The 101626-nt window shown below is 40.0% G+C and overlaps 7 protein-coding genes across 10 annotated transcripts; 1 reads left to right on the forward strand and 6 right to left on the reverse strand.

Annotated features, from left to right (window-relative positions):
• Nucleotides 1–239: 239 nt before the first annotated feature.
• On the reverse strand, nucleotides 240–6285 carry top6bl (TOP6B like initiator of meiotic double strand breaks). Its single transcript, XM_029513259.1, has 14 exons — nucleotides 6265–6285; nucleotides 6001–6115; nucleotides 5154–5207; nucleotides 4957–5078; nucleotides 4762–4845; nucleotides 4604–4659; nucleotides 4226–4297; nucleotides 3815–4010; nucleotides 2880–3003; nucleotides 1687–1836; nucleotides 1458–1579; nucleotides 1144–1254; nucleotides 860–958; nucleotides 240–748 (listed from the first exon to the last, which is right to left on the reverse strand). The coding sequence occupies exons 1-14, from the start codon at nucleotides 6283–6285 to the stop codon at nucleotides 701–703; spliced, it is 1374 nt and encodes a 457-aa protein (XP_029369119.1). The 3' UTR covers nucleotides 240–700.
• A 517-nt stretch (nucleotides 6286–6802) lies between these two features.
• tstd1 (thiosulfate sulfurtransferase like domain containing 1) lies at nucleotides 6803–9253 on the reverse strand. 2 transcript variants are annotated; one of them, XM_029512841.1, is made up of 4 exons: nucleotides 9215–9253; nucleotides 7888–8016; nucleotides 7490–7652; nucleotides 6803–7334 (listed from the first exon to the last, which is right to left on the reverse strand). In XM_029512841.1, the coding sequence occupies exons 1-4, from the start codon at nucleotides 9225–9227 to the stop codon at nucleotides 7280–7282; spliced, it is 360 nt and encodes a 119-aa protein (XP_029368701.1). In that variant the 5' UTR covers nucleotides 9228–9253; the 3' UTR covers nucleotides 6803–7279. The 2 variants fall into 2 exon arrangements, with proteins under 2 accessions (XP_029368701.1, XP_029368702.1); XM_029512842.1 differs by lacking the exon at nucleotides 9215–9253 and adding an exon at nucleotides 8539–9119.
• Nucleotides 9254–11426: 2173 nt separating this feature from the next.
• On the reverse strand, nucleotides 11427–13526 carry LOC115050001 (leucine-rich repeat neuronal protein 4). The gene is made up of 2 exons (XM_029512689.1): nucleotides 13350–13526; nucleotides 11427–12561 (listed from the first exon to the last, which is right to left on the reverse strand). The coding sequence occupies exon 2, from the start codon at nucleotides 12557–12559 to the stop codon at nucleotides 11774–11776; it is 786 nt and encodes a 261-aa protein (XP_029368549.1). The 5' UTR covers nucleotides 12560–12561; nucleotides 13350–13526; the 3' UTR covers nucleotides 11427–11773.
• A 330-nt stretch (nucleotides 13527–13856) lies between these two features.
• On the forward strand, nucleotides 13857–41649 carry slc16a2 (solute carrier family 16 member 2). 3 transcript variants are annotated; one of them, XM_029512267.1, is made up of 8 exons: nucleotides 13857–17198; nucleotides 18299–22056; nucleotides 29111–29255; nucleotides 29971–30469; nucleotides 32373–32516; nucleotides 34002–34230; nucleotides 36982–37245; nucleotides 37370–41649. In XM_029512267.1, the coding sequence occupies exons 2-7, from the start codon at nucleotides 21621–21623 to the stop codon at nucleotides 37227–37229; spliced, it is 1701 nt and encodes a 566-aa protein (XP_029368127.1). In that variant the 5' UTR covers nucleotides 13857–17198; nucleotides 18299–21620; the 3' UTR covers nucleotides 37230–37245; nucleotides 37370–41649. The 3 variants fall into 3 exon arrangements, with proteins under 3 accessions (XP_029368127.1, XP_029368128.1, XP_029368126.1); XM_029512268.1 differs by having other exon boundaries at nucleotides 13857–14323; XM_029512266.1 differs by having other exon boundaries at nucleotides 13857–22056.
• A 5175-nt stretch (nucleotides 41650–46824) lies between these two features.
• Nucleotides 46825–64631, reverse strand: f8 (coagulation factor VIII, procoagulant component). Its single transcript, XM_029512176.1, has 30 exons — nucleotides 64495–64631; nucleotides 63838–63976; nucleotides 62232–62363; nucleotides 61430–61655; nucleotides 61077–61177; nucleotides 60718–60840; nucleotides 59394–59606; nucleotides 58623–58805; nucleotides 58355–58458; nucleotides 57767–57887; nucleotides 57404–57680; nucleotides 57144–57309; nucleotides 56973–57060; nucleotides 56443–56660; nucleotides 56140–56284; nucleotides 55820–56029; nucleotides 54758–55581; nucleotides 54532–54671; nucleotides 53658–53823; nucleotides 53204–53443; nucleotides 52700–52913; nucleotides 52396–52578; nucleotides 51934–52050; nucleotides 51287–51358; nucleotides 51021–51106; nucleotides 50750–50905; nucleotides 50282–50426; nucleotides 50050–50195; nucleotides 47789–47971; nucleotides 46825–47451 (listed from the first exon to the last, which is right to left on the reverse strand). Exons 4-30 carry the CDS (start codon nucleotides 61588–61590, stop codon nucleotides 47296–47298), a joined length of 4938 nt encoding a protein of 1645 aa, XP_029368036.1. The 5' UTR covers nucleotides 61591–61655; nucleotides 62232–62363; nucleotides 63838–63976; nucleotides 64495–64631; the 3' UTR covers nucleotides 46825–47295.
• Nucleotides 64632–64780: 149 nt separating this feature from the next.
• On the reverse strand, nucleotides 64781–75634 carry LOC115049715 (MORC family CW-type zinc finger protein 3). The gene is made up of 17 exons (XM_029512177.1): nucleotides 75498–75634; nucleotides 75322–75394; nucleotides 73648–73780; nucleotides 72975–73195; nucleotides 72760–72907; nucleotides 71859–72012; nucleotides 70917–71045; nucleotides 70416–70535; nucleotides 70213–70316; nucleotides 69766–69894; nucleotides 68994–69110; nucleotides 68465–68542; nucleotides 67664–67703; nucleotides 67164–67561; nucleotides 66102–66528; nucleotides 65700–65848; nucleotides 64781–65545 (listed from the first exon to the last, which is right to left on the reverse strand). The coding sequence occupies exons 1-17, from the start codon at nucleotides 75534–75536 to the stop codon at nucleotides 65371–65373; spliced, it is 2634 nt and encodes an 877-aa protein (XP_029368037.1). The 5' UTR covers nucleotides 75537–75634; the 3' UTR covers nucleotides 64781–65370.
• Nucleotides 75635–79970: 4336 nt separating this feature from the next.
• Nucleotides 79971–85651, reverse strand: pmt (phosphoethanolamine methyltransferase). Its single transcript, XM_029513013.1, has 12 exons — nucleotides 85642–85651; nucleotides 83820–83991; nucleotides 83431–83586; nucleotides 83025–83161; nucleotides 82598–82749; nucleotides 82269–82457; nucleotides 82004–82093; nucleotides 81836–81925; nucleotides 81632–81754; nucleotides 81053–81184; nucleotides 80286–80402; nucleotides 79971–80109 (listed from the first exon to the last, which is right to left on the reverse strand). Exons 1-12 carry the CDS (start codon nucleotides 85649–85651, stop codon nucleotides 79999–80001), a joined length of 1479 nt encoding a protein of 492 aa, XP_029368873.1. The 3' UTR covers nucleotides 79971–79998.
• Between the last annotated feature and the right edge of the window lie 15975 nt (nucleotides 85652–101626).

Consider the following 101626-nt stretch of genomic DNA (forward strand, 5'->3'; position numbering starts at 1 on the left):
TGATGAGGATGGATGATCAGATAATCCTTTATTAGTCCCTCAATTGGGAAATTTGCTGTGTATGTTTCACTAAACTGGCTTTCCCTGTTCAACTTCCAACTGTAGCATGAAGCATAAAGGTATTATTTAGCATGCTTAAAGTGTCAGTACTATGTTTTTATTTAGAGGTACATCAGGAACAAATATCAACAAACACTGGTTATAAATCTGATTTCATTTAATGTTTGAGTTTGCAAGAATTAGTGTAACTGAAAAATGGTTAATGTTTATGTAGAACACGTGTGAGAATTTTCCTGACAAACTGACTATGCTTTAAGTGATGGTCAAGCAAAACATGACATCTAATAATGGCCTGGGGCTGCAAGATATTTCTATATGCATGGATAATAAAAATAATTGGCAGCTTAATCAATAATGAAAATAAAAAGCAGCAACTAAAACAATTAGCTGCAGTCCTAACATCTTTCTGAGGGCATCTTAGAAATGTAAAAGAACAATCACAATGTTTTTGATACATAAACTATAATAACAACAATGAGAGTAATAGAGTAAAATTAAAGATTGATTAAATAGCCATCTTTTAACAGCACATTTTCAACATGCACTGTTCCCACATTGTTGACTGAAAAAAGATCACTCCGGAGTTAACTTCCTCCACAGACTTTAAATGGAACAAAACTCTTTCAAGACCAACACAATCTCAGATTTCTGGTCTGGTGAACTCATCAACCTCAGGATGTTCTTCCATCTGTGGAAACAATGATGTGGTGTCCAAATATTGAACAAAATCAAATGTCAAACTGAAATGAAGTGCTGATATATGAACTGGCCGACGTGATGAAACAAACATCCCACTTACTTGTGCAGAGTAGCACCCACTTCTGCTCCTGAATTTCCATGATGTCACCCTTCTCAGAGACTCACTGAGGGAGGCAGACAGTTCACGGGTGTCACCCACCTGACAAAATACATGCGTTACACATATTTTTCCTCACAATATTATCATGACGGCAAGAATGTCTTTGAGTGTAACTGGTATAGTGTAGCTGTGTACATCTTTGACTGGTGTCTTTTTTAAATGATGAAAAAGCAAATCATTTTCATATAAATATCTACTTAAACATTTAAAAACTTTTTTCACACCATCATGCTGTTCAGACAGGCTTTTCTGAAGTCCACGTTACAGCTGCAGCTCACGATACTCATGGACGAACTGAGAATCACATCTAGAGCTGAACACAGCTTCTCCTGCTCCTTTGGTGTCACACACAAGCACACAGGGTTAGAGTTCCAGTAAATGAATAATTCGATTGTTCACGGGTTGATAAAATGTGACACTAACCCCTAAACATATCTTATTCATAATGAATAAGAAAGAAAACCAGCAAAAATTATTTTTCTTCACAACTTCATGGCTGATGACAACCAGTTAGTGTATATATGTGTCTCATACTTGCCTTTTTTCTCTGATGCTGTGCTCCCAGTGCATTCATCAGTTCAGTCTGCAGGGCTGTTCTGATTGCCTGTCTGTTGTTGCTCATAATATCCTCCAGGTGGTGCTCTATCAGCGCCTCAGTCACTAACCAGAGAAAACCCTGTTACCAGTGTAGCTGAAATAGTGATTTATTCTTGTTTTCAGCTATACTAGAAGTAAAAATTAATACACATGATATAATTGTCTCTTACCCAGAACATCAAAGGCCTGGGAGGTGAAGGGGTCACTGTGCTGCAGGAAGAGGAAGAGCAGGAGACTCTGTTGAATTGTGGAAGGACTTGATTCTTCCTCCCAGATTTCTTGCTCTGCTTCGTACACTGTGCTGCTGCTGAGTGCATGGTCTGCAGAGGTTCAAACATTGGACAACAATGGATAGTAAAGAGAAAATAGATATAGTAAATATAGCATGGTTGTTCAGCTAGGTTTGGTTGGTTAAAGTTCAAGTTCAGACAATCCAAAACATAACAGGGATTTTTTGAATTTGTATATATCATGCTTTGTGCATGAATAAGGTACTTGTAATTCACGTGTGCTGTGAGCTGTGGTTTTGCTTAGTGTTTACTGTGTCATTTAATTAATAAGCATTACGTCAGCATTTAGACTGACCCATTTTAAACCATTATTATTGTTTTATTTTGACAAAAGCATTGCTCTAACTGAGGCTTGACTGGTATTTTTGTATATTTGGCAACCAAACCACATAGTTAAAGTCACAAAAAGATCCAACTTCATGGTTTAAAATGGCAACATGAGGCACAGATTTGCTACGATGTGAACTAGAGTCTACTGCGTCAGAGCCTGTGCAACACATGGTAAACCCTTTCCGCAAATGCCTCACAACCATTTTCTGCTGTGAGAATTTCACATTATTAATGTATGCAACACTCGCATGAGAGCCAAGTATTCACAGCCAACATAAACCATTCAACCTAGACTATGTAGATTAGTTTCAAATGAACATAATTTATAGGACCTAGATTTGTAAAAGGTAGTGCAATAATGTGGGATAACTTGCAGTAAATTCTCTTGAAGTACTGTCCTTTTAAGGTTTTTGTTACAATGTTCTGGGTGTTGTTTTTTTCTGCACATCCAATGTTTGGTTTTATTCCCCTGATTCAAATTATGGGCTTCTTATTCATCAATAAAACTTTTATACGAAGCTCCAGGCCATGGTTGTGTGTGCATTATCTCACCAATAAACACAGGTGGCTTAAATTATTCTCAGACCTCATTGTCAACAGATAACTAAAAGCAATTGTTAAGTTACTTCTAAACCCAGGATTAACTGTTCCGGACTGTGGACCTACTCCAAGCTCAACACCCAGCACAACCAAACAGTTTTTATGTGTTGCGTGTTTTGATCTCATCCATGGTTGCAGTCAACCTTTGAAGGTGAAGCAGTGAAGGTCACATTGGTTCAGTTCCTGACAGCCCAGATGTGCAAAAAGACTCTGGAAGAAGGAGGAGGGAGCAGAAACAGGAACATTACTAGGGCTGTAAACCAACACCTGGAGGAATGTGAAGTCAAAGAAAACTATCCGATGCCTGGATCATTTCCACTGAGTCAACAAAAGCAGCTGTGGGTACAAAAACAGTAAATTTGGCCAGTAAATTAATAGTTCTGTTTTCAAGCCCAGCTCTTTCTTCACCAGCCCCCGTCCAGAATAATGTTCACTTTGCTGCTACATTAAAGCACCAATCTTTATACCTGACATTTTGAGTTAGAAGCTGTCTCTCAACCATCTGGCTGTGGTGCACAGGTAAAAAAACAAAAACAAAAAAACCAAGCTGACTTCAATGCTGCTTCTCTAAAATCACTTTTTCCATTAGTTTAGCAACAATCTGTGGCACTTTCTGTGCAAACAAATGGGTGCAACTCTGAATGTCTTCCAGGAGGGAATGAAAACAATATTCTTCCCTAAAACTCTCTTGACGACTGGCTTCTCATTGTTCCTTGTTTAGGAATAAATTAATTTGATTGATGATGTGGCCAGGTGACAAGTTTTACTATCTAGCTCTCTATGCATAACTCATAAAAAACTTTTTCACTTCGGGCAGTAAATCACTCCCAATCCAAAGGGTGCAATCCTTTCCTTTCCAGCAGACTACCATGGATTTTGAGTCAATTGACCTCATCCCTGTGCACTCGGCTGCAAATGGTCCCAGAGCAGACTGAAAGTCCCAGCCTTACAAAACTATGTTGAAGCACGACATCCGAGAACAACAGAGATGCAAACCAGAGGCCATTGTACTGGGCATTGTCTACAAGCCTGTCCAAAGATTCCACTCCTTACGGTGGTGGATGGTAGCAAAGGATACTTGTATGTGAGTGAGCCGCGTTGCCAGGTTGGGATACTGCAGCACACAGGGCCTTAAGAGTGTAACAGGCAGAATACTGAGCTCCCCATACAGGCCCTGATCCATGGCTTGTGGTGGGATATTAAGTGGCAACTTGCTTCCACAGACTGGGTGTCCTCCCTGACACCAGCATCCTTTTGTCACACACTCTGGAGGCCTTTAAACCCAAAGAGAGAGACTCACTTTCTGCAGACAACAGCATGCAAACAGTACAGTGGACCTGTAACATCAACATCAACAATTTTCTGGCATGTTGTTGTATGCATTGATGAATTAGAATACAACTTCTATTCATTTAACATCTGTAATTTTCCTCTTAAAGGTAAGACTACTACACATCAAATAATACTGAGACAGTATTAGCCTACTGACCGTGTTTTACAAGTGACATCCAAGACCAGGGATGGATTGTCTGCCTGTGGGACTTTACTTTTGATTTTCACTCTGCAACAGTTTGAGCACAATGTTAATATAAAATACACAGTGCAATAAGAAAACGGGGTGGTGGGGGCTCATAACCATTGGTCATTTACATATATGAAGTTCCCTATACCTGTGAAAGATTAACTGTAGTAGTGAGTAACTTTATGGCTGTTTTCATGTTATAACCTGCAGCAGCAAAAATGTTGCTAGCTAACTACCATATGAAACATTTAGCACATGTTTAAATTGAAGACATTGCTTTGAAGTAACTTGCTCTATTATCAACTCTCTCCAGTTAATCAACTTTAACTTTAGTTGGAATCCAACCTGAAATCTTGTTGATTGGTCATCTGGTTGAGTCTGAATTTGAGATGGATTTTAACCTGTGGAAATTTTTTTTAATTAATTAAAAAAAAGGGGGAGAAAAAAAATCACACTACCATGGTTAATGACTGGCCTGTGGTTAGGAAAAGATTTCTTCATACCCCTGCATTAGCCAAACTGAATATATGTAGGAAGGTCTCTATATGAGTTTGCCACTCTGGAGTAAAAAGTCTTGCATCTTTCAACTGTTTGGTAAAAAGAAATAAAAGTGATTTACAATTGTCACATGAAAACTAATTTAAATAGAAATATGTTGCATTTTTCATTTGAAGATTTAACATTAAAAGGGCTTGTACCTCAAAGGAAAGGAGCAATCTGAGGGAACCATATAGATCAGTGAAGGTCCAAAGATCCACAGGGTCGGACTCAGGACATGACCATACACAGGGAAACATGCTTTCCTTCAAATCTGCGAGGACTAACATGGCAAAAAAAAGGTTAAGTGGAATACAGAAGATGAAGATTTGCTCATATATTGGGTGCGTGTACGAACCAGGCTGGAGAGCTTTCATGTTAATCCCCCTGCACCAGGGACCAGCAGCTGCAACTGGACAACAAGCAGGACTGTTGTTAAAACCCCTGGCAATTTTCTTACTTTATGCCAGACCTATTCTTTTGTTGTATCTGGTCATGACATTTGCTGGCGTCAGTTATTTTCCTCTAAATCCCATTTACAATGTGTGAGATGGAGTTCACACCACGACTCTCCATAGATTCTTTAGATTTCTAAAATTAAACATTAATTGGATGAGCTTCTCGTTTTTGACTGATTTATCCAAAATTATCGGATATTCTAAAATGCCATTTAAGATATCCATGTTCTAGAAATATGAATACCCACGTCATCAGTGTTTTACCTGTTGTAAACACAAACTGTATAAAATATATTGCATACTTAATAGTGCAGCGATGAATAAACGTGATGTACATCAGTAGTTGTCCAACTGTCCTTGAGCCAAATTCAGCCTTCCTGTACACTTGGTCCTGAACAAAAGCTTAAGGTCAACTCTGAACAGAGCATATACTTTCGTTGATCTGCTGTACGTAACGATGCAAATACAAGGTTTGTGTAAATGTGTATAAATATGAAATCTATCACAAATCAGCTTTGTGTATGAAGCCAAATAAAGTTCAGTGGCAGCAGTCTTGTTTTTTTTTCCCCCCTGAGGAAACAAAACAAAAAGTTGCCACAGTGATTTTATTTTTCTCACAGGATTATTTTTTGAATGGATGTCTGAAGTTTTGAACTTTTAAACGCAAAGCATCCCTCCTGCAGTACAACTCTGCTCACCCATTTCTATCTGAATTTCTGTTTTCCCCCGGCTGGACTTGAATCTTACCAGTGCAGTGTAACCTTTTTCCTGTGCGGCTCCACAGAAGAACGAAAAGTCCTCCTTCCCCCTTCAAACAGCGCCGTTGTCTCCGTTTTCCCAGCAGCAGCAGCAGCCGCAGCACCTGCACAGGTCGGCACAGACACACGGAGCTCAGCCGGCTAATGCTAGCTGTGCCATGCTAGCTAGCTTCAAACCGGAGAGGAGCGTTTTTATAAACATTTACAAACTAACCGTCTACCAAACAATACTTGCACTAAAACAAACCATTACCTGCTGTATTTCTCTCAGCATTATGTGTAGGTCCCCGACACAAATGGCTAAATTAGCTTTTCTCTGATGGAGCAACAGAAATCCCTCATGCTCGATATCACAGCTGGGGATGTTACTAAATCTGTGAGGTCACTATAAGTAACTAAAATAAAAATACCAATAACACACTGGAATTACACCGCAAGTGTCATTTAGTGAAAGTAAACGCACTCAAGTACTTCAAAATAAAAGTTCTGTGGCCTAACCAATGCAGAAAACGAGCCCAGTGAGGTTTGTATCATTTAATACTTGAGAGTTTAATCAACATTTTTGTGAGGCCAAAGCAGTGTTTTTATATTGTCGTGGAGTTGGAGTCTTTAAAAATGTGCCTGTTTGGTCTGAAAAGTCAGAAAGTAGCAGGGAAGTACTGTTATAATGCTCTTTTTAATCATTAATAGTCCAGTCTTAAAAAAAAAAAAAAGATTAATAATTTGGAAAAGGTGTAGGTCTAGTTTCGAATGTGCAGCTATTGAGCTCTCAAAAATTAACCACACAAGTATGTCATTAACACACATTAACTTTTATTTCGCATTTCCATGAAAACAAAACAGTATCAAATATAGGAAAAAGTGCTATTCAAGTTTGTCTGTCAAGCTTTCATAATGGCTATTTTCTATAAATATATAGATTGTGGACAAATTAAAGGACCTGAGCTTGGAAATTTGTTATAATTGAAGCTTGTAGGAGCTTGTAGGTAAAATGTGTATATTGGTATTTCTGTATGTCCAAGCCAAAGACATAGCTTGAAAGTCTCAGTATGTCCTCGAAACTTTGGAAACCAAGAGGTAATGGCCAACACACAATCCTTATCTGAACTGTACTGAAAACCTAAAGGAGATTTTAGAACAATGTGTGAGTAATGCTCTGCGCCACCACCATCAAAGCAATAAATCTTCTATCTTTTGTCAACTGTTGCTGTATGTGTCTTTTTTCATTGATTCCTTCCATTTGTCCTGACGCTTTCCTTCAACATGAATCATTTCCCCTCTTTCTCAGACCACTCCTTGTATCCTCCAGCATAATTGCGTGCACTGAAAGACACAACAGAGGCACAGAAAAGGCAAGTTAAATAACTTAAAACATAATAGCTAGGGCCATTCATCTAAATAACTAACATGGGTGGTCTATACAAAATCCAGATGGACTTGGTATTTGTCTTATTTATAGTAAACAATAATTTATTTACTTCACAAATCCAAGCTCATGGATCTTGCTGGTGGCCACTCCCCCTCTCCTGCCCATCTGGCAGTGAAACACTAGCTCTGGGGCATCCAACGCTGGCTTGGTTATTCCATAAACAGCCCTGAAATCTTCTGGCTCCTTTGCAAAAGCAGCCTCGACTGTATCAACTGAATGAATTAAAGGAAGATGTTTTGTAAGATTGAGTAAATCATGGACATAAAACATTAACAGCTGGGGAAGACTATACAGAGCAATGATATGGTAGAATATTACTTTATTTGAATCACTATCACTATCAAAATGACAGTTGTAAACCATCCATTAATTTCACTAAGTGATTTTTTTTCACTCAGTGTAAATTAAATTGATTTGATTTACTCTATTGATTTAAAAGATTCTCACCCGGGATGTGAATGGATCCTGGAATACGGCCTTTATCAACTTCATCTTTACTACGAACATCAACCAGGGTGACATTCTGGCTTTTTGCAAGAAGCGCTTTCAGTTCCTCATAGGAGATTTCTTTGGTGCCTGGCAATAACAGATTAAGTACAATAAAGCCTTTGCATAGTCTGACATTTCATTTTTTTTAAACTACAAATGGATTGTCCCATTTATTTGAAAGAAAAAAAAAAAAACAACAAAACAAAAAACCCACAACATTTTCCTACCAACCAACAGTACTGGAAAGCAGCTGGATAATTAGGAACATACAAAAGAAAAGGGGCATTGTTTGTCACCCTTGATTTGACTGATCTACATTTCATAGCCTGTATTCGTCAATGTTATAATAAAATGTAGTGTTTTCATGATTAGTTCCACTTATTTTCAGTCACCAAGCTCTATTGTGTGTACTTTTTTGTGTTAAATGAAATAAAATGAAAAAAAGTGTAATTCAGATAAACGTTGGCTGTCTGACTGCTGCTTGGATGAATTTACTGTTTTTCTTTAGATTTAACAAAAAAGAAAAGAAAAGAAAAGAAAGGACATATTATGAAATTTGCCAGAGGAGGCCCAAAATTGTGCAAATTGAGAAGAATGTAGTTGAATTACTCATTAGTATAAACTTCTGTGTGAGTCACTGAGAAGATCACAGTCCCCATTGACGAATGATGAAGTCTGGAACCATCACAGGATACAGAATAGTTCAGCTTTACAACTCCAGTCCTCTGAAGACTGTTGCTCTATGTTGGCACACACATATTTCTTATCAGACAGTGTACCTGTGTGTTTAGATTAGGAGTGAGGGAACAATGCCCCTATGATGTCTCAGTTTCTGGTATGCGCATAGTTATCAGTTTAATTTGAGAGTGAAATCCTTCCACTCAAATAATTTCCTGCTTCTCCTCGGGGTTAATACAGGTGAACACGGACTAGGAGTCATTGTGACGTTTAGAATCTGCTGAGTCATTCTGAATCATATCATATTTATAATTAACACAAACAAAAAATAAATCGGCAAGAAAGTTATTTTAACAAAAACACATTGTTACTCCTCCTATTAGTTATCGCATTGGTTGCACAGGAAGGTTTGTAAAACGATCTTCAACAAGACCCGAAAATAAAAAGTACAATACAGTATCACTTTAGCAACCATTGTGGTTTTACTCGTTCATTTAATAAGTGCAACAGCTTTCATGAGCAAAACCTGGACACATCAAAGTAGTTAAGTTCACGCAGCTCAAATAATGAAGAGCTGATGAAATTGTCTGCTGTGAAAAAGACTCACCTGAGCTCGCCATCGCGGAATGCTGAAGTTGTGCTGACTTCTTCCTGGAATTGACTTTGCGGTTGATGATTGGTTTACACGCCACGGGAAGGCGGGACTTAGCTTGATTTACACCAATTAGCGCACAATAGAGGCAGAGCGCATTCAAGCCCCGCCCACACAGAAGGGGAAAACAATCGATAGCTCTCCGGTGACTTTGTGTTGTGTGAAGATGTCTCTTGTTACTCTCCGTGTGTCAGCAATCACAAATAAATGCCCCAAAGCTGCTGCGTGGTAGGGTGATCTACCAACATGTTAAAGAACCCTGATCTAAGTGTTTATAAGCTGCCGAACAGAAAAAATGAGCCTCTAAGACGAGAGACGCCATCGTCGGGAACGACTGGAGCTGGAAAACTCTGGAGTCCTGACACACAATATGTGTGTGTGTAGCAAGCATTTTGTCTTTGGTAAGCCATATATTTTAAGTAAATATCTATTAGGCTATCTTTATTGTTGTAAATTAAGCTAACGCATTTTTCCACTTACAAAAAGTTATGGGCCTCCAAAGGTATGTAATTTCTCATTGTTGTGTGAGTGTATATTCCTAAAAAACAAGAAATTAGTCCTCACTGGATACTCTTCTCATGTCAAGCTTTTATTACGCTGTAACATAAGGGATGACATGTTAAAATTTATAGGTGCAATGATAAAGACCTACATACGTGAGTTTATCATTGCTCCATTTATTTCTCTGGTACAGCTAGCGTGTTAAAATAATGTTTTAAGCTAAGTACTGCACAGTGTTTTTTAAACTGTGCCGCCGATTGTTTTCCCCTCCGGTGGGCGTGGCTTCCGGAGTATGACGCGTTGCGTTCAGTGTCTATTAGAGAGAACTATTGTGTTTGCTCAATGTGATGCTTATCCTATTGTTTCTACATTTAATACACTTCTACTGTGTATGTTTTGTGAAATAAAAGTTCACAAGTCAAGATTTGCTAAATTTGAGAGATAAATGAAAGAGACAGAGAAAACCACTCAGTTCCTATCAGTGTCACTGTGCAGCACCATTCATATATATTACTCAGTAAGAGTAAAGTGAAGATACTTTTATAGCTAATGCCAGTCTCAGTGTCTTCTATTTCAGAAGTGGCTTGCTCTGTCTCAACAACTCAACTTACATTACGTACTTACTTATTTTAATTATTATTGTTTTTTCTTATTTCATAGATTTTACAAAAATCATTTTAGAAAAGGGCAAACTTTAAAATTAGATCAATTACAGAGCAATAACCTACAACCAATCAATGTAATCACAAATAATACTGAAAATGATGAAAATATAATTTTTTCAAAATAAAAAAAGAAAGAAGAGGAGCTTGGACCATGGCAAAAAGATTTTAAGGATCTTTTTTCAGGATCTCATGTCCCTTCTATTTCTGATAATGAGTACTTAAGTGGCATCTCCCAAAGAAAATATGTGCCGGCTTCCTGGGTATATTCAATGAAAATGTGAAATCCCATGACCGAGGGTAGAATCAATTTGAAAAAAGTGTTAATGTTGAGCAAATTACGTAATTCCCCTGGGATTTAAAAACTATGCATTTATTTATTTACAGGAATAATTATTGTTATAATATTAATCTGTTAAGAACAAGCTTCTTTTTAAGTGTGAAGAGACCTCAAGGTTAAATACGTTGGGTTAAAACCTAAAATGACAACCACGGATCTAGGAAAACTGGTTAATTCAAGAATGTGCCTGAAGATAGCAGACTGTGTCCAGTGTGTGGTTTGAATAATCTGGTCAGTGAATCTCATTTTATGCTGCACTGCACACTGTATGGGAACTTAGGATGTTTGTTTACTGGTGTCTCACAACATGATCCTGATATGTTCTATTGGTGAGATGAGGAAAAGCTGAAATGGCTGTTTTTATGCTTTTGGACTTATACTAATATTAATATGCTGTAGAAAAGAATGCAAGACTGCATAGTGGATCATTTGACAGTTTAGTATCTTTCACGTCCATGCGCGGTGGCCATACAACTGTATGGATGACTCAATAATAAAAGAATGTATAAATGAATAAATAAATAAATGAATTCACTCATTCACATTACTGCCCATATTATATTTCCTTTCATCTAACCCAGTTGTATCTTCTTTTTTTTTTAAAGTTGTATCTTATAAAATGCACGCCTGTGTAAAACTTACAAGTGAAATAAAACAAAAATGATCCAAGCAGAATACAGTTATTTAATTAAAATAGTTGTTAGTTTATTACAAAAATTTCCATCAGTTGCTATATCCTAAAAACAATATTTACAATTTATTCATGGCAGTAAACCTACAGAAGTCAATTCGCCAGCAAATAAACCCGTAGTTTTAACCCCAAGATAACACAGTTAAGTTTGTTAATGTTTTTCCTGTAACATATCCACTTTTGAAACAGGAATGAAAACTATTGTGTGATTCAGTGATGAATCACAACACCACACAGCACTGTTAGATGTTTGTTTGTAACCTCACTACTATGCCCCCTCTAGCTCAAGGATTGGATTGCCCTGGATGCAAAAGTCTGGATTACAGATATCCGTCTGTGCTGTAAGAAGGGTTGCCTAGTCCATCGGTTGAGTCTTCCTTCCCCTTTCGACATACTTTCTGTTTCCATAAGATCACAGCTATTAAGATGACCAATAGCAGGAAGGCGACTCCTCCGCCTATGATCAAGGCCAACAGATTCTGATCAGAACTGGGAGGGTCATAACGCTGACAGGAGAATTCTGTCGGGGGGCTTTGTCCTGCATTGTTTACCGCTTGTACACACACCCTGGTCCCAACTTCCAAAGATCCCAGCAAACCGTGCCGCAGAGCATTTTCAAACTCAAAAACATCACCGTCATGTCCCTCAACCACCACTTTGTACTTGGTCACAGCAGAGGGTGGGGCACACCACTGGACCTCCACCTTATTCTTGTTAGTTCCCGCAGTGATTGGTAGCAGTGCTTGAATGCGCGGTGAGCGAGGGGGCACATCTTCCCCACTAAGACCAGGGCAGAGACACCCAGTCCGTGCCGCAACCTCAGAACAGGGTTCCTGATTTTCCAAGCATGGATTGTACTCGCAGAAGTTGGTTTCTTGTTTGGTGTTGGGAACATTCACAGGGGAAATTACATCAGGAGGAGAGCTGTAGTCATCTTCAGTATCATCATCATCATCATCTGAGCCCAAATCTTTGATGTATTTGATTTGTTGACGAGTGATAGGAGAGGAAGTCGAGGCGGCATGAGTGAAGAGGTGGTAGTGGAGGAGTGGTGAGGTAATCAGAAAAAGAAGAAGTGTTGCCAGGTTCTTGCGAAGTTGTGGCATTGCTGTGGACAAAAATAATGAATGAAAATTACGTCCAAGAATGTTTTTGCTTGCATAGTAAATACAATGAAAAAACTGACAAGAGAATGTTATCAGAGTTAGTGGTCAGAAAAATGGTCATTTCGTTTGTAGACCATGAAAGTCAAGGCAAATTACAAAAAAGGAATTTAAAGGGTAGATGAGATGGAACAAAGAAACTGAAATCGAGTCTTTGTCACGTCAACAAACTACAATACAGAACCTGATTACAATACAACATACGAACATGCATTAAAACGAGGACCGGCAGTGGTACTGATCATAAGAGACAGGATTTATGAGATGTCATGAGTTCAGAATGTAAATTGAAGAAATCTGTTTTTTTATTTTTATGTTCAGGATATGTCTTTGTAATCAAACATTTGCTTTGTTTTCCATCCTATAAACAACTTTAGATAAATAAATGCTGACTGCTGGAAGAAAAAAATACAACTTTTGGGGTGACCTCATTGGCAACCGCTTTTCTCCTGGCACGGAGCCAGCAGGGTTCTGTGGGAACCCAGAGCTGAATTAGAAAATTAGAGGACCTTAGTTAACTCATTGTTTTTGTCCCTGTTTATAACTCAAACAAGTCAGAGAATGTTTTCTTACACATTCAAATTGTGGCACTGACAACTGAATCTGTAAGAATGAACACGTACCTAATCTAGTGTTGTTGTTTTTGTCTGGTCAGCACACACAGCACTGTAGTAAAAAAGTGATGTGAAACTCAAACAATAGCAAAGCAAGTGTTCGAAAAGGTTAACTGTACCTGTTTGACGTTGATGGATCTCTCAGGTCGTTTTCTTGTCGCTGACTCCCAGCCTGTCTTCTCACCCAGTGTGCTCATGCGCTCTTCAGATTCCACCGTTTTAAGTTCTTTCCCTGAGACTCTCTCCTCCTATTCAACACCCCCTCATTTTCTCCACTCAGGGCCTCTCCCTCCCCTCTTCACTCTTTCATTCTCTGGCTTTTTTCACATCATGCCTCCTGCTCTGTCTCAACAGGGCTTCCTTCCAGCCATCGTTGCACTTTCATAGTTCTTTGTGTGAAATTCTTGCCATTATTGTGTTGGAGGGGAGTGTGTGTTTGTGTGTGTGTCACCATGTGCCTGAGTGCTTCTCAGCATATTAATTTGCTCTACAGCAGCAGGAGGTAGGCTTGTGCGTGTTCCAGCATGTGTTTGTGTTGTCTGTATGTAGCTGTCTGTTTTCAATACCTTTTTTAAAAGGGCTTTAAAGAACTTCCTGCATGCTCTGCAGGTGGTGTTTATGCATTCCCTTAAGCGCAGGGGGTGAAGAATGCATGCATGTGTGTTTATCGTAGCTCTGCTCCATCTCTTGTAGCCACCATTGCGACAAGCGGTAGGGGGACGATGAAAGCTTTTTCTTTTCTAGTCCTTTTATGGGGCAAAGCTGGCAAAGCAGGCAAGTTCTTTCTTTTTCTAAATGCTTGTGTTGAACAGATGAGGGGGAAAGTACCGGGGCTGGAGCCTCTTTCTGTTCTAGCTACAAACCTCAAAAGAATACACAAACAAAATCTCTGCAACTGATGGCATTTTGTTAGAATACATGTCTTTCATATGAACAGACATTTAATCTGTTAACTGTGAAGCACGCATTTATATATTTACATTTTTTCGCAGTGGATCCTAACTAATAGGAAGTGGCACAGCCAACAGTATCACTCAAATTGCTACTTCTACAAGCTCTACTTGCATGTGTACAGCAACATATTCAAATGAAGGTAAAATTATGAAATTACTTGTGAAGCTTTTTTGGGGCTGAGTGCAAAAACCAATATGTGTAAATTTTGTAGTTATTTAGAGCAGCTGGGTGAAGATGCAAGCCTGCAGATTTGAGTAGGTTGTGTGTACAGTTGGTCTGCACAAATGACAGGACTTGCTGAAGTGGGGAGATAAAATAAACAATTTTGAGCATAGGTCTAACGCTGAATTTTGCTTTCTGGAACAATTGTTTCACAATATGGAGTTCCCTCACAAGTCTAAATCTGAACCATATGCTGTCACTTATGGCAGAGTGGGGGAAATAATTACGAAAATGTTTCAAGATCTTTGCAACAATTATGTTAAATTTGTCACGAGTTGTCTCTGTGGGAGAAGCTGTTCTATGACTTTTACTGTACAATGTAACATTTGGAATGCGGTAGAAATATGATACATCACAAGATTAAAATTCTTGTCTGTAGTTGTCATGCCCATAGAAAGTGCGTTACATCCAAATGATCTCTTCTTTGGGCTAAAGACACACAGAGCTGCGCTCTTCTATGCTGCACAGCTTTGTGTTACACAGTGAGAGGATGAACTGATTGTAAAAGCACAATTACTTCTTCCATGGCAGGTTGGTCTATTGAACTGATTCTGTTTCTCCATGATGTCAGGAGAGCTCAGGGCAGAGAGCAGGTTCCCTGGGTTAGTTGTTGGCCAATCCCCAGCTTCCTTGAACCCATGGTCTGTGTCAGGTGGAAGTCTGGCATACAACCCATGTGAAGCCCTCATGAGAGCAACCTAATTATAACCACATTCTTCAACCCAAAACCACCGTCACGGCCCACTTTAGATACGAGGGCATAATTTCCCAGAAATATTTAAATGTTCATTGTGGGATTGTCAATAGCTTCTGGTTGGCTTAAACCTCACTTGGGACCCATTATCAGACTCCACAACTATTAAAATGATTTGGCATGGACTGTCACCGTCCCCAAAGGATTAAACCCTTAGGTTTTCTCTAGTGCCAACATGAGGGTGACATCACAGTTCAAACTTGAATTTCATTAACTTAACTTTGATATTTTAAAAATGATTATATAGATTGCCATTTAGTTTGGCATAGCTAGTCATAGCTCTCAGGCAATGTGTTCCAATTTTGATTTCATTCAATTTATTTAAAGATTACTACTCTACTATGCTCTTTTTGTTCGTTTAGTCATTTTCACAATTGTTTCCCTGAATTTTTTTGTCTTCTATTTCCGACGTCACAGACTTTTGTGGTTTTGGGAGTAATCTCTATTTGTTAACTTTGGTCTAAATGGCATTCCAGCTGCAGTCTTAAGTACAACTGAACAAACTTGAACATGCTGTAAGCATGTTCCCTCATAACTACAGCTTTTTCAGCTTTCAAACTCAGGTTGTTTTGGCTGCATCCAGCAACCATCTCTCCCACCCTGTCCCCCTGGCTGATAAGTCACAACCTGATAGGTTTCAACTTGTCTATGGGAGGTACAGGTTGCTGTGACTTAAAACAGATTTGTGTGATTAATTCCTGAGCAAAAGAGTTTGTCTCAACTTCGTTCAACACAGACATTATTTCCCAACCTAGAAGAAGTCATTTGGTATTTCATCATACAACCGTACTTCCAGCCTCCTAATGACACCCACTGTAGTAAATTTTCAGAATGATTATACTCCTGTCTTACACCAATACAAGGATTTCTAAATGGATTGGGCATGACTGCACCACATTAATGACTCTTGTTCAAATAAATAAAGAGGAGAGGGCAGATTTAAACAAACTGGTGTGTGAAATATTCAGCATGTTCCATGTTCCATGTTCCTATTACTCAACACAAATGAAAACAAACTAAAGGACTATTGAAGTATTGAAGAACTTGAGATAACTTACATCCATTTCCTATCATGTCATATTGAAAAATGGACCTAAAAGCGAGAACTCCCTTCCTATTTAAGTAAATGGGAAAACGCTCTTAGCTTTGATGGGTCATTTCAGGATCTGACATGACACCAAGCACGGTGAAGGAGGCAGTTACATACACTAACTATGTATAGATTGTACTGGTACAGTTCATTGTTTTGTTAACACCCACAGGCACTGATGAATAAAGCTGTCACGATGAGTACATTTGAACAGTTGAATAATTTACTAAGAAAGTGGGTGACATCACTGGGGAGACAATGTTCATGCTCTTTGGTTTTCAGCTGCCAACAAGGCGCACTCATGTACTCAAGTTTTGCAAAAGCTGTAGCGCCAAGGCCCCAGAGGAATAAAAGAAGCTATATAGTGTGAGTCATAGTAGTCGAGATAATGACTTAGGCCGCCAGTGCAGATTCCTTACAGCGTGTTCAAACATGCTGATGGAAAGGAATCAGACAACGTGCTCGTATCACCACCACTATCTTCTATTGCAGGAAACTTCATGATTTCACCAGAGCATTGTAAATTCTTACTGTGACTGAATGCCTTTGCATCTTAACCCACTCGCATGAAGAATTCCCCTCTATTTTTTTTTTAAACGAAACCCCCTTTCTCATATTCTCTCACTTAGTCAGAGTGACTTTATTAGTTACAGACATGCGTTGGCCTCTCTCAGATGCTTATTCCCTCTGCTGCACACACCTCTCTGAGGAGTTAAATTATTCCAATTCAAACAGGAAGCACTACTATTGGCTGTATCCCACTTTTGACCTCCATTTCATTCACAGGGAGTCCTGGGGTGATCTTGTATCCCGACTCTGTGAAGTTGTGCAAACTGCTATTTTTACCCCGGGAACCAAAATGAGCCATGTGATCTTATACATTCTATTCCTTGAGGAGCTGATTGAAAACAGGCATGTGATGAGGAAGGAGCTCCATCTGATGACAAGGTGTCATATTCTACAACACCAATGAATGTTCTCATTATTATCAGTAAAACAATATATTAAAAGAGTGGGCTGTTAGTCATAAAAAATGTCACTGAATAAGTAGAATTCAGATGCAACGTACCCTGCTGAAATGATTTATTTATAAATCGTGATAGGCTACTAACCTTTCTTTAAGCAAATATTCTTTCATGGCTCAACTAATGTTCCAAAATAAGACAAAATGTTCTCTTTTTACTGGATTGACTCGTGATACTATGGCAACAAATACAACGATCGCATGTCAAGATAAATCTGTGTCTTCTGAACAACAAAATGCGTCATATCTCAGATAGGTTACATAACAACAAACATACAAAGTGCCAGTGGAAAATCAGAATGCTGGAAAGCCATGTCTACCCCGACATGAGAGCAGGATGACGCTCTGTCAAAATTAGCATCTATAAGGATATACTTTATATTCTATACCATGCTTTACGTTGTTAATATCACTCAGCATACACTCTTCACCTTATATACAGTTAATGAGTTTAATCTTGTATGACTGTTTAAGTCAGAATGGTGTCAATACTGAATAAATCACTGAAATAATGGACATGAAAAAACATGCAACCTGAGGCGCCATCGTAACTGACAGCAAATGTGCACTTCAATGTCCAACATAAACAAACTCCTATGGTATAAACAAAAAATAAAGCGTGGAGTTAAGGCCTGTTAGACTATCAGGAATGCAGTGGAGAGGTGTGAGTCACATGCTTTTCTAATGTTTCAGCCCTCATTAGATATTATAGTACAACAGAAAAATGTGAGAATGTACAACATTCTGTAATGTAAAGTAATTTTAATTATGTGTTTTTTATGTTAGTGTTTAATTATTTTTACTGAATGTTTCATTCTTAAAATCCAGTTCTTCATTAACATACTGCTCTTTGTTATTTGCCACAATACCAAGCTCAGCTTGGTATGCGGGATACGTACACACTGCTATTTTTGCACTGTGGTTGTTTACGGCTCTTGGCTTATTTATTCGTGCTTGTTTATTTCAAATGTATCTTGGATTTTTTTGTGTGACTTTCTTCATTTCTGATGTTCACTTGCTGCAGGTATTTGAAGTTCCTGGAGTGAACCTCCCTAAAGGATTCATAAAGTTCGTCTGTCTGGCTGTCTTTATTGTTGGAAATATTTTTTGATACTTTAGGCAGTTGTTTATTTTGTGGTTGTTAATGGGCTATATCCCATCCCAACACTGGTTGGTTGGTGAAGGAATTAATGAAGGAATAAAACAGAACCTTGAAGTGAACAGACAATGGGTAACCTCAAAATTTCCTCATGTGCTCACAAGCCTGAAGAAACTTACAGTACAAAGAGTTGTAGCTCCCCTTAGTGGTAAACTTTTGTTATTGTTGCCTTATTTCACTTTGCCAGATGAAAGAAAAAAATCTTTGACTTGTCTCAGGGAAACTGAATGAAACAAACAGGGATTATATTTAAATATAATGGGCTGGTAATTGGGCTGATGTAATTTGATTTATTCATTAATTGACGGAAGTAGGAAAAGTTCAAACACACCATTCAGAAAAGTTTGAAAAAAGAAAACAAAACACATTTTAGATCATAAAATGTGTGCATGTTGTAACCAAAACACTGTGCAGAACATACTAAAAGTCTGACAATGTAGTTTCTTGCTCAGGCAGGTGTTTTGCTGAACTCCGCTCAAGTGTGAAATCCTCTCCCTGTAATTATTCCTCTCTGCCGCCACTCTCCTCAAGTAGCTGGATGAATGAGTGGCAGCAGAGCAGCTTTTGTTTAGAAAGTGTACGGTTGACCTAGATGTTCAAACACCAAATAATCCCCTTAGTCTGATGTGAGTCTTTACAATCTTGTGTTAATATCAGTGCCTGAGGAGGAATTCAGACATTTGGCATTTATACTACTTTGGTGAACTGGTTGAAGAATAATTGCAGTAGGTGAAAAAGGAGCACATTTATTTGAAATGATAAGTATAAATAAGTTTACAACAATTACGGCCTACTGAGGTATTTCCCACCTCTGCTTTTTGCACATTTTGACCCATTGGAGTTTTGTAACCCAATACAGGTGGAGTTAGAACAGAAATGTAGAAACATTGGAAGTATCTGTTTACTTTTTAGTTGTGGCTCAGTTCAAGCAATACAGGAAAATATTTAAAACAAAAGCACATTTTACACCACCAACTATTCATCTTAATATTTTTTTGTCCATCTGTTAAAATTTAAATTCAGCATCTCTATGGCTCATTTAAAAGTCATTGTAACAGGAGGCTGTTCCGCCACACTAATGCGAGACTAAGATGTGATTATTATCCTTTATTTTTAGTCCATAGAGGAGAAATCCTCATTTACAATGGTGCTAAAAATGTTAACAGCAACACAACAACACACAAAACAATAGGTAAGAGAAAAGACAAGAAAAAGAAAAGGAAATAAATGGAGCATGACACAGTATGAGGGTTCACTATGCTAATGTGAATCTGGGGATCTTTATAGACCCAAACATGCTCCATGTGGGCAGAACACAAAATTTATGGGTTCAAGGAGAACAAGAAGCATGCATTCAATTAACAAAAAACTTTATTCAAGATGATGTGCTGTTAAATATTCTCTGGGAAGAGGGAAGCAATTGGAAGTTTAAAGGAGGGGAATTTTGTTTTATTCTACCAATAAATAGTTAAAAAAAAAAAAAGCTTGTAACTTTTGAAAATGGACACTAGTATAAAGTAGGGCACTATAACTGAGCGAAGGGTACTTCCCACGGGGACCCCCAATGAACACCACCATGTGAGCACCCTGGTGATTATTAACACTGCAACCTACAGTACAAACCTCACTGAAACATACACTGCAGCAAAACACAGATCCGCAAACACTCAGGGACCACCACCAGTGAGCTTACCACACTGCATGCAGGGAAGAGGAGCCCACAACAACTCCCCACGGCTTGTCCCAAAGCCTAAGTAAAAAAGAAATAAAAACAAGACAAGGAGCGAGCTCAGTTGCTTCAGTTTGACAGCAACGGACGAGGCATTCTTTGAATCCACTCAAACATAATACTAACAGCTGTCAACAATATACAAATTGTTTCAGGCACTTAAAACTTAATTAAAATCATTTATGTGAATTAGAAGGAGGATACCCAGAAGGCCTTGCCCTCCCACCTTTCTCACCCTGAGCCCTGATTAGAAGAAGACCCCGACAGGGTCAGCAGGCTAACTACTCTGGCTCAATGGAGGGACAGGACTGAACCATCATCAGCTGCTGATAAATCTATAGTTGAACAACAAATGGCTTATCCATGGCCTACCACTTCAATACAGACGTACAGAGCATACTGTCAGATCAATCAGGAAACAGCTCCACTAAATAACTTAAGCTGTTTGCTCAAACTATACAAACAATGTTTCTCCAGAAGTCTCTCTTAGCTGAACACACGAAAAACCAAAGCCCAGACAGAGACCCTGACTGGGCCCATCTGTTTATGAGGCAGAAAAATCTGTATCCCTGCCTACAGAGGGCGGTGTCCCCATTACACATTACCGTCCTCATCTAAAAAAAAGAAAGTAAATCATTTATGTTGACGGGGCATCCTCGGTTCTTCACTGTCAAGTTCGAGAGGCATTCGGGTGTTTCCGTGAAATCCGGAAAGAGCCGAATTATAAACTCGTCCCCCTCCGAGTACCGTGACCGAGCGTTGCTCCGCCATTGGCTCAGTCCGTCCGTCCGCCGGGGAAAGGAGGCGGGGGGGCTTAAATAACGGCCGTAGTTCTGTTGACACATTGGCTCCGAGTCAGGACCAACACGGGCCTCCATATCGGACGTTCACGCCGTGTCCAGATATCGGATGAGAGCGGGGGATCGCCGGATCCGTTCTCCTTCTGCCGCCGCGGGATGTGGCGGAGCGGAGCCGGACTACCTGACGGGAGGAAACGCGTCGAGGCTGGGCGGACGTCCTCACAGGTTGATCATCCCGATCTGGCACCGAGCAGGGAAGCCAACAAAAAAGTAAATACACGGCGGTGGTGTTTATAGGCTGTTCCTAGAAACACGGGCTCATATCCAAAAACAAGGGGGAGAAATAGGCGGCGCCTGTTAAATCCCGGTGAAAAAGACGAGCAGCCGACAGGAATGACACATTTCAGCGGCTGCAGGTTGGACTTCTTCCGCTGAAGTTGGAGCTCAGTGTCGGACCGCCAGCAGCCTGAGAGCCTCCTCCACCAGAGGACCGCCGGTCTCTCATTTCTTAGTTTTTTTTTTTTTTTGTTGTTGTTGTTTATATATTTTTTTTTCTTTCTTTTTTTCTTTTCCCCAAATCGGTGCTCGTATGTCGGTGACCTATATCTCATCCATGTGCGCCCTGAGCCCACAGTAACCTCCGCAGACAGCAGACAGCATGGGGATCAACGGGGCAGACAGTCAGGCGCAGCCCGCCAGCGGAGCCAGCCGGACGGGGCAGCCGGCCGGAGATCCCCAGGTGGAGCAGGGAGATCCTCCCCAGGGAGCGGACCGCGGAAGGGACACCCAGGCGGGGCTGGAGGTGACAGCGGCGGGGGGCGAGGGCAGGATCGTGCCGGAGGACACCGGCGTGCAGCTGATCGAGGCCGGGGCCAAGCTGCAGTCCGCCTCCGAGAGGGGGGTCCAGGCGGAGCCGCCCGGCCACGATGTCGGATTCGTCCCGCCCGAGGGAGGTTTCGGTTGGCTGGTGGTTCTGGCTGCCACCTGGTGCAACGGGTCGATCTTTGGGATTCAAAACTCTTTCGGCATCCTGCATCTGATGCTGGTGAAGGAGCATGAGGATCCAGACGACAAGACCACTCAGTTTAAAGTGGGTGAGTGCCATAAAAGTCTGCTGAGGACACAGCGTCTATAGGAGGGAGAGGTACATCCTGTCCTGGCCCAGGGACCATCAGTGTAACACTGCAAAGTAAAACGAAGGTGGGGAGCCTCCATCCTCTGCTAGTAAAGCCCGAGAGAATGAGATTTTAATGGATGAATGGCGCAGGGCTATAGGCTGCCATGCTATATAACACACACGTACGAGTCTAAAATGAGATGTGGGTCAACACAGAGTTCAAGTGAGTTTACCCTGCACTTAAAGTGGAACAGAGGCCCTCAGCACTGCTCACTTCTGCACACATCTTTTTTTCTCAGGTGTTGAGTGTTCACGCTTTTTGAAAATGCCACTCACCCTTTACTAGGTTGTGTGTTGAGGAGAGTGCTGCCATTCATGTCAAATGATAAACTGGCATTTTAAACAACAGCGTACATGCTGTCTTTACTAACAATTCAGTTTGTTCAATTAGCTGCTGCAGACCCCTTTCAGTTTTTCTAAAAGGTCCTTTTATGGAGTCTTTTACCCTGAAAAGCTGAACATCATGGGAATGTACTACAGACATTTGATGATTGTCTAAACCTGTGAGCACGCTGTCCTTGATTATGAACTCTCCCCTGGAAACGAATCAAGTATTTCTGATTCTGATAAATGTGCCAAAAAGAAAATATATTTAAATTTGATATAATTTATTATTATATTTGTGAACCATCTAACCAATGTATAACATAAAACATCTATTATTTGCTAGTTTTTCTGGGTTTTCACTCTCGTAGAACTGAATCCGACTAACCTGAGACATTTCTAGAACATATAGTATGTCTAACAGATTAATACGTAATTTAATTCTAGTAATTGATCGGAACAGTTCAGATGCTGTTGAACATGGATGGTAACCAGAAAAACAACAGTTTCCTGGCATTATTAATTTTAAATAATTTTTCTCAGGTGTATAATCACAAACTTTTTCTCATGTATGTTCAAATAATATCTCTTAATTTCGGGAGGATGGATAACAGACAAAGAAATCCATCTTAAAATGGGAGTCACTGATGTCACTATGAAGGAATGGCATGGTTTGATCTCCATTTTATTTAGATAAATGAGTATCTACATAATCCAGCTGCTGGGAAACATTTCTGTCTCAGAAGGTCTTCTGAAGTCTGGCTCTGTAAGCATATGGTGCTTACGTGGTTTTACATATGAGAGTATTGGACTTTTGTTTTGGCCTTCTGCATGAATAATCATTTGTGGACTCTCTGCTGATCATCTCCTTTGACAAACTCTTAATTCTGTACAAAAGAGAGCTGGTGTCAAGTTGCACACTCATCACACTCAAAAATGTTTTTGAGCAGTTGAGTAACAGGAGGGGCAGTTTTTCTGAACCTCCTGTTAAATTTAATAATCATCAGCAAAGGTTAAGGTAAAGATGTGGAAAGGGATTATGGTTCTAAAACTGTTACTTGGAACAAATAATTGTCAAATACTGTATTATTATTGTACAAGGACAGATACAGAAGGAGAGAAAATTAACCAAAAACCAAATCAGGCTCATTTAAGTTCTTTTTGTAAGTTCAACATCTTTGAAGTGATCTTGACGTGTGCCATCTCTAATTCACGGCGAATCAGCTGTATCTGGGAGCAGCGTGAAAGCGCCTCACATTGCATAAAGCCTGAGAACCACAAACATGTTGAGCCTGGGAAAAGACACAGTATGACCAGTCACAGCTTTTCAAGTGTCATGCGAAACCAGAGGTATTCTGTATATGTTTCAAACAACAGATCACATTTACTGTCAAGGTATTTGTGTTGTTTTCCTCCCTTTTTTGGCTTGCTGAGGATTTCATCTCCAACTGATCCTTGGCCTTAATTTTTCATTGTTCTCATATGTGAAAGGATTAAGCAAGTAGACTGAGTCCTGACCTTTTTCTCTCTGAAACAGAAAAAAACAAAAAACAAAAGGGGAACAGCTTAGCTACCACAGTCACAGCTCTAAAATCTTCTTTTGAACTATCCAGCATGAGCAATTCGGTCAGTAAAAGTTAAATTCACATTTACAGAACACCCTGAAAGAACATGCCAAAGTGATTCACACATAAAATCCACGGGACCATAAACTGAGCAGGTGAAAAAAAAGACTGGTGTGTCTCAATTAGAGTTTATCTCTAGGTGTTAAAATTGATCTTTATGATGCTAAATATTTAGTATGCCTACAGGGCGAAACAAGATATTTTCAAAAAGCTCAGGGGTACTAAGGTGGGGGATTAGAACAGCCTTTCCTTGAAACAAAAGAATATAATGAGGTGGAGGTAAGTGGATAATGAGTTACAGATGGTGTTTTGTGAGATTACAGCATCGCACAATCAAGTTTCATCTCACTTCACATGCACTAAAGTGCTCTTGTCAGCATGTGAACTTGGCTAAACAACATTCTTTTAAAATCAAAAACAAAAACGGCAGTGCTTTTATAATCAGTGGGGGGTTCGGGCCCTGTGAGGTGATGTGTGATTGAACGAGGGTGTGGGGAATGCGGGAGAGACATTCGAACTGCGGCACCGTTTCTGCTGCAGCAGAGTTAGCAAATGGAATATGTGTGACGTGGCAGAGGACAGGGACTCAGTGAGCGAGTGATTAATTTTTAATTAATCCTGAAATCATTTCCATCTACATGCTACTGGTGTGAAAGGTTTAGTAGGAGGACTGTGATTCGACAAAAAACAGGCTTGTAGACCTGAAGAAGTTACTGAGCGAAATCAACAGATTCTCCCCCCCCCCCAAACTAAGAGTGACGTGACCCAGGATCCATTAGTAACCCTGCTCCATCAGGAAGGGAGCTCTGTAACTTCAGTAAACTTCACTAAATCTGACTGACAGCAGCATTTCAGTGTTAAATAAGTTTGTGGTTCAAAAAGTGACATGGACGCTCCGCAAACAGGCTCGTAGGTTTAGACTTCAATAGGAAATCAGCTTTTTGCAACCACAAGAAGCAAAATGTAACAATATTTGGATGTTACAAGGACATCTATGCTGCACTTGTAAGCCATCCATCCTATCCATTATCTAGAACCCTTTTCTGTCAGAGTCACAGGCAGGCTGGCAACAAAACAAGGGTTGGGGTGTGTGTATGTATGTGTATGTATATGTATATATATTTGAGAGATAGAGTTGACAGTAACTAACGTCTGCTTAGGCCACTTTGTGTGACCTTGACTGAATGGGCTTTGGCACCTAGTTTATTGTCTTTGAGTTTTCCATTTATGTGCTCAATAGTTGTCATTCGACTGAAGTAGGTTTTAGGATTATGCATTTTTATGCACGATTTTTCCCTCCAACTTTAAAGGGGTGATTTATATCAATTAAAAAAAAGTTTCCTATTTACTGTGGTCACCATTTATTTACCTTTTATCTATTCAGACAGTTTGGTTTTGTTTGCCTTTGTTTGGACGTATTTGTCTCTGCTGTTTTTATTCACTTCCAGTGTCTTGAAAGTGAATGACAACATGTTTCTGTTGCTCATAATATTGAAAACTTTCAAGAAAGGCAGCAGCAACACGTCTTTCCAGGAACAATGTCTTTGTTGCTCAGGATAATCCACAGAGCATGCTGTGAACAGTTTTCCTTTGAAATGACTTCCTACTATATTTGTTGTCCAAGAGGCTGGCCATCTAATGTAAACATAAGGAACCTCAAACTTGAGCCTCATCATTTCATCTCATGTCCTCGAGTCTAAGTCCAAAACCATATCCAAATGATCTGTTTCTGCTCTCTAGCTGCTACTATGGCAAACTGCTTCAGTAAACAATGGCAACCAACTGCTGTAAATGAAAGTCTTGTCTCCACATTGTTACTGCACTGTTGAGGTAATTTTTTTGTTCATGTCAGACTTGAACGGAGGCAGATTCTTGAATGATATGAGTGACTTACTGCTGGTGTGCTCGTGGCAACGGCAAAAATATTTGCTCAGATGTTAAACTCTTCTCGGACCAGTTTCAGTTATGTGCTCATGTTCAAGCATGCGTGAACATTTAGTAGTAATCTGACTTGAATTTTTTTTAGTTTGGTGGGAACTTGTACTGTCTGGATCACTCTAAACTAATCATGGCTAAATTCTTGGAGCATCAAATGATGGATTAAAAATCGAACAACAATGTTTTTTGCACCAATTTCTGTGAGATATTAAGTCACTCCAACTCTTGCTGTCAGACCGAAACCATTATGTATCCACACACAAACACGCACATCATTGCTGTGATCTATAGCTTTTGTTTCACAGTATTCAGGCTTAACTATCACTAATTGGTACACAGACTTTCATTCTATTCATCCTATCTTTGTTTGTGCCAGGGAAAGGGAAAATGGAGGGCCAAAGAAGAGAGGGGATGAAAGAACATGGCTCTGTAGTTTTCAGCCTTTCATTGTGCATGAGACTTTGCTTGCTGTAAACTACATGCCTTCGTGGTGAACACAGCAACAACAATCAAAGAAAAACTGGATGAAGACTTGAGACAATGTTTCATCAGTTATAACATAACAATATTGTTCTACTGCACGTAAATTATCATATTCCCACAGAACTAGAAGGCTACTGCTACGACCTCTTGCAGAGACACAGGGCTCAGTCGTAGGTTGGCAAAGGGCGAAGGAAAGGCTTTTGAAAGCGCTCGGCTTAGTCAAATGTTCCTTGTCCTCAAGATTATGCAGTCTGGTTTTTGTTCCTTTCTGTTCATTACTATGTTCTGCATTATTCTATGCTGTCCCCGCGTGATCCCATCTCCTTGTAACAATATATTTATTTAAGGATAGGCGATAATGTTTCAACTAGCAATTGTGACTAATAATGTTTACCGTAATCAGGGAAAGGCCAAACTAGCCATCAAATGGGGCCATTTCATGGCTATATTCCTTGATTGGCACTAAAATTTGGCCTTTCCCTTGGGGCCACCATCAACCTTTTTCATATGTATGAATATGTTTTGTCATCTACACAGTGAAATAGTCCTAACTAGTGAGATTATTGGGTTGCTACTCTTTTAACTGAATTTTGCTAACCCACGCAGAGCAGTGTAATATTTTCCTTTGTGGTACATTGAACTTATTTCCATACTGGAGACCAATTTGCCTTCCCCTCAAGGCAAAAATGGAGGAAGTTCTAGAGAGTTAAATATTTGTTGTCTAGATTGTTGCTTGATGATCAGTTTTGGTAAGAGTTTGGCACGCTTAAAGCTGCTTAAATGACTATGTTTAGTGTGAAAAGGGTTTATAATCGTCAACACTACATTTTTGAGTTACTCTGCAACTCACCAGTGTAATTTTCAGGCACAGCAGGCAGCAGATAGCCCCCGGTCCAAAACAAAAAATTAGGCAGACAAAGTCAGTGATTATCTGGTCAACAAATTTAGGTATTTAGCATCTTAAGAGCCAAGTACTTCCTTCAGGATTTGGTTAATACGGGATTGTTCCGTCATGAAAGAAACACGTCTATTACCAGTGTTAGCCTTGCATCTATCCACTTTGTTTAGCTCCAGATACACAAAGGTGATCACCTCATTTAAAGTCTGGATGCTCATTATAATATGGTGATTTTAGGCTAAAATGAGCAGTATTTATTTTTTTTATTTTTTTTATTTTTTTGTTGCTTAAACCAGCTCATAAGTAAAGTTTTATCAGATCCTCTGTTGCATCCATGATCAAAATTAAATGTTGTTCAGCCAATTTTTTTTTAACTAAAATTTGCATCTTTAAAATTTGAAAGTGAGTTTTAAATGTAGAAATTAAGAGTTTTATAGTCAGATATTTACAAACCCTCCCACCCCACATTTTTTCTTTTATTTTCCTACAAAGGCCTGAATACACTGTTGTACAATGTTAAATAATCTGACCCCACCAAATTTAAAGGATGCTGAGTCCCTTAAGAGAGCGGTTCTTAGCTCTCTAAATCAGCGGTGCAATGTGGTGCAATTGTAATGTTAAGGTGCTTATTCGAAGCTTACGAAGTAAAGTGAGTAAATCTGATCATGCGTCCTGCAACATTCTTTCTCAGTGTTGACTTGTGTTTTTTATGTGCTATGTTCAGGTTGAAATGTGTGGGAAAGCCAATGTAAAAAGACCTGGAAATTAAATCATGTCATTTAATAGGTTTTCTGTTGTGCCTTCTTTGAACCTTTTTGGAGAGAGTTGAGTGCAATTTTGTGAAGTGCATGTTAAATAGCACTTTCCTATTCTTGCTTCATTTGAATGGTAAATAAATTAATAAATGAGTTCATAGAATTGATATTTAACATAAAACCAGTGAAGGAAGGCTGAGGTATAGTGACAACAAGCATCCAAATGGTTAAATGTACTTTATAGTCTTCAACCAACAGATGTATATGTGTATATGAGTATTCCCATTGAGCCGTTGGATCACTTTGACCCACAGCCCAGACACTATGGTAGACATTAAAGCTACCTTTGCTCCCCAGGAGACTGGACCCAGACATTTGTTTGTTTGCACATCAAGGTACGCAATGTCTCGGTTGGATCGTTCTGGCTCGTTATTTTTTAACACTGGATTGATATTACACCAAGAGCCAAAACAAGCCACTTTGATCCACTTGTTGAATCCGTGTAAACGCCCTGAGGAAAACATTTTATAGTGCTGAGTATAATGCAAGTAAAAGCACAATAAAGAGTTGCATGAATTTATATTAATTGATCAGATGGTGAAGTAGTGTCAAGAGCAACATTCAAATGTTGCCAAAGTTAAGAAATGTGTACAACATTCAACACAATGTTAACATTTATATTTGACTGCAAATAAAAAAAAAGAAGCCAATCTTACCCGTATGCACTGCATAGAATTTCAGAAAATGAAAGTGTCCTTATGTCACTTGTATTATACAGAATTACACTCTGTAGCTCTCTTTTACGATGAATTAAAGCTCACATTTCATTTATGAATGTATTTTGAGCCTTATACAAACAGATAAGATTTCCTATTATGTAACTACACTATTGTAGCATTTGTCCATGTTACTGATGATGAATCTCCTCTTCCTCCTCTTCCTCCTCAGCCTGGGTTGGGGCCCTGGCCATGGGCATGATCTTCCTTTGCTCTCCTGTGGTCAGTATGTTCACGGACCACTTAGGCTGTAGGAAGACAGCAGTCGGTGGGGCATTGCTGGCTTTTATAGGGTTGCTCAGTACATCCTTTGCAAAGTAAGTTAAATGTTAATTTATTAAGTGTATCAATTGTTTTTGCCCCATTTTGAGCCCCTGGAGTTTTATTGGATTTTTGTTGAAGACCCACTGTAAATACCTGGCATTGTTAGATTATTTGCAAACACTACCTGACAGCCAGATTTTTAAAATCAAAATCTAAAACCATTTGGATGAAAAATGAATCCACACCTATAAAGATTTTCAAACTGCTTCTTGAATTACAGCTGGAGCTGGAAATGATTTCAGCACATTTTTGTTATTTTGTGCAACATATCACCCATAAGCAATGGTAAGTAAGAAAATAGACATTTAGTTTAGCAAAGATTTAAATGCAGGGCATAAGGAAGCAGAGTTATGGGAAGGTAAACAGGTTAAAATTTAATTATTATTTTTGATTCAAGCTGTTTAATGAGTCTTGTAATGTAAGACTCCTGAATGACCACCTGGGCCTTTTAGATGCCATCATATTTTACATGCCATCTGCTAATTTAATACTCAGTGTGTAGGGGAATGCCTCCCACTGACTGCTATCTAATTTACTTTATTGGTTCTTGCATACTCAGTTTATAGATAATCAGTATTACAAGAAAACAATTGGTGATACAACAGAGATTTTTTGCTTCCATTCAGGATTTTATTGTAATTATCTTCTTATCCTGTTTCTTTTCTTGTTCTTTCATCCCTCTCTTCCTTTTTCTTTTTTTTACTGCAGCTCCCTAGGCCTTCGTTACTTCACATATGGCATACTGTTCGGCTGTGGCTCTTCCTTTGCCTTTCAGCCCTCCTTGGTCATCCTCGGCCACTACTTCCGCCAGCGCCTGGGCCTGGCCAATGGCATGGTGACGGCTGGTGCCAGCCTCTTCTCCATGGGCCTCCCAGTTTTGCTCGAGAAGGTGGTGAAACCTCTGGGCCTCAGCAGGACCTTTCAGATCCTTAGCCTCTTCATGTTGGTCCAGGCCTTGCTGGCACTGACATTCAAACCTTTGCTGCCAGTTGGAGGAGGCATGGGACCACCGGGCATGGATCCTGACCCGAGTGGACCTCAAACCCAGACTGTGGCTACCGCTCAGGGCGGGAGCAGGTGGAGCAGGGTTCTGTCGAGGCTCAAGAAATACTTCAACCTGCGTGTGTTCCACAACGTGACATACCGGGTGTGGGCATTTGGAATAGCTACAGCTGTTCTGGGCTACTTTGTGCCATATGTACATCTGGTAGGAGCATCTTATTAGCATTATATACTGTATGACTTCCCTTCTGTCTGTTAATCATATAAATTAGGTTAACTGAACACAAGATTACAGTAATATCATGTAAAAGTCCAAGTGTCTTTTACGTCAACAGAATGAGATCACTTTGTGATATTTTGTTTATATTCGATTGGAGGTGATGGAAGATTGTATGCAGATGCTAAGCCGTGCGTACTTTACACTATTTCATCTATCTCACTCAGCTCTGCTAAACCTTACCTAATATTGAATACACATCATAACTTTTTCAGGTATTTTTTTACGACTTTGGCCTTTTTCTTGACATTAGATGCTTTTGTAAAAGGGCAATATGGTTTTGATTAGTCTGAGTTACGTTACGCAGGTGGAACGGGACAGAGAGACTGATTTAAGAGCTGCACTGTTGCACCATCGGTGGTCTGATGCCATTTGTTTTCCATGAGGATTGTCTTGAGGCCATTGGAATGTATGTCAGTATGGTATATGAGCAGTGCAGTGTTTAGGGTTTGCGTGTTTTTTTTTTTTTTTTTTTTTAGTTTTTAGTTGTTGTTTTTTTTTTACAATGTGATACAAGGGATTGTGAGGATTATAGCTGTGAATATGCAGTGTCAGGTTTCAGGTGACTGAGCTGGATGTCCTTTCATGGTTCATTTCATAGTTGTTTTTGCTGCAGCATTTACATCTGCCCTATAAATCAACCATCTTGTGCTCTTCTGTGAGTAACAATATAAAGCCTGGAAGAGAGAATCATGTTGTCCGATGCTTCATCATGTTTCCCCATTTTCTCTGTTATGTCGATAAAAACATGTCATACTAGGTCTTGCACAACGCATTCATACTGTAATTCTATCAGCCAGACAGCAGCCTGCTGCACAACACAAGAGCCACTGACTATAGGAACTGGGGAGAAGTGCACTGTTAGCATTGGATTGAGAGGTACATTTGAAAATAGTTGCTCGACTTCTACACAAATATTTCTGCTTTTTTTAGATGCTGCGATTGCTCAGAACAAATTCTGACAATAGCTTGTTCATGATGCCACAATATTGTTTAAATGTCTCTTGAGTTTATTCAATTTCTTGAAAAAAAAAAAAAAAAACTAAAGCAAAACATTGAACAGTCCATTTAGAAAATTCTATACGTGGATCATGACAATCTTTGGTGTGAAAGAGTGAGTTAGTCACGGATGGGGATGAAGTGTAAAGCTGCAGCGTTAGGCTGTGAAGTTCATCTCCCTCTATCCAGATGTCGGATGTTCCAGCTCTGGCCTCCCTCTGTCAAGCCTGTTGTTTCAGGCTCAGGCCCAGATGTAAACACAGCCCCGGCCTTTGTATTGGCTCAACCACCTCAGGAAACCTCTCCTGTATGGCCTCTCTGTATCCCTAAATATGCCTATCCTATGGCCATTGATGAATGTAGAGCCCTTCAAAGCAGAGCAAATATTTCACAAGGACCAACATGCTCAGGAAAGACTTCAGAGGGCGGTTTCATTTTTGGATCTGAGTTGGGGGGTCAGGGCTGAGGGGAGTGGGAGGGTCTGACCTATATGCGTTGGGGCTTCCTGTCCTGCTGTTCCAAATGTCTGCGAGTGAAGACATTTTGTCATTGTTAGAATGTGGTTTTGGGGCAATGGATTGGCAATTCTGCTGCACCAACAAATGCACAGCCATTTGCTGAGTTCACTGTCGGCCGAAGCAGAGGGCATAAAAAAAATAAAAATAAAATAAATAACAACCTGAAAAAAGTTCAGCAGCAGGTTTTATAGTGTATTTGTTCATGCCTCCATATCGGTGGCTTCTTTGTGCTTTAAATGCAGTACATAAACTTAATATGCTGTTACAACCAAATCTCACACCACACAATGTCTGCTTGTCTTTTCATGTCTCAGATCAACTTTGTGAAGGAGAATTTCAAGGACAACCAGAGGGAATGGGTGCTCCTTATGTGCATCGGAGCATCATCTGGAGTAGGACGCCTTGCTTTTGGCAAGATTGGAGACCTCATTCCTGGTCTTCAAAAGATCTACATGCAGGTGAAGAAATAAATCATCTGCATCTAAACTAAGCCTGAAATAGAAGACTTGAGGTTAAATAATAGCATTTGAGGTTAAAGTCTCTTTTTTCTTCCCCGGACACAGTACACTCTGAGACAGGTATTATCACACTGAACCAATATCTGTTTTATATCAAAACGTTTAATTTGCAGTTAGACATATTCAGTACCATTATTTTCTTATTAAGCTCCAGATAAAAATGGCTCAGATGATCATTTCTTCTCAAACCTTTTTGTTGCTAAAAATATTACCAGCCTACATAATGTTGAGAATGATTCAGTCCTGCGAAAATGAAGGGGTGGGGAGGCATCCAGTGCCTTTTGAGAGGATTTGTGATACCTTGCAGCTGTATATGTATGTAATTCCTGTTGAAGCGCCACACAGGTGCTATATGTTGTTGGGAAAGCTTGTACAGTGATTCAGCAGAGGCACACATTGATCAAAAACTCTGAAAATGCATCGCATGCATGCTGATTGTCTAAGTCTCTGAGTGATACTAATACACAGGGATGTTTATAATTCCCTTTTGGCACCATGGGCCCTTTAGACTGTGCAGAGATCATCTCTTCTGTTCAAAAGGATGTAATAATGTGTTTACAGTGTGCTGCTCAAGAGGCTCTCTCCCTGCTGTCAGAGATAAAGAGATACACTGGCTGCGGTGAAGTCTTTTACTGATGGAAAGACTTCCTTTTTTTTTTCTTTTATTCAAAGTTGAGCACTCAGTGTACTCAGAGAGTTGATTTCTTATAAAATAGAGTAATGTGCGATTATGAGGTGATACCTTGGCTCTTTTTTAAGGAGCAGTGCCCTCCTCCGCAGGTCACGGTTTTAATCATAAATTCAGAGCTTAGCACAATATGAGGTTTCCAATTATTTGCAAACTGGCAGGCAAATTTTGTGCAGCAGTGAAGAAAAGCTTTGGATATATTTTTCAGTTGATAGAGAAGATGGTGTATAAATATTCCTTATCTGTATATTCCTTCCCACCTATCTCATACTACATGAACTAAATTAGTTTGTTGATAGTTTCCTGTTAGCTCAAGTTTTACAAATACATTGATCAGCCCTCTCTATCTTCAACATGTCCCTACTTTAACAATGTTAACAACATAAAAAGCATTTACCACATTAAATAGGTGTAGTATATAGTCTGTACATTAATACACTGTGATGCACACATGAAGCCTCCTGCACTGAAGCTTTTTTAATGTCACTTACTTGTAAAAGCATCTGCCACATGAGTAAATGTAACATATAAGACATCAGCATTATCATGGATCAGTTCCTGTTATTTATAATTTCTCTAATTAGTGCCATTTTAAATAAATTTAGGTGTTTATCAGGCTGTATAAGTATAACAAGGACTGCAGATGAGCTCACCAACTCTTTTCAGTGGATTGTGTAATTATACCGATAATGATATATAAAGTTTTTGAAAGCTTCTGTTCTCGCTGTGTGTTTAAGGTGGTGTCCTTCATGGCTCTGGGCCTGATATCCATCATGATTCCTCAGTGCTTTGAGTTCGAGGGGCTGGTGGTTGTGTGCGTGTTCCTGGGGCTGTGTGACGGCTGCTTCCTCACCGTGATGGCTCCCATAGCGTTTGGGCTCGTTGGGCCAATGCAGGCCTCGCAGGCCATAGGCTACCTTCTGGGCCTCATGGCTCTTCCCATGACAGCAGGTCCACCCCTCGTTGGTGAGAAAGTCTTTTTTTTTTCTGTGGAGTTTTTCATATCTTTTATTGGGTTTGGGTTTGGGTTTATTAGACTTTTGTCACCAATGCAGCAGCAGCAACAACGGCGACTTGAGTGAATTCAATGGTAGTGTTTACAAACTGGAAGTACAGACATTACAATGTTTTCTGTTCATAATTTATTATATTAGGTGTGCATTTCATTAATTCAAAAATGTATAATCTTCAGTTTTTATTATTAGTAATTGAATAAACTGTTTTTTAATGTTTCATTAAAGGGACAAAAATCAAGTTAAATAAGTAAAATTCTAATGCAATAGTAACTTTCCCTGGTAACTAGAGCCAACTACTTTTATAATGCTGCAATTCAATCACTAATTCAGAAAAGTAACTAGAATTAATTCATTTCTAAAAGTAATGTGCCCAACACTGTTGATAATATATGTTAAAAACAGCTGAGCCTTGAGAGAAAAGATGTAACTGGGTAAGACAATTCCAAGGCATTAGTATTTAGTGGTTCGGGCTCACAGCCAACTGTAGGGTGTCTCCACCATTTTGTCTGGGGGAGAAAAAAAAATCCCAGACAGGATCAGACATCATGATTTCACTTCCTTTGTCCCCTCTGCCTCCACTTTCTCTCGCTCCAGCTCTCTACTAACAGGACTGTATAGAAAAGCACTGACGGTAGACATTCTTGTGCTCTCCGTTGCCAAACACTTTTGGCTACCAGACAAACCCGAATTGCTTTTACTACACAAAACTCTGTCACCAAACAGAACAATTGAGCAAAACAACAAAAACTGGGGCAGAAAATCATTTAGAAAGTCATTTAGTTGTTTAATTAATCGTTTCTCAGAGACACAAATAGTTGTTGGTTGAAGCGCTTTATTTTTCTTCTATTTTTCCAGAATTTTGTGGATGCAAACACAAATGAGATCTCGTCATTTAAAAATGTTTGCTGTATAGCGAATGTGTGGCTTTTGTATGTTCTACTTGTGCCTATGTATAAGTGGCAGAGATAATGGATGGGGTACAGCAGCAGAAACTGAAAATAATGCCATTATCTTGTGCATTTTCTGCTGCTCCCTATTACTCCTGTTCATTTTATATCTGAAAGGTGTATCTTGTATTAACTACTGTCAGAGCGGAGAGAAAAAGAGAGAGTTTCTCATTTTTGAAAATATGGCCACATCCATCACAGACCATCTGAATGTTATCTGAGTTATTCAACATGTCTCAGGTATTTTTATAGCTTAGCTTTGAGCTAGCAGATCACTCTTCGGGCCCTGGTTCTGAAAGGAACCTCAGAGGGTAAATGGGTCAGGGGATCCGGTTCTCTCTCTCTTATTGCAGCAGCTGGAGAAAAGAAAAAATTACTCTGATTGGTAGATATGCAACAGGACCAGCTCCCACAATCTTTGACTATTTTTTTTTTTTTATAACTTAATTTATATTGAGGGTTTTGCCAAGTCTCAGTATGCCTGTCTGCCTTGTTTTTGTCGCGCTGTCATCTGTATGCTGCATGGTGTGGGATTGTCCTGACCTCAGCTAACTCGCCACGCTTCTCCTGCTCTTCTTTCTCCTGAAACGCTCATCACCCATCTTAAACCAACTCAACAAACACTCAGCTATGAGCACCAACTCTGGCTGTTGGGTTGTGGTGCAATTAGCCTGAGCTATTTCTAATCAACACATCAACTTAATTCACAGCATTATAACCAAAGACACATGCCAAAGCCTCAAAGCCCTCACTAAAGTAAAAACAACTCTCCCACTGACAAATGGAGTGCTGCTGTTGTAATGAAAGCACTATTTGTGTCAACACACAAAGAAACACATTCAGACATAGAGTATAGTGGTTTCAACTAGCAAATGGTTTTCCTTCAGAAGAAATAAAGTGTAAAGCTTTATTTCATGTGGTTAAACAAAATCTAGCTCACAAAACTTGACATGATGGTGACATGAAGAGACTATTAATAAACATATAGTGCGCCACACCCACGAGTTCTGACTGTATCGCCAGCTGCTCTGTACGGTCTGGACATTTCAGGGCGGTAACAGGCGTATCCTGCTCACTGCTCTGTGCTTGCCTTAGCTCACACGACGCTAAATATATAATGTAATGCACATAAACGCAGTATATACAGGTGCGGTTTGGCTGCCATCTTATATTACATAGTACAATGTCTTTGTTGACTCCCACTGAAGGATGCATGTCAATGGAAATGAGACAAAGTGGGACATTTAACCACAGGAAGTCATCGAAAATTGGCTTTTCGCCAAAAACGTTTGCACTTGATAAACGAGACACTTGAGTACAACATACCTGTGTACAGGCACAACATGGCATTTATTTATCTTGATGTAACCAGCACTATATTTGTAGTTGGCTTAGTCCACACAATGGTGCTTCATAACATGTTTCCACTATGTTTGAGTGGACATCCATTTTCACAGGCATATACTGTAGAGAGAGAAGACCCATCGAAAATGTATATTGAAATTGTTCGTTGCAAGAATTGGGAATTGAGACGTGCTGTGCTGTGGATGTGTTGTTACGTGTATTTTAACTGCCACCTCACTGGTGGGTGCTGAAATGTGAAACACAACTCCCTCAAACTTGAAGCCACAAGAGTGTTTAAATTTAACGTCTGCCTGGCATTGACAACATCCTTGTTGTTACACTGCGCTTTGCTGTTGTCTTGAGTGAAGACAGGATAACAGTATATATATATATATTCTTCTGCTTCCCAGGTCTCCTTCATGATTACTTTGGGAACTACACTGTGGCCTTCTCCCTGGCTGGTGTGCCTCCTATTGTGGGGGGCGTTGTGCTCTTCTTTGTGCCGCTAATACACACCAGGCTTCAGCGGAGCCAGGCGCAGGAGGAGACGTCTACGACTGCCCACATGTTGCCTACTGCTCCAGTGGCCGAGGAGCCCAAGAGCTGCTCCAACGGAGACATCCTGCCAGGCTATACTGATGTAGAGACACACATCTGAGTCACACCGTATAAAGGTTACATATATTTACACATTTGAAGCACATGCCATTTATTTGTACCTGGAAATATGTAAACACACATGCTTCTTATGTTTACTTTCCTTTTTCTCTCTTTCTTTCTTTTTTTTTTTTTTTACAGGGATCCAGCCCACCAGCACATTTTTCTCATCTTTATATTGCCCTCTTCCCAACCAGAGCTCTCTTGTTGGCTGACCTTTAACCCCTCTCGGCCCCCATTGGCTGTTTGTTATTTTCACATGGAGAGAAGTCACATGCAAGTCATTCTGGCTATAAGCAGCAGAGAGGACAGAAAGCAAGCACATCAGGGTGGGATGATAAAAATGTTTATGGATGACAAAGTTGCAACTGGGATTGTTTAATCAGTGGGGACTCTGTATTAACACATTCCTCCAAGAGGAAAGAAATTAAGATTTTAATGGTAGTCTCATTTATGAGTGAAATATAGTCATATTTATGGCGACAAGGATAATGCTGTGTTTTTAGATTCTGTATAAACACATTAAGATAAAGAGACATATAAAAATAGAACTAGTGAGGGGATAAATTCACAGATTTCTCTATGTAGTACATCTCATAATTTTTTTTTTTTTTTCATTTTATTTGGTTTATTTATTAGCTGAAACAGAAGCTCGTCCTGGATGCTTTGCAGGTTGGCTTTAATCTATTTTACTGTTTTCTGCAGTGACAGCTTCAAGAGAAACACACAGATTCTCTTGTAAATGTCACATACCAGAGAGATCTGCCACCAGACACACAATCACCTCAACTCAACCGCACAATGTACCCCACTGCATTCACAGCCAGGGTCTAAAACTTTAGCTAAATGACTTCAGCTGCTCTACCAGCCTGCTTGCATAGGAGAGACGTGTGATTATCGCAGCTGTTGAGTTCACTGATCAAAATGCAAAGGAACCCCAGAGAGGTTTTTTCAGTTTTAACTTATTTTTAAAGTGGGTCAGCGACTTTGCTTCATATGGTGAGTGAACTTATGCAGTCAAAGTTAAAAGAGCAGTCAGGAGAGCCATACATCTCTTCCCTGAATCACCTGAATCAGTGGTCGATGCAAGGTTGTCTCCTAACCCAGCCTTAACTGGGAGTGTTTCGTTTTTTTGCCCAGCAATTGACAGTTTTTAAAGTTTCAGCAGGGTGCTAGATAAAACTGCATTAACTATGTTTGTCATGACTTTAAGAAATAATTCACAAGCAGTTTTGTGGCGTGTTCACTGTGTACTTATGGAAGTGGAAACAGGTGGAATCATGCTATCATAATGGGAAATGGATGGATTTTGGTTGCATTGATTTTTGTCATATTAACAAAAAGCATTTTTGTATGTTTTTTAAAAAAACTTTTCTTCTGAGCCTGCGTGTATGCATGTGTTTGTGAGAGTTTGTGTGATAGTAGAGGCAGTTATGTAATATGATTACACAACTGCACAATTATATCACATTCTGTTGATGATAGGAGACTGCTGAGATCAAAACTGCCAAATGGCCTCAGACGTAAATCAGTTAGCTGCTTTGGATTAGTCTTTAGGGCCTAACTCAATATGTTAGCATTAATGAAGCAATGAGATACTCACTTTGGAGGACAGTTCGCCGTTGCTGTTTGGTTTCATGAACATTTGGACCACTTACGTTTGCACACAATTAAAAAGTTGTCCTTAGCAATGAACTGTAATTTGCAGACGTCACGAAGAGCTGACTGAGTTTGTGTGACACTCTGTGGTTATGCATTTCTCAATAGCATAAGGGGGAAATGGGGAAAAGGAAATGGTATTCCTCTTCATCAATTCACCTCAGTGCTTTCACTGCCGTTATTGAGTCAGCTTCTATGTCGCTTTAAGGCCTAAAGGCTACACAAACCTCACTTCTGAGTGTAGTTTTTTTTAAGCGGTGATGTAGGAACAACAGTTCTGAATAGGAAACATACACCTTTACCTCAGTATCGAATCAATCCTCAGCATTTCAGTTTAAACATGCTGACAGGTTTTTTTTTTTTCACTGTTCTGTATAGCCGTTTGTTGTTGCAGTCTGAATCTCAAAACCCCAAAGTTAACAAATGTGAACTTTGTTTCTTGTTAGTGTCTGTTTAAGTACTGTGTAATTGTCAAACCCACCGTACATAGATAATCAGTTCTGAGATTTATCCTTCATCCTTCTTATCTGTTGTCTCTGTTGTTTTGACCGTCACCTTCCCTGCCCTCTGTTACCTCCGCTTACCTCCTGTTACAAAAGTGCTAATGGTCGTAACTGTAGCTTCTTTTTTATCACGTCTGTCAATGATTAATACAGATATTTAAAAAAGTGTAATATTCTCACGTAACCTAAGTTAAATGCAATTAAGCATAAGTGGTGCAGACATATAACTTGATTTATGTGCGTAAGTGTGTTTGAAAGCAAAAACATAGACGACTGAGGAAAGAGTAAACTACTTTTTTGGCCGTTGTTGATGCTATTTGTGGCTTCTCTAAAAAGAGAAGAAAAAAAAAAAAAAAGGTAGGGGCAAGTGAAATTATAGGCAGCATGAGCTGTCTATGAATCAGCTAAATAAGCTAACCAAAATCCCAATTTAACCTGAAAGCATTTTTCAGATAAACCAGTTTTTCAGAGCATAATGGATCATATTAACTTAACATTGAAGTTCCCGCACAGCGATATGACAATATGACAATATGACATTTGCCCCACATTACTACGAATTTGCAGTTTCTGTTTATCTATTTTGAAATTTTATTTTGGGGGGTGGGGGGGGGGCAGAATCAAAGTCTTCTTGCCTAATAATTAATGAATAACTGTAAAATGCGTTGTAGATTTTATTTTTGTATTATGAAGGCATGAAACAGTTACACATTGCTCTAACAGTTATTTGGCCTGCATCCACCTTCAATCTAAGATTACACTGTTATAGATGTAAGTTCACATTCTGCTAGTTTGCACAGCACTTACTTAAATTTCTATTTCTACCCCTGCTAACGACAAGTTGTATTAGCCTGCTGCTTAATAGGGGCCTGTATCTTTTAAGTTCCTTGCAAATGAACAGGGAAATGAAGTCGACAGAGGCTTTTCCCTCTGGCAGCCATATTGGAGGACCTTAACCCTTTTTTTTTTTTTTTTAATGCCAGCTCCAAAAGGCTGGTTGTGTCTATGCATGAAATGTATCAATCTCAACATAGTTTCTTTTATTTTACTGTCAACTGATATTATTTTATTTTTTCCTATTGATTATGTTTTCAGCTTTTTGTTTAGCAGCTCACCATCGTCTGTTGTTTCTTAAAGACATTTTCAGACACGGACTAAAAGTGAGCCATTTGAGTCTCAGCAGGAATCTCAGTTTAGAAATAAAACATCTCTCTGATGCTAATTAAAATTTGTTGCTAGATTTAAGACACAAATGTGACACTAATACACTGAAATTTTCAGGTTGTTCTCACTTTTTTCTTTTTCTTTTTTTACTTTCAGTCTAGTCAGGAGGGTCTTGGATCTTCTTAGGTAGCATCCTTACTTAATTTCACCTTAGTAAGCCTCACCCATTCTGGTCAGAAGTACCCGAGTGTCCTTTTCATTAGTCTACTGCAGATTCAAATATGATAAACTGGCATGTATCATCATATGTACTTTATACAATTTGTTTATTTCTTTAATAGTTTTTTATATATAATTTCTATTTGTATATGTTTTAATGATACAAATCGATGACTACTGGAAAAAGAAAAACTCTTGAGTATGTTAAGATTTAAAATAATATATAAAAGTGAAGGAGCTGAATGCATGAAGATTGATACAGAACATCTGAATGGTTGAATGGTGTCTGCTCAGCCAGTGTTTGGCTTTCCAAAGTGTTCTCATCTATGCAGCATTCTTGGGCTCATGGTTAACTTCCTGTGGGCATTCTGCTTTCTGAAGTCTGAACATGTCGAACTGTTCGACAGGTTACTCGGACTGTGAGGTTGCGTTTGTTTTCTCTCGTGCTCAGAACTGTAGCTTGCAGTTTGAGGAACAGTTAAATCTACAGCAGAGCCTGTTATATGCTACCTAGACTAAATACTACTAGCATCAGGTTTTAGATACTGTTTTTAAGTCTTTGCTCTCATATTTATCTTTTCTTTTTTTTTTTTTTTTGGAATTTTTAAAATATTTATCTCGAACCGTTTTTTTGCTTGAAAGTCAAAAAGGTGAGATACATTTGGCACCTTTGGTCAAAAGGCTTAAGTGAGATGCACATTTTTTTCCTGTAATGTATCATTTTGAAATTAATGTGACTACACAATGCATTGGCTTTAGAATAACGGCTCCATCTATGTATAGATGGATACAAGCCTTGCTGTCACTTTGCCTCTGTCTGGCACCGGTTGTGGCATATCTGCTACTGTGCAGCCAAAACAGGGAAAAAAAAAAGAAGCTATTGTTTTCCCTAATATCTATCATTAGCTTTTCCCAAGTAGCCCTGCTGTCAAAAGGGGTGACATTAATTAATAAGCAAATGAATAAAATATAGACTGCTAGAAACGGTGATAGAACAGGAGTGAATCTGGGAGAGACTTACACAGAATGAAGGCAGCAGACATGATTAAATTTCTTGTTACATATTGCAGTGTCAGGGGAACTGAAATCACCTGTCCATTTCAATAGCCTGTAAATGAACAATTTCTTTCTCAATCAGTTTCTCACAGTTAATTTCATTACATTCTCATTTCATTTTTATCATTAAAACCTTTTTATGCTCTCTACATGTTCTTGAGATCTTGTATTATTCATGCATATTTTTCCATTATCCTCACTCTAGGCTTCATGTTTTCGCAGCCGTAAATATGCAGGTGATGCATCCTCTTATCTTTGTGTGCGGGCCCAGGCATTCCCCCAACCTTATATGTTGAAATATGAGTCATATTTCAGACCAGGGCTCGGCTAAATGTTCCTTCTCTAACCACTAGTAAGGTTGCTGCAGTAAAACCTCTCATGCCTATCTTCACTTCTTAAAGCTATGAGCTTCTATCCTCCACAAGCTTTACCTTTTTATATAAATACATCTATCTTTTAGTCATTAAGGAAAACCTTTTAACAAGGCCAGTGATGTCACATGAGCTCAAATTAATTCATGCTGCCAGAAAAAAGTATGTAACTTTTTTGTGTTTTTTGTCAATGTGACTCTGAATCTCTATCAAAAGAGGCACATTTCTTTTTATATTATACCAACAATAAAGATGTAATATGAAAACAATCCTTAGTGTCATTGCCAGTATCTCTTTTGTTGGCTGTGTGCTTTGTGCTCAGGTTTTCTTAGGCAGTTATGCTGGAGATTAACCCCAGACTCCATTGAATGCGTGACGACATGGTCATTTAAAAGAGATGTGGTCCTGTGGTTTCGGGACACGCTGACTTATTATCCATACTGTGATATGGATGTGCTTTTTCAAGTCCTGTCTTGCCTTATTTAACCCAAGCATTCTGTGAAACACCGAGCAACAAATCTCTGGACACATATAAAGGGAACTATTGTGTAAATGTCACAAGGCAAAGAATAAATCACTTGCTACTACCGGTTCCTGAACCGCAGGATAGATGGTCTTCTTTTGATAAATGTGCAATAGATACAAGAATGATCTTAGCCTGTGGCAAGTTTGCCAACAATGTTAATAAGTAATCTGATTTTAAAAAGGAGCCCAAAATCTGTGGAACTGTTGAGGATTCAGAAATAAAACAGAAGAATCCTACACTGCTGTCAGAAGATTTCTAACATTGTGATTGTCGCTTGGAAACGAGATCATTTACGCAATTTCACTTCAGTTTAATTTTTAAAATGATATAATTCTCAATTTCTCAGACTGATTTCTTTTTTATTAACTAGAAGAAACTAAAGTCCTTGATGATGGGCTGATTTTTGGAAAGCTTCTAAAATTGACAGTGCAGCAAATTAGCAGAGGTACGTCCTAAGAAAACAAAGAGCAGTTAACAGCTTTGGGAATAACGCAGATGAGCGTCTGACTGTCCATTAGCTATTATACATGTGCTCAGTTTGTAGCATGGGAGCTAGAAACGGTTACACACACTATGTAGTTGGGCACCAGACAGGAGAAACTTATAACTATTATGCTGTCAAATTTGATTTACTTATTTAGGTGTGCAGGTAACCTTTAGCAATTCACCGGGTAGCTGTTAGTCCCACCAACAAAAGGATATGTGGAGAAAGTATCGAAAGTACTTAAAAAAAAAAACAAAACAGAACAGTTTGTATTGTGTAACTCAAACACAAACTACAAAATCAAAATCCCCCAAAATAATATCTTCTCATAACATTAATCAGGCAAAAATGGACATTAAACAAAATAACAAAACACCCCTTTAACACAAACCGCGGCAACACAGCACTTCAGTAATTAACACCTGAAAAGAATGTGTGTGTGAGTGAAGAGGGGTAGTAGGACGTGTGGTGGTCCAGTTCAGTTTCAGTCCACCTGGGTTAAGCATGTGTGCATGGAGTGGGGGAATGGGGTGTACGATCAGTGTGGAGGATGGTTGAGGGGACGGGACACAGGTGAGAGTGATGGTCAGTACTTAGCTCTGTTGGGGGGTTTTCTCCAGCAGGCAGGAATGGGGTCCAGGTATGCAGGGGCAGCGTGGATACTCACCATCAGGTCTTTCTTTTCTTTTCTCTTTCACTTTTTTATCTTTGATTAGCAGGCAGATTTGAATGAACCTCATGTCTTTGTTCCTCTCAGCTCTCCTTCCCCTCCCCCGGCTCACAGGTGTCACTCATTTGTGAACTCACCTGTCTTTTGTTGTTGTTTGTCACTCACACTCATTTCCCCCTCCCTTTCCTGTCAGGAGGTAAAGGGCTGTTCTGCTGTTTTTACCTTTCTGCCTTTAGTTGTAGCCATTTGATTGTATATTTGTGATGATACATACTGGCCATTAGATGTCTCCATATCACAGTCCAGTACAATGTAAACGTAACCCTGTAGATGGTCCAGCAGGGGTCCACCTTCACCTTTGGCAGAAGTTGTATGAAAAAAGAATAGAAGAAGAAAGAAGAATAAAAAAATTAAAATATATAATAAAAGAATCCAGAATTCAATGTGGAGCCTCATTCCCTGACACAATGAATGCAAGTAATTTGATTCATTATTGATTATATTGCCTATTTGTACTTATTTTTACTTACAATAATACAACATTTGTTAACATTAAGCTTATTATACATTTATGTTATCTATGAAGACCTCAGTATAAAAAAATATTGAGTATGAATGATTTTCTTCTAACCCTTCAAAATGGTTAAGATTTTTTGGATATGTATGCCATTATAAGATATTTTATGATATAACAATATAGTTCAGATACGTAATAATGAATGAATTAAAAATAAATGTCAAATACATAAGGTGATATGCTATATATTTGTAAAATGTTACTTTCAGGATTCTCTGATGTTACCACAGCTGATGTGTGAGAAGAGTAGTCATGTACGCACACACATACACAGACACACTGCTCAGCAAGCTTCCTTCAGTAAATCAACATTACCCAGCAAGTTTCAAACGGATTTCTCAGAGAATGCTGATACATCGTTCTAAAACTGTTTCGTTTCAGCTGGACAAAAATGCTTCCTTTGTGTTAATCATGATCAGTCATGACCTGAGTGTGTTGGAGTTGGCCCAATAGAGATAGGATACTTAGGAGTACACATACAAAACTTACCAGGGGCTAAATCCAAATAAAACATGAAATAAACAAAACCTAAAAATAAAATACAAAATAACAGAAAAAATATTGGTTCAACTCTAATTTAACAGTTTATCCTCACTGTCTTCAGTCTCTTGAATATTGAATATTTTCAAAACATATCTACAATATTTTCATGCTTTTTTTGTTCCATCTTTGTCCATCAATGTTGGCCATTATCAAAATTTCAGAAATTTGGAAATACGTTGCATTGGAAAGTCCCACCAGTAAAAAAAACATCCTGTATAATACACAAGGCCGAATTCTGAGGAATGGCCGTTGTCTTGGAGCAAATCTGATGCTTCATCAGAAAAAGTTTCTTCAAGAAGAAAGTCTCTATTTAAATCTCCCCATGATGAGTTTTGTACACAATTGCACAACTATTTTGTAAAAAAAAAAACTTCACTCATTTGCAAGGTCTCGTTCCTGGAGTGTTGCAAACTGAAATGAGAAGAGAAAAGAGGAAACTGAGGTGTTGTGTAGAACCATGAATGAATGCTACGGTTGGCTTCATATCATCACCAAACATCTGCAGATACTTGGCATCAATGCCACACATTTTGTCCTTTGATTTACTATGTCTTCTATTCTTTCAGCAGCATCAGAAAATTAAAGCTAGGAAATGAGTTATTATAAGTGTGACCAAGGGCTAAATGTTCACAACGCAAAAACAAGCCATACAAATAACACAACCATAAACACAGTGCACAACAAACAAAAACAAAACAACAACCTCAAGGTCCATCTTACAACACAACTGCTCCTCGCCTGCCTGTTGCAAACTACTCATTCTTCAAAACTCACAACAGCAAGGGGAAGAAGAAGAAACACACAAAAGTCAAGCACCCGAGTGGAAACCAACAACGCCACAGAATTAAATTTCAATACACAGTTGTTCTCTTCAGCGGTGATCCAGGGGTCAACAGTTAAAGCAGAGACCAATAGCTCACAGGGATTGTCCCTTATTACATGCATTTAGGTCAACATAAATAGGAAGTATTTCCAGAAAGTGGGTAAATCCCATTAAAAGCCTGTGTGGGCCACCACTGTTCTCTGGGCTTGTATTTATTGCTGGTAGTTCTTTCACATGCTGCGAACACAATTATTCCGTTTGACCTGATCACAGGTGCCCCCGTCTTGTAGCAGAGATAACGGAGAGTGTGTTTTTGTTTTCATAGAGATAGTGACAGGCGGGCATAATGTGCTGCAGCTTTGTGTCTGCCAGCAAATTTCCTGCCCAGTGTTACTCCGTTCTCCAAACCAAACACACCCGGGGCCTGGAGACTTCCTCAGCTGATAATGAGGCGATAAAGCTTAGTTTGACCTACAAACAAACTGTTAGGCCCAAAATACCAAGCTCCCCACACACACACCTTCTTCTTCGAACTGTTTCACTTCCAGTCACGTTATAATGTTCATCTTTGTCTGTAAATGTACTTGTTTTTCCTCGCTGCATATTTTAACTTGTAACAGAACAATGTTGGAGCTGAGCTGTTCATTGTTTCTGCCTGGAGGAGTTGGTGGAGGTGGATAAGCCAAAATAACAGTTCAGGAACATTTTGGACTGAAGTCAGACGGACAGCAGAGAGAACAGAGATAATGTGCTGGAAAGACGAGAGAAAACAAAAGGACAGGAAGTCGTGTATCTTGAAAAATTTGATTTATCTTTATGCTATTGTTTGAAGCTGCTCGTGTTTAAACTCCACTCTGAACTTATCTTTAAGAGTATTAAAAACACAGAAGGGTTGAAAAACTCCTCAGCTGGGGAGAAAATGTGTGAGCTTGTGTATTGTGTACTGCGTGTGTACTTGTGTACTGGACACCTGAGGGAAGGAACACATGCCACTGAAATGCTTGAAGTTGCATTGTTTATATAAACTCTAATAAAGCCAAAAAGACAAACAAACAAAAAACCAAACAAAAAATATTAATAGAAACTTTTCCAAAGATATACAACAACCAGTCAAACTGTATACATCCTTCTTATTCTGAAATATTTACACAAGCTTATATTCGAAAGGTTTGATCTGTCGTTAGCTCAGCTGTCTTTATCTTGAAACCTTGAAAGTATTCACATATTTTATCCTTTTTAAGGTGGCATCAAACATACTCCTTTCCTGTCTTTTGGGCCAGGATTTTTCCTTGAACAGTAGTTATTTGGCATAAACAAGTGGTGCCGACTAAAACCTAGTTTTTCTCAGGCAAATTTATATATAAGTTAAGAAGTGCTCAGCAGAGAAGTCCAAAATAAAAAATAGATAATTTACACACACACTGCTACTAAAATGCTTGCTGCATGCTGCTTGGTGCGTTTTCCTGGTGATGTCAGAGGTCCTGCGGAGTGTTGCAGCCCAGCACCTCCAGACGCAGGGCGATGTCGTTGATCCAGCCGCGCGGGTGGATACGAAGGTAACGGGCAAACAGAGGGGAGTCAAAAACTGTGACGACTTCCTCGTCTGGCTCACTATTTCCTGTGAAGACCTGAGGTTGGAAAGGGGAAGAATGAAACATGCAGGAACAGCAGAGTTGTAATAAACCAAGCACTGAAAAACTTAATGTTGACTCATGTTGACTTCGGAAGGGAATGTGCTGAGCAGTGCTTATTTGATCCCGATGTTTTATTACTTCCAAAGCTGTGCCTTGTTCCCTCTTCTGTAATAAAGTGAGTCATCCGTGGTACTCAAAACTGAGCTGTAGATTTCACCTACTGCATTAACAGTTTTTACAGCCCTTTCTACGTAAATTCTTTTGTAGAATTATTCAGGGAATGACCTGAACCACATCTGCTGAGAAATGCAGAAATATCGCCATGGCCTACCTGTTCTCCTTGGGAGCTGCCCTCTGACACGCTGCTCCACGTCTGTCCATCTTGACTGAAGGTGACTGAAAACTCTGTGACCATCATCTCAGTAAGCAGTGACTTAGCTCCTTGGGTTATGACCCCTGTGATGCGTTTGACTTTCCCCAAGTCAACCTGCAGCCACTCGTGAGGATTGTTGTTCTGGTTCAGAGGAAACATTTTTAGACAGCAGAAAGTAAAATATTAATATCACAAAAAAGAGAAAATACAAAGACAAACACAACCCTGTTACACCAAGGTCCAAACTACAGATCAGGGTTGAAACAGCTGGCTTAAAACATGTTTGTTTTTGTGTTTGGGCTGTGGCCTTGGGCACAGAGTCCTCATCTCTACTAAAACTAAACTCAGTAGATCTTTTTACACCTTGTTTTTCTTAATTTTAGGAACAGTGGGCTGCAAAAATCTTCAACTAGCACTGTCTATATAATGTGTTAACTGTTGAACAAAGCACGTCATCATGCTTCATTTTATGTGAAGAAGGACATTATAAATGTTATGTCAGGAAAATCAAAGACAAGTGTAAGACAATCTGAAAAAATGAACACAAGTTGGACAAGGCGAGAGAAAAAAGAAACAGATCCTGGGAGGGCCAACGGGAACACCACTTCACTTCCTCTCCCACATTACTCTTGTAAACCAGGTTCCTGGCAGTGCATCGCTTTGGTGTGAGGTGACATAACCTAGTGTAAGGGCTGTTTTCCGTTTGAAATTCTTATACCCCTCACTTTGAAAAAACAATCTTTATTTTTCAGATGATAAGGAGATGGTTGCTTAGTTACAGGAGAATGCAAGAAATCCCCTGAAAAAAAACAAAAACAAAAACAAAACAACAAAACAAAAAAAACAAAAAACAAAAACAAAAACAAACAAACAAACAAACAAACAAAAAAAACGCACAAAAACCCAAACTTAATGACTTAATATTGACTCTGGCTGCTGTTAAAGGATAAATGCTTAATGCTAACCCTCTGAGAACAGAAAAAAAAACATGACACATAATCTACTGTGGATAATAGTTGGCCCAAAGAGTTTGACCCTTGTCCACACAACAGAAGTGCTGTGTGCAATTTGGTGCACGACTCAAGCTCAACAGTTTGACAGATGGACAAATCACAGCTCTGGAGTTAAGCTCTGCAAGGTGTGAAAGTGATAAGCAGAGAACAAGAAGAGAGGAGGGAATATGAAATTAGGACAGAGAGCTGGCAGAAAATAAGATTTGTTAATGAAGCTCACAGGAGGTAAAGGGCAGATGGCCTCCCTGCCACTGTATTTCGTGTTGGTGTTGCTCAAATAGTGTAACACACACAAACGGCAGCTGTTATTCAGTGACTTGCTTGAATTGAATTTTGTTTAGACATGATTATCTTAACTGCTGAGTTCTTTCACTTGTCATGTTTCATGCAGGTCATGGGGGAACTAGAATGAGATGAGTTGAAGTAATGGAAGACTGCTACTACATCTATAAAAGTTTATTACACTTTCTGCTTTGATGAAACTATTCAGGTTGTCAAAGTTTTAAGCCGTGGATAAGCAGCATTTTGTCCTGAACACCTCAGAAACCTTTGGGGCTATATTACACCGTCCAGATGGCAGGGTGTGCAAATCCATTTAGGGTGTGCCAATATCACTTTTAATATTTTAATGTGTGAAGAAGCAGTTGCTGTGCCAAGCACATGATTCAAAGGTGTTGTGCTTGGACTCTCAGTTTATCTTGGGAATGTTTATTTCCAACTCACCCTCACTCTGGTGCGAACACGGCCTAGAGTGTGCTGGACGGGTTAAATGACAGGCAGGTAGCAAAGACACTTGCTAACCCTAGGTTTAAAACGTGATCTGATAATGTGGTTATTTTAGACGGCTTACCCATGACCTCCAGTGTTACAGTAAGAAACCTTGGATTTATTTTTGACCAGTATGCATCCTTTTCCGCTGACACAATAATAGCAAAAAATGGAAATCGGATGCGATTGTTTCCTCTAAGATGGCCTACTGTAATGTGTTATTACATGTGAGTAATCACATTTCTACCTGACTCCACGCAGGTTTCTTCTTCGTAGAATGACATTTTTCTTGAATGTGTCTGCTCATTCTGCTCACTGTTGGTTTTCTCCAATGAAGTGTGATGTGATTTGTGTTTGAATTAAATTGTTTGCCTTGTGTAATAAAGGTACATTTGCCGTAGACATGTATTTGTAAAGTGTTGAAGTTTCTATATTCACCTTTGGCCTCCAGGCGTTCGCTCTGCCTTCTTTATGGAGTCGTGCAAGGCTGGGCTTCCAAGAACTAAAAAAAGACGAATGAGATGAGGAGGCACTGAAGCTATCGTCAGGAATCATCTTCTGGAGGCCGAGGGGTAGAGAGCAGCCTGGTCATACAAACAGATTCACACACAGTCATTTTCAGCACTCTCATACAGCAAAATAAATACCACAGTGAATTATTTCAACGCACTGTTGAGATCGCAGCCCAGCAGCTCCAGTCGAACAGCAGGCTTGTGCACAAACTGTAATGGCTGAATCCTGATGTAGCGAGCCACAATCGGTGGATAAAATATGTTTCTCTTCAACCTGGAACTATCCATGTTACCGTGAAATAACTAAAAGAGACAGAAAAAAAACAGTTTACAACATTTGACATTGAACAAATGGCAAATCATTTTTAATATAAAAACAAAAACTATTTGTGCTGTTAGGTGATCATTTGTTTTGGATGCTTTCAATTTTAATAATGTCATCTTTAGAAAAAATTTAATGCAATGCTTCTCAAATGTTTCACTTTTAACTTAGAGTAATTTGCAACATGCAAGTTTAAAATTAGACAACTTGAACTGAGGTTGCATGGATTGTTTTTTATGATGATCCACAACGACTCGTATTAAAGGTTCAGGTTGAAGAAGCAACATTTTCTTTGAGGACATACGTAGTTCTTCCTGGTGCTGTTTCCTCTGTAAGTGAACCAAGTATCCTGGTCCAGGCTGTAGGAGATGGTGAAGAATGTGATGTAGTGGTCCCTCAGCTTGGACCTGACACCTTGAGTCTCAATACCATGTATCAGTGTGACTCTCTGGAGGTCAACCTACAGGCACACATTACATTACATTCTATTTCACTGCGCTGTAGTTCTTGTTTTATGCAGATAATGCAGATAGATACACTGTGCAAATGACGGTGGCAAAAGGGTCGCGCCTAACCTGTAGCCATGACGTGCTGTCTGTGCCCATCCAGGCATTAATATAACCTGACTGGTCGAGCCTTGCCAGCCTCGGCTCCCAGTTACCTATAAACGTGTAAACATGTTTAGAATCCAGCTCTTCATGTGGTCAGTTTCCAGGGTTTCAGATTTCATGAAGCTACTTGGAGCCTTTCCTTCCTCAGCACAACACTGATACACTGATACACTGAACAAACATGTTCACCCTGTCAACAACAACAAAAACAAACAAAAAAAAAGTCCTACCAATGTGATCTGATGCTGTGATATGGGAATCCTCAATTCTTCTGGATTTCATCCCAAGTGGAAAGATGCAATCTGGTTGTCATTAAAAAAAAAAAAAAAAAAAAATCCATCTTGTCAATTTCGAAAAATACACAATTATCACTGAATAATACAGAAATACACATTTGTTTTGTGTTTTTTACTTTTTCTGGAAAAAAATAAACATGCAACCATGCTGGATTACTTCATATATTTGATTGAGCAAGAAGAAATCTTGCAAATTAAAATTATTTATAAAAAAATGTGTATAATATGATAAAAAAACAAAGTTCAGTAGCAGTGGTGATGGCAGCTGAAAGTGATTAAGTTTCTATTGTTACATAACTGCATTTCTTACATAATAATGACCTGCTGAATGATGGCAGTTGGCAGTTATAATAATTCACATTCCACAATATGCATACATTACTGCGCTAATCTTTGATTGCAACTATCTGAGACATCTGTGACAAACTCATCATCTGGAGTCGATTCAATTTCTACCAAATTCATGTTAATCCCTTCAGATGATTAAGATGTTTTGCTCTAAATGCAGGCAGGCTGACATTGTCATTCTCGTGTGGCAAAAAAAAGTAGCTACCCAAAAAAATATTTTTTTTTTCACCCACGTGGATTATACACCAGCAGTTTAGCCCTCATCCCAGCCAGCTGGTAGTCTCCTATGGTGCACTCCACCAGCCATGTGCCATCTGTGGGGGGTGTCATCTCCACTGTGCCAAACACCCCTGGAGGGAGAGGAATAAATGGATGAAAGAACATTAAAGTGTGCAGTGCGTCATACAGGACTAAGGAAAGATTCTTAGTCTGAGCCTTGTTTATGTTACATAACCAAGAAGTGAAAACACAACGTACTTTTTCAGCTTGTTCATATCTAAATTATTTCACTTCTCATCAAAAAATGTTAAAATAAAATCGGGCTAATAAATAAATGGCAATTTTGTCTAAATGAAATCATGTAAATATAATTTATATACATTTGCTGCTGACAATAAAAGTCAGTGAGACTCAGTGAGAGTGGTTTCATACGGGAATGCAGAAGTATAAATCTATGAATGTGATTTAGTGTTTACCAGGGAAGAGGTTGTAAACCCCCATACGATGCTCCTGTCCTGTGTGAAGGGTGAAAGGCAAGCCATGGAAGTGCACGGCGTGGTACTCCCCGTCATTTCCTACGTTCAGCAGGTGCCACCTCACTTGCTGGTACTTGGCAACCAACAGACCAGGAAGTGTCTCTGCCACATAACCGTTTATTGCTAAAAGGAGAAAGCGTAGGTATCATTTATGAGAAATAAGTGTGGCATACAAACTATTGCAATAAATCCTAAAGACTGCAGGTAAAAACACGTCACTGAGGATGAGCCAGATTATCTCCACCTGCAAATTTATTGCTGATGTGATACCAGGGATCTGCAGTGTTGGCCTGACAAGGGGGGGCACAGTGCTGTCGTAGATTCTCCTCCATGTACCAGCTTTTAGTTTCATCAAAGGTGTGGAAGAGCAGGGCAAACTCTGTGGTCTCATGATTCCCGAGAGTGCCGGGTCTACAGATCACCAGAGGACCAATCAGACCAGAGTGCAGGTCCCTCTCCTGAATATAGAAGGAAATGTGTATTTACTCATTTACATTTATTTTTTTACTTTAGGAATAATCAATAGGGGCCATGTTTGATTGTTTTTTTCCTGATGGAAACCAAATAAAAACAGTTGTTATCAAATATAAAGCTACAGCAATTACTCTATTAATTGTAAAAGGTAAAAAAAACCTCTATTTTTGAAATTATTCATATATATACATGTATTGAGAGGCAATGGCTAAAACGGAGAACACACACAGGTGCATACTGTATAGCTGTGTGACAAATGAAGGGTGATACAGACCTTGTCCACAGTGGAGTAGTACGCTCCTGTCTTGCAGTCAAATTCAGTGTCAGTTGGTCCCTGTTTCCTGCTTACTCTCCAGTTATAAGTCCGGGACTCTCCAGGAGGCACAGGCTCCCCCGGGACCCCGGGTGGAGCAGAGGAGGCATGGGTTTGGGCGACCCCCGCCCCCTGGCTGCGGTCATAGACTCCATGAAGGTGAAAGGAGTAAGGCCTGGAAGCGTTATTTTTAAAAACCACCTTGAAGACAGAAAGATCAAAAGTGTGACATTATCCACAACAGCAGAGATGGTTCAGGCAGACACCGTCTGCTGTATTTTTGTGTCCTATTTCACATCAGTACATCAGGAGTGTTCATATTTTTGTCTGGACACGTCTTTGGTAAAAAAAAAAATACAAGTTGTAAATTGAGTATCAAAATGGAACATTTGTTTATCATCCCAGTCTCACTCACAGTGATAAGGTCATTAGCTTCAGCCCTGATTAAAGGGCCCAATAGTCCCAGGTGCTGCTGAAGCGCTCCCCTGTTTATGGGACGTTTGAAGTCTTCACCCCTGTAGCCTTGAAACACCACCTTCTTATAACTGGGCAGGAACTTCCTCATTCCTCGACGCATCTCTCTTAAAAAAAAAAAAAAAAAAAAAAAAAAAAAAAAAAAAAAATGGATTATTTCAGAATATCTGAGTTTAGACAATCAGGCTACACGTTACATTGTCAGACTTACTCAGTGTGAGCTGTACTAAGTAAGTGTGGGCCGTCTGTGGCCTAGTCTATCTATGACTGCTGCTGCTACATGCTGCTGAACTAAGTCTGCTGACATGAAGCAAAGCTACATGTTTTAAAATAATGAAAGTTATTGAATGTAACAATCTTTAAGGAGGTGCACAAGAATTAACAACCAAACTGTGTTTTAATACTACAATTTCAATCAGCAGAACAAGCTGCACAGGAGCAGTATTAAACAAACTCAAAACTGAACTTGAAAAAAACAAAACAAAACAAAAAAAATGCTAGAGCCAGTATTAAATAAGCTTCTTAGCATGAAACTACAAATAGTTGGTTTTGCATTGTAGTTTGTTTACAAATAAATGAGGGTGAACATGAAGTCAGCTTGATGAAAATGAAGTCTAGACTCGAAGAGCTAAGTTTGCTGTCTAAAGGAGCGATGAGAAATGTTGTGTGTGGATTGATGAATGGGCAGTGCCAGTTTGGAACTGGACGCATTTATAAAGACATGCTGGCACAAGTTGAACTAATTGACAAATGATAAAGTGTGAAAATATGTTAACCAACTTTCTTTCAAGCCCTGCACAGAACATTATTCCTACCTGGGTTTGATAAACTGAAATGGTTTTCTGATGCCATAGTCCCAGGTCACCTCCTCAGCTGCTATGTAGTAAGTCTGATATTTGATTCCTCTGGAACGCGGGTCCACAACATCAGTGGCAGAGACATCTGATGGGCTCATCTGGAATAAAAAAATGGTTTCATCTTATCTAAATGTAGAATTTGATGCACTTGATAAATATACCAAATAAATTCAGAGAATAATACCTGATAGCTGTAGTCATCATACAGATCGAAAGACAAGTCTATCTGTGTTTCATTGTTGTCTCTGGTGTAGGTGTGATTATAATCAAGTTGATCCATTGTGAGTTCAGCCTTGATGTAGTTTTGTGGGACAAAGTTTTCATCCATTTCTTCTAAAGTCCTTGGTTCCACAGTTGAGATCTTCGTCCTCAGCAGCGTGTTGCTGCTCAGTATGATCTCATTAGTCTTTTCAGGCTCCTCTTTGGTCCCGTTATGTTCACTTGGCATTTCACTTGGCTTTACTGCTGTTCCGGTGTCAGTCTTGTTTTCTGCAGCTTCTCTTCCATCTTCTGCTCCAGTAACTACATCCTCTGAAGCCCCAAAGCTAACGTCCCTGTCTGTCCAGTTTCCCTTTACCTCTCTTCTCCTTCTGCGACTTGGCTTTTCTCCAGGTTCGGTTCCATTCGGAGCATTTGTCCAATCCCCGTCTCTCACCACTTCCTCCAAGATATCCAGTGGGATCTCTCCCTGCGGCTCTCTGTTTGGTGGCGCTAACTGGACTCTCATTAGTTTGCATATGCTGGTGACATTTTTCCCTGAAGACTCTCCTGACTGAGTGTCATTACTATCTAAGGCATTCTTGCAGGCCTCCAACAGGGCTATGCGATTTTGAGAATTGCTGCTCCTTGGTTGTAGAAGTAACTCATCTATGTAGTCAGAGATATCGTCTTCATTTGCATCGTGATCGACTAGTGGGAGTTCTCCATTGTCACAAGTACGAACGGTGTAACGGATACTCATTCCCCGGCTCTTCAGGCTGCCATCAAATGCACTGATCTCCCACTCACCTGGCAGGGATGAAAGCTGAGCGTTAAAAAGGCTGATGGGCGCCGCCAACCGGGGTCAGGACAAAATAAAAAAGACATTTGAAGTTTATCTCTGATTGATAATTTCATAAGTAAACATGGCTGGAACCAGTCAGTTTGGTCTTTACCTGGGTTATAATATGAAGATCAGCAGTCCAGCCGTGTGCTAGATTTTCACCTTGTCTTGCTAAACACAACTACAGGACACTCGAACACTCACCTGTCAGCTCAGTCTCCATGGAAATGGTCATGCCAGTCATAGGGAAGAGGGTGAGGACAGACTGGTAGATGCCTTGGTACTGAAACAGGTTTCCGGTGAAGTAAACAGAGAGAAAGTCACTCTGGGTGCCCACGCTGGCCACATGCCAGTAGGCAACATCCGTTTTACACGTCACGAACTGACGTCCGCTGAACATGATGCCATTCACACCTGGAGGAGGAGGGAGAGTCAAGTAATAAACTGACAGTAGATGTCACTGTTTTGGAATACAGTCACTATTTCACTGACGATGTTGGGAGTAAAAATGGAAATAAACTCACTGTAGATCACGTTGGAGTTGTAGAATTCAGGGTCTGTGATGTCTGGGATGTTTTGGCTGGACTTCTGCATGTTTTCACTGAAATACCAACTTCTGTTCTCATCAAAAACCCCAAATACCAAGCTCCAATCTTTATCTGAGCCCAACTGTGTGAAACAACACATCCAGTAAAAGGTACGGCAAAGGAAAGTTATAAAATTACACAAGTGCAGAGAAAATTGCAACACAATCTTTTAACATCTCTACAAAGTAACCCCTGTTCCGTCTGAAATGTTGAGCTGCGTTATTTGCAAATTCCTCTCACCAGGAGTCCTCTGGTGTCAATGGCTTCATATTTGCAGATGAGCAGGATGCCCACCAGCCCCGACGCCAAATCCCTCTCTGGTGAGATGGTGCTCTGATACAGCTGAGTCAGACACTGGGGGTCTCCCTCCAGGGGCCCGTCCTCTGTCGTCAGCTTCCACATGTAGCTAAATGTCTCATTGGGAGGCACCGCCATGGAGCGCAAGTCTTTCCCTGCATCTGTTTAATACGATGAGAGTAGATAAAACTTTGACGCGGGGTTATTTGTTAACTATCCTAAAAATCAGAATAATAGGATCACATTTACAGTTTCACACATTTCCAGGTAAGAAGGGTGTTAGCACTGTCACCGCACAGCAATAAGGATCTGGGTTTGATTTTTTGTTTGATTGACCTTTATGCGCTTTAAAAAAAGGTGCTACCTTCACAGGAGCGATTGAATGAAGGTAAAGATGTTCAGGGGTTTGAATTAAAGGGGAAACCAGTCCAATTAGACATGAGTTTTGTTTGTTGGTGTGTCTGCTTGCTTACTGTTTTCGATGTTCTGCAGTGGGATGATTTTGGTGAGGCCATTGGGGTAGATGTTGAAAGGATGACTTGCCAGGTTTTTGAACGTGATCTAGAGAGAGTTTAAATAAGCGATTAAGTAAAAGACGTACAAAGAGCTTCAACATGCTTTTTTATAAATATTGGCTCACTTACATGGAACTCATCGTTGACTTTTCCTTTCAGAAGTGGGCCTATCAGTTTACTGACAGGGCTTTTCCTCTCAGTAAAAGTTGCATCTGTGTATTCTACGTACACCACCTTTTTGTATTTGTAGTCCAGGTGATGGGGAGACGCAGGAAAATATCTGGACTGAAAATCACTGTATTGAGCAAGGGAGAAAAAAAAGACTAACTTTATGACAATCAGTTTAATTTAATATCAGTTCAGGTACCCACTTCCTGATCTTTTCCTACCGGTCTGTGGGGTTGAGATGCGGCGTGTAGTCCCAGGTGACCTCTTCCGCGGCGATATAATGCGTCCAGGTTTTAGAAAGCCCTCCTCTGCTCGACCTCACATGCACTTGTGGCTTTTTAGGCAGAAAGTTTATGGTGTTGAACAAAAAATTATTGTCGTCATAACTGTCCTCCTCACTGGGGTCTTCATCTGTGTGTTTGACGTTGCGCAGGTCAGGTCCTGGCAGAGTGATGGGCTCGGGGCATTTATCCACCGTGAACATGGCGTTCATACCATCTGGGTAAAGCAAGAAGTGCACAGTAAAGTAACGACTCAGACTGCACAGACAAAATCACTGCTAGTGTTAACAGCTGTTTTCTTACCATGGCGGTGAGAATATATCTGACAGCTGATAAGGAAGTGGCCTAAAATATTTGGTCTCATTTCTGCAGTGATGAAGGTCATAGGGGCCACATCCATGGTAACTTTGCGATGAGACAACACCTGAAAATATTATTCAGGACAGTTTGAATAATAATATGTGTGTAAAATTTGCCAGCCTAGAAAAGCAGAAGTTGCACATTTGTTTGTGAGGTAGAAAATATGACAAAATATTATTCCTACTGTGAGATAATCAGAGAATGAATTCAAGAGAAGGCAGGAATTCAAAGAGCATAAGATTAACACATACAGTGTTACTGCATATAATACAGGGTATTGCTTGTGATAAGTTTGGTTTTGAGCTGTTGGCATTTTTGCTAGCCTTAAAGGGCATGAAAGGCTGACAAGTTAGAGGAATTAGATGCAGATCCATTAGCTTGTGCAAAATAAAAAACTGAGGGAAATGAAAAAAATTAAAGGAAAATCATCTGTCATCTGTGACTAATTCTATGCAGCAGCACTGAGGCCAAGATCACTTTCCCTTCAGGGACAGTAACTCTTACTTCAGCTACATCAGCCACCTGATTTACCTGCACAGTGTGATCCTGAAACTGGATGGTGTGGATTTCTGGAGCAGTGCCCACCCCAATCAAATGCCAAAACATAGTGTTTCGATCTTGACACATTGTTAAACCTACACACACACACACACACAGAAAGAGAGAGAGAAAATTAGACCAAATTCCTGTGCAGACCAAACACAACCCAACTGCTGATACACTGAACATAGTGTCAGCAACACTTCAGATTAGCACGACCTCCTGGAACAAACTGTCTGTAGCTGCTCTGACTCATTACCAGGTAACGTTGAGTTGACATAGCCGTTGATGGTGTGGTATTCCTTCCTGCCTTGGCTTCTCTTGAACTTCTCTCTGCTCATCCTCTCTCCTACCTGTCCATACCAACTCTTGGTCTCATCAAACACAGCGAACAGCAGGACAAATGCTGGAACTCTGCGCTCGCCGTCCTCTTTGAAGGCACCTGAGAAAGCAAGCACATATGACGCAGGTGTAAAAATACAATGACGTGAGGTGGCAGTATGCATGCACTGACAATGAGCAGGTAAAATTGCATATGCAAGTTTTTCAAAGGGCAATTCTGTGAGTTATTTTAAGATGATATTTTGATCGATAACAGCAGAAGATATTGGTTTAAAAAAGAACTTTCTTATTTAATGCTGCAGAGGCCAGGATATTTGGAAACTCGTGGTCCATACAGAGAGTATAGATAGATACTGTAGATTAACCATCATTATCATTGCCAAAAGTTCACCGGCATCTTTTGTCAGATACTGTTTGACAATCACTTACCGGTAAAGGTCACTGTTTTCCAAATTCCAAAACCCAACTTAACATGACAGTGATTCTAATAAAGCGTTTAGTCTTTAAGCACGAGCTGAAATTATTCAAGCAAAAGCTCAGGCCGTGGAATGTGCTCATGACATTACAGATAAGAGCCAAACAGAAGACAGGAACTAATATCAGGCTGAAAAAAACTCTCTGTAAAGAGTAATGTGAATTTAAAAGTCTGTTACAGATCCAAGCTGCTATTTTTGTCCTAAACACTGACTTGATTTGCAGATGAGCAGGGCACCAATGAGTCCTGAGTTGACGTCTCTGACTGTGTCCACCTGGGATGAGTACGAGTAGGTGAGACAGTCAGGGTCGCTGGGGGTGGGGCCGTCCCAAGGGCTGAGGTCCCACACGTACTCATAGTATCCTCCTGGAGAGATGGCGTCATCCTCTTTCTCCTGACCTGCTGTGGAGTCATCATACCCAGCTCCTGGTGAGAAAGACACAGCATGACTCTACATCCGCTCAGGAGAGTCGGGGGGGTGGTGATACATTTGACAAATAATCACATTAATACTCTTTGAGAAGAAGAAATGCAATATTGAATATATATGAAAACATAATAAAACATAAATAATGACACAAAGGAATAACTCAGTGAAATCACAGCGGACGTTGAAACGGAAAGTATTGGAATATTTAAAGTTGCAACTTCAGTTTTAAAAATAGTGTGATGAAAATGGTGAAACCACAGAATGTGGAAAAACCACATCCATGCGAAGTTCTGACTCATAATAATGAGTGACTGACTTAAAATAGATGGACACACACACACACAGGTGCACAGAAACAAACTCTGAAAACACGTTCAAGTGATTAGATCAGCTTTGATTGGCTCATTCCTGGATGTGACAGAAGCAGATTTTCAGATTATCACAAAGCATGTGGCAGGAAGACATGAGCTGTTTATGGGAACTGACTTCAGCGCTGAAATGATTTATCCCAAAAAGCTTCTCGGAATTCGGATATTCTATCATTTGACTCTACAGCTCTGTTGTGTTTTACTGGCTTCCTTTTAGTTGGTACGGGCTGTAAAGATTTTCTGTTTGGCTCTAACATGCTTCTCAGAATCTGCACCCTGAAGATAATGAAAACCGTTGCCTGCTAGAATTTCTAAAGAATGAGGAGGCAACTTTTTGGCAGAGACTTTTCTTCCATCTGTGATTCTTACATCATTCACATCCTTCTTTTTGAATGCCCTTATTAAGTCATTCACTGCTTTTACAAGTAGCTTGGTTCTATTTCGAATAAGGTTTAGAGTAACATCCCGTCCTTGTTGGCTCATGGCGACTCTCTGACTAAGATCTCAGCTTGCTGGAGCACTCCAACAGTTAACTTGTAAAAATTTTCTTTATTATTTGTTTTCCACTTTCTCATCCAGGGTGGAAGTTTGAAAACAAATTATGAGTCAAAAAGCTCACTAACACATGCTCACAGCCTGACCCCGGAGATGAGTGCTACTGACAAACAGTGAGTTTGTGATGCAGTGCCTTAAAGTTTGACGGTCCAGCGAACAGTCGCTCCCCTTCGCCTTAGTATACCTTCAGACTGTTTGGAGTAGGTGATCCCCACAGGGCTGATACTGTACGGCTGAGAGGCCAGGTTTTTGAAGTGGACTATCACCCTGTTGCCCGCCTGGGCCACGATCACCGGCCCTTGAATGCCTGCAGCAAGTTAGACATGAATTTCAAAACAGTAAGAAAAATCAGAAAATAATTACACACACACACACAAAAAAAATGCATGCAAGTAACGAACAAACAAGCTTGTTTGCAAAGTCGTTCTTTCAAATCACGATCATGAATACAATAAAATATATCCATAAAACCCAAGTGAAAACCATGACAGTAACTGAATGTGATGACAATGAAACAAAGGTGGCGTATGATGAGAAACATACCTGTCCATGCTGGTCTTGGCTTGGGGACAGTGTATGTGGAATCTGTATATTCCCTGTAAACTGCCTTGATGTATTTTTGGGGAATGTCTTTGTTGCTCCTTCTATAAAAAAATAATAATGAAAAACAGCTGTAAGCTATTAGAAAACAGTCCAGAAGCCCGATGTAAACGTATCACCTGCCATGAAACCTTTCCCAGCTTTGAATAAAGTCCCTGCAGACTGCTGGAAGCAAATCACTTCATTCAGTCCTCATTTCTTTTTTTAAACCTTGAACTAATGTTACAAACTCAAAACAAACTAAAATCTAATCCAACCGAAAGAGTTACTCTGAAGTGAAACAAAGAAGCCTTCACCTCTGCTCGGAGTCATCGTCCTCCAGGTAGACGTAGTCCCAGCCGATCTCCACCGCAGCTATATAATACTCCCTGACGACGCGGACAGGCGGCTGCGCGGCCCCGACGGCGGAGCGGAGCGTCATCATCATCATCATCACCAGAGGAAGAGTCGGACCCATGGTGAGAGTCCAGTCCGGGCTAAAGACTGCTGGGCTCTGTGGGCCAGGCTATTTAACGGGACGATCTGAGGGGGAGGAGAGTGCCAGGGAAAGTGAGGCAGCACGCCGAGGCGTGTGGGGGTTGGAGTGTGTCGGGGGGACATTTCCCGGGAAATACATTTGTCACACACGAGGCTCATAAAACATTGGAGACACACACACACACACACACTATACACTAATTCAAATATTTCTAATTTCAGTGTATGCATATATATATTTTTCCTTTTGCATTTTTTATCGTGTCTTTCTGCCTTTCCCTTGTCCAAGTTTGAAACACAAATTCCTAATACGTTTACACATTCCTGGCAATAAAAATATTTCTGATTTTTGATTCTGACACACTTGAATAAACCTACAGCTAATAGAGTTTCATAAGCTGCCCACTATATTATAAGACTTGTTTAAACTAACGGCTTCATAAAAAGCCACAAGTGAAAACTTATTTAGGGTTTTTAACCAAAACATCGGGGGCAAAATCCAGAATAATAACTTGACTGCACAGTTTGGAGTGAGAAGTTCATTAGAAACAGTCAATATTAAGAAATGCTGAGTTATCTTAAATTGAGTAACAAACTGTTATTAAATCCAAATATACACACCTGCTGTCTTCACATGCAGGCCGTGCTCTGAGCTTCACTTTTCTCCTTCCTGGATCTGGTCTGTTCAGGCTGCTCCTTCTGCCCACTTTCAGCTCTCTGACCCTGGGCTGGACTGCTGGATGAGCTCGAGCTCTGGTTCAGAGGAAGGAAACTAAGGGGATTATTTCAGGGTTTGCTGGTAGAACTCCATTCAAAGTTAATGGGAAGAACCAATTGACCTTAAATAAATTGTCTTATATCCCCATCACGGCTCAACCATCTGAATTTAGGTAGAACAGGTATATTTTGTTTATTGGGATGTATTCTAAGATAAACACAGTATGCTGTCTCTACATTTTACTATTTTAAATATTAATAATCTGTCTTTATTTCAGCCAAGTTATCAAAGATTTGATTTAAGATTGACTCTGTAGAGCAAAGATTGCTAATAGTTTGTCATTTTTGTTATTTCTGGTCATTTCACAATGAAACAAAGTAATGTCCTTTACAATATTAAAAACCCTCAACAAAAAGGCACAGCAAAGCAAGCGATTGTAACATTTGCATAAACCTTTATAGTTTGCCATTATAATGAAGCTAGAACATCGAGTGACTCTGTTGACCTGAGGTGGAAGAGAGTTCCAGAGAAAGTGAGGCAGCACGCAGAGATGTGGGGGTTGGAGTATGTTGGAGGGAGATTGTGAGAGCTGTGTCACAATGATAGGATCAGTTTATTTTCCCAGGAAAGACATTTGTCTTGGACACACAAGGCTTATAAAACACTGGAGAGACACACACACACGCACTTGAATAAACCTACAGCTTGTTCAAACTAATGGCTTCATAAAAAGCCATGAATGAAAACATATTTAAGGTTTTTAACTAAAACATCTGGAGCAAAATCCAGAAATAGTATAATAACTTGACTGCATAGTTGGGAGTGAGAAATTCATTAGAAACAGATGATTTGTCAAGTTTAAGAAATACTATTTTAAACTAAGTCACAAACTGTTATTAAAGTCATCTGCTGCAGTTTGTACATGTGTGGGTATGACTGTGTGGCCCGTTTCAAAATGGGCCTTTTTCCTAGTTAAACTGCTCTCTGTCAGTTTTGGTTTGTTTGTTTTTTTTTTCTGGTTAAAATACTCTCTGTTAAGAAGTTTGGTTACAACTTTTGAATCAAAGTCACTGCGTTTTACACAGTAACAGTTCCTGTTTCCAGGCTCCTTCACATTAGTGTGTACGTGGTAGAGAAGAGGGAGTGACAAAGTGGAGAGAAGTTGCTCAACCAGTCAGAAAACCAAAACTGCACTCAAATACTCACGTATTTCACTCTACAGATTCCTCCTTTTTCACACTATGTAAATAGCAAAGAAAAGTGACACAAGCAGCAGGAGAACCATCCAACATGCCCCAGTTAGAGTGCAGAAAACATGGTACAAAAAACTGGAAGCAAGGCCATTTTTAAATGAATTACATCACTGAGTTCAGAAGAGACTGTTGATGTTCAAAATGTTTGTAAGTTACTAAAATAAACAGTTTATATTCTTCTTCTGTATGTTTATGAATGTTTATGGTAATTATTTATCATTATTAAGGTTGATTTCATGCACAGCTGGTGCTTTACCTTCGGTTACTGCTGCTTTCTCTGGGTTTTTCCAGCAGCTTTTGAACTTTGAACAATTCTTCACTCAGCTGAAATTTATGGATTTGGGCTTTTTTGCAGCTCATGTTTCATCTGGACTTCGTGTTAACTGAGTTCTTTCCTGTGGGAGACAAAGGGACAACTCAGACAGACTTATAATACCAACAACTGCATAAGAAATTAAAGCCAGGTACAAGCATACAGAAACTGCCTTTTTCAGATTTTAAAATGTGGTTGGGGAGGAACGGTCAGGTAAGAGACAGAGCACAGATACACTGTTTATACACTGCCCCCGTGTGGAGATGTTTCCTTTAAATAAGGAGGAAAAGGACCCAGTCGCTGCAGTAAATCCCTTGTCATATTTGTGGAGATGGTTTTACTTGGATTTACAGATTTGAGCTGCTGAACAGACTGAACTGCATTTTTGTTGTTGAGGAAACTCTAAAAGGTGAATTAAAAGTTTTATAAAATGAAATTAGTTCACTCTCAGGGTGACACCAACACAACAAATAAAAACTGACTTTTTTTTTTTTTTTTGGTACACCTTATTCTGGCAGTACAAGGTTATGCAAGCTGTTCTCCTGACATGCGGCAGATCCTTAAAGCTATTTTAGATTTTAGATTTAAATCTAGTATAACCTTGAAGGATGTGCGGCAGAGATTGGTTGGACTCGGATGGGACTGCTAGGTGTTAAAATACAGTCCTGGATCAAAATGCTGCTGCAAAATTCAGCGTCACAGATGTGGAAACGGTGCAACTCGGTCTTCTGCTCTTCATTGTCATCTGACAATGAAAAAAGAGGAAATAAAATTTTTTTTTGTGAAGACTTTATGTAACCTCAAAAGTCATCCCTTTGAAAGTTGAGAAACAGGGTGCCGTAAATGATTTCATTATTTTATTGCAAACGTAAAAATATTTTTGTTGTCTGTATAAAACGCAGATTAATCAATAAAAAAGTACCACACAATAATATGTTGACAGCATGTACAAAGCACATTTAAATAAAACAAACGAGCAAAACAAACTCTACAAAAATACCAGACTTTTCAAAGGAATAAAATATCAAAAGTTAGCAGTAAGCAATGAATGATTGAATTTATTCAAAGGTTTTGTTTTTCTCCAGCATGAAGGAAGAATTCCCACCAAAGTGCAGATGTGGGAACTGTCTTCGCTGTTCTTCAGCTGAAATCAAATCAAAACAGCACAGCATTGTTTTCCTGACTCTTTCCAGATTTTTCTCTAAACACTAGAAACAACTGTAATTGCTGCCTTTCCTCTCTATACCGAAATGTAGTTTGAAACACAGAAGAAAATATAATCAGATGCACTTCAGTTACCTGTAACTCAGCTTTAAACTACTGAACAGAACATAACTAAATATGACATTACAGGCTCACTCACAGATGAGGGTGACACAACTTTCCTTGTAAGCATTAAATACACTATAATGAGCACGAAATATTTAATTAGGTTATGCTGTTTTATTTACCCAAACCATTAATCTATGGGAAAAATCAATCTGTGCCAACAGAAAGCTGCTTCAGTGAGTTGACCTCTATGATCTGCTGCAAGATGCTGTCCACGTCGGTGGTCTCCAGACTGATGCCGGCCAGGTCTAGTTGGGGCAGCAGGGCTGTGAGAAGCACCACCACGTTGTTACGGATTTCACGCAGATTCTCCTGCATTATTCTGATTGGACAACAGATTCCCCATCAAACAAACTAATGTGTAAGCCGGGATGAACCAGATGACAGGTACAATTGATTTAAAAGATAATTACACGACAGCTGGCAGTTCACTGAGAACGAAGCTACATGTGAATGTGTATCCAAAATATACACACCTGCTGTCTTCACAGGCCGTACCATCACAGACTCTTGTCCTGCTCTGAGCTTCACTTTTCTCCTTCCTGGATCTGGTCTGTTCAGGCTGCTCCTTCTGCCCACTTTCAGCTCTCTGACCCTGGGCTGGACTGCTGGATGAGCTCGAGCTCTGGTTCAGAGGAAGGAAACTAAGGGGATTATTTCAGGGTTTGCTGGTAGAACTCCATTCAAAGTTAATGGGAAGAACCAATTGACCTTAAATAAATTGTCTTATATCCCCATCGCGGCTCAACCATCTGAATTTAGGTAGAACAGGTATATCTTTCTTATTGGGATGTATTCTAAGCTAAACACAGTATGATGTCCCTGCATTTATAGTTTACCATGATAATGAAGCTAAAATATTGATTGATTCTGCTGACCTCAGCCATTTCCGTCTGGCAGCCAACCTCTCTGCTCACGGTGGATGTCTTCGGATTTTCTGCGCAGCTTTTAGCAGAAGTCATTGTGCTCTGAGACTTCTTTGTGACCTCCAGACCCAGAATCCTCCGCAGGGCCTGAACCTCTTTCTCTAACCCAGCCAGTTTTTGTTCTTTAGCCTCCTGCTCCCCCACTTTGAGGGGCAGTGGTCTGCTCCATGGCCCTTCAGATAAAATCACAGTCTGGGTGGGGGGGGGCGAGTGGGTCCTGGTAAGTGTATGCTGCAGTATGTCTCCTGGCTTCTCTGTCTTGCCGCTACTGTCCTGCTTGTTCTTGTCCTTGGAAAATGTGTCGGACACTTGTGTTTGTTTCTCAGGATTCTCTGAGTCAGGATGTCGCTCCTCCCAAGGACAGGACCTCTTTCTCTCCCTGCAAAATAATAACTTTGATTTCTTTTTGTGGCTTCGGAGAACAAGCACGTGTCAGTTTGACACGTGCAGATCTGTGTGAATATTAACTTGCAATTTTCATTTGAACATAATATTTGCATTGACATCCTGGAGAAAGATAACCCATAACAGTCAGCATTTAGTTTTACTCTCAGTCTGGTCTTATTGTGGTCTGATGATGCAGCTGAAAACAAAAGCAACTCATTAGCTTTTGTATTTTTCGACTGAAAATGATGTAATGATGGAGCTTTTAATGTAATGTTTAAATTTTAAATAGAAAATGTACATCATTTCTGCCAATAGCTCTAGTAATGGGCAATAAAACAAATGATGAAAAAAATAAATTAATAACCAAGAATTTAGACCAATTAATTTGTTAAAATGCGCAGTAACATGGTCATATAATGTATCTATAAATGGTTAGCAGCAGCAGAGAACATTGTAAGACTGAAGGGGAGAATTTTCAGGTTTGTTTCAGCTCCCAACTGCACTCTCACACACTGACAACACAATTTTGTCACAGAGCCTCTCGGGCAGCTTTTCATTAGAAATAAATGTTCTGAAGCAGTTATTTTAATTCCAATCACATTAAACAGACAGCTGTATTTCGCCCACCTTAATGCGTCTGTGCTCTCCTCTTCCTCTGCTCTGCCCATCGGCTCCATGTCCGTGCCTTTTTTTTTGTCTCTTTCTTGACCTTCAGCGTTTGCGTAATTTCCCACATGCAGCTGTCCATCTGTGTTTCCTGCCTTGTCTTTACTGCCCATGTCTCTTCCGATGGGCCTTGGTCTTGAACATTCGGCTTGAATTCTCACCCTGTTTTGTGTGTGCGCGTCGTCATTGGCGTGCGTCTCTGTGTGATCATCTACGAGTTGGTCAGCGTTTGTCTCGTCGTGCTCAGGTGTGTTTTCCTCTGTGTGCTCAGGTGTACGTGCTGACTGGAAGGTGGGCTGGTTTGGCTCTGATGAACTACGTGAGATGATTTGATGTTTGGCAGATGGATTCTGTAACTCCTGAAATACATGCAGGAGACACATTTGAAATATGTGTCCATAATTGGACACACACTAGTAGACGGCACATTATTTGAGAATGAAAGAAAATGTTTCACAAACCTCCAGTGATTTCTCACGTTTTCTGCTCTTTGGTTGCTCTCTAGGAAAATCAAGACAGATCAAAAATTTATTTGGGCAAAGAACTATGTTTGCAAAAATACGAAAACAAAAATACTTAATTTTAAGATTTTTAGCGATGAAGATTCAAATGAGCTGACAATATGTGATGAGTTGTTATATGAAAGGTTTGAGGAAGGTAATCTTCTCATTTGTTTAAAGGAAACTGCTGTTGAGGATCACGGGTAGTGAGGACATCTAGCAAAATATATATAAAACAAGATAACTTAGCTCAGTTTTTGCAGCAAATCTATGAAACATTTTGTGACAAAGGTCAGGTGTTGGCCGGTCAAATAAGCCAAGTACTTCCAGTAAAAACTTTGTGTTCAGTTATGCAAAATGAAACATTACAATAATAAAGTCTGTATATAAACTGTATATAAGACTACATATAAACGATAAAACTGCCTAATGCAGTGACAAACAGAACACATCACTGTTAAAATCTCTTTTCAGACATCCACATGTTTTGTTTTGAAAAACAGACTCATCATCTCAGCCAGGGAGGAACAGAAGCAAACTTTCTTAAATTATCAGATGGGTAGATATAGTCACAGGGCCAACCACCGGAAATAAGAGTGTGAAACTCACTGAAGGAAACCACAAAAAAAGCATGTTGACCCGCACACATGTACACACACACAAGCACAGTCATGCATGAGAGTAGTAGTGTAAAACATCTGTCATGGTACATTTTTACACACACAGATGCAGCTTGAGAAAGCTACAAAAATGGGAATTTACTGTTTCTTGTGGTTTTTCTGGTAACTGGCTGTGAGCCGCTCCTGCGTCTCCTCGGCTTCCTCTGGGGAAGAGCAGTTTCTGAAAAACAAAGAGTTCTTGAGCATAGCGACTCAGCCACACCAGCTCCAGTTCTGAAGGCCTTCCTGTTACAGCCACCAGCCTCTCACAGCCCACACTGGCCTTCTCTACTTTTTCATGCACATGTAGATGCCTTTGAGTCTTGTTATTCCTTATATTGATCCATTTGGATTTGAACAGGGACTGTTGTGGCTCATGGATGACCTCCCTGACACATGGCACATTAAAGGGTCACTCCGTAATACAATTCAGCTAACCCTAAAACCCTGTCTGGTAAATATGGCCTCCATTTCAGGTATTCAGGTCATAATACAAGCTCTGCAAGATTTTACGTCATATGAAATAATGGATTGTTGAAGTGCTCATTTAATTTCAACTGAATTTCATTCACAGAAATTGTGCCTGCTTTTCGAGAAAATAACGCAGAAAATCAAAAATTCAAATAGCCAACCTGTAAAGCGGATTGGGGTTCTGGCTGCAGTCCCAGTTTTCAGGAACTACACTGTAGTAGCTTGAAGGTACACTTCGCCACTTCAAGCACTCTTCACACTGCAGCCACATGGGCCCCCTGCAGAGACAGACATGAAAGATGTCAGTTACTGAGAAGTTCAAAATAAAGGGGAAGTTGACTCGAGATGACACGTAACAGAACTATCTTTAAATTATCCGCACCACGTTTAATAAGCCTGTACAAGGTAAACATGTTGTGCGATTGTATTCAGTACATCATAAATTTAGGTCAGTTGAATCTAAAGGCTCTTCTGTGCCTCGGCATCAGAAGCAGCGTCTCCGTTCTCCGGTTTCAAGCTTCAAACGGGGAAAAATATCCCCTGATTTTATCTTTGGCTGCATTAGATTCCTACATCACAAGTACCTACATTGACATGGCAGTACCTACCTAGTATCTACAGATATGCAGTCGGTATGCTGAGTTATACATAAAAAGGTTTGCTGAGTTTAAGATTATTATTTTCACTTATTCACAAATTTTATCACAACAGATAGACCTAGAAGAAGCAAGAGCTGCTTGCAGAAGCACACAATAATCAGACTGACCGTGTTTTCTTCCTAATAATGATCAAAATGAAGTGGAGGAAGTTCAGTCTGAATTTGAAAACAGAAGGTAAATGAAAAATGGAGGGTGTTGTCAAATTAAATGGGGTGAAGTCTTTTCACTCCTTCTCGCAACTGTAGGGGAAAAAAAGAAAACAATTGACACTAACTCATCAGTATCACTCTTATCTTCATCCTCATCTCTGTCTAGAGCCTGAAACGCTCGCTCTCTGGCCTTCTTCTCCATCACCTCCTTCCAGTAGTCGTTGAGTTTCAGGCCCAAAGCACCAAGGGTGAGTCTGAAGAGGAAAGACAGAGGCCAGAGGAAAGACAGTGGCTCACTAGTTGCATGACAATGAAACACAGTTGAAAAAAAAATATATATTAACAGGTCTGTTTCAAAAGGGAACAAAGTCATGTGGCCAAAACCACTCTGGTCACGATCAACATTGCAGTTTCTCTGCTGCAAAATATTCACATCAGGTGTATGAGAGCGTTTCCAAGGAGAGCCAGTCATCGGTGTTATTTGTTCACAAGTATCTAAAAACAGTTCAGCTCATATTGTTACAGAATGTCTCACATGAATGCGCCCAAGATTGTTCTGCACGTTATCCAACCTGTATTCTTTGGTGTACTCAAAGTCTTGCTTGTTGTGAGCAGGTTTCAGAAAGTCACACTGGATAATACCGATGACCCCAACGCCTGCTCTTTGACCCGAAGCCTGTAGAAAACGTATGATATTACAGAAGATGCATCAATCCATTCATATTAAAAATGAGGGGAAATGCTGCAGTCATGTGATGTTAAGACAGTGAGTTACCTTCAGCTGACATCCCACTTTCTCATACGCTTTGATTAGTCGATTCTTGTGGTACATCATTATGCCATAGTGGTCTTTATTTTTCAGACTCAGTCCAAAAGTCACTTTCACTCTATCTTTCTGACAGGCATCAGTCAAGGTTGGCAGGGCTGAACATTCAATGAAAGAATAAATAAACCAATAATTTTTGACCCAGGACTGAATTAAAAATGTGAATTTGGAAGACACATTATTTTGTCAACAGACAACTTTGTCCATTTTGAAAGTCTATCGTTGTTTTTTGTGTTTAAGAATGATGCTCGTGTTAAACAAAAACCCAGTTCTTCTTTTGTGTTCTTCAGCGAAGATGAGAAGATGTAAACAAACAACAAATGTGAAAGTGAAATGACAATCTATATGCATCAAGAAACAAAACCCACATGAATTAGTTGTGTGGTGTTCGTTTTCATTTTCACCACTAAGGTCAGCTTCCAAACACACACGGGGATAATAAAAGGATACACTGAAGTGGGGCTTGTACACGTCATGTTCAATGTGTGCCAACTTCTTCTCCAGCAGTTTGGCGAGAATCTTCTTTCCTCTCAATATGATTTGTGTCCTTGGTTTCAGATACAAAATGCTAAGATAGGCCTGAGATGGAAAGAGCAAAATAAAAAATTTTATTCTAAATTGTTATGTAACGGCTACACTGGCGCAACACTTCCTGCCAAACAATGAATATATGAAAGAAAACTTGAAAAGAAAACGCTTTTCAAAGAGGAAGCTCTTGATCACGATAACCCCCAACCCTAACCAATAATAAAGACATCAACACATCAGGAGGACCTCAACTTTTTTTATACACAAACTACAGCAATCATGATAACACGCCATTATAAGGTAATTCAGATTGTGCTACTTTGATTTGTTATGTTTGTTTTCATTTATTTGTCTTGATAAAAGAAGAAAATGTCCATCAAGGTTCTGGTGATGGAGATGAGCTTCAGGTGTGTCTGTGGTAGTGAAGAGGTACTTCGGCTTGTGCTTCATGGTGGCGCAGACACACAGCTATACCCAGCCAGAGTCAACCAACAACACACCCACACACTGCTGTTAGGACTTCTCATTGTGATACACAGTAGGGGACTATCTAAACCTTAACCACAACCGCTAAGCCTGGCGTTTACTCCAAACCTACTATGAACCACTAACCTGAAACTTATCCAGGTCCTCTTGAACAATCTACATGTGCTGAGCAATATCTTACGATAAAAATGAAGGCTTGAGCTACTGAATTGATGACGTGGATGAGAAGTGCTAAATAAATGGAAACATGAAGATCTCCTGCTCCATAACAAGTGAGCCAATTCAATCTGCTGTGGAGCATTATGCCATCTGATTGTTTACACACCTTTTGGAGTTGTGTAACAATATATGTACCGTATAACTCTATCTTTGACTCACCCTGAGACTGTAGTGCATGTTGGGGACATTCTGCTTGGCTCTCAGGGATCCGCTGTTCCTCAGTCCTTTGTTCAGCTCCTCGATCTGAAGCTCAGGCAGGCGAAAGTCGGCCTCATCACTCTCAAAGTCTATTTCTGGCTTGCCATCTTTTGCCCTTCAAAATAACATCAAGCATCTCAGACATCGGTGTTGTTGCTCTCAGACTACACTTGTTTAACTTATCATCTTCACTTACGTTCTGATAGTCGCTGACCAGTCAGCCCCAAATGCAAAAGCAAATGCAACAATGGCTAAAGCTCTTGGTAAGACTAATAAATAAAGACCAATAATAAATAAATGTTTATTCTAATGCTACAGAGCAAGAGCAAAACCTACTAATACCTTCTTGAATACTACACAAATGAGATAGGAGCTCATATTCGTGATTTGAATATAACTAATCTTGATTGCAGGACTTTGATATTTTGATACTTATGCTCATTGTTGTCCCTGGTGGAAAGGGGGAGTATCAAAGAGATGAGCTGAGAAAAGCAGCAAGTCGAAGAAATTTGACTCTACAAACTTCTTATGAAGAACACGACAGGGAGAAGAGATTTGCCAAAGCTAAACTTTCTCAGCCCTTCAAATTGGTGGGTCTATGTGTACTGAATGTGCATGTGCACTGTTTTGCATGGATTTGTCTGAAGGCATACTTAAACAAAAATCATATATGTGACACCTATTTGCCTGCCTCTCTGTGTTTGCATTCTCATCAATCTCACATCCAATAAGTATAACTTTCAACGAACTTCTAAAGCTCTGAGTAGGTCCATATCATGCAGGACCTCCTTGGTTGTGACATTTTCCTAAAAACAAACAAACAAACTAAAAAAAAAAAATCAAGCTTATCTTTCATACTAACCTGCGGACGTTCCAGATTAATATCTTGGTGCCTTTTTTAGAGGGAATGGAGCCAAAGTGTTCATGTATCTGCTCTTTGGATTTGATGATGGAGTGCTGGAGGATGGCAGCCAGACTGGCCTCTGAATCCTCGGTCACCACCAGTGACTGTAACATTGAGTTAAGGTACAGAAAATGGTTGAATGTCCCCCCGAGTGCTGTGTGTGTGAAGGATATTGGTTTGTTGGTTGAAGGGGACGATGGGGACAATGACGGCCTGGGCTTTGATGTTTTCCAAGTAAGTCTGGGACAGCATTCCTACAGTCTGGCAGCCGCCGTTCTTGGTGAATATAAGCGCGTCACGGCCCAGGCGCATGGAGCCAGACTTGAAACCGTTGCCATACACACCGATGGCCTGTTGGCTGGCTTTACCAGAGCCCTTTTCTGTGAAACCAAAACTGTACAGAAGGGTGAGAGTCATTTTATTTGAGCGATTTCTGATGCATTTTAAATATTGCCTTTACATTTTCTTTGTTTCTGACAATAGTCTCTAAATCTTAATCTAATTTGAAGGTGAGACTGAGGAAATGTGTATTTGTCTGTATGGACAGCAACTTTAGCATTTAACTAAAATAATTATTGATTCTTCAACTTCCTTTGTCGATGGATCAATGCTCCTTTAATGTATAGATGTTTGCAGGAGTGTTCCTACCATGTGACAACGAGACACCTAACACAAAGCGTGGTCTAGAAAGGCTCATGACTCACTCACTGTGGTTTATACACACAAAAGCAACACTGTTGCATTGTATGACGCAGTGCAAGAAAAAAAGTATGATGCAAAATGTGATTCCACATGCTTTTATATTTGCGTGTTAGCTTCATGCAGATGTGTATGCTTGTGTCTTACCTGAGCATCTTGTGTAGTTTATTGGGGGTCATCCCACTGCCATTGTCTGTGAATGTTAGACAGTGGTGACCAGCTACATCGACAACATCTATCCAGATCTGTTTTGCAGATACGCCGGGATCTGATGCATTGTCTATATCATACAAAACAGAAAGAAAAAACTTCACACTAGATGTTTACAACAAATTAAACCTAACACATAAAATAACTAAATTTGGCATCTAAGGTCCATGCAAAACAGGGCAAAGATCACTGTCACAACCAGGTACTGATGCATGTTGATAACATAACAGTCATTCATTTGAAGAAAAAAATAAATAAATAAATAAACAAAACAAAACAGAAAAGAATCAGAACACCGTGGAGCTCACTTAGCGAGGAAGAACCTGGCAGTCATACTATCTTTAGTTTTCTTCCAAACAAGTTTGGCAAGTCTCTTTCATCTTAGAGTTCATTGATGACTTGCATGGCATCCCGAGAGGATGTCCTGACATGTAGAAATATCTTCTGAGGCAATATATAATGCTAATTCCTGCAGGAATAGCCAGAGAAAGGAAGACGTGTATTATGTTACAGGTCAGTAAAACTGGGTGACTGTAACTCCACTTTAAATACACTGTAGCTAATGTGTATGTTGTCCACTGCTGGGTTGGGATGTCCCATGTTGTATGAACTGAGTCTAACTGTATATGATGCATACAGGAACTTTGCTTCTATTTTAATTCTTCCTATCTGACATACCCTTGATGCTACATAAGGTTTCCAACATTTTATTCTGAGTTTGGTTTTCCTCTGTGCTTGTTATTTTGGCCATTGTGGGGTCACATTTCTGAGAACGTGCATGAAACACAGTAGTTTAATATAATCGTTCATTCTGCCTGCGTGGGTTTCCTCCCACCGTCCAAAGACATCATCTTTGGGTTAACTGGTGACTCTAAATTGTCCGTAGGTCTGATTGTGAGTGGCTGTTTGTCGCCGTCTGTCTCTGTGTGTTGGCCCTGTGATGGGCCGGTGACCTGTCCTGGGTGACCCCGCCCTCACCCAGAGTGAGCTGGGATTGGCTCCAACACCCCCTGCGACCCGGATATGGATAAGTGGTTGAAGATGAATGAATGAAATGGATTCTGAGTTGTACAATAGAGCATCTCTATTTAGACACTCCCCTGCTGTTCCAGTAACCAACAGAGTCAGCACGTCTGAATTTCTGACAGAGCACAGAGGGAAAGAAAGGCAGTGCTGACAGCCAGGACTCAGGTGGAGAGACAGATCCAATCACACTAAACTGTACTCAAGTCTGACCTATGACCCCTTAGAGATCAACAGCCAACAAACTGCAGCCACAATTCTGACTGTGTAAAAGTGAAACCTGACTCATATCAATGTTGTTACAATTGCGGTAAAGTTACTATCTCTGCAGATGAATAGAAAACAACATTAAATGCAATAAATCGCGTTATCAGTTAAACCAGTTATCGCGATAGTCTCCCAAACTGTCAGCAGACATTATGCCCGACGGGTGACAGCAGTAAGTTCATTAAAGGTGAAAGAGGAAGTTCAAGTCCTTTTCAGCATCAACACAAGCGCATGTACAGCTCCGTCCATGACGACTGAGACAGAAGCAGGACGGAGAAAAGCTGCAGCTGCAGAGCGGCAGGGGCGCACACCGAGTCCTACCTATGAGCTCCGCCACCGCGCTGAACGGCCAGGTGTGACTGGTGGAGTTACTGTTCAGGAAGGAGGGACTCATCTGGGAAAGAAACGAAAACAAGCGTCCGAATCAGCGCCAGACATCGTGAAAGCGCGCACAGACTTCGGTTTCAACAGAAGTGGAATAAAAGCAGAATACGCACGGAGCTCAGACGGATGCCATGCTCGCTCAGCCTCGCCATGTTCACTGACTGACGGACTGTTTTCCTCCTCCGCTGTCTGCAGGCAGGAAGACAGAGAGGGAGACAGGCAGACAGACAGGCAGGAAGACAGACAGAGTGGCAGACAGAGGCGGGCAGGAAGGCAGGCAGAGAACCAGACAGACAGACAGACAGACAGACAGCTGAGGGCGTATCTGTCGCCTTCATTAAATACACCGGCAGCCTCTAATTTTTTAGTGTCTGTACTTTACTCCTACTGCTCAGATTTTGTCATTTTTGATATGACACCTTTGTGTATGCCTTTACCTCACATTCAGGTAAATAATACAAACTAACATACTATCATGTAGTATTGTAAGTTTATCATAAGACAGAGTCCACAGGGCAACAGTATAGTAAGTAAAAAAAAATATACACACACAAATAGCACAATAAAACAGCATGATAACAGAATTATAATCCACTGGTATCATGGTGCTTTTATTGTTGGTACATTAGGAGGTTTTATATGTTATAAAACATTTTAAATTAGGTAAAACTTGAAACACAGAATTACGACATTAGAGTTTTTACTTATCTCCCTCCTGTACCTCTTCAACGTCTCTTTGGACTTTCTGCCCACACTTCCTACTTTTTCAGCTGAGCTGTGACACAGCTTCTCCCAGAGGGTCAATATTTATTTTGTTTGGATTTCAGTAGTTACTTGTCAGTTGCTATATTTATGCAGCTTGCTTCCAAAATACACCTTTGTCCCATTTTCTCAAGCATCCACATTTGGTGAATAACCAGCAACTCCTTAATCAACTGCAACGCCTATTTTACATCTGGAATCATTCTAATCTCTGAGTCTCTCAGAGCTAGCTTCTATAGTCTCATCATCTATCTAGACCATCAACCTGTCTGTTAGACCCAGTGCCGACCAGAAATTTTCAACTTAATTGAGCTGTTCATTTTAGATCTGATTAATTTGACCTTATCTTTGGGTTATGTACCTCAGACTCTTAACACCGCAGTCACCAAACCTCAGCTTAAAAAGACCAATCTTGATCCAGATGTTTTGGCCAATTATAGACCCACATCGAACCTTCTGTTCATTTCTAAAATCATCAAAAAAGCAGCAGCAAACCAGTTGCACGACCAGCTGCACAAGAATGGTTTGTTTGAAGAGTTTCAGTCAGGATTTAGAGCCCATCACAGCACAGAAACAGCGCTGGTTAAAGTCTCCAATGATATTCTACTGGCTTCAGACAATGGTTCAGCCTCCATACTTCTCTGAGATCTCAGTGCTGCATTCGACACCATAGATCATAATATTTTACTACAGAGACTGGAACATGAAATTGGCATTGAAGGAACTGCACTAAGGTGGTTAAAATCCTATTTATCAGATAGACAATAGTCTGTTCATATTAACAATAGCTCCTCATGCATGGTAGCCAGTTATGGAGTCCCACAGGGTTCAACACTTGGACCAATTCTCTTCACTCTTTATCTGCTTCTTGAGGCAACATTATCAGGAAACACAGCATCAATTTTCACTGATGTGCAGACGACACTCAGCTGTACTTATCAATGAAGCCAAATGAAGTCAGTCAGACAGTCAGACTGCAGACATGTCTTGAAGACATAAAAGTTATAAGTCATTGTTCTTTACTGTCCTAGTAGGCCACTCCGCTCTCTAGATGGAGGTTTACTTGTGGTTGAGTTCCCAAGAATAAATCTGGAGGCAGATCTTGCAGTTATCAGGCTCCTCTTCTTTGGAACCAACTTCCAGTATCGGTCCGGCTGGCGGACTCTTTAGCAATTTTCAAGACCAGGCTTAAAACTTTTCTGTATGACAGAGCTTATAGTTAAAAAGTTAAAGTCCATTTACTCTTTAGCTGTGCTGCTATAGGCCTAGACGGCCGGGGGAAAGACTGAGCACCTCTCTCTCTCCCTCCCTTGCATGCGCTGACATACCAACAACCATGCCTCTCCGAAATTCCTGTTTCTCCCAGTTCGAAGCATGTGTGCTGCATTTACTAACCATGTTTCCCAAAGTCTGTCTCTCCCAGGTGCTCTCCTCTCTCTCTCAGGTGATGAGTCATCACTAACCCCATGTTCCTGCAACGACTGCTGCTCCCACATCTTCATGAACTTTATGCAGCATCATATGTTCCTGCCTACACCTGTTTTGAATATCCCCTCCTCCTGCTCACATTCCCTCCCTACTCTACCCAACTTTACCTCCCCCCCTGCCTCTCCCACTCTCAACCCAACCCGAGGCAGATGGCCTCCCCCCCGAGCCTGGTTCTGCCTGAGGTTTCTGCCTCTTAAAGGAAGTTTTTCCATGCCACTGTCGCCAAGTGCTTGCACATGGGGGGATCTGTTGGGTCTCTTTAAATCATTTTATAACGAGTTCGGTCTAGGCCTGCTCTACATCTAAAGTGCTTTGATGTAACTTTGTTATGATTTGGTGCAATACAAATAAATCTGATTTGATTTATATCATCTGTTGCAGTTACTTTAATAGTGTACCACTGTGGTACGTTGTGTCGATACACATTGGGTATGATAGGAACAACATTTAAAGGTTTTAATCTGTATTTGGAAAGGCAAATCATTTATATTGTTATTATTTTCAACTTGTTATATTCAAACGGCACAGTGTGACTTACTGTGCAACAACACGGGTATGTTAGAGCTGCTTATTACCACTGAGTTACTACAAGCCTATGGCCTAAGTGTGACCTGTTTGGAATATATCTATAAAGAATTTGTGTTGAATGCATTATTATTATCTGGTTAACTGGTTATAAAAGGGTATGAAATTCTTACATTTTATTTTGCACAAGGCAGGCAAAGAATGTTACATGGACTTTTATTTTCACTATGTCTTGAGGTTTTAGCAGAGTAACATGCTGGAAGTCATGCCTGAAAGTAGTTCCACATTTTTGTTTTATTTTGTGAACAGCACTTGTCCTATTTCCAGCTGCACTTCCTGTTTAATTCAGTTTCGTTCACTCTGTCACCTCTGACAGTTAAATAAATGAGGCTGCTCAGAGTTAAGTATGGCTCTTGTGCAGTAACATCGCTGTCTCTTGTTTTCTTGCAGCAGCTTCTGTGAGAAAGTTAGTGTTTGACCTCAGGTTGTTGATAAATGTCCTGGTGGGACGGGGAGTTGGGAAATAAATAGCTTGCACGCTTCCGTAATCAAACCAACCAGTTAGGCCTGTTTAAAGAGGAAGACAAAAAAATCCTCAGAGTGCCAACAGACTGCTGCCTGTCAGAAATAAGCTCAGCTGCTCGTTGTTTTTAAAACTTTAATTTGTGTTTTACTCTTAATTTATATGTACCTCACTTTTTCCTGGTATTATACACAAGCCTGAAGTGAACAGTAGGTAGTGAAGTGACAGATTCCTGAGTATGATAGAAGCTCTGATGAAACTTTTTTTCTGCTGAGCTGAACATTGGAATTTAACGATGCTTTGCTGTTGCCCTTTAAGATGTTACACTGTATTCCTTTCTCTGATTATTAATGTAACATACTACCAAGTATGACTGAAGTCACTCATGCACTGTTGCCCCACAACAAGAAGGTCGCAGGTTCGGTTCCAGGGTCTGTGTGGAGTTTGCATGTTCTCCCCGTATCTGTGTGGGTTTCCTCCCTCCGTCCAAAGACATCATGTTTAGGTTAACTGGTAACTGTAAATTGTCAGTAGTGAGTGTGAGTGGTTGTTGGTCTCTGTCTGTCTCAGTGTGTTGGCCCTGTGATGGACTGGTGACCTGTCCTGGGTGTACCCTGCCCTCACCCAATGTGAGCTGGGATTGGCTCCAGCACCCACTCATGACCTAGAAACGGATATACAATCTGTTTTTAAGTGGCCTGCTAAGGTTTTGTAGTACATATAATCTTTCAAATTATTGTAGATTGATATTTTTATTTGGTTCATGTTCTTTATAAGTGATAAACTGTGGAAGGTATGTTTCAAAAATAACTACAGTGGAGGATCTGGAAGATTTTCTCTTTAATTTTTCTAATTCTAAAATTTTTTAAACAAGTTTATTCTAACTTCTCACATCTTTCCCCTGGAGCTGCAAATTTGTACTAGGACACACTAGACCTAATCCTCTATCAGAGAACAAATCATTGTCATCACAAAGGCTTTGTTATAGCTTAAGTGTACTTAAAACTTTTTTTTTTTTAAATAACCTACAAATATTTGCTGAGCAGCAGTGACAGGATGATGATACAAAAATGAAGTGCACAAGTAGAGGAGTCAAAATCAAACTTCACTTAAAAATCTTCAGCTTTTTTGGTACTCTCTATGTATATAAAAACACAGTTTTAAGTTGTTTACTCAGTGAATGCTGCTGTATTTTTCAAGTTCAACAAACACTGCTGTACACTTATTTTTATGCTTTTTAGGGTAAAAATATTGGTGTTAAGGAAAGAAACACTACTTTTTTTCTTTTATTATATTCTCCATTCTCATATTGTCAATCAATCCCTCATTGCATGAAAGAGTCCCCATCTTTGGTCTCCACAGTTGGAGCGCTTCAGCTTTTCTGCCCAGCCATTGACTATTGCCAAATAGTCCTCTTCCGAAAACTCCTGTGAGGGGACACAGGCAGGGTTGGTGAGTTATCCAGAGAAATTTGGTTCTGTAGGGAATGTGTGTGCGAGTATACCCAGGTCTTTTGGCAAGATTTCAGTCTGTATGTCTGTGTGTGTGTGTGTGTGTGTGTGTGTGTGTGTGTGTGTGTGTGTGTGTGTGTGTGTGTGTTAACCTCAATAAATTCATCCTTGATGGTCTCTGCTCTCTGAAGCTCTGTCTTAATGACCTCGATGAACTGGGCTGTTTGGTCTTTTGCCCGGACTCTGGAGAAACCCGCCTCCTCAATGAACTGCATATTAAGAAACAGAAGAGTGAGAACAGCTCCACCAGCTGAAGAACAGCAGCAGCACATCAACACGACCACAGAGCAATGCAGGAACTCGACACAGAAAAACTGCAAAGCAGGCTGCTGGAGTGTTTTATAGTTTTACAATAAATGTTTCAAAGTCAATGTGCTTTTTTGATTCCTGACAATATTGGAAAACATGTGTAACATAATAAATGTGAACGTTTTAAATGTCTCACTATTTTTGCTAAATAAATGCAGGTATGATGTAATGGATTACACTTTAATAAGTTTCAAGTTTTGATTTTTGACAAGAATCTATGACATTTTGCATTTCTTCACTGAGAATTGTTGCAACGTACCAGCTACCATATACACTAGTACAGATATGTTTATGATGAGCAAATACTAGCACATATGATTGCTTGGTTAATTTATTTCCATGCATTTTATGCTCAAGTCAAGATTTACCTCTCTACTTTGGATATAAAATGGAACCATTTCACGAAGTGGCTATATTTGATGGATCAGTGTGAGAACACATACAACACCAACAATATTTGGAAAAATGGGCAAGTCCTCTTATCACATATTTCTACAGAGGCCTCGGGGTTAACAAACGCTTACATAATTAGACTGTACTGTATATTTACCTTGCCATACTGTGAGGGTGTATAAAGCACATAGCCTCTCTGTTTGACGTAGGCCTCAAAGGCTTGGGTCCAGGGCTTCTCCCCACAGCAGTAATCACTTATTAGCAACTGGCCACCAGGCTTTAACCATGACTAGACACAAAGAAAATGAAAAGGAAATAAAGTTACATTGAATGAAATGATAAAAAGGGATTGTGAGAAGTCTGCATATTAGGGCTGCAAGGATTTTTTAAAAGCCATGCTTTGATTCAAAGTTTGGTTCAAAGAAAAGTTTCAGTTTGTTTTGTGATTATAAGCAAAACCAAAAGTAACCAGAGCTGCAACAAATCCTCTGGCTAAGCTGTTACAGCAGGCTTGATGTGTGTCTGTTATAATGCTAACTATGAAATGATAAATTATGTTTGTTACATATAACAAAATGACGGCACCTTGCACCTGTTTTTAAGGTCAGAGGTTATAGTTCAGCTGATACACATAGCAACACAAAATTCTGAACTTTTTACAGAAATGGTTTGGAAATACTTTAAATGAGGAAAATTTGGCTTCATACAAGTTTCAAAAAAATCAGAAAATGCTCACATGGAAGCGTTTGAAGAGAGCCAGTTTGTCACTGATGTGCAAGATTGTGTCTCTGCTGTAGATCACATCAAATGAACAGTCCGGAAATGTTCTTTTGGTAGCATCAGCCACCTCAAACTGGACCTGATGTAGAGTGCATCATGTTACACATTTTACAAAAAACAAACCATTGATTCAATAGAATTAGGCAGCATTTGGACATACTGATGGCAGCTTCTCAGCGATCGCCCTTTCCATGGCAATGTTCACCATGTTGTCTGACAGGTCCAGGCCAAGCACCTCCACTCCAAAAGTCTGAAACATAACATTATCATCACAACCATCTTCTACTGCAAATTTTAGGATGACTCAAAATATTTTTTTGCTTCTTGCCTTGGCCATGTAGAAATCTCCTCCACCAATGCCACAGCCAACATCCAGAACCTTCTGTCCAGGCTTCAGGTTCAGCAGATCCACAAACTCCTGTTGGGGCAAGTTGCAAAAGTTTTAGCATGACCAAAAACCTGCATTCATGCTGCTAACATCATTAACTTCAGCCATAATCATTTGCTTTCTGAGATGTTGATCAGTATACTTATTGTATATTTCCCCAGAGGCAGATATTAACCCCTTGTTGTTGACAAGAATCCATTGCTACCTTTGTGGTGCTGGGCCCGCCTGTGCTGACGTAACCAGTCCCAAACATCTTCTCATAGCGCAGGATGCCCCGGCTGGTGTACTGCTGGTTGTCCAGAAACTGCTGGAAGGTGCTGAAGCTATTCTGGGAGTTTGAGGAGCGGGAGACCTTCTCCAGGAGCCAGCAGATTTGATTGGGATTGCTCTTCATCTGGAACAGGAGGAGGAAGAGGAATTGATGGAAGGGATAGAGATTGGGGAGGTGGGGGGGGAAGAAAGGGAGATAAAGTGAAAGGGGTTTCATTTTATAGTTAAGCTATCTATTTAAAATTTGATAAGACTCTACAGTACCTCGACATAGGTCTGAACTTTCCTTTTCAACACAATGTCAAAACCAAACGTTTGGGCCCTGTCAGGCTCCTCCACTTGTACTGAAGAAACCAAATGGCTGTATTGTGCCTCGGTGCGGTAGCAGGTGGGGTTAAAGTCCCTCTTGCTGTCACCTTGGCAAAAAGTTATGAGTTAAAAGAGATCCTTCCCCTTATTGTAGTTGTAACTGTTGCATTTGTCTGAGAAAAAAACACCACATTATCTTATTTACTGAATGCAGAAACTGAACTGCAAAATTCTATTTCTCGTGTCACAATTTTCATTTCAAATGAAAGGAAATGGCTTTCAAATGAATCTCTCAGTTAAACTTCTAGAGTGAAATTAAGCCATACCATACATTTTTAAATACATATTAGAGAGATTTTTAATATTAATATCAGCTAAAAACCTGATCGGTGGTTGCAGGACTCCCTGAAGAAAAGAAAGCCACCGGGCTGCAGCCAGCTGAGCATCTTCTTTATGAAAGAGTCTAGCTCCTCGTCGCTCAGATACATCAGCAGCCAGTTGGAAAATATGAAGTCAATGCTGAAGAGCACGTTGACCATTAACACGGTATGGTTATAAATGTGTACATGTGCACTTTTCTGCTTCTATATCTTAGCTCATCTTGTTCTTGTGAATAGCAAAAGGGTCAAACAGTGGAAACATCAAGTACTGAGTGATTGAGAAAAGCACTGCCTCCAAATAAGGTTTTAGGTTTTAGAAAGAGCGAGGTAGACTATAATGATTATTGATATCAGTCCGGTGGTATTGTGGATACAAGCTACCATATAAACTGTTGGTAGGCTACACACCTGTTTTGGGGGAAGTCCAGCTTTGTCACGTCAGCTTGGATGAAGGTAACATTGCTATGATGGCCATTGGCCTGTCTGTTCCTCTCCACAAACCTTTTCATGAAGTCCACAGCTGTCACATGGGCAGCCATGTTCACCAGGTGGCTGGTGTAACGTCTGTAGAGAGGCACATGTACTACATTTTTACAGGCAAAAACATATTTTTCTATCAAAAGGATGTATCATTGGCTCCTCATTATGCAGTTTGCTGAAAGAAATGTTTGCTTTTCTCATGAGGAGCTTATCAGACCCCCATGTCTTCTACTGCTCACTTTGAAATTAAATAGATACCTTGAATATACTGCTCACTCACAAGTATTACACAACAATAGATGCCTTTGCATGCTCACCCGATGCCGGCTCCTAATTCCAGAACTCGGTATCCAGTAAGGCTTGGCAGCATGGAGAGGATTTCGGGCAGCTCATGTTCAGTCAGCTCTCTGGCACGAGAGTCCAGCATCATTTCTTCAACGGTGGCGTCCTGAGAGTGCTCCTTCCAGAATTCTGTCATCTCACTGCGAACTGTGAACCACACATGAGTTTAAATGAGTTTGGCAGGAAAATTTGTGTGTGGGGGGGCACATTAAGGCATGTAACTGCAACTTAATCCACTTTTTAGACTTAGAGTAGACTTTTTTGACTTAGAGACTGGGGTGGGGTGAGGTGAGTACATAAGAAATGTGTATTTCACACTGTAACTGTTAATAGTGTTTGATATGTTTTGAAGGTTCAAAGGCACTGAAACATATGCTCTGTTTATGTGTACATTAGCTTCGCCAAAAGGTGCAATGTTGTTTCATCTGTTTCGCATTGGTCACAGGAGAATGGAGAGTATCACTGTCGGCAGATGCGATCGTCTCGGCATAATATCTATGCAGCAGCACGTGCAGTGACACTGTTTCATCTTATTTGTTTATCCTTAAAATGTGCAAAACAGTTGGTGTAGTGGATTTGTTCTGTGCAATGGATGATTAGAAATGCTCTACCAGATAATCTTACCTTCCCTGATAGCTTAGCTTAAAACCTGTGAAAACAATCTGAACAATCCCCAGGTTTTACTCTGCTGTGTTTGTGTGCATGTCATTCCATTGAGGATCTTATATGTTGCTGTTGTTGGTTTAGCAGTGTGTGCCCATGAATTTGCTGGTGTGGATTTTCTGAAAAATATTATCACTCTTTTCTCAGTACTGCTTCATCTGCTTAATTCACAAGAAAACACTCCACTCTCCTCAACGTTTCAAAATGGCATTCAAGATGCACACATCATAGGAAGCACAAATCCTTGTGAACTTGTGTCAAAGTTCACAGACCAATGTCTGTGAATCATCTATCCGTTTAGAGAAATACGTAGAAATATCCATTCTACTTCTCTCATTCGGTTTCATCTAACATTAGGTGAGTATCTAACCAAGAAGCAGACCGCTCATGTTACTTTCATCTTAAAATGTCAGTGATAACAGACCACAGATTAGAAATTAAGCAACTTTAAAATGTTAAACTGACATGGCACGATTACTTCTGCGCTGTGATGACTTGTGCTGAATTTAACTCTTGCACTTCTCTAACATACTTTTGGTATTAGCACATGCACTATTTTCTGTATTTACATGACACATCAAAATCTCATTGTTAAACACTAACAGGTGAATGCGTAGAACATAATCACTGAAACTCTGCGACACACTCCAAACCTCGATATTAACTTCTATTGAGACCCACATGCGATGCACACATCTGGATAATGCAACAGACATCAGGACATGATGCAACATTCACTTCTGGTTAAAAAAAAATAAAAAAAAAATCTATACAATCCACAGACAAACTATACAGTAGATGAGGAAGTGGGCACTAACCTCAACTCTTCCTGTGAACAGATGATGAACGGTGAGGAACATGTCCTCCCAGTCAGACAAGAGCAGGCTAACTGACCTACTGGGATCAGGTGACAGCTGGAAATCAATCCACTGACACTTTCCATCTCAAAGTGCAGAATTACACCCAGCAGCAGCACAACACAGGTTTTAATGCAAAAACATGGCAGCACCATCAGAGTTCAAACTATGGTGTAACTGTTGCATCATCTGACTTCATGTCACATTTCGAATGTAAAAAATAAATAAAATGAAATAAAAACACGGTCCCCTGGCCATTAAAAGCTTTTGCTCATACCTTTTTCCATGCTGGTCTTTGGCTGATCTGAAAATGTAGTTAGATTTTGCGGTGTGGTGGTACAGTATCAGTATCTTCTGTGTGACGGGGTTCACGTGTGTGCGCTCTTTAAAGCGCAGGGCACACGGAGGAGGTGGGTGGCAGGTATGAGCCCAGTGTGTTGGACGGGGGGGGGGTCGGCAGTGTCGCCCTGTGTGTAATCTCACAGCACATGATGCAACGTGCGCTCCTGCGTCAGGGAAAGTGGACTCACATCTTCGGGCGCTCCGCTGGTTCTGGGCCGGACGGCGGTGGTTTCCTGCCCTCTCCCTCCGCCTCGCATGTGCTGACACGTAGGAAACAGCCGGTGGCACGAGCCGATTGCATCATTGGCTCTCAGAGCGGCCGAAAATCTGCGCGCTGTTCAGGTGGAGAGCAAACAGCCACTGAAGGGCTCAGAGCGCGGCGAGTGGCGTGTTAGTGTAAGGCTCTTTGGCTCAGACACGTTATCAGAGGGAAAGTCATCAGGCTCACAACAACTTCGTGACCACGGCTGTGAGAAGAAAAACAAACAAACACAATCGTCATGTGCATCCCATTCGTAAGCTGACAGTGAGATCATCTATACATTTGTTTTATGAGACAGACTTCAGTGATCGGATCTGTTCACGTGCTACAGACAATTTATCCACAGTTCATGAATTCTGGGCAGGTAGTTTACAATAAAGGATATCAGAGATAAACCTAAAAGCTTTATTAATAATATTAAAATACATGAACAAAATAATCATCTTTATTTATTATTATTTAATATTATATACCAAAAAAGCTGATGTCAGTATAGTGTGCCAGACCAATGTATATAAAGGTGAAAAACCGTAAAGAGCTAATATTTACAAGCCAGGTAAGATATACAGTAAGGACTTGACAACAGAGTTACACCTTATTTAAGAAACCAAAGACATCAAGCAGAACCAGTTTGCTGAGGTGACTGAAGCCAAGGATCAGTGCTGCTGTCTGGTTGTTTTGCAGCAGACACCAGCCAACTCCTTCAGGGAGGAGAGAAAGTCAAATCGTTTTCATCCAGGTCTTGACCAGGCAGTGATCATTTTTTATGTCTGATTGTTTACTGACTCCGGGGTTTTCCAGTTCCTGGAGGGCTGGATGATCTTTTCATCATGCCAACCATCCTTCATGGTGTTTTATTGACCTTTGTTGTGGTCGATCCAAAAAAGGCTGGGGTTGTGCAGACTCAATAGCTGGGCTTTTCCTATGATTTTAAAGGTCCGTACCAACTGAGACATTGCTGTAGAGCTGATTACAGATAAATGGACAAACCTAGTTTTAAAATATTTGACATATGCGCTCATATTCAGTACCCATATATGGCTGTCTGATGAATTAGTCACACTCTCGCACACACTCCAGCAAGCTTATTCATTTAAGCAACATATATCTCTTACATTACAAAAAATGAATGCTCACATGTTTGGGCTACAGTGTAACTGATTTTACTGCCACAGCCTCCTCTGTAGATCCCAGGATACTGTATGGGCTGATTTGTTTCCTTTGTGTCAACATGCTGGTTTGTTGAGGGTATTGAGTGCACGGTGGTCTGATGGTGAAAGCGAAGAATTTGGTTTCTGTGTGAACTGAAGCCAATGTGGTCTGTTCGTTCCTCGGCTTATTGTTCTTCTGTTGTCCTCTACCTTCATGTGGTCAAGTTGGCATTAGCTGGGAACTTTGGTTTGTCATTGTTGTCTTTCTGCCAATTTTTTTTTTTTTGGGCAAAACACAAAAATACACAGTCGTTATGTCAAGGTAAAATTTGTCTGGCTTTCAAGCACACTTTGGTCTGGCTCAATTTTGTGAAGATATATGATGGAAGACTTTTTTTTTTAATCCAAAATACTGGTGCTGGTGATAGTGTCCTGTGATAGTTTATAGTTATTATTGAAGTTGACTACTTGAATTGACTCACAAGGCCACCATTTCATATGTACATGGACTAAAGAAACATGTTCGCTATTAAACATGCAAACAATGTGGGCTTCAGGGTTCTCAGACTACTATGGATAAACATCATTGTATAAATGAGGCCTATGGATTAGACAGACAGAGAGAATGAATGTGTTTGTGAATGTGTCTTTGTTTGTGTTTGACTTTTTGCATAGTTCAAACGTAACCGCATCCAAAGTTCAATGTAACCAGACTGAACCAGATGAGAAGTTGAGCTTTTTAGAGACCATCAGTAGTGAGGGATAATAAATCAGAAGGTACCTTAACATAGTCATGTAAAATCAATTTTAGTTAGAAGTATATGTTAAAGGTATGTCAATACAGATAAGAGGAGAATATGTTGACGCAAAAAAAGTGTTATTGTTTACACAGGCTGAAAAGGTGACTGATTTATGCACAATAAATGTGATCCAAGTTAATTTTGGTTATTCTCTGACATAATGATTCCATTTGTATGTCCATTTTCCTTTTTCTTTTTTTTTTCTCTCCTCTGAGTGAGTTAGGCAACAACTAGCAAGCTCTACCGTGATGGCTACTGAGAGTAAAGTCTATTTAATTTAATCTTTAACTTTACCTCGTGTATTTTGTTGTTCCTAGGGCTGAATCTGTGTGGTTATTATGTGTTCTCTTTCATGATTTCACTCGGCAACAAAGCACATTTCCCTTCAGGGACTGTAAAGGTGAAAGCGATATAGCGATAAGCGATAAGCATTTACATTCAGCTTAAAAATTAGTTAATTAAGAAAGGCCTGGAGGTATTTGGTACTCAAAGTAAGCATTTTAGGGCATTTTAGTCAAGGTAAAAAACACTTACCCTTTTGTCCATTAGATGTCAGTGAAGACCAACACAAACTGTGGGAGGTTTGTACTCTGTGGCAGTGCATAAGAGAATTCTGTCATACTTGGTAATATGTTACATTAATAACAGGAGGAAAGAAAACAGTGTAACATCTTAAATGACAACAGAAAAGTATTGTTAAATTGCAATGTCCAGCTCAGCAGAAAAAGTTTCATCAGAGCTTCTATCATTCTCACAGGAATCGGTCACTTTACTAACTACTGTTCACTTAAAGCTTTAAGCAGGAAAAAATGAGGTATATTTAAGAACCTTATGTTTTAGTAACTTGTTGAGAAAGGTTGTGACACTCAAACAATAACTGATTTGTACCAGGAACCAGCCTGGACTGTTGACACAATGCAGGTTGAGTCCATGGATTCATGCTTCTAATGCCAAAGTCTGACTCTGCCACCTATGCCACAGCAGAAATCCAGATTCATCAGACCATGCTTCAGCTGTCCAGTTCTGGTGAACCTGTGCCTCCTGCAGCCTCTGATTTCTGTTCACGTTCTTAACATGGTGATCTGCTGTTGTAGCCTCAAAGGTTAGGTGTGCTGTGACCCCACAGCAATAAGGAAACCTGAGTTTTTTTGTTTTTTTTTTGCTCCCTTCTTTTGTAAAGAATAGTTATCTGAGTTGCTGTAGTCTTTCTGTCAGCTCTAACCTCTCTGACCTCTCTCTGACATCACCAAGGTGTTTCTGTCTGCAGAACTGCTGCTTACTGGATGTGTTTTTGTTTTGTTTTGTTAACCTCAGCATTCAGAGTTAAAACTCCAGAGACTGACATGCATGAAAGTCCAAAGAGTTAAGCAGTGTTAGTCTGGCAACCACATGACAGGATCACATTCGTCCTGTATTCAGGGCATTTGCCAAAACTCTCACTGAAAGGTGACACAAATGATGATGAAATATCCTGCAAAACACCAGATATATTAGAATCGTATTGTATAATAAAAGATAGTTTTCATACTTATTTACCCCCCCAAAAAGCCAAACTGCAAACCAAGGATGAGGTTTAAGATGTGCACTGGTTTTACATTTTCTGCATGACGAGCGCCGTAATGATGATAATAGTCCATTGTGACCATCACTTATAAATATTCATGATGCCTTTCATGTGGAGAGGGTTTGTTTTGTTTTGTATGCCACTCCAAAATTAGCAACTTCCCCTGGTACAGAAGTGTGTCTTTTACCAACAGGTTCTGCTAATGGGAAAAGACATGGAGAATGTTTTACTGCATACTTGCTGTCATTGGGAAAAGAATTTAGTGTCAGTATGATGTAGGAAATATAAAAAGAGTTTGATCGCTGGGGGAAAATAGAGTAATTGCACTTCACTTGAACCTGAGTGCAGATTAGTTGTCACTGGAGTGAAAAAAATCTTCTTTGTGCATGAAATATTCATCAGAAATTTTCCATACCACATCTCACAGCTCTTCCAGGTTTCCTTATTCCCACGAGAGATGATAGTAGGTGGAGTACATCAAGTGTGTGATCAGGTTGTATGTAAAATGTATTTATTTATTGATTTTACTGTTTGGGCTGCAGGTGTGACTCACTTGTAAATTGCTTGGAGTAAAAGCTTCTGCCAAATGACTAAATGTTGAATAGAGCTCTGCTCTTAAAAAAAAAACTGGTTCAGTCTGTATGTTGGCTCTGTTTCATCTATATGCATGCATGTGTGTGTGTGTGTGTGTGTGTGTGTGTGTGTGCTGCTCTGTCATCCCATCTGTCCATCCATCCTCTTAATCCCCTTTTGCATGAATCCCTCACAGGGTTTGGCACCCTGTGATACTGACTGATCTCAGTGTGACTGCTCTGCACCCCCATCCATCTTTAAAGACCTTGTGCCGGATGATTTGGCAAGGACAAATACAATGAGCTCAAAATCATTACGGCCCATACTCATTACAAGATACTGTGCAAGTTCTTGAAAGTGAAAATAAGACTCAATTCCCTATTTTAGGCCAATTTGAGACAAATTTTGTGCCCATCTTCATTACGATCATACGGAGCAACAGAGAGCAGACCCGTGCCCCCGGCTCCATCCCTTCTTCCACATGGGAGCTGATTTACTTTGAAATGGACACCAGGAAACAACAGGCAGAGCATGGGAAAGCCTCCCAGCTCACAAGCAAATTCATTAGAAGTGCTGTGTGTCTTTGCACAGCTTTGACCCATGTGTTTTATGTCAGGATGAAGGGGTTTTCATTTTACTTGTTACTGCTGCTGGTCAAAGGGGTTACGGCTGGAGATATTATCTCTCAGGACATTCACAGCCAGTCTGTCGAAGGACAGTTTGACTTCTTGCACTAGAGGTGGTTAAATTTCTGTAGAAAAAAGGAGGATTTCACAAGATCTTCACTGTGTACCTTAGTGCCAGGAAAATTTCAAAGGGCAGATTTTGACTTTCACAAACTCGTGTGAAGACAAAATGAGCAATCAAAAAGAAGATAAGTTTGGAAGATCCCAATTTATTTGGCTAACCTATTTAACTGACATTTTTCCCCAAAGCAAAGCGTGTGATTGTGTCCACCAGTCATCAACTGGCAGTGGAGTTATGTTGGGATGAGACATTTCTCCATCTTTCATTAACTTTTGAATGGTAAATAAAATTTCTCTGCAAGTCTGCTGTATTGTGCAGGTGATATCTAAAATATGACAGCATGGAAGCCAATTTAAAAGTCTTGTCAAAGTGTGGTGGCCTGCAGGCAGATACCTTTAAACCGTTACCTTTACACATAAACAACACAAAAAGCTCAGAAATTTGAAGAGGAAATGCCCTGTCTTTACCTTGTTTTGATAATTAAAGTTTAAAATTTGTCAACATAGCCCTGTGTAAATATTGCTCTAATCTTCAAATTCCATATGAACATTTGATAATCCATTAATTTGTAGAATATTTTGTAATCATTATACTGGCGCGAAATGCAGACTTTTCAGAAGCTTTCAGATTTACATCCATACATTTTTTTTACAGTGTGGCACAAGATTTCTTAAAAAAAAATAAATAAATCAAAAGGCACAAGTATTTTCATTTTGTATTTTCTATTATATCTTATTAGAATATTTTGATAAAACTGAATTAATGTCACATCAATCTGTTGATTGTAATCTAATCTAATTAAAATATGACGCATTAGAGTAGCCAAAAATGGTTCATAGTAATAATAATAACATGGAATTTGACATTAACATTTTATACTGTGTGAAAATAACATTCAAACATTTAACTCACTGAACTCATACTGGTTCCAGGACAGCAGGTGGCAGCATGCTCTTTGGTGCTGCCTCTGCATGCAGACTTTCCAGAGACCAGATTTTATTTAGTGCCTCTGATAAATGTATTCTCACCTATGCAGGCTGTCTGACAGAAACCTTTTCGGGGCTGTGAGCTCTCTGTTACTCACTCCCCTCCTTGGCCGCTATCTTGCTGCGACCACCATCTGCTTTGTCTTTAGAGACCAGTGAACCACTTTTTCTTTGAATTTACATCTCTGAAATCAACTTATTCGTTTGCTTCGGCTCAACAGTCTCATTCCAATATTGAATTCCTGGCGTGCCTCAGATTATTTACTATAGGAGCCAAATTCATTACATGTGAGTCATTGTCATCACTCTGAGGGCCAGTATGAGGTCTAGATGTACATACAAGGTGCAATTTGAGCACAAACTGAGGAAATATGGAGAGTACATGTAAGAAAAAACAAACAATATCAGAAAAAAAGGCAGAAGAATGACTGCTAGTCTGGAAACTAATTAAAATAGATACTGAGTCCTATTGTGTTAATAGCATCCTATTACTCACAGTCAAATATTTTAAGTTTTGTCCAATTCCCCATCTTATTAGTTCTTTCTTCAGCTCTTTTATTTAGTACATGAGAAAAAAAATGTGGTATTTTTGGCCAGCGGTGCCTGAAGGCAGCTGGTGCCCAAAGCAACATCTAATAATCAAATCAGTGAATTAGAGAAAAATGTGTTATTTAAGCACATCATGAATCACATCATGAATTTACTAGGTTTACTAGGCCCTGTACTGTGCAGCACCTCCCTGACAGCCCATTTACAGGCAGAATTTAGCACTTTGTCAGTGCTCTGCAGTTTATATTGTTTAACAGCGTAGGATGCTCAGCATGAACTCTGACCTTTAGGGAGCAAAAGTCCCCAGAGAAAACTAGAATGACCTTTGTGTGTCGCCTTTCAATAAAACATATGAGACTGAGCACAGAAGTGGTCACGGCATGAGCACAAACCACATTCAGATGAACCAGAGGGGAGAGGGGCTGACTTTTATCACCCCCTATCTAATATTACCTGTCTGCCATGCTTAACCCTTTTAGGCCACCTATCTTTTGGACAGATTGTTAATTTGTTGTTGTCCTTGAACCTGAATGCTTTAAATTTCAACATGTCTTAAACACCAGCTGCATCCGCACGCACACAAAACTCAAATTCTGGATTGGTAGAAAACGGCTTTAGGACTTGGAAATTTCTGTAATAGGCCAGGGCCACTGGGGCAAAAGTAATTACACAATCTGTTTAGGTGTCATCAGACCATAATATCGGTGGTCACTCAAACATGAAGGAGACCTTCAGGTGCTTATTTGTGTGTGTGCGTGTGTGCGCGCCTGTCTGCTGTCAAGGTGTGGAAATGAAAGTAATAAGAGGCGCTGTTCTAACTTATCGATTTCAGATGCCCTTGCAAACAATCAGAGCCAATAATGAATCTGTATGGGAGAAAATGATGATGGAGAGGATAAATAATGAGAATTTTGTAAAAAGTTTTCTTGTGAAAAAAAAAAACAATCCTACATTTGGAAAATATTTGAACAAAAGAAAATTACTAACATGAAGCTGAATCTGTTTGCATGAGAATGATGAAATGAATGAAACATACAGGTCTCTTTCAATGTAGCTATCAATCGTCAACATCAATAGCTACGTCACTGAATTGTACATGAAATATATGACATAATTTGTGTCAGGAACAAGGAGTTTGACACACATCCAAAAAGTGATTTTACTGAGGGTTAGGGTTAGGGTTAAAGTACTTATGTAAGCGTGTGCATCAGGAAGTAAGAGAAGGAATGAGTGGACTACATAGTATTTTTGTGGATCATATGCCAAGTAAACATAGCACATAATCTTCACTCAAGCTCAGAAAGTTGCAGATCTTAGAAATGTCAGATTTGATTGATTTCCCACCTTTGAACTGGCCCTGGACCACAAGCAATCTCTTCTTTTATGTGAAAATCATTTTTTAGTGCATGTCCGTGTGTGTGTGTGTGTGTGTGTGTGTGAAGTCTTTCATGATTTATTACAATGCAAGTTTTTCAATCACATTTCCTCCCATCAGGCTTATGAAATGTTGTTTTTTATGGCAATATATAGCTGTTGAGAAACTTGCGTCCCAGTAAACTTTAGCTGTTGCCGACTCACTCAGTGGCGCTGACTTCACTGCTCTCATCGATTCAAACTTCACAGTTATTACGAAATATGAATACTGGTTTGAAAAATTAAATAATTGCTCTTTGCTTTGTTCCATGACACACATTCACAAACACATTTTAAGAGCTGTCACCATTATTTTAAGGGAAATAGACAGCATGGTAGGTATTTGCACAGCAACAGAAGGGACTAAAAGCTAGAGATCACCCTTTAATCCTATCATAATAGAAACTGAAAATATCTGGATGTGACAAAGGAAAGACCTTTTCGTGGCTCAGCCATCGGAGTATGACACCTCATCAAAGTTGGAGTAGAGAGCACGTTTTGGGTCAGAATTTCCATACCATTGACCATTAAACTGAAAGAGGAGTCATAGTTTAGCTGTCAGAACAGATGCTAAAGTAGAATTTATGCCTGCCATTGCGAACTACTCGAGCAAAGTAATCTTGTTTTTCGGCAAACTAGTTCAACAGCACTGGTTCAACAGTTCTGAAATCTGTGTTATTTCTACGTATCCTTTTTATGATTCATTCCAGATTTAAAAAGAAAAACCAGGACATGTAGGTCTGACATTTAAAGCCTGCTGCAGATTTCCTAGGCCTGGAAGGCAGCTGCCTCTCCCGCTTCTCCTCACTAACAGCAAAATGCAGAGCTCTTGCTCATGCTGAAACTGACACCTGCAGACTCAGGCTGGGGATAACAGTGCAGTGAATCAGAGTAAAGACATAGCTCTGAGCCTGCATAATAGCATAAATCAGACACCCCGGGTAATTATTTTCATTTCGCCATCAGCTCAGGGATCAGTACCCTTGAGGCACTTTCCTGTCTGTTGGCCCTAAACCTCAAACATCCTTAACATCCAGCATACTTCTAACCCTGACAGTTAAAGCATCTAATTACATTGAAGCATAGACATTGGCATCCCAAGGTTGACTTGGAGAACTGTTTTTTTTTTTTTTTTTGTTGCTTTGTTTTTTTGTAAAATAGAAAATTTTGCAGGGAAAGAGAGAAAGATAAGACTGAAAGCGCAAGAGAAAAACAAGTGGAAATAAAAGATGGAAAATTAAGAAACAGGAAAAGAAGGTAAACATACTCATGTCAGAAGAAATCATGGGAAAAATCCTCCAATGGGACATGACTCCATTACTCCTGTTTCAATAAATCAATAATTTGGTTTAAATGGGACAGAAGCTGGTAATCTCCAAACATCTTGCAAAGTTTAAGAGAACAGCTGCACCTTACACTGTGTGGAAACAGTACTTGCATGCATGTGGGTACTCTCAGGAGTACCTGTGTTTGTCTTTATGTGGGATTGTGTACCTGTGTGTGATGAGTTCATCTTTCCAAAAGAGTGTGGTTTAACATTTGTGTATTTTTGGGGATGCACCACCTACAAAGCCCTTCAGGGGATTTGACCAAGCTCAAAGAAATGTGGATAAAGAGATAGATCAATACAAAGTCAGTTTAGTCTGTTAGGGATACTCTTGTGTGTCTGGATTAGCAGCCTTCCACAAAACAGAATTCTACTAAACAAGTTGGACAGCAGAAAGCTCTCCTCTAAGTGTTGTTTTGTCTTGTAATGAGGTTGTTTTACAAGCCCCCACAGCCGCTGCCCATGTGATCAAATTATTCTCTGGTTCAAAGATATGGATTGTATCTAAAGGACAATGCTGCACAGACCTGCTTGGATTAGTTTGGCCTCACACTGAAATAAGCCTTTACTGGAAAGTATCATAAAATGCTCTTATTGATGTTCCCCACAACATTACATCCAAAGTCTTAAATCAAACAGCTATTTTGTCTCCAGAAACAAATTAGAGGTATAGACCTGTTGCTGTGGATCAACACATCTTATTTGTCTCCTTGGGATTTCTCTCCCATGCACATGGCACATGGTCTCTGCTTATAGCCCTGTGGTAGTCACACACACAGTCTACTTGGCTGGTTTCAAATTGGGAACATTTGAGCAAACTAAAAACAACATTATGAGGGAGGGAAGTGAAGCAAACACCATGACCTTTAAAACCTTTTTCTTTTGATAATACAGAGTAAACATAAGTCATCTTGCATATACAAACATCCATTCATATGCAGAATGGGTCAAGGTGGACACAGTTGAAGATATATATTAAAAAAAAAATGGAATAGCCTTTGAAAACAAATTCAAAACAGAGTTTTTTTAAGCTTTGTATTGTTATTTATCTATTTCTTTCTTTTTTTTTTTGTTTTTGAATTGCAATTTTTCAATTATTTTTCATTTAAGCCTCAGTTTTCATGAAGCCACATTTATGGACATGTCCTTCTAGAAATCATACTTACATATGCCATGGCTTCACAACAATATTTTGGAGATGTAATTTCCCCATACATTAATATTGCTTTTGTTACAAAACAGCTAAACAGAGCTGTCATTTTACTCTGAAAATCTTTGCCTTCTGAATCACACTATAACACCACAGGCACAGTGGAGATGATGACACAAAGACATGCTGTACATCCGTGGAAACATTCTCCATGAGGATGTTTTTTTAAATTAATCTTTTACCTTCCTTTCCCTACCTCGCTTACATATTCGAGTTGCTGCTGACATTTGTAACCATGGCATTCTGTGCAATCTCCTTTTGTGGCACACTTTTTGATATTATGCCATAACATGTCCTGCACCGCATTAATCATTAGCTCATTGGTGATGCTCAATGCATCCTCTGGCCTCTGGCAGCTTCCATGCTCTGACAGTGGTGGTTAATATCAGGCTCTTCCAAGCTGAGACAAGCTGGTCAGAGCCAAGAAGGAGTGAGGATAGGCCTAAGGGACATAAACTAGGTTTTAGGTGGTTTCTGGAGAAAATAAGTGAGAAATGATTTCATCAACTGTACATATGACATTGGAAAGTGCAGTGAAGTGAAGTATCTGCAGCTCAGGACGAGGCACGATAATTAATGACTGCTTGAATGCATGACAAAGAAAGCTTGTTAAAATTAATGTAAATATTTTCTTCTGCATCAAACAAGAGAAACAATGTTATCCCAGATCTTAATTCAAGCTTGCAGATGTCCACAGATTATTTCAATAAATCATTATTTGAAACTTTTGGAGCAAAGTAAACATTAATGCTGCAGGCAAATGTTGCGTGGAGTGTGTTTACCAGACTCATTTATCAGTTGCATAATTTTCTATTCTGTCTATACATGGGCTAAAGACAAAGATTTGGGGCCAAGTGTGTTTCATTTTTCAGATGCAAATAATAAAACAAGTTAAGTTCAACTTTAACTTAAAAAGTTGCCTATAATATGATGAATATTTATATTGTAAAGTTTTAAAGTTTTGGCGTTATAATTTAGGTGTGGCTACAATTCTGATTTTTAAATGAGCCCAACCAAAGTCCATTGTGGTAGTTTTGGCTCAACAAACCACAAAAATGAACAAATAAATCCTTCACCTACAAGTCCAGTCAATAGTACTGCCTCATCCTTCTGTCAAAGACACCGACTTCAGAGCTAGCCATAACACAGTAATCTCAGTTTTTAGCCAAATAGACAGACATATCAACACTGTGGGAGTGTTGCATGGTTCCTGCTGTGCCAAGTATTCATTCAGATGCTGCACTTTAAGCAGATATGTCTGCAGTTTAAAGAGTTACCTGTTTATTCAGGCAGAGGGAGTACATAGTTACCTTTGCTCCCTGTCTCACCTGTATCATTGGCTCTGGAGACTCCCAACAGGTGAAAAAAAATTTTTCCTTATTCTGAAAGAATGTGTAAGATGATGCACAAAAATGCAAAGATTGGAAGATGAAAATAAAAGTTTTGATTTACTGAGGAAAATAGGTGTTTTTTTTTTTATCTGTTTTTTAAACTTTGAATTGATAAAGAATTCATGATAAGAAGATCTCCTCACATGAAGATTGGCTGAGATCTCAGATATTTTGGCTACAAGAAAAAAACAAAAACAAACAAAACCCTTAAGGTCTAGATCAGAAGTTATCAGAAAAGTAACCTGACCAGACCTTATCATCAAACTCAATAGAATGACTGCCTCATTATAAAATTGGCTTGAAGTCTCCACCATTGCATGCAGTGTATTCTGGGATGAAACAGGGGTAGCAAGAACACTTCCAGGTATTTGATCTGTACTTGGCTACATGTGCACTTCTGTCATGAACTGGCTCAGAGTTCATACAAAGGAGGAAGAACACACAGGCTTAAAAATCAAACGATAACATTGAATTATCAAAGTATTTATCCGATTAAATAAAAACATGGCATGCTCAGTCATGGATAAGGGAAAATATTGAGTGCCAAAAAGATGAAACAAGGGGATCTGGATGAAGGATGAGAGGTGAGCCAGTTCTGGCTGAACAACTTTGAATAGCAACATTACTTGGGTGGTGGCTGCTGTTGTCTCACAAATCTTGAAGAGCACAACTAACAGGAAGAATGCAAATGGAGAAAGGCCATTGGCCATTGTTCTCATTCCGTGATGGCTGTTCCCTTTAGCATACAGGCCCGTAGTGTGTGTATTTGTTTCAACGGAAAGGCAAATTAAACATCCATTCCTTAGTTACTTAATTTGTCATTGAGTGCGTAGTGGCCATGAGACAAGTGAATGAGAGACACAGACTCAGAAGACGCTATTTTATGAGTTGTGAACAAATCAGCCACTCCTACGCAGAGAATATGTGGCAGAATGAATCTGAGCCTGTGGCATGCATGTGCGGAGCAGGGAAAAAAGAACACACCCACTGAGATGACTTGTTACTCCCGAGTCAGACAAAAAATTAGTTCAAAATGAACAACACATCACTAATGGCTGCTGGTGTCGCTAACTTCACGTTCCTCAGAATAGACTCACAGATCATTTGACTTTTCAGCGGGTGTGTCGCTGAGTGGGGAGAACCTGTTGGAACTGTGAACTGGTTGGTGGTGAACCAGGCTGCTGCCTACGACTCGTCTTGGACGGTCACCTGGCCACCCTGACTAGATCTCAGCTGCTCGGGAGCTGCTCTTGGTCAGCCAGCAACGGCTACAGGGGGACAGCTAGCTACACTAGCATAAGCTGGGCTAGCTAAGGTGCAGAGCCACAACTCTAACTTGCTAATTTTCGCCTCTATTTCTGACATCACCTTGCATCTATGACAAGAAGTACTCATAAAAGGAGGCAGAGGAGGAACTAGACATTTAGTACACAGGACAGAAGAGGAGAGGGAGAAGTAGAAGGAAGAAAGAGGGGAGAAAGAGAGCTAGAGGGCATTGCTAATCATTTAATTAGATTAGCAAAGCTACAGAAACGTCAGAACAATTTAGGGAAAGGAAAAAGAAATTGAATTCTTAGCGAAGTATAAGTTTTATAACAGTTAACTGTCTATTAATCAAGGTGAATAGCAGAGACAGCAACACAAGGTAACACACAGCACAACCACCAGTGACTGGGGGCCTCATTTATAAACCTGTGGGTAGGATCGTTACTAAAAGTGTAAGTGCACCCAAAAGCCAACATTTGCGTACGCCAGAAAATATTCTGATTTCTAAAGCAAACGTTCCTTTATAAATCATAGACTGACTACAAGTGTGAGCAGCTGCATTGGCTTCGTGTCACACCCTGTACATGCCCATTTTTAACCATAAATGGTCAATGCAAAGCACCTCATGAATGCGGCCTGCATATAAGATTAGATTCAGATACAAGTATTATGTCTTGTTGGAAACAATGGTGGATGCAGCAGGAAAAGGTAAAAAAGACTTCTTTTTGAGGTTGAAGTGGAGACACTTGTCTGTGAGGTGGAGACCCGCAAAACCATCCTGTTTGGTGGCCGCAGCATCAGAATCACAAACCAAAGGAAGCAAATTGAGTGGCAAAAGGTTGCTGCAGTTGCAGACATCGTCAGAAGGACGGAGTGCACGGTGCCTGCCCTCCGACGCATCCAAAGCGCCATTGGCACTTCAGGAGGCTGATGGCACGGTCCAACACTGACCGCGCATGGGCATGGACCTCATTGAAGATGGTTTCCTATGCGCGTTGCGCATTTAAAAATGGAGTGACGACCTTCGTCTGCACCGGGATAGTGTGGTTCCGGTGTGTTGCCCTCTCTAATGCTGGACCCAGTTCAGTACATAGAACATAGCTCTAGGGAATCTAAAACGGCTCATAAGACACTCATCATCATGGGCCAATAAGTCCTTATGGTCCCTGAAGACCTTCTCCATCCTTATTCTGCCATTGGCATAGTCCTCCAGCCCTGCCATGGTGCAGTATTACACCATGGCAGGGCTCACCGCTGTATATATAGGTTTACAATAATCAGACTGATTGATAACACCATACAGTTTGTGCTAACCACAAAAAGTATTCTTTAGACTGATTTGTGTGAACATTACCCTTTTCTTTACATCTGGTTTGTTATGAAAAGCATCAAGTAGAGCAGAAGAACTGAGAACAGGAACGCATGTACTATAATGATTGTTAATGGCTTTGTTTTCCACACTCAGGATTTCATTAGCATTTGATTATGTGTTCACAGTATCACAGGAAAATATTATTTACACGTTAGGCAGATACTTTATTCCACGCAACCGCCATCCTGTCCTCGTCCTGCACTTTGGGAGTGGACAATAAGATGGAGAGACAGTGGTGATTAAATATAGAGAAGGGATCCTGATTTAGAATTTTCTGTTAGATTCTATGGAGATGTTTCCGAAACAATTACTCAGTCCAATGCAAAATAGCAAGGTTGAATTAAATCATTCTGATGACATGGCTCTATGCCACCGTGCTGCACAGGTCACCACGTACATTTACATCAAGTCAGCAATTAACCTAGACATGTTCAAGTACCCCTACTGGGAATCGAACCACGTCCTTAGTGCAGGGCGTTGACCACTACGCCACTGTGCTGCAGGTTCAGGTGCCCCCACTGAGAATTGAACCGCGCCCCCTATGCTCAAGTCACCACATACATTCATTTATTTATTCATGGGTAGGGGAGTGTGCGTTATTAGTGACCCCCCTCTGACCCCCCTTTCTCGACAAGTAAAAAAAAAAAAAAGTGTTTATGTAAAATACCGGCCAGCTCCGTGTTTATAATGAATTCCGGTTTTTCATGATTACAGTTTTTTTTTTTTTTAGGGGGGCAGCACTGCGGCATAGTGGTTAGCGCTGTTGCCCCACAACAAGAAGGTCTGGGTCCTTTCTGTGCGGAGTTTGCATGTTCTCTCCGTGTCTGCGTGGGTTTCCTCCCACCGTCCAAAGACATGCATGTATAGGTTAACTGGAGACTCTCTGTATTTCTCTGCGTGTTGGCCCTGTGATGGACTGGCGACCTGTCCAGGGTGTACCTCGCTCCTCGCCTGATTTGAGCTGGCATTGGCTCCGGCAGCCCTGTGACCCGGATACGGATAAAAGTGGATGAAGAGAGGATAGGAGAGGAGAGGATGATGAGAGAGTGCGTTTTTATAGGGCCCTATTTACCGAATATCTGGGAAGACTGAGCTTGACATGAGCTTCACAGTGTGCAAAGTTTGCAAAATGAGGATTAAGCACTTCAGGAACCCATGTTTAACTGCACTATTTTATTTTCATAAGGAAACGCTTTTATTTTTGTTATTTAAGCAATATGTGATATTGCTTTTATGCAACAGTTCCATCTAAGCATGGATAAATGTTTAAAACATAATAAATGTGAAAAAGTCTCCATTTGCCATGCTG

This window comes from Echeneis naucrates, chromosome 10, assembly GCF_900963305.1.
Source record: "Echeneis naucrates chromosome 10, fEcheNa1.1, whole genome shotgun sequence".
NCBI lineage: Eukaryota > Metazoa > Chordata > Actinopteri > Carangiformes > Echeneidae > Echeneis > Echeneis naucrates.

Excerpts from the sequence above, each read along its gene's own strand:
- top6bl (XM_029513259.1), bottom strand. The coding sequence starts at position 6,285 with ATGCTGAGAGAAATACAGCAG. Across the intron at positions 5,208-6,000 it reads AAAAAGGTTACACTGCACTG|TTGCAGCTGCTGGTCCCTGG; the intron begins GTAAGATTCAAG and ends CTTGTTGTCCAG. Across the intron at positions 1,837-2,879 it reads TCACTGCTTCACCTTCAAAG|ACCATGCACTCAGCAGCAGC; the intron begins GTTGACTGCAAC and ends GAACCTCTGCAG.
- tstd1 (XM_029512841.1), bottom strand. Across the intron at positions 7,653-7,887 it reads AGGATCCATTCACATCCCGG|TTGATACAGTCGAGGCTGCT; the intron begins GTGAGAATCTTT and ends TAATTCATTCAG. Across the intron at positions 7,335-7,489 it reads CATGAGCTTGGATTTGTGAA|TGCACGCAATTATGCTGGAG; the intron begins GTAAATAAATTA and ends TGTGTCTTTCAG.
- LOC115050001 (XM_029512689.1), bottom strand. The coding sequence starts at position 12,559 with ATGCCACAACTTCGCAAGAACCTGGCAACACTTCTTCTTTTTCTGATT.
- slc16a2 (XM_029512266.1), top strand. The coding sequence starts at position 21,621 with ATGGGGATCAACGGGGCAGACAGTCAGGCGCAGCCCGCCAGCGGAGCC. Across the intron at positions 22,057-29,110 it reads GACCACTCAGTTTAAAGTGG|CCTGGGTTGGGGCCCTGGCC; the intron begins GTGAGTGCCATA and ends CTTCCTCCTCAG. Across the intron at positions 34,231-36,981 it reads AGCAGGTCCACCCCTCGTTG|GTCTCCTTCATGATTACTTT; the intron begins GTGAGAAAGTCT and ends TCTGCTTCCCAG.
- f8 (XM_029512176.1), bottom strand. The coding sequence starts at position 61,590 with ATGGGTCCGACTCTTCCTCTGGTGATGATGATGATGATGACGCTCCGC. Across the intron at positions 55,582-55,819 it reads CATGGAGACTGAGCTGACAG|GTGAGTGGGAGATCAGTGCA; the intron begins GTGAGTGTTCGA and ends CATCCCTGCCAG. Across the intron at positions 47,972-50,049 it reads CGAACGCCTGGAGGCCAAAG|AACAACAATCCTCACGAGTG; the intron begins GTGAATATAGAA and ends CCTCTGAACCAG.
- LOC115049715 (XM_029512177.1), bottom strand. The coding sequence starts at position 75,536 with ATGGCGAGGCTGAGCGAGCATGGCATCCGTCTGAGCTCC. Across the intron at positions 70,536-70,916 it reads TGTACAAGCCCCACTTCAGT|AAAGATAGAGTGAAAGTGAC; the intron begins GTATCCTTTTAT and ends GATGCCTGTCAG. Across the intron at positions 65,849-66,101 it reads GCCAGACGGAAATGGCTGAG|AGCTCGAGCTCATCCAGCAG; the intron begins GTCAGCAGAATC and ends CCTCTGAACCAG.
- pmt (XM_029513013.1), bottom strand. Across the intron at positions 81,185-81,631 it reads CTCTCTTCAAACGCTTCCAT|TCATGGTTAAAGCCTGGTGG; the intron begins GTGAGCATTTTC and ends CTTTGTGTCTAG. Across the intron at positions 80,110-80,285 it reads TCAAGGATGAATTTATTGAG|GAGTTTTCGGAAGAGGACTA; the intron begins GTTAACACACAC and ends GTCCCCTCACAG.